Genomic DNA, 144179 nt, shown 5'->3' with positions numbered 1-144179 from the left:
GTTTTTGGAGAATCATAATATCTCTTATCTCTGTTGTATTTTAGCAGGACAGGGATGCATTTTGGTGAAACATAAAACAAATTGCCAACATTACGTGTCTTTTCCATCATGTCTGATGTGCGTGCAGATCACAAGCATTTCCTAATTTTGTTACAATTCATCTCTTGTGTATTTTTATATTGTCATCATTTGTAAAGTGTGTGTGTGTGTGTGTCTGTATATATATATATATATATATATATATATATATATATATATATATATATATACACACTTTCCTTTACTTGTACCAAATTTACCTGTATTTACTTTACTTTGGTTTCATATTTGGCGACGCTCAGATCACGTTGATTTCGGTCAGAGCTCGAAACTCACGCGCAGCAGCAGGATCCCACCACCGGGGCGCGCCGCGTCGAGCGTGTGAGGACCTGCAGGTAAAGGAGACACCTCGCTCTCAGAAGGTGTGTCCTTCATTCTTTTAAATAGACCAAGAACATTTCAGTTAGAGGAACAACAGAGCTCATTCAACGCTCCAAGATCCGGTCTTCTTTTACTTTGGGAAATACCGAGAAGTTTGAAAAACACGAATTATGGCTGTGTCTGCAAGTTATAGCATCTTGTTTATTTTCTCCTGTGTACTGCTAACTTTTGCATCGGCGGATCCAGGTTAGTCGCTTTAATTCGTCTTTATTTTCTAACAAATTGTGTAGCTTAGGTAGGCCTACTTGTTTTTCAAATGTAGGCCTACTGTTGTTTGTAATTCAATCATTTAGAATTTACAATCAGATTCACAATCGATGTGTTTTTTTCCAGTTGAACCCAAACCTCGAGGTTTAATATTTGTGGATTCCCCAGACAAAACTGTCAACGATTCAGACAAAAGATTCAACTATTCAGACAAATTCGACATTGATCTTATCACTAATACACTACAGAGCAGTCTCACAACTATCCTCCTGCCAGTTATTTACATGATTGTTTTGTCTGTGGGGCTACCAACCAACGCGATGGCTATATATGTCTTGCTGTTCAGGTCAAAGAAAATTCACCCTGGTACCATTTACATGGCCAACCTAGCACTGGCTGACCTGATGTTTGTCATCTGGACCCCTCTTAAGATCGTTTACCATTTGAAAGGAAATAACTGGACTTTTGGTGAAGGGATGTGCAAAGTTTTTGTGGGTTTCTTCTACGGCAACATGTACTGCTCCATCCTCTTCATCACTTGTCTGAGCATCCAGCGGTACTGGGTCTGCGCTCACCCGCTCTCCCAGCAAAGAAAAAACAACAAGTTTGCTATCATCATATCTGTTTGTATCTGGATCTTCATTTGTGTCAGTACTACACCTTTGTACTTGTACCAGCAAACCGTTGAACTCTCATTCCTCAAGATCACCACCTGCCACGACGTCAGTATTATCCATATGGAGAACTTTGTATCTGGCAATGTGTTCCTGGATGTTCAGCTGCCTTATTATTATTTTATGGTGATGGCAGGTCTTGTCTTCTTCATCCCACTGTTGGTCATCATTGCAGCTTATATTCTTCTCCTTCGCTCACTTGGGAATCCCACAGTCGAGGGGAATGCTGGAAAAAGCCGCCAACGAGCTGTGGTTCTCATCCTTACGGTGCTCATAACGTTCTTGATCTGCTTCATCCCAAGTAACGTGATGTTGGTTGTGCATTACGCTCTCCTGCAAAATGGCCAGGTCAATAATGGCTATGGTTTCTACATCATGACACTGAGCCTGGCCAGTCTCAACAGCTGCTTGGACCCTTTCATCTACTATTACGTCTCGGATGAGTTCAGGGAGCACGTCAAGAACACGCTACTGTGCCGTAGCAGTCGCACGGTGAAGAGGATGAGGGCCTCGTTTAACTCATTCAAGTATTCTAAACCGACCAAGACCTATACTTTCAGCACAGGCAACACAGAAAGCAGCAACTGATGAGAGCAGATGGACATGGACCATGATGGAAGTGAGTTTATGTATTTCTATGTGGAATATATATACGATTTTACTTCATATTCATGATCTGTGTTCTCCATTGGATGATGCTGAAACTGTCTGAGAGCAGATTGAAGAGTTATTGAAGACATTTACCTTCAGAGACCTTCGTAAACCCCAAAGCTGAAGGAGGAGTTTGAACAGAACAGTCTTTGTTTCTGTGGCGTTTAATTTAAAACTCAGGGTTGTGAAGCCAATGAGTCCATGGCAGAACATTCAGTTTTTACATTTAATATTGTTCAGATGGGCTTTGTGAAATATTTCATGTGAATTTGCCAGCATTTAATGGGTAAAAATGATCTTTTAGCCAGAATTTGTTCCATTTTTAATATTTTTCTTTTGTTTCAAAACTGATTAGCGATATTTTTGTTTTTGCCTGTTAGCCACAATGACTTATTTTTGTACATAACTGTATTATATAGCCATAATTAAGTCTAACCATGCTTGTCTGTGATGCAAATGTTGGAATTATATTTTTCTTAAGTCATGCAGATTCATTTTCTAAACTCAACTGTACTGTAACTGTATTCAACTGTTAACTTCATTATCTCAAAAGTGAAATTCTAAAGAATTTCCCGTCAGTTCATTGTTTTTCTGGATCTTTATTCACACATTGTCTATCAGATGTTTTTGTACCTCTTACAAGGAAATGCAGCTGATAACAGGTTTACGCACTTTACCCCTTAAGGCACAGTCTCTTCTGAATAAATATTTTATTTGCTTTGAAAGTTTGTCTGCTGGATTATAATTTTCCTATTAATAATTAAATTTCTTGGATCACATGTGGATTGTATAAGTGAGTCATATGTTGTTTGTAGAAACTATAACAAACTGTATCATCAACACAATCCATGAAGCTTAACCCACATAAGACTTCACAATGTTATCTTTCGGCTACTAAATGTTAACATTCCTTTGGTTAAACATTTTCTGCTTTTGTGGGGACAAAATGTGCCTCATGAAACATAAGCAACTGAGCAGATTCAGTAGTTTATTTCAGGCTTGAATGTGAACTTGTAATAGACCAATTATTAATTATTTACACTCACTTTTGACCAGTTCCTTAGCTGAATAAAAATATTAATTTCTTTATAAAAAATTCTTTCAAACTTCTCTCACAAGCAGGGCCAGCCCAGGCTTTATTGGTGCCCTAGGCCAGATTTTAGATCCCTCTCCATTATAAAATGAAGAAAATGCTGATTTGTCTCAACTTTATTATAATATGACATAACCTAAGAAAACACACCAAATAAGTATAAACATAAGTTGTAAATAAAAATTGTGATAATAAATACACAAACGTGACAGTCACCTGAAGAATAACACAAAAAATATTAAATGAGAAATTAACAAAAAAGTTAAAAAGAAAAAACTATATTTGTATTTATTTTCTGATTGAAACGGTTAAGAGACCAGACATGAGATATACACCCAAACAGAGAAATGCAACCCACAACTGTGCCTACAGTGACAAGTACTTATAACAACAAAGAGAAATATGAGAAATATGGAATGCCTTAAATAGTCAGACAACAAAGGCAACAGCATAAACACTACCTATTGTAATTTATTTGTTATGTAAGCTTGCTAATTAATCTTACAAGCATACCTCATTTCCATTTCATGCATACAGTGGAAAATGGCATACTTAAACTTAAATTATTTTAATACATGAATGCTAGATTCTTAGTCATGGTCTCTTTCAAAAGACATTTAGTGCACTTTTGCTGAATTAAAAGCAAGCAGTAATCTTACTGAAATTAAAACAACATTACAGAAACTTACATTTATTTTAAAGAAAATAAAGTAAAATTAAATAAGCAGTTACCTTATGCAATAACATTCCACAGAGTCAGTGTTGCCAGTTAAAGGGTTAGTTCACCCAAAAAAGGAAAATGATGTAATTAATGACTCCCCCTCATGTCGTTCCAAACCCGTGAGACCTCCGTTCATCTTCGGAACACAGTTTTAAGATATTTTAGATTTAGTCTGAGAGCTCTCAGTCCCTCCATTGAAACTGTATGTACGGTATACTGTCCATGTCCAGAAAGGTAAGAAAAACATCCTCAGAGTAGTCCATGTGACTCCAATATCCCGGAGTAATTCATTTACTCAAACAGTACACTGACTGAACTGCTGTGAAGAGAGAACTGAAGATGAACACAGAGCCGAGCCAGATAACGAACAAAAGATTGACTCGTTCACGAGTCAAGAACCGTTTCTGTTGAACGCGTCCGATTCGAGAACCGAGGAGCTGATGATACTGCGCATGTGTGATTCAGCGTGAAGCAGACTGACACACAGAGCGTCTGAACCGAACTGATTCATTTGGTGATTGATTCTGAAATGATTCTGTGCTAATGTTTTGGGCGCGTGTAAACAGAAGGCTTGTTTATTGAATCGAACTGTCCGAAAGAACCTGTTCGCGGAAAAGAACCAAACATCCCATCACTACTGGTGATCCAAAAACCGATGCAACCCTTTTTTGATTTGAGAATAAGTCAATCTTTTGTTTGTTATCGGCTCGGTGTTCATCTTCAGTTCTCTCTTCACATCAGTTCAGTCAGTGTACTGTTTGAGTAAATGAATTACTCTGGGATATTGGTTTGTTTTAACTCAGAGGGAGTGTCAGCCACATTAAAAAAAAGTTAAAAGCTTAAGTCATTTGTGGATTAATGCGTATTGGAGACGCGAACCGTTTCAAACGATTCAGTTCGATTTGGTGAACTGGTTCAAGAAGATCCGGTTACATCGAATGATTCGTTCGCGAACCGGATATCACTAAACTGTAGTGAACTCGCTCACAACAGACCCGGAAGAGGAGAAAATGCTGAATAAAGTTGTAGTTTTTGTTATTTTTGGACCAAAATGTATTTTTGATGCTTTAACAAATTCTAACTGACCCTCTGATGTCACATGGACTACTTTGAAGATGTTTTTCTTACCTTTCTGGACATGGACAGTATACCGTACACACAGCTTCAATGGAGGGACTGAGAGCTCTCGGACTAAATCTAAAATATCTTAAACTGTGTTCTGAAAATGAACGGAGGTCTTACGGGTTTGGAACGACATGAGGATGAGTTATTAATGACATAATTTCAAAATACTGCATAAACATCAAGGACAAATACACAGTGATTAACTTTTGATTCTTACCTCTATATTGCCCTTTTTTCTGCTCCTCTTCTTTGCGTCTTTTCCTGCCTTGTGCCCCTGCTAATTTTCTTTTTTTCACTCATTTTTTAACTATGCATGAGCCATGCATAATTAATGCATTATGTTAATGATTTTTTAATTACGTCACAAAGCAGGAAGTGTTTAAATTAGTCCAACATTTTGTCAAATCTCATGATTTTACGCTGATTTCAATTTTATTTTATTTTAACATTATTTTAATCAGTTCGATGATCGATTACTACAGAAATTGTAATTATCAGTATTTGCTTAATATATGGGTGTAGGAGGGCACTATGGTCAAAAGAGGGCAATTTTCCATGAAAAAAAAAACTCTTGTGTGGCGGCAGCCCACAGTAATTTTGTGCCCTAGGCAACTGCTTATGTCCCTCATGCCACGGGCTCACCCTGCTCACAATCACCATTTTATTTTTACGCATAGGTGGAAACAGGCTTCCATATCTTCCAGCCACCTCAGGTAAAATCAGTTTCTGCAAGTGTCCATTTATCTCACTCATTTATATTTCCCTTGGTCTCAGGTTTTGTTTGGGGTCGGTCAGTTATGTAGCCTCCAGGCTGGGCTGCGACCATCCAAAGCTTTAAATAAGATACACAAACTCTCTGTCTCAGCCTCCCTCTTTTACTCATTCTGTCTCACTCTCCAACGATCCAGTTTCACATGCACAGATCTCAATCCTTGACTTTACAGCTTCCTGATCATTTCTAGATGTGTGTGACTTTTGGCGTTGCTATGGATACCACACTGGTCTTGCTTGTGGCATTTAGGTTGCAGTTTCTCACTGGCATCACTGAATAATTATTAGATGTGTGATAAAATGATGCATTTGACAAGTGGATTTTTGCAGCATACTGTAGTGTGGGTGAAGGCGGTAAACTCGGTGACAATGTCATGTTATAGGCTACAAAGCATAAAGGTGACATTAGCAAAATGTTGCATGTAAAAACATGCATATTGTCCACAGTGAGTAGTACAGAGATTTAAGAAGCACAAGGTGCTTTCTGCTGGTCAGCGCGTTTAATTCACCTGTCCTGAACACAACTGAAATTTGCATCGCAAAATCTTATCCTCATGAAAAACTCCAGATCTGTGTTGCCAAGTCTACAGAATTAAGCTACTTTTATACATTGAAATTCTTTAAGCAGTCCCTCCTTCACTGAAAATAGTTTTTTAGCCCATTTTATCATCAACTGGAAAAAGGATAACAATAGAAAAATATTTCAACATATTTGAGGTATAATTGAAGCCTGTGTGGCATAAAGAGTACAGCATAAAAGTTTAATACTTGGATGTTTGTTCAAATCTCTAACCTGAGGTATGAGTAATAGTGGCACTTGCCTAGCAAACACCACTTTTAAGTTTTCCAGTACATATATTTTAAGGTAAGAAGCGAGCTGCTAAAAGACAGAAAGATTGTGAACTTTGGCCTTTTCTGTTTATGAGAGACCAGCAGTGTTTACAGCTAGAAGTTCTTATTGCGTAACACTGATAGCACAAAGAAGAAGACGGTTATTTCTCTTTCTATCATCTCTCCCTCCCTCTGCTCTCTTTTTTGTCTATTCACTCCCCCCTTTCCTCCCTCCAAATGTCTGACAACCTGTTATTCAACTTTATGTTTTTTTCCAAGCATGAACAAACCTCAGGGATGCATGAAGCAGAGTGTGAGAAACATGATACTGTGAGGGAAAGGTATACGTGATAACCTTTGACATAATGAGTATTAGTGTAGCAGGTTTAACTGTAGAAAGTAGGTGTTGACATTTTGAATTGCTTCCAGATAGCCTAAGTATGTGGTTTTGTGAAAACAATACACCTCAGTCTACTTGTCTTTAACTCGGTTGTTCAATTGCATGTGCCCATGCACCGCCACCTGCAGTTTAAGATTCAGGATCACTTCTCAAGACACTATTATTTATTATTCACTGCTGTGTCTGTCAGGGTCTTGAGTCTTTGACTGAGGTGTGCTGGCCTATATTTTAAAAGGACCAGTCTGTGAAACTCTTTGTGAGTGTGTTTAGCAAAAACGCAACTGGTGAAACAGTTGAGCTGAGCATGTTGAAGCAGGTTTGTTGTTGGTTGGTGGTTGTGGTCAAGTCCCAGTCAAGGCATCTATCTATCTATCTAGTTCAGTGTCGATTCAGTCCAGTGCAATAACAGTGTCAGGATTCAGTGTTGAAAATATAGCATGACTTATGTCATTATGATTATACTGTGTGTGTATATATATATATATATATATATATATATATATATATATTATATCACATTATTGTGATAGATGACAACTTTATGTACCACATATGACAACATATATTTATTAAAAAAGAAACAAATTACAAACCATAAGACAATAAATAAAATAGATAAATAAAAAAAATAGATAAATAAAAAAATATTAAATAAACTCGTTTTTCTAATACATTAGGTTTAACATATATACATTTAATTAACATATTTTGTTGTTTGTCTTACATTAATGAGACAGATATTTAATTAGGCTGCTGTCCCTTTAAGACCAAATGAACGTAATATACCAGGAGTCGGGAATCTTTTTTGACCTTCACAACCTGCAAGTTATTCAATAACGAATTGTGATTTAGATGGTAATTTTGTTCTTCGACGAGCTTGATTACCTTTGATTAGGCTGTTCTCACCTGACAGAACACTACCACTGATGATCACCCAGTCATAAAGAAATTTCGAAATACGGAACAAAACGGATTAGATTTTTTTTCTAAATAACTCGGGACCTGGTCACCCTATTGGTCTATTTCTAACGTCGATGGAGGAGTATGGAACACAGCGACATCTTAGGTCCTGTCCCAAATCGCGCACTTCATGTGGACTTTCTATGGGGTTAGAATTGTTGCATTATTCCAAATAAATAGATTATGATCCACAAATAAATGTAACGAGATTCACAAAAATATATCAAATTCACAAATTAATATAAAGAGTTTCACAAAAAAATTTAAAACTCACAAATAAATAAAATCAGATTTGCAAATAAAAATATATATATTTACAAATGTGTTTAATGTCACAAACACAACTCTACCTGGTATTTATTTGTGAACCGCTGTCTGTGCATTTGTAAATCACTGCACGCATTTGTGGATCGGTTCCTGTGCATTTGTGGATTTGAAACACTTCTAGCGTCGACATGCAGATAAATCCACAAATAAGTGGACTCCACCCACCGTTTACTCAAGCCAATCAAATAACGGCCACATTGAGCTGACCAATCGTAGCACGTTATCGCTTCAACCAATCACGTTTTGGCTTACAGCCAGGGGAACTGCGGGAATAGACACCGAACTTGAGACCAACAACAGACAGTCAGGGCATTTCTCAATACCAAGTTCGCAGAGTCTGGACTTCCGTCCTTCCGAGTTTGGACATGCCAAGTTGGACTCAGAAGAACGAACTCTCGAGGACGGGAGGACGCGAGTCCAGTCATTCTACAAATGGAACGGCAGCGTACTTGATAGCATCACTCAGCATGAATGTTTTACTTGAATTAACTTCTTTTTTATTTTCAATATATTAAATATATTAGTATTAAAAAACTAATATGTACCTACTCTGATTATTTTCACTTTATATTTATAATGAAATTGAATATAATATTAAACGACTGTCTCTTTTTTATTTTAAAAACTATTAAACATTAATATGTGGTTCAGGTAACATCAATACTGTGATTATATTTACGTCGTTCAAAATAAATAAAATATGTGGAAACAACTGCCTCTTTTCATTAAGAACAATCTAGCAATAAACCCACTCAGCTACAATTTAAATAAAAAAGCGGGAAAAACGGTTGAAAGGTGTAAATCAATTGTAAATAAGTGTAAATCAAAATGGAACAGCTTAGGATTGCCATTGCAATTGCTATTTATCAAGATGCTGAAGAGGAGGCTGCCGAACGGAGGAGACGAATCCTTCAAAGAAAAGCCAGGATGCAGCGGAGGATGGCGAAGAGACGTGCCATATTAGCATGTCTCTCTAGCATTGTATGTTTTTCTAATTATTCTTTCTTCATAAACTGCCCATATACTTATGTGGACTTAGTTAGGTATATCCAAATGAAAAGTCATAATAAAAATGTATTATAATGTATCATATAGGCACCCTATTTACAGACTACAAAGTACTATCTCACAAAAAGTTATGTAAACTATTGCAGGGATGTAATGAGACTACATTAGATTTTTCAGTATACCAAATAAACTGACAAGTACAATAGGTTTGACAGTTGATAACATTTAAATTAACTAGCTTACACTTCACACACCTTTTATTTGTCTTTGTGGTGCTCAAATAAGTTTATAGTTTATCATCTTTATATAGCTAGGTGCACATCATATTACTGCATTAACACAAACAGGACAATTTAATATCTATAATAATCATATAGGCTACAACTTTTAGACTCTGGGATGAATGTTGTGCTAGAGCTTATCAATAAATGAATGAAACCGAAATAAAGTATAAAGAAATACTTCACGAAAAGAGCAAATGTTAGAGGGAGATTTAATTATGGCAGATTTTAGTAAATTTTAGACAAAATCCTTAAAACAACTGAGTATATAGCTTATATTAAATCCAAAAATATAATAAATACAATGCAACGACAGTACATATAGTAACAACTTTTTAAAAGCAATACATATAACAAATACATAATACAACAAAAGTAAAAACATTCTTAATATATTATCTATATATTTTAACAGGAACAAAGTCCCACTCGCAGGTATTCACAGATCAATGACCAGGTACCAATCCTGGTCAAGTTTTTTTCTGGAGAGGATTTAAAGCCAGCTTTCAGGCTCTCCAGGAACAGCATCAACATGCTGGTACAGATGCTGCCCCGTCAAAAAGCCCATGGATGGAGCCGTGAAATTGAAGTACTTGTTACGGTTTATTGGCTTGCCTGTGGAGCATCCTACAGGGTCACATCAGATGACTTCAGCATGCCACTTTCAACAGTTTGTAGGACTGTTCACAATGTTGTGGAGGAGATGATGACCATCCTCCACAAAATTATTCATTTTCCAAAAGCAGAGGAAATGGATGAGGTGGGGGGTGGCTTTGCTCACCTTGCTGGCCATGAGGCATTCCGCTGTGCTGCTGGTGCCACATCAGGATTGTTCCTCCTGCAATGCCACAAAAAAGATGCTACATAAATAGAAAGATCTTCCCTTCCATCATTCTACAGGGCACCTGTGATGCTAAAGGCATATTTATAGATGTGTATATTGGCAATCCAGGCTCTGTACACGATGCCCTTGTGCTGCGCAGATCACCAATGTACCAGCAGGCTTTGTATTCACCAGCTGGATACTATCTTTTGGGAGATGGGGGATACCCTTGCTTGCAGCATCCTATTGCAATCATGACCCCATACCGCCAGCCTGTCGCAAGTAAGAACACTTTTTTTATGTCAGACAGACAGACACACACACACGATAAACCAAATTTTTACTGTTATGAATTTGCAATACACTACACATTTTCTACACGATTTTTGATTAACAGGCCAAGTTGAAGCCCGATACAACAGGCATTATGCACAAGCACGGAACATCATCGAGCGCACTCGATGATGGGATATATATACTCGATGATTGGGATGTTAAAAACTCACTGGCGTGCAATTTTCTTGCGGGCCCTGGAGATCAGGCCACTGTTCGCCCCAAAGGTGATTGGTGCCTGTTGTATCCTCCACAACATCTGTGTGATGGGAGGTGATCTCTTGGAGGAGGAGGAGGAAAGCCAAGGACAAAAAGACCGCGAGGATGGTGAGAATGCAGCAGTGGGTGAGAGGGACCTATCAGGGAACCATCTCCGAGGACGTCTGGCTGCGCAGCTTTCTTCTCCCGTGGAACTGCCTGGGTGTCTAACTGAACAGTACTACATCTAGACAGTAAACCTTTCCAGATGTTGTCATGTTCATTAAAAGAGCAACATAAACAGTTGAAATAGCTATGACATTAATTAGAAAGATAGGTATGAATAAATGTGCAAGTAGATGGGTATAGATACATTTATATGTTTTCTTAATTTTGGTATGTTCTTCTTGAGATTCAACTGCATGATTGTAAATAATTGTATACCACTATAGACATTGGATATTACATTATTTTATATTATTTGTGTTTTTGTTGTAAATATAAAGAATACACTGTTGCTATAACAATGATTTGCCAGGGTTGAAATTGAAACATTCATTTTTTATTTTTTTTTATTCAAATAATCTATATAAAATCATTTATCATTAAATACAACATTAATTTAGAATTTATTAAGTTTTTCAAACAGAGACAGATATGTCTCTGCTCTGGCTGTTGCTGCCCTCTCTCTCTCCTCTTCTCTCGCCAATGCTTCTCTCTCCTTCTCCTCTTCCCTCTCTGCCTGTTCTTTTAGAAACTCAAGAAGAGCCTGGCTGTCCCGTCGCCTCTTTCTTGACTGCTGGCTACTCCTGGCTTCCACAGAAGGGGTAGAACCTGGTGTGCTGACTGAGCCACCTGTAGTTTTAGTGGGTTTGATGCAACAACTACGGGCATAGTAACTGAGTGCTGCCCTTGGAGTGCAGCATCCATTGCAGTGTACCACTGCCAGGTGGCAGCAGTCACACTACCGGCCTCTACCCCTTTTCCTGTGGGTGGGTCCCTAAGCTCCTGAAATAAAGCAAAATGCTGTCATGTTCTCACCTCACGTTGTTCCACACTTTTAGACATTTTTTATTTTTGCTCTACACAGAGAAAGATATTCTTAAGAATTTTTGTAACCTAACAGTTTGAGGCACCAAAAAATTACACATGTCAGTGGTGCCCCAGAACTCTTAGGTTACAAATATTCTTCCTTTGTGTAAAGCAAAAAAAAAAAAAAAAAGAATAAATAAATAGTGTATACAGGTGTGAAACAACTTAAAATTGTAGGTGAATGGCAGAATGTTCATTTTGGGGTGAACTATTCTTTTTACAGTCTCAGAGTAAACAATGTAAACGGAGTAAACTACATTTTACAAAATAAAATGTAAGGGCCAATGCATCTATGTTAGGTTTCAAATATGACCGGAAAGTCTTTACACACATCTAGGTAAGCCTCTTTCAGTAACAGAAAGTAGAGAAACAGGCAGATTACCTTGTATTTATCTTTTAGGTTATTCAATTTTTTCTTTGCCTGTTTGGCAGTTATGGCCAAACCAGAAGTGGAACAAAATGCCTATAGGCAAAACAAAACCATAAAGATTTACATGATTCCACTTCAATAACGTATTCATTTTTATGGATGAAGACTGTCCAAATCTAGCTCCAAACCTTCAGACATACAGGGAATTATACAAGCACTCAAAATGAATACTCACTCCCATCCACTTTTGGAGGAATTGCGCCTCCCGGTGAAAAGCCTTTCGTTGGCCGCCCGCCACTCTATCAAGGCCCGAGTTTCCTCAGCAGTCCCTTGATAAAAAATAATGCTTAATTTAAGTTGATGAAAAATAATACAATTATAAAAGAATTTGTAAAAAAAATTTAAATAAAGACAAGCAAACTATTTGGTTAAAATGACAAGAGCACTCTAAAATAAGGTTTGCATTTGATATAAGTATCGTTAGGCAAACGTTAGTTAGGAAACTTTTCCCTCAGGCAAAACAATTGCCCATTAGATATACCCAAAGCAAAATATATCAAATGTTTATCCACTACAGAATCAACACAGGCAGCCCCATATTTTACAAAATGTTACAGGGCCTAGCTACTTTTTTGGAGGACTTGCCGAGGGTTAGGCTACTTTTCAACTCGTAACGAAATCGTCTGAGCAAATTTTCAAATAGTTCCTTAAAATTCGACGGTAGCTTTGAAGTTTAAACAACATTCTGGCATCAAAACTCTTAGAACTACGTTACATTTTGTGATAAAACAACAATAGTATTTCGAAATGTATAACTTACAGTTGTGAGTTTTCTCCTCCGCCATTGATGCTAACCTGGTTCGAGCTGAATTCTGGGTTATGGCCCGTATCAAGTCCGCACAAGTCACCTCTCCATGCATCCTCGGTAAAAGGAGCGGAGCAAGAACACATCCGGGGATTTGAACTGGACTTGGCTAGATGTGAACTTTGAAAAGGGAAACAGTACTTGGGCAGCGACTGATGACATTCCACAAGTCCACAAGTAACGTTACAGACAAGTACGCATAACATGGCCGATCAGGCAAGACGCCCCCCCCCCCCTGGATTTAAGCCAAAACGTGATTGGTTGAAGCGATAACGTGCTACGATTGGTCAGCTCAATGTGGCCGTTATTTGATTGGCTTGAGTAAACGGTGGGTGGAGTCCACTTATTTGTGGATTTATCTGCATGTCGACGCTAGAAGTGTTTCAAATCCACAAATGCACAGGAACCGATCCACAAATGCGTGCAGTGATTTACAAATGCACAGACAGCGGTTCACAAATAAATACCAGGTAGAGTTGTGTTTGTGACATTAAACACATTTGTAAATATATATATTTTTATTTGCAAATCTGATTTTATTTATTTGTGAGTTTTATATATATTTTTTTAACTCTGTACATTTATTTGTGAATTTGATATATTTTTGTGAATCTTGTTACATTTATTTGTGGATCATAATCTATTTATTTGGAATAAAGCAACAATTCTAACCCCATAACTTTCGGTCTCGTGGACTTGAAATGCGCGTGCTCGCCGAGTCTACGAGTCCGTAGGCCGTCCCATTCAGCATTTTAACGCTCCGAAGTGTGCTCAGCAGCGCCCCCTTTGTACCCTTGAAGCGGTCTTCCGCGAAGCCCGCATAGAAGCAGGCTCCACGCACTTCAACTACCCAGGAATCCTTGCGAAAGACCAATCAGACAACAGATGGGAGGATATTTCGCTCACGGACTGTAAACTTGGCTGAAAAGAGAATATTTAAGTGTAAAAGTATCAATGTTTTTTATGACATAGGCGTACATTTTACCAGTTGTTACTTACAGTTATACAAACATTATCGACCAGTTGATATCTCAAACATAATAATAGCGCGTTAAATAATACGATCGCATTATGATTCATTACATAAATAGAACCGAATGGCATGGCTTTATGAGTCATATAAACGTAGTATGAATATTGAAACCTATACATTTTTCTTAAACTCATTTTAATTTTGTGTTAAAATTTAACATTATGTATTATTATGTACAAATGTATTTATCATTTAAATATCCATGACATCTATTCTAATGCCCAGGTGGCATTTACAATTATAGAACTGTAAAAGCAGGCTGTGTATTTCACATGGACATATTATTTGGGAAATTAAAATTAATCCTGTTCTCTATGCTAAAGACTGTAATTTGTTTAATGATATTTGTGATATTTTTCTAATAAAGGGACTGATGAGATGACCTTTAAGTTTATTCAGCTCCGTATGGAGAGGGATAAGTCAACCAGACCTTCTTCCTGTTTCCGGCGTGACGATCGAGTCTGTCCCAAAATACCTCTCAATGCACCCTCGCGGACTCGCGCTAAGGGCCCTATAGGTCTGCACTACATGACGTCACCGAAGTGTGGACTCTGAGGAAGTCAACAAGTCCAGAGTGTGCCATTTGGGACAGGGCCTTACTGTACAGATCTGGTAAGTGCAGCACTCATGTGAATGAAGTATGTTTACTGCACAGTACATACTGCACTACGTACTATTTTTTAAGTAAAAAGTTTTTAAGTTAAGTAAACCGGTAGTCTGCTGCAGATTTGTGCATCTCTGTTGCACAATTAATTTTTTGCCTTTTAATACAATTTGGGGTAAAACAAATAATTTAATTACTTTTGGCAGGAAATAAGGACTAATATTGCTTCTACTTCATTCTGCGCAGTGGAATTGTAAGGTCAAGTCTAATGCATTACATTCTGGGATATGGTAGGCTATAGCCTAGTTTGCACAGCTGTATATTGCAAATAGGTAGTTGGACAAATAAAATATACACACTGTGCAAAATATACATAGGCCTATTGTATGATGCAAAAATAATCCAAATAGCATGGTGAGCTGTGATGATTATTCTGTGATATTTAGTGTAAAAAAGTGAGTTGATGTGGGTGATGTATCTTCTTCATTTTACAACCCGAATTCCGGAAAAGTTGGGACGTTTTTTAAATTTTAATAAAATGAAAACTAAAAGACTTTCAAATCACATGAGCCAATATTTTATTCACAATAGAACATAGCAAATGTTTAAACTGAGAAAGTTTACAATTTTATGCACAAAATGAGCTCATTTCAATTTTGATTTCTGCTACAGGTCTCAAAATAGTTGGGACGGGGCATGTTTACCATGGTGTAGCATCTCCTTTTCTTTTCAAAACAGTTTGAAGACGTCTGGGCATTGAGGCTATGAGTTGCTGGAGTTTTGCCGTTGGAATTTGGTCCCATTCTTGCCTTATATAGATTTCCAGCTGCTGAAGAGTTCGTGGTCGTCTTTCACGTATTTTTCGTTTAATGATGCGCCAAATGTTCTCTATAGGTGAAAGATCTGGACTGCAGGCAGGCCAGGTTAGCACCCGGACTCTTCTACGACGAAGCCATGCTGTTGTTATAGCTGCAGTATGTGGTTTTGCATTGTCCTGCTGAAATAAACAAGGCCTTCCCTGAAATAGACGTTGTTTGGAGGGAAGCATATGTTGCTCTAAAACCTTTATATACCTTTCAGCATTCACAGAGCCTTCCAAAACATCCAAGCTGCCCATACCGTATGCACTTATGCACCCCCATACCATCAGAGATGCTGGCTTTTGAACTGAAAGCTGATAACATGCTGGAAGGTCTCCCTCCTCTTTAGCCCGGAGGACACGGCGTCCGTGATTTCCAACAAGAATGTCAAATTTGGACTCGTCTGACCATAAAACACTATTCCACTTTGAAATAGTCCATTTTAAATGAGCCTTGGCCCACAGGACACGACGGCGCTTCTGGACCATGTTCACATATGGCTTCCTTTTTGCATGATAGAGCTTTAGTTGGCATCTGCTGATGGCACGGCGGATTGTGTTTACCGACAGTGGTTTCTGAAAGTATTCCTGGGCCCATTTAGTAATGTCATTGACACAATCATGCCGATGAGTGATGCAGTGTCGTCTGAGAGCCCGAAGACCACGGGCATCCAATAAAGGTCTCCGGCCTTGTCCCTTACGCACAGAGATTTCTCCAGTTTCTCTGAATCTTTTGATGATGTTATGCACTGTAGATGATGAGATTTGCAAAGCCTTTGCAATTTGACGTTGAGGAACATTGTTTTTAAAGTTTTCCACAATTTTTTTACGCAGTCTTTCACAGATTGGAGAGCCTCTGCCCATCTTTACTTCTGAGAGACTCTGCTTCTCTAAGACAAAGCTTTTATAGCTAATCCTGTTACAGACCTGATATCAATTAACTTAATTAATCACTAGATGTTCTCCCAGCTGAATTTTTTCAAAACTGCTTGCTTTTTTAGCCATTTGTTGCCCCCGTGCCAACTTTTTTGAGACCTGTAGCAGGCATTAAATTTTAAATGAGCTAATTAAGTGGATAAAAGTGTAAAATTTCTCAGTTTAAACATTTGCTACGTTATCTATGTTCTATTGTGAATACAATATTGGCTCATGTGATTTGAAATTCCTTTAGTTTTCATTTTATTAAAATTTAAAAAACGTCCCAACTTTTCCGGAATTCGGGTTGTAAATGTGAGTGCAGTCATTTCTATTGTGAGCTCTCTGATGTTCACAGACAACTCGTTGATTTGTCTAAGCATTGTCTTATCTCTCCTACATAAGTACTTGCTTAAAACACAGTCCACATTTTCTCCCAGTTTCCACATTCCTCAAGGACCCATCTGTTGCAGTGCCAGAGGAGGAGGCGTCCACAACAGTGCCTGATGAGAAATGTTCAACTGTTTCCTGTGCTGAGCTGCAGATAGCAACTTATTGTTCTGAGAGCTCAGCCGGAGGTCTTCAGAGATACTGAGCTGCTGGACGAAATCCAGTATACCGTTCAGCCTTGCATGCCCAAATGCTTTGAAGCTCCGATTTTCATGTTTGTTTGGCATCATCCAAGCAAGCCAAGGGTTGCAGATAGCACCTCCGCCCCCTTTGCGAAAGGTCATCTGTGTTCTATGACATTGCACGCTGATATCTTAAACTGAAAAAATCTGAATCATATCAGAAATTGTTCCGTTCCTGGTGTCATAAGCCAACTTGATCTGAATTTCTCTTTCTCTCGCTCTCTTTTAAAGCATGGGGAGCTATTCTCCATGTGCCAGAGGGATCAGTAGGAGGCTGAAAGAGAAGATGATTAATTAGCATTGCCTCTCCGCTTTGGCTGTAGACTGATCTCAGCCCAGATTCTCTATGGGCTTCTCTTATGTAAAACTGTCAAATAACAGCGTGGCATAGAACCGAATGATGGCTGAAAACAAACAATGCATGCTGTGGCGTATGTTCAGGCCGGTTGGACATCCATATCATAAAGTGTAAACACATTTATACATTTATTTTTCTTAATTTATGCTCCCCTATTGTAATTTTAATACAATAAAAAAAATCCACATGAATCATACTTTATATTCCAAGTCTACGGAAGCCATTTGATACCGTAGTGTGAAGAAAAAATATTTCTGGCGTTCTTTAAAATATCTTGTTTGTCGAAAAATAGCTAAATATTAAATTTACTTTTTATTAAACTTGCCATAGCATGATTTTATTAGGTGATATATGAGAACCAATATAACATTAGCATCCAATATGTAAAAAAGTGCCTTTTTATATTTACCATAATTGCTAATGAGATTTTTTAGAGCTCTCTTTTGGACACAAATCTATGGTATGGCTTCAGAAGTCTCGTAATATGGTGCACAACTATCAATTTATGGTGCTTTTTTGTCTTTTGTTTTTAAAGCCTGGCAGAATAAATCACCATGTAGTTTCAGTGGAAGAGCAGCTCAGATATTCTGCCGAATGTCTCATGTTGTGTTTCATGGAAGTAAGAAGGAAATAGAGTTGGAATGTCATGAAGGTGTCACATTTTTGGCTCATTTTGGGTCTCTTTAAGCCTAATGCAGTTCTCAAGTGTCAACCAATGTTGTTCAGCCTTCATAACATACCACTTGGCATGATATATCAAAAAGTGAAAAGAAAAAATAAAGTGCAAAACTCATATTTAATGGAGTCTCTTTTTTTTACAACTTGGCAGTATAAAACTATCTATTTCCACTGTAAGAGCAGCTCAAACATCAGATTGTTTCATTGAACAAAACGTTGGAATAACAGTAAGTAAATTATGACATATGTATGACTTATTCCTTTAATACCTTATGCAGTTCTCCAATGTTATATACAGTCACTTTTTTTTTTTACTTGATTGGTCATGTGACATTCAAGAACAGATAGTATTAAGCCTCAGTGATGAACAACCAGGAATGATGCATCAGTTTTAAAGTAAACATATCTTAAGCGCTCTGGTGGCTTAAACTTTGGTCCGTTTGTCAAACACATATACTGTATGGCTTCAGAAGTCATGAAATGTTGTGCATTTTGTCTTGATTTTACAACTAAATCACTATCCACTTTCGCTGGAAGAGCAGCTCGGACATTCTGGCAAACATCTAATTTTATGTTTCATGAAAGAAAGACAGTAATACAAAGTTGGAATGACATTAGGCTGAGTAAATTGTGCCTTAAACTTTTCAATGACTATGTCAACCCAATTATCAGGCTCAAAATTACTCGTGCTGTTGAACATTTTGAATTTATATTAGCAAATGTAAACAGCAGCAGGGATGATTATGTAAGTAGTCTTAGTTCTTTCTAGCAATCACAGTGAGCCAACTGTGTCAGCCAACATGCAAAGTTACTTCATACGCTCCTCTTTTCTAACATTTATAATGGTCAGTGTGTGTGTGTGTATTTTTTTTTTTTTTGAGTAATCCATAGGTTGCAAGGCATCCTCAAATGCATATCAACACAGCTGAAGGTAAACTTAACAAACAAAACAGCATTTTATTGACCTGAGTTTAGTAAAAAATGTCAAATTACAATAACAAGCATTGGAATACAAGCCATTTTGAACACACATCATCGTTTTGAAAGACATTAGGCCAAAACTACAAACCTGAGATATGCCACAAAACTCCACTAATTGGCCATCAAATGCTAAAGAGTTTTTTTTATTATTATTATTATTTAGAAAAATAGATTTGCTAGAAAAGATACTTTGTACATTCAAGGAGCAGGACACTTTTGCCGGTAATGTGCTGTTTGCTTCTCTACTGGTTTGTTAGTAAGACACTTGATCTGCAGTTCAGGGAGAAGATGAATAGAGACGGGGAACATGCGAGACAGGGCGGGACAGATGGAGTGAAGAGAGAGATGAGAGCGAGGGTGTGAAATGGAAAGCAGAGCCTCAGGCTTCCTTTTCGTCCCTTTCTTTCTGTGTTTTTGTCTTTACAGGAGCCGGCATGGTTGCGGTTCCCCCCAGCCAGTCCCAGTGGGCGAAGAAAGGTGCAAAATTGGTGCCCGGCTGCTGATGGTGAGCATTGTGCCGCAGCGCTCCACCCCAAAGGCCGAAGGGAACCAGACGATGCATTGCCCAAGGGAAGTCGTACCCACAGTGGTCCTCAGTTGACACCCAGATGTTAAAGAGCATGAACGCCCAGGCGGTGAGACAGTGGCACTGGAGGAGCAAAGGATCCACGGTGGTCCAGAAGCCAACGCTGAAGAGCTCCCAAGCGGACAAGTATTGCGTAACCAGGCTGAAGGTTTGGCGATACTGGTGGTGGAGTGCATGGAAGGTGCGGTAGAGCCAGCCAATGCGGTGATGCAGGAGGTGCCACAAGTAGTACTGGAAGTCGAACACCACGGTGCAGCCCACGATTCCCAGCAAGAAGGCGGTGAGCGTGGGCGCCTCGCGGGGCAGCGGCACGGGCGGCCGCCAGAGCCACTGGGCTATGGCAGCGGGGAAGATGTAGAGCAGATGGTTGTAGGTGGTGAGTGCCAAAGTGGAGCCGATGTTGGACCAGGTGACAGTGCGGTCCTGTTGGATCTGGAAGCGTTGGATGGAGGGCCAGGTAGGTGCGAGCAGGTCCAGCACTGTGTAGAAGAACACCAGCACCAGGTACATGGACACCGAGAGGATGACGGGAAACAGCGGAGAGCGTAAGGTGCTCTCGTGGTTCTGCTGAAGGTAATCCCACATGGGCTGCAGCACGGAGCGCTCCGACAGAGCCCAGGTTGTGTTGCTGATGTCCAGAATGCCACGCAGACCGCCGGTATTCATGTCCAGCTATGTGTTGTTGATGCAACAGTCAGGCTGCTGTTACTCCTGCAGTGGGATGAGGATGCTGGCAGCAGCCGGCGGCGACTTTCTCTTGTTTTGAGTGCTGGATGTGGCTTTTTGTAAAAGATCTGATCTGCGCCAAATGAGGCAGGCCTTTACGCCTCTAAAATGTGTCCAAGCACCACCTCCTGCATCTGTAGCATTTCTCTCTCTCCCACCCCCCCCACCCCCCACGCTCCTCTTCTGGTATGGTGTGTGTGTCTGTGTGTGGACGCTCTTTTCATTGTTAGTTCGAGGATAAATCCAACTGAAACGTTCCTGCTCTACTCATTTCTGACCTAGAGGTGGGAAGAAAAATGCTGAGATGTCTCAATAATCCGTGAAGTGTCTATTTGATTTGAATCATCTGCACTGCATTTAGTTTTAATATATACACAGATGGACATTGATTCATTGATACATTGTAGTTCAAATGATGCGCAAAATTTTGCAATTCGAATTTAAATGTAATTATTCGTTCTGCGGTGTGAATTTATTTATGCAAGAACCGCAATCAAGTTTGAATTTGAATTTCAAACTGAATTTGAATTTGCACAGCCACCTATTGTCAATAACAATTTATGTGTTTTTTTTCAGATTTTATGCATTTAGCAGTGAGTCACTTTGCTAAACATCTCTTGCACGGCATTTGGGTCCTTGTTTTTATTAACTGAAATAAAGCTTGAATAAAATTAAACAATATTAGTTGTAAAAATATATAATTAATGTAAATTACAAATGAAAATAATATACTTTAAAAATAGTTAAAATTTAAAAATGCTAAATATATATATTTTTTAAAATATACATTTTAAATTATAATTGATTTTTATTATTATTATTATTTTAAATGTTATGTTATTGAAATTGAAAATTTGATTCAAAATATAAATAAATATAATAATAATAATAATACAAACCATAATAAAATAACAGTAAAAAATGACTTGAGTCATGAATTGAGAAAATCGACTATTTTTGTTTTAGCTGACCTGTTCCTTTAACTGCTTTAAGTTGTATTTGTGTAACAGGTGGATGTTGAAGCACACTGTATATAGCAACTGACCTCAACATTACAGGATTTCAGGATTAATTAATTAATTACCATGACACTAACATAACTTGACATTACACAACATATCCATTAATATTCTCTGTATAAAGATGAGTAGGCCTGTGCACTAGTGATGCGCGGGTCCCGCATTTCTGAAATTATTTGGCCCGCCCCAGCCCGCCCCAGCCCGCCCCGCAAATAAAGTAAAATTTCTTGACCCGCCCCGACCCGCCCCGCGCATGGGGACATCACGGAAGTTATGTTGCTACTTAGGCCTTAGTATCGTAACCTTATCAATATAGGCTATAGGTAATTACACTATGATGGTTCGTTCGTGAACAAATCTTTTAGGTGAACGAATCGTTCTCGTTGACGTAATCTACTGACCATAGACAGTAAAAGACTAATTTCTCGTTCAATGAAGTTCCTCCCACAGCAGCGCGCGAGTGCGGCGCTATTAACAGCGCATGCGCATATCGTGAACAACTCTGTGAACTGTTTCATCCTGTCAAAAAGAGTTACTCAAAATGTGACAGAGCATGTGACTTGTTGAATGTAGTGAACTAAGACGATCTTCTACTTTAAAAAATACTTAAAATTTAAAAACTCGATCATGCACACACTAATAAAGCCAAATCAGTTTTTGTCACAAGTACGTTCGTTGACTTAAGACATAACAAGACACTCTTTTTCGCCAACTACTGGCGTATTTGTGTAATATGAAGAAATGGTCACTGAACGAATCAGTGAATGAATCATTTTGGTGAACGAACTGAAAATCAACGAATCTCTTGAAAGAATCAAAATTTCCACCACTAAATTCCATGAAACATAAATTAATTTTTAAAAATTTTGTTTTTAGTGACCCGCCCCAACCCGCCCAGTAATAAAGTGGCAATTTCTTAACCCGCCCCAACCCGACCCGGGCCCGCTGGTTATGGGACGACCCGCGCATCACTACTGTGCACCCTAGTTTCTCTCGCTTTTCCTCTTTCTGTCTCTCATTAATCATAGCTTTTCTGACAGGCCTTCACAGAGATAAAAAAAGCCCTTGTTTATATTTTGATGTTTTTCAGACCAGGAAGTTGCAGTTGGGTGTCCAAGAATCTGAGAGCAGGACAGGGCAGAGCTGGTCTCTGTGGAGTCATTAATGATCCACTTTCTCAGGCAAAAAAAAGTAAGAAAAAGAAAAGAAAAAAAATCCTCCATGATAGAGACAACAGAATTTTTGAATTTGTATTATTTGTTTTTAGTGTATATATCTATAAACTAATTGTTAGTACAGGATGCATGAATAAATGACAGAAATCTGTGTGAAAGGCTGGATACAAACACTGAATAAAAATGTGAATTTTTATGAGTCACTTACAGGCTGATTGACATGAGATGCAGTGTGTTAATGCTTAAAGGTAGCTTTTAACTGACATGATGTAAGCTATTCATATCAGTGCATATAAATTGTAGTGATTAATTTGCATTTACTGTGTATTACTGCAAGAACATATGAAGTATAAAATATATTATTTATTGTTATATCAAATAAAATGTATGCAGGTTTGAAATAAGTAGATTTAATTTTCAAGTCAGTTTTTCCTTTATAATGCATAACAATGTATGCATGTTTTTGCATTAAAGAAATAGTTCACACAAAAATGAGAATTTACTCACTCTCAGGCCATCTGAGTTTATTTCTTTATTGGAATGGATTTAGATAAATTGAGCATTACATAACTTAAATAACATAAGACTATCCACTGTTAGCCTCTCATTTCAAAATCTGCCAATGTATTCATTTAAAACTGTTGGACAGTTGTAAAGTGTGCTTGATCTGTGCATATTTTTCTCCTGATTCAGACAATACAACTTTTTCACTGGAGAAATTAATATTATGGACAGAGGAGTTGTATTTCAGCTAGAAGCAATGGTTTGAAGTCAAAAATGTCTTGAAGTTGTTTCTAGCAAACAGGCAGCTTTTCACTTCAAAAGATTTAACTGATGGACAGGAAAGGTGTGGATTATTGTGATGTTTTTATCAGCTGTTTGGACTCTCATTCTGACGGCACCCATTCACTGCAGAGGATCCATTGATGTAATGCTTATGTTATGTAATGCTTATTCTCATATGAAAAAACAAACTCATGTATATCTCAGATGACCTGGGGGTGAGTACTATTCCTTTAACATATAAAGTGAAGTTTTCAGTATTTTGTGTTCTGGTAAAACTTGAACTGGCATTGTTTCTTATCACAGATGCTCAGTCAAAGCCACTACAGCTTGACGGAGGTTTCAGCTTGCTTGAATTGCTGGGAAAAGCCTTCAGGAGCACCAGGATTAGCTGTCCGGTCCTGTAGCTGCTCGAATAGTTCATCATCATCTGGTTGCAGTGAGTTGTCGATAAACAAGAGCCTGCAAGCTCTTACATAACATGCAGTATGATACAGACATTTCACATTTGTTGTTTAGGTATTTACACGGCAACAGACCTGTCGCAATATTTATTTACCTGTACAGATTACTTTTGCGAGAATTGGGTTGTTAAATTAGGTTAGTTATGGGAGCAAATTATCTTACCTGGCAAAATAGAGTGCCTTTGTAGATGAACAGCCTTTATGCACTTGATAACTGGTTTGTTTCTTGAGCAGCAAATCGGCACATTTCTGAAAGATCATGCAACACTGGAGTAAAGAAAATTCAGCTTTACATTACTGGAATAAATTACATTTAAAATAGAAATCAGTTATTATATTTTAAATTGTAATAATACTTCACAATATTACAGTTTGTAATGTATACTGATCAAATAAATGCAGCCTTGGTGAGCATAAGAGACTTCTTTTAAAAACATTTCTTTTAAATCTAATGGGCCACAAACTTTGAATGGTAGTGTCAGTTGTGTCCAATTCAAAATTTGAATACAACTTTCCAAAGTATCTCAAGGATACTGAACTATCACTGGTATTACCAAAGCTGAGCCACTAGAGGTCAGAAACACATTGCCATTAAAACAGCAGCTCACAAGGAGCTGCCTGTCTTCTCAAGATGTGATGAAACTAGCATGTTGTGCTGTTTACTTTAATGGTGTTTAGACAACTGCAGTAATATGAATACTGAGACATCATTTTAACATATTATTGATTTGTGTGTGACTATAAGTGTAATTGGCCTCCAAGAACAGAAAAATTCAATAGGTTTCCTAACTCTAATTCACACAGTAGCCTACTTAGAAGGGAAACGTTTCATCATCTCAATGAACGGAAAACACTTTTAGCTTGGAGGGCTGGGGGTGAAACACACCTGAGCCTCGTCCTGACACCCCCCTCTGCTCTCCCTCAGGTGAGATCAGGAGTAAAAAATAGACTTGACTTCATCCTTGGAGAGAAAGAAAGATCATCTTTTACAGGAAGTAAAACTGTCCGGAACGCAATATTAAATAAATATTGATATGCACAAATTAATAGTCTTAGGTTTGAAGTTCTTTTAACTAAGAGTAACTCCATGGGATTAATAGTATAGTTTTAGGAAAACAAGAATGCTGTGTACGTCATCAAGTCCTGTTCCTTCGAGCAATAATAGTCGTGACGTAAACGCCTTTGCTTGGAGGATGCTACTGGATTTTCCAATCGAAGCACTGAAGCTTTCTGAACAAGCTGAACCAGACAATCATGCAGAAAGAACAGAACAAAACGTCCGGTTTACACTGACTGTGAATAACAACTATCCTGTTCACACTATGATAACTTAACCTAGGCCTTTAAAACTTACCCAAAGGGAAGCCCCCATCATAATAACACTATAGCCACCTCTTACAAAAAACAAAAAAAAACTAGTTTTACTACAATTAAAGCATGGTTATGGTAGTTAAACAATGGCAATCACAACTTAACCATGGTTTTGCTACACTTTAGCCATAGCTTAACTATGGTAAAACTGTGGTTATACAAATGGTGGTCAATATGCCAAAAAAAAACATGGTTACTACACTTTTCCTATAGGTCTAATAAAACCATGGTTAATTTTCATAAGCGACAGTCAGAATCAGTTTCAGAATAGTATACTTAATAATATGGCGAATGGCCTTTATTTCTTTCCAGCATTCTCCACAAACAATTGTTTTAGGTGAATGTTGAGCAGGTATGAAATTCGTGAAAAGAGCCGCAACAAATGCATATTTACAGCTAACCACTGTGATACATTTACAACAGTGAATTCCACTCGCTTAAATGTAGCATGCTTCAAAGTCACAGAAATACACTTTTAATGCTGCAGACAACAAAACTGAGCTGCAAACTTCTAATAAACACAATGCTATCATGTTGAAGATAATATAGTCATGATTATAGCTTTTGTTCTTTGTGTGAACGGGCCTTAAGCCACATATGCCCAACCATAAGAGGAGAATTCAGGCAAATAGGGATGCTTTTTGCCATTGTGGTGACTGAGTGGGGAAATGGCCCAGTTATCCTTAATTAACCCTATGTACTGTATATCACAACTGAAAAAACGCAACCATAAAGCATATCCTTCTCTCTCCATCTGCGTTCAGATTCTAGTACTGGTCTTCTAGTACTATGAATCACTAATAATCACATGATTAAATAAATGAGCTCCAGTCAAGTGATAAGCCAAGTACAGAATCTTAATAATAGTCTCTTATCTTCTCTCTCGCTCACTCTCTCATTCCCCAGACAGAGGTAATAGGCCTTGTTATGTGATTAGTTGCAATGACTTAATGACCAGAATTAGAGCTTTTTTATGCATCTATGACAGAGATGCTGATGAAACACTTTTAGAGGGACATAGGATAAGGAAAGCTTCCCCCAATCATATTTAATTAAACCTACCATTTGTGCTGTGGACATCAATGAAATCAAATCATGTGAGATGTCAGATTCCACGACTCCATCCGTATTGACACACAGGGGTGGGCCCTTTTGACTTGGGGCAGGCAGTTTACAGAGGCCCCATGTGGGGTCCCAGAGACGCCTGGGGGCCTCTGCCCTTTCTAGCTCCCAAAATGTCATGCCATCTCCATCAACATAATCACAAAGGCATTTCCTATAAATAAGTTCTTTTTAAAATTACTTTCTCTTTTAAAGGTTTCTATTTTTCTAGCTTCTGTTCTACTTTATTTCACTCTTTAAAAGCATGAATTTCTTGGTTTGTTTGCTATAGATGGGTTGGTGCTGTCAACCAGCATCTTTCTGATTAAGCAGGTTGACCAAGAATGTCTTGCTGGTTAAGATAGTTAATTAGCCTAGTAAATGTTTGGGGTCGGTAACATCTTTTATGAGTTTCTTTTGAACGCCAATGCGGCAAGTTGATCCAAAATAATGTACAAAAACAGTAAAATTGTGAAATATTATTATTTAAAATACTATTTCCTATTCGAATATATTGTAAAATGTGATTTATTCCTATGATGCAAATCTCAATTTTCAGCATCATTACTCCAGTCTTCAGTGTCACATGATCCTTCAGAAATCATTCTATGTAATATGCTCAGTTGCTATTCAAGAAACATTTCTTATTATTATCAATGTCATAAACAGTTGTGCTGCTTCATATTTTCTGTGGAAGCAGTGACACATTTATTTCAGACAAGAGCAGTTCAACATTTAAAAATAAAAATGTATTTAATAAGACTCCAATCTTCAGAATGATAATGAAAAGATGTCATAACATTATATAACAGATTATGGTCATTTATTTTAAGAGAAAATGGCACCTCTGTTATCTGTTTCAAAAATTCCAAAATGTTGAATTGAGAACAATGAAGAGAAAATATTTGGAAACTTTGTTTGTGATGTTAAAAGGTTACTCCACTCCAAAATAAATATTTTGTCATTAATCACTTACCCCCATGTCGTTCCAAACCCGTAAAAGCTTTGTTCGTCTTCGGAACACAGTTTAAGATATTTTGGATGAAAACTGGGAGGCTTGTGACTGTCCAATTGACTGCCAAGTAAGTTACACTGTCAAGGTCCAGAAAAGTATGACAAGCATCATCAGAATAGTCCATCTGCCATCAGTGGTTCAACATAACGTTGATTAATACATAAAGGGATTAATGACAAAATTTTCATTTTGGGGTGGAGTATCCCTTTAACGTATCATGGTTCAGCAATGTGATGAAAACACCCATCTAAAATCAGGAAAACATCAGTAGATTAAAAGACATTGAGCAAAAATGGCTCATAAAGTAAATTTCTGCATAGGCTCTATGTGTGTGTGTGTGTGTGTGTGTGTGTGTGTGTGTGTGTGTGTGTGTGTGTGTGTGGAAGGCTCTCGGGAGGCCACTACTCTTTTATTTGGAGTGTGTTTTCAGTGCAGGTTTATGAAAGGGTGCGGACTGAGGTCACAGGGTTACTATGGTGCAACACCTGAGCTATCATACATCGTCACGACAACAGAGGAGGGTCCTTCCTGCACAGGTTACTCAAAAACAACTTCATCCACCACTGAAAAGAGCTTGTTCACCAACACACAGAACTTCACTTCTCAGCTCTCAACGAGGTAAAACACATTTTTCTGTTCACCAGCAAACCTTTAGACCTCAGTTAATATTTCAAAGATGTCTAATAACTTAAAATTTTTAACAAAAATTAAGTTTGTATTTTTAAAATGGTTTTTAACCTTGCAAAATTGGTAACTTGGCTGTGGGAGTACCTTTGGAGAGGGATTGCACTTTGATTTGCATCTTGGTACTGAATGATTATTACTGTATATTTTGTTGCCCTAGTATTGACATGCTGCTATGTCCAGTAAAAAATACTGTGATACTTTTGAAAAGATTGTTTGTAATTATGGCCACGAAATACTTATGCATGACAAGCAGCAGGTCAGTCTGAACTGGACGTGTCTCCTGTCTGCTCCACAGGTGCTCTGCAGCAGTAATGCCCAGTAAACTGGAGGGAGCCATGGATGCGCTCATCACCGTCTTTCACAACTACTCGGGGAGCGAGGGAGACAAATACAAACTCAGTAAAGGAGAGCTGAAGGAACTTCTCAACAGCGAACTCACCGACTTCCTCACGGTTAGCCATCAGAACATTCACAACTAATTTCAAAGCTTAGCTTAAATAGATCTGGCTTTTATCAGAGTTCATTTGTTAGGAGCTGGGCCTGTATTGTAAGATGAATACTAATCTTAATCCAAACTGGAAAAGCATTTATAAGACATTTATAAGAATGTACAATAATGTACAATAAAATGGAATTAAATATATGTATTATTATTACATAAAGTCAAAGTCAAAGTCAAAGTCACCTTTATTTATATAGCGCTTTAAACAAAATACATTGCGTCAAAGCAACTGAACAACATTCATTAGGAAAACAGTGTCAATAATGAAAAAATGATAGTTAAAGGCAGTTCATTATTGAATTCAGTTATGTCGTCTCTGTTCAATTAAATAGTGTATGTGCATTTATTTGCAATCAAGTCAACGATATCGCTGTAGATGAAGTGTCCCCAACTAAGCAAGCCAGAGGCGACAGCGGCAAGGAAATATTGAAAATATTTCACATGAAATATTTTTTTTTTACTTAATTTATTTGGTATACTATGTATATATATGTATATATACTTTGTTTGTTTGTTTTTCAATTATTTAATTGATAAATAGAATATATACAATATAATATTATTATTTAAAAAAAAATTATAAATATTTTACTAAATTAAAAGATATTCTTAATAATAAAGTCATTAATAATGACTTTAAACATTTATTCAATTAATAAAATAAGCAAGTTACCTGACAAAGAAAAAAAATATTTTTCATAATCAAGATTTATTTTGGATTTGTATTAAGCAAATTTATTAAGCTATGGACAAATGAAAAAAAAAAAGTATTAAGCTATGGACAAATGAAAAAAAAAAGTTTGTTGCAAGCATTTATGGAAATTGAGGTTTAACTTAGTTTTCTCATCAGAAAATGAATTTAAATCACATGTAATCTTTTGATTTCATATGACATTATAGTTGTTATATGAACACATACAAAGACAGCAAGAGGGAAATCTCTTAGCGTGGTGTTCAAAACCCTCTCTTTCCATCAAGAAAACAGCCCATAACATCACCTCACTGACTGCTTAGTCAACCATACAGAATACTTTAATGCCATCTATTAAGATTTGCAATCTCATCTTGAAATGCAGCACATACCCTGCTCTTACTCTATGCATTAATACATGAGCGTTTGAGTGAGTTTTTGGCTACAGTGTGTTGATTAGTGATAATGATTTGGTTAATTTTGCAAAAAACGTTTCATGTTGTTTACTGTGTTTGTGATGAATTCATTTCCTGTGTACACAGGCGTGTAATTCCAGCTCTCACACTGGGACAGGCCACTTGGTAAACCGGCTAAAAATCTGAGGAAATGCATTAAATGAATTATTCCTTTCTCATCAGATACAATATCGTTCCATAAAACTGCCCCCTTTCATGATTAGGAAACTTTATCTGAATCTCAATGAGACAAAAGTTCAGGAAAACAGCGCTTGGGTCAAACAGCATCCTGGTGTGTCTCTGTGATGCATTCATGCAGATCTTTGGGGATATGAGCAGTGTGTGTGTGTGTGTGTGTGTGTGTCTCAAGAGGAGAATATGTTGCCTCTCGTCCCTCTTTGAGTGAATCTTATAAATCTGTAAAGAATACAACTAGATCATATTCATACCAAAATTTTAATTAATTGGTATTGTTTTTATTTTATTTTATTTTATTTTATTTTCATTATTATCATTATTTATTTTAAACGAATACTATTTTTAGTAATTAAACAAATAAATTGCTGCAGAAAAAGCCTATTTTTAGGACTATTAGGAGTTTTGCATTATGTATTCATTCATTCATGTAAAAATTCACATTCTCATTATTTTAAAGCAAAAATGAATACATTTTATAGTTTATTAGTTTATAGTTTATTATAAATATTATAGTTTAAAAATGTTTAAATACATTTAATAATAACAAATAATTAAGAATGTTCAGCATAAAGCTGTAAAATGTTTACATAAAAATACAGAGATGTGGATAGATAGATAGATAGATAGATAGATAGATAGATAGATAGATAGATAGATAGATAGATAGATAGATAGATAGATAGATAGATAGATAGATAGATAGATAGATAGATAGATAGATAGATAGATAGATAATAGTTTTAAACATTATGCTAATTTATACTAATGATACAGTTAAATGCAACTGGAAAAAAGAAAACTGCAAAGTAAAATGTTTTGATTGCATTAGCATTATGAGGACAAATGTGCTTAATTGTCATGCAAATAACGTCTCAAAGCAACAAAATTTTAATGGTTCAAAAAACAGGCTTTTTTGGTTATGTAATATCATTTCTTATTTTCTTCATTTAATTTTTGGGATGAAATATGAGCTGGCCGTGTTTTCGTGAGATGTGGGTCTCAGCTGTGTACGCATCATCAGAAGGAGGCTGTTGCTTACGCATCATCAATTACTGGCTGGAACACAGCCCAATATAGATTCGCACCTCTCCCTCGCCACTACACACACACGCTCTCCAGGGAGTGTGTACTGTAACGTTAGGAGGCACAAAGTGTAATGAGTGAGATGTTAAACTGTGTCTGGTGGCTTCATGTGTTAACCACACACACACACACACACACACTCAGATACACACATACAGTGTAGCCACAGGCTGATGGTTACCAGAATCACCACTGGGAAGAACAGACACTGGGTTTTGCCCAATAGTGCTCACATGGAACGAATGTCAGAATAGACGGATGAACATCCATGAGATGGATCTGATGATCTTTTTTGAATGGTCTGGAAACAGACTGTCACATCAGTATCAATGACATAGCACTAGTGCTTGTTTAAAACAAACATATACCCATCATTAAGCAATTTCTATAAGAAAGCAGTGCATTTGAACTTGTTCCACAGAGCTTTTATCAGTGTGATTGTTATTCTGGTTTAAAAGCTGAATACATCAAATAATTCAGACTGGAGAAACATATTATATAAAACATTACAAAAAAAAAAGTAGAAATATTTTATTAAATCAAAATGTATTCCTTTTGATAAAATTTGAATAAATATAATTCAAATATATATTATTCATTTATAAATATTAAGATAACTTAAAAAGCATTTTAGCATGACTCACATTAAATGTGAAAAAGGGTCTGATCTTAATAATTTCTGAAGTACACCATATATATATCTATTATAGATTCATAAATATTATTTACAAAAATCAAAAAATAGAATACTTTGATTTAGTATATATATATATATATATATATATATATATATATATATATACACACACACACACACATATACTCACACTATTTGAATAGAACACTTTGTTAATTTTTGTTGTAATGTCTTTTTTTATAATTTATTTTTATTTAAATTAAATATTAAATACAAAAATAATATTAGTATGTTATGATGGCATGATGATTATGGGGCCAAATGTGCACACAGACAAACACACACACACATATATATATATATCTACACATATATATATATATATAATTTATATATTTTTTTAACCAAGAAGCCGTGGTTTACAGTGAATTTATAACAGTTAAAGTCGGCATGAGACAGAAGTAGGGATTTTTTTGTTTTTTTTCTACTCTGACGTCTATCCGAGTGAAACATCTTTTGAAATGAGAGGGCGGGCCTTGATTTCGTTCTGGATCGTTGGAAGTTGGTGCGTTGCTAACAAAATGGAGGCAGATCTGAATGCCAGTTTTGAGTTCGTTGTGGGGGATTTCTCTCCACTGGTTTCACCGCTGACACCCTAGCATAAATACATTTTTTATTTATTGTGAAAGACAATGACGAGGACAATCAGCACATGCACGCAAGAGAGAGAGAGAGAGAGAGAGAGAGAGAGAGAGAGAGAGAGACTGCCTGAATGACTGAGTGTGTCCCCCATCTGGTTAAGTAAAAAAAAAAGTTAAGTTTGCAATGTCCTAAGAGTAATGTGGTAATATCCTTATATCCTTTCAATTTTTAAGGGTAGTGCACTCCCCCATGGCTTGCATCAGCACTGGTCAATGCAGTGATTTCTATAAAGTTCTATAAAGTTTTCCCTGTGGTTTATCCCACTGTTCACCCTCACATCTCTAGCTTCGCCCTTCAGCCATAGCTCGTGACCAGAAGAGAAGATGAGTCGTTTTGGGGAGGGGAAGATAACATTTTTTAGATTAAAGATTACGAGGGCACATGAATTAAAAAAAAATAATGATGTGCACGGAATTATTTATAAAATTATTTATAATAAACACTACAGTATTCCATTAAAAAAATAAGAATTTTCAATTTCAATTTCATGCAGACTTTAAGAGGAGAAACTATCCATTTTGTATATATATATGGAAATATTAAATATATATCCTATTTCAGGACATTTTGACTAATCCGCATCCAGTACCAGAATCATTTGTGTGTAAATGCACAATATGGCATTCATATGTTTCAAGCTGTGCTGAGTTGTTTTGTTTGATCTGCCTTTGTTTAGTCTCAGAAGGACCCCCATCTAGTGGAAAAGATCATGAACGATCTGGACTCCAACAAGGATAACGAGGTCGACTTTAACGAGTTTGTGGTGCTGGTGGCGGCGCTGACGGTTGCATGCAATGACTTCTTCCAGGAACAACAGAAGAAGAAAGGCAAAGATGAAAAGAAAGGCAAATGAAACAGATGCATGAAAGTAACTGCACGTGTAATGCTCTATGATGCGTTAAACCGTTTGTTATGAACCAGAGCACGTCCTTATGCTAGCCGTTTACTGTCAATCCTTGGTTTGTATCAAAAGCAAACTTACCAAAAAATAATAATTCATTATGTATTTAATTTGTTTAAAATGACGTTTATTTCTGAAATGATAGGATGTACTTATAAACTGAAAGCTGGACTTTATCATCATATATCTGTAGAATACAGTGGATCTGATAGTGTGTATGTCTTCTGCTTCTATGTTCGTCTCATGTTTTTTTCATTCATTAAATCATAAAACCTAAGCTCAATCATGTCGTTTCTCTCATTTCACAAGTGCAATGTACATTATACACTGAATACTGCTTTTAAAAAATGTACACACACATATATATATATATATATATATATATATATATATATTATAGATAAATAACTTAAAATGAAATAGATTTGAACTATTTCCTTGGCAACTAACTGAAAAAAAAATGTTTATGCTGAAGCACTACTAATTGAAAATGAAAAAAAAACTGAACCAAAACTACCATTATTAGCAATTAAACCTATATGTGTGTGTGATAAACGCTAATTTCTATGAGTCCAAACAAAAAAAAAGTCGATAAGTTAACAAACACAGCTGAAATAACATCTGTTAATTCATCACAATGTAAATAGGTTAATTTAAGAGCATTGCATTGTGGGATACATGACTTTTGTGTTGATGTGCTGTTCTTCATTTTCACCAAATGTCACCATCTTTTGCTGTCCACAGAAGAAAGTAATATAGCTTTTGAATGACATGAGTTTGCGTAAATGATGGTGTAATTTTAAACTATCACTTTTACGGTTATGGGGTTTGACAGGAATTTAGTCCATTCAAATGATGTTGATCCAGGAACACATAATACTTTATCACTCTGCTATCAGCACTATGAAGTGAAACCATCACTGGATAACCACATGTTCTTGTGCTTTATAGTCCATCTTATAGGTCTGAAGTGTCTGTGTTGGGAAATACATCAGACAAAAGGCAGGTTATTTACCAGAAGTCTTGTTTTCCCTCCAAACACTGCTGTGCTTCAGTAATGACTTCAGAAACATTTCATTTCTGTAGTCTGTCCCTTCATCTTCTCTCTACAGAGCACTTGATATTCTCTCCAGACCTAGGCTCATTGTATGACGCACTTTCTCCTGAGCGTCTACCGTCTCTGTCCCATGTACTCAGTGATAAGTGTAGTGTGCTAATAATGAAGCGCACTGTGTAAACTGTCATTTTAATTAACAGGCCCCATACAGTAATTGCATTATGACATTATTGGATAAGAGAGTTTGATTTTTATGAGTGCACATTTCCGACTGAGGATCATACTCAGTTTTTCAGCCCAGTGACCAGTACAGACTGGATGCAATGTGATTAAAATAAAACTTTTATGGCTTTTTGTCAATGTCTGGTTGTTTTGAAGTATAATCTATAAGCTAGTGAGGTCCTAAAAAATAAAAAAAATAATAAACTAATATAGTTAAATATTTGAGTAAAGAAATTATATATTTTCTTATTTAATTTATTTATCTATAAATTAATTTATTTAATAATGTGTGTTTGTGTGTGTGTGTGTGTGTGTGTGTGTGTGGGTGGGTGGGTGGTTGTCCATTCTATAACCTTTGAATACTAAAAATAAATATTTGTCATGTATTATTATGTTCCATGTTAAATATTTAAATACATGCCCAGTTTATAGCCTTATAATAAATAAGCTAGAATATTAAAACTAATATTTATAGAATCATAAAATAAATATTTTCCTTTATTATTTATATTTTTATTTATTAATAAATCATTACATTTTTCATTATTTATAGAATACAAAATAATACATATTTTGTTTTAATTATAAATACATTATTTATTTATTAGTTTTTATATATATATATTTTTATTATTCATGAAATATATTATTATTGTTTGGATTAGCAATAGTCCTAAATGATTTTTAAATATTTCAGTTAAATACTTAACAGTATAAAAATATTAATGGAAACTAAATGTATTTTTATGAATTAATAATAAATAATTGAGTGATTATAATTTATAGTAACCATATTTGAACTGAGGGTTTATGATGTTGTTAGAAAAGTTCAGAGAGAGTATTATTATTATTCTTATTATTATTTTGGCCTCTATTATTTACATTATATGTTTGTTTGTTATTTCAATTATAAGTCATTGTCTCTGCATTTGGTTTCGCAATAATGACCCTCCTGTAAAAGAGGCTTGTTTGTGGATCTCGCCTCGGTCAAATAAAGGCTGAAGGTTAAAGTGTCTGCGTTTGACGTGCGTTTGTCCTCCGTCCTCTTTGACTGGAGTGGACTTCAGGTGTCTTCTTCTAACGGACGGTTGATGTTTCACAGTTGGAAGGGCGTGTGATGTCGACAATGATGCTTTGTGATGTAAGAATGATACACGACCTCATTTCCAGGGGCTGTCGATCAGCTCGGGTATTTTTATAAAGGACAAATGAAGATCTCGTCAGAGGAGCGTGACTGCAAACCTGAGCGCGGAGACACGACCTGTAATATCCCATGATAAACTGCCAGAATGCTGCTATTTATGAAACGTCCTTCAGGAGCCGGACGATTGCTGTTACCCGAGACATTTCAGACCGAAAGTAAATAAATAAATAAAAGCTCCACGAGTGCACCTTCCCCATCTCTCTCTAGTTGTTTTTTTCAGTGAATAAATCAGCCGTGATTGACAGTGATGGCAAAGATGTGATAATTATCTGTTGTCTCTTAATGGCCTCTAATTCTATTTGTCTTTTTCTCTTCAGCGATTCATCATTGCTTCTTGTTTTTCTCCCCCTTCCATTTGTATCCTCTTCCATTACACCTGAGTGAAAGGTCTTGCTGAGTAAATTGCACCTTAATGTCTTACTGTTAGTGTTTAGATAGTAATACAAATTCTCTATTATGCATCAGTTCATTTCATGCAGGGTCGTCGAGGTTTGTTTATTAATGTGCTGTTCAAAATGTACAGAGCTAAGCTTTATCCAAAACACCCAGCAACATAATCATTAACAATACATTTGCTTTCTCAACCCACAGGCCGGGTTAATATGCAGGCTGAATGGTAAAGAGAGAATCAGCACAACGACTCAAGTTTACATTTGATGTGATTTCCTGTCATGGTGGAACCACAGAAAAAACATTTAATTGCTATAAATGCCATTCATGCAATGCCAGAAGAACATTAAGTTCCATATGATATCACAGAAGAACATCTAAAAAATTAGATGCTTAATGATCTCATAGATTAAAATAAATAAATAAAAACATTAAATAACTTTTTAGATTTCATGAAGGACCCCTTTACCTTCAGTCATATAAGAACCTTTCTGTAAGATGCCATAAAACTTCATGGAGTTAATCTATATGATCCCATAAAATTACCTTTTAACATTTCCTATGATGTCATAAAATGTCATTAAAAATTATTTTGTGGGTCTTTGGGTCTTATGAGAACTGAGTCATATAAGAAAATTTTTACATGTCATAAATGTTCTTCTGTGGTTCTCCTCATTTCCATATGCCATAAAAGACCTATTTACATTACCTATGATGCCACATAATGTCATAAATATGCTCTTTTGTGGGTCTTATAAATTCCATTTCATGCCACAAAAGAACCTTTTTCAGTTCCACATGAAAACACAGAAGAACCATGAAAGAACGTATACTAGGTTCCTTATGACGAACCCTTTTCAGTTTCTATGATGTCATAACAGAAACCTTGGTTTCCATGTGGCAACCTAGAAGAACCATAAAAGAACATTTTAGGCTCCATGTGAAGAACACTTTTCAGTTCCTTATAATGCGTACTGACACAAAACAACTCTTGTAGGTCATTTTTGCTTCTATATAATGCAATAAAATAACCATAGATGGATATTATGGGTTCCATATGATGCAAGAAAATAATTTGATATTCCTTATATGAGCCACATAAGAACCTTTAAAACATCATGTCATAAAAGAACATTTAATGCCACGTGGTGTTATAGAAGAACCATAAAAGAACATTTTAGTTTAGAAGAGCCCTTTTCTGTTCCTATCATGTAATATAAGAACATTCCAGTTTCTTATAAGTTTCATATAATGCCATAAAACATTTTTAGTTGTCTATGAAGCCATTAAGGAACCATAAATGGATATTATGGCTTCCACACTGTGTGATGCTATGAACCATGCCATTGAAGGACCAAAGAAGAACTTATTCGAATTCCGCTCTTCTTTTTATACAGCAAAATATGGTTTTCGAAAAAAAAGGGTTCTCTATTTCACCAGTGGTGCTGCAAAAGAAGCGTTATGTCTTCGACCGCGCTCTGGTTATAATCCCACTGGCTTTGTTTGCTCATCGAGGCCGCTATCAGCGAATGAGTTCTGGGAGATGGTGTCTGAGATTAGGCCTCTGCTCCACTGCAGCCGTCTGCAGAAGAGAGATGCTAGCGTCAACAGAGGCCTTCACAAAGACAAATCCAGCCCCGTGAAGCTCTGTCTGTTTACCAGTGACAACGATAAGAGAAAACTAGAGGAAACAAGGACGAGCAGCGGAAGCGATTACGCCCCCTCTCGCTCTCCTTCCCACCGAACCTGCCATTTATCACCGTTCTCCACAGACACCAGGGTCAAAGAAAAGGAGGAGGAGAAGTCACAGTGTGCTTGAACGGGGCAAAAAGAGTGGTGCATGAAAAAGGGTGTGCACAGTCCTATTAAAACTCCACTCCGAGATCCATTTCCGGCGTGTTCCCGCGGGATAATCACAATCACCACCCCTCATTCGGCCTTATCTAGGAGACTTTCAGACACCTCGCTACCCCCTTATCTCTCCTCACACACTCCCTCTACACCTCCACTCCTCTGTCAGGCATTGCGTCACTCCCACCATCCACCGACTCTTCATTAGAAGAGAGTGATATGCCGGAGAGCTGGGCGGTTTCATCCATCTTGCCCACGCCCATCCCTCCGGACATCTGTAATCTGTTTTAGACCTGAGTTACGGCCCGCCGCTCTATCTAAAGAAGAGCAGGCCTGGTAAAACTCATTCTGCGTCCTGTCGCACACACTAGACTGCACAGATGGGTCATTACGCTGTGAGAGAAATGGTATTTATAGCCAAAAATAATGAGGATTATTCACCTACATGCTATTTGAAGAGCAGACGAGCCTCCGTAGCTCACTAGAGGACACGTCATCAGAAATGCACATGAACAATGCACCTAAGACAGAACTCGGCTGATTACACTGAGATTGACTGATGATTATAATTATGGAGTATGGAACGAAGGGAATGACGAGTAAAATAGAATCAGAGTTTTTTAACGCTTTGGACCACATTTTGAAATCTGATCAGCTGATGTCATTAATAGTTCAACTATATTCCTAAATCAATTTGTGTATGACCTTTGACCTTCAAAACATAATTTATGCATGACTTAAATTGACATTGATTTCTGTAAAAATTAATCAGTGTGTAGTTAAATGTTTACAGTCAATTGGCAATCACATTTGATTAATCTATTAGGTGCATGTGTTTTTAAGGAAATTAATCCTTTTCATCAAATTGATCAAAAGTGACAATAAAAGATTTTACCATGGTATAAAATATTTCTATTCAAATAAATGCTGTTCTTGGGATTTTTTATTTATTAAAATATCATGATTTTTTAAAATCAGTTTTTCCACAAACAAAAATAGAATATAAAAAAAAATAAATAAATTAAGCACATTTTGACTGAAAATATACGTATGTAATCTCAACTATGCTATGCACTAAATATTAACCATTTGGAGCCAGAATGTTCAAATTAGTCTGCAGTAAAACTAATAACAAAACTAGATTTGAGTTCATTTCAAAGTTTTATATTCTATAAATCATTGATTTATTTATTTATTTTGTAAGACTGTCTGTTATCATATATAAATGACATTGGGTCCATTGAGTGTATGACTGAATCAGACGTTGATGAGAAACAGCAGATAAATCTTATTTTCAGCATTTGACCCGAAACTGACCTAAATCTGCTGATTTGCTTCCTAAATTAAATCAGATGAGGTCCGTTTCTATTGATTAGATCTCCTCAACCCTGATATATCCCCCGCAGAACATTTCTATGCAGACGCGCTGTAATTGACAACTTTCAAACGTCCTCTAAAGAAAACTTGTCAAAGTGACGTGAGGATGATGAGTGTGACGAAGAGGATGACGCTCGTCTCTGTGGGGTTTGCCCTCCAGTGGCATGAGATGAAAGCACTTATGAGCGCCAACAACGTCACGTCACCCTGAGTTAGTACCAGTGTCTTTCACACCTTTATAGACTTTCACAGCAGGTGGACTGCAGAAGAATGCATGTGTGTGTGTGTGTGTGTGTGTGTGTGTGTGTGTGTGTGTGTGTGTGTGTGTGTGTGTGTGTGTGTGTGTGTGTGTGTGTGTGTGCGTGTGTGTGTGTGTGTGAGTTTGTTATGCTAAAGCTAAACGACTCAGAAAGGCTCTGCATCACTCATGGCTTTCATACGATTGACTGAGTGTCCAATGTTATGCTCAGAATCCCATTCTGTGGACATGAGCGGACGTCACACTAATATCCTTGAACACACACACACACACACACCTGAGGCTTATGTGTCGGCTGCCATCTCAGCAGGATTGTGAGAAGGACTTGCTCAAGATGCTCCACTGCAGTGATTTGTGAGGAACAGATTGTTATTCATTTAGCGAAACTGTTATGGCTGCTCTCATTCAGCTACAGGAAAAAATATATATATTTTATTATTTCTGAAATGTTGACGTTTGCTTCCCAGATTTTTCTCCCTGTTAATCTCCTTTAGAGTTTCAGGAGTTCTCAGTGTTGTGTTAAACTGTGCCCAGATTTACAAGGAAGTCTGCAAACAAAAGTCAAACTTCTCAATATGAAATCAAGCATTTCACATTTTTCAACTGATCTGCACTACCGTTCAAAAGTTTGCGGTCCTTTTTTAAGAAATTATACTTTTATTCAGCAAGGATGTATTAAAGTGACATTTTACAAAAAAAGTAAATCCTGATATAAATAAAATAAAATATTAAAATAAATGATTTCTTTAAATATTATTAATTTAATCTTGTCGGAATTTTTTTTTTTAACAAAAATATGAAGCATTACCATTGTAATATTAGTAACAGTGAGTACTATTTTTTTTAATATAATTTTTATCTTTCCTGTTTTAATTTTAATTTAAGATAAAGTTTTAGTTTTTATAGTTATTTTTGGCAGCTAGCTGAAATAAGTTTTGTTTTATTTTATTCTTTTATTTTGGCAAAAAGTTTATTTTATTTCATGTAACATTTTTTTATGGTTTTAATTTTACTTAGTTTAATATAATAACACTGATCAGCACAACTGTTTTCAGCATTGATAAAAATAAGAAATGTTTCATGAACAGCAAATCAGCATATTAAACATTTCTGAAGGATCATGTGACACTGAAGACTTTAGCTTTGCCTCACATGAATAAATTACATTTTAAAATGTATTCAAATAGGTAACAGTTTTTAAGAATATTTCATAATTTTATTGTTTTTACTGATTTTTTTATCAAATAAATTGAGTATTTGTAAGCATAAGAATCTCATAAGAAATACTTCTTTCAAAAACATTGAAAATGTTATCTTCCCAACCCCAAACTTTTGAACTGTAGTTCATGCTATACATATTAGTGATACTGTGTAAATATTAGTGTTACTATATGTGAAAAAGCATCTCGTTTGTTTTTATTTCCTCTAAGGACTTTTAGGAGACACATATGAGATAAAGTGGATATTTAAGTTGGCCCTATGAGTATATGTGTAAGATTTGTGTGTGTTCATTGCAGTTTAGACAAACTTTATTCCCTCAGTGACTGAGATAGGAAGATGCTGTTTACTGCACTGATAAGAGCTCACAATGAATTCTGCTTCATTCAACACAAGTGTGTGTATGTGTGTGTGTGTGTGTGTGTGTGTGTGTGTGTGTGTGTGTGTGTGTGTGTGTGTGTGTGTGTGTGTGTGTGTGTGTGTGTGTGTGTGTGTGTGTGTGTGTGTGTGTGTGTGTGTGTGTGTGTGTGTGTGTGTGTGTGTGTGTGTGTGTGTGTGTGTGTGTGTGTGTGTGTGTGTGTGTGTGTGTGTGTGTGTGTGGAAGTGGAGATACGAACAGCAAACAGGAATATAAACAGAAACGTGCACGACCAAGATTGACAACCACAGATAGTGCGGAAACAAGCTCTGCATCCCGGAAAAACCTGAAGCGGTGAATTAATCCAATTGATCAGACACAGATTTCAATAAAGGATATAAATAGATCCTTAAAGTACTGTTACCTCACAAAATTAGGCTTTAAATGATAAAGAACTAACTTGAGTATCTGGTTGTCTCAGATACGAAATATATTTGGATGAATCTCACAAAAACACATTCACACCAATAAAAAATTGTAAAAAAAAGTTGCATATAACACCTATTTTTATAGAATGCAGACATTTTTGCTGGTTATGTTAGTCCCCATGGACTGGATCAAGAGAGTAAATGTTGAAATTAAATGTTATGTCTATGAGCAGGATGAGAAAATGAGATGAGACTTGTTAGTGTTTAATATTTGAAGTCTGCGTGAACCGGAAGCTGAAACGGAATACTGAATAAAGGGCATGGATTTATGTTTGTGCTCCTCCTCTCTGTCTCTCACTCATAGCGATCTAAGGTTGGAGGGGTGTGTTTAAGGATACTCTGCCCAAGCTGTCAAACTGCCGTCATCAGAAAAGGAATGCCATTCCAGAGCCGAAGTAAATGTTCATATTTTGATTAAAAATTACGAAGACAAACAACTTTATTTAATAGAGTTAACTTTCTGTAATCATTCCATTCTTTTTATGCAAAGTGATATTTTTTATTATTTTTATATAATATTATAGTATTTATTAGTATGGTGAAATATCTTTTTTGTTATGTTTTTTATTTTTCCTTTCATTTGTTATTTTATTTTATTTTATTTTAAGTTGTTATGTGCTTTTGGTCTTTTGTGCATTTTTATTAGTTTTTACTTTTTTTCAGTTTCAGTGATATAGCACTTCAACCTAAACATATCTATTTCATTTAGTTGCCAACATTTCATAACAATAGGACAGTAAATGGGTTTGTATACAATATCATTTTTATGTCATCATTTTTGGCGGTTGAAATATAACCATATTCTTGACAGGCCCTGTGAGATCCATTGCATCCTTCTGCTTCTCCACTGAAAGATTTGGACAAAAAAGTGATCCAAATGATGGATTGGACAGCACTAATGGTGAGTTTCACGCTTAAACAAGTGGTATCTCATTATGCCAAAGCGTGAATATCTTCCTTGCAAGCATGCGAGCAGCTCTACGTCAAGAACAAAGCCGTTCTGATTGCCCTTTTTCAATCTGCCATCTCAGTGTTTTGAATCCATTAAGTAGACCCGCTACCCACAATACCTTAAGAGGAACTGTGATTGCGGTGTGTACGTGACATCATTAACCCTGCATCATAGCGTCATAGTGTTAACATTAGCATCGATTGTTCCAGTCTGATAAACAGGACATGGGTCATTAGCCTAATCATACACAAATAAGTCCTCTTTTCATCTTTTTTCTTCTCTCTCTGTCTGTGCAGCATCTCCCGGCCTCTGTTTTGTGGTATTAGCCGGCTGAGAGTGCATGCTGAATTTCAGCCATTTTATAAAATTGCCCTTTTAGTTTCAAGATTTCCTCGAAATGAAGTCTTTCATAAGGCAAACTCTAGGGAAAAAAAAGCACAAACTATGTTTGGTACATGCATAAGTACTGCTATATCAGACGGCTCTCTGATCTCAGGGCTTGAAGTATTATAAAGACCATGTGATGAATTCACAGAAGCTTGTGAGATGCGGTCGGGTGGTGACAAGGGTTTCATCTAATTGTTATTGTAGCCATATATCTGTCCTGCTGATGTAGTTTAAAATGACATAATCAGAGATTCTGTAGCCTGCTAATCAGATTTTGCAATGTTCATTTGATTTCCATGTAAGATGTGTCTGTTGTTGCTTAAACAGAGCAGAGTGAAGCTGATGGAGGGAATCAGATACAATATTGAACAGACCAGTGTCATTCATTGCCATGTGTTCAACTGCACAAATGAGCAGTTTCTACTTACACAGCCATTTTAAATACTTGATTCTGATTGGTCCGTTGCAACATTCCAAGGTCAGTTATAGAGTGCATTAGTGCCTGCTCACTTTTCCTGCGGTAAACAATTTTTCCTTTCATTTTTCCAATAGGGATTAAAAAAAAAAAAACTTTTGTTAAAGTGCTATGAACCAAGCCGACCTACAGTGGCCCAGTATAGTGCACAACACAACAAAATCTCCACAACACAACGGAAACAAGCCACAACACAATTAAATTAGCACAAAACAATGGAAACAAATATTAAACATGTTTGATATTTACGACTTTTGCTTGGGCTGCCTCTGCTGTGATACCTGCGATAGCCAATGAGAACAAGCAAGCATCACCTACCAGATGTTGCATGCTTCTATAGCTGAGAACTGAGTTAGCTGAGTTCTCCATGAGAACTGTGAAATCGTTCCTACAGTCAGCGAGTGTGTGGTCTCGTGGTCTGGTCGAATTGTCTAGTGTGCACATTCAGTGGATCATAAGGCTAAAAATACAAAACCGTCTTCCCATGGTTTTAAAATCGGTTTAGATTTGAAAATCGTCTAGTGTGTGGCCAGCCTAAGCAGGACACATCTTCATATGTATTTCTTTTTGAGGACCATACCTTATTTCTCATTAGCTGCTCATGTTGCAGTGCATTTTGGTTAATTTCTCTCACCCTCTGCAGGAGTGTAGCACCAACATGTACAGACAAATTCTTCACAATAAGACCTTTCAAATGTATTCAAGTAGACAGGGTAAATATAATCTTGATTAATATAACACAAGTTGTGTGGGTTATTTTTATGGTGAGTTTTTGTTATTTTTAAAGCTGGAAACCTTGCATCATAGTTCATCGCAGTTGCATGTAAAAAGTAGCTATTATTTAGGCATGAAGCCCACCTTTTGTGTTTCACAGAGGAAAAAAGTTCGATCTGGAACTAATTTGTTTGAGAGGCTGGGTCTATTTGCAAATTGTTAGCAAATTAGCGATTATTAATTAATTAAATCTCATTAAATCTCATTACTGATTGACATCTGTTTAGTAAAGCTCTCGGATTCTGTGTTGTAATTTTACAGCTTGATTTGATCACTTGACGTGTTTTTGTAACACTTTGTGAGATTGTTGTTGTGAAACACAGCTATCTTTTCGCCCTTGCTCAAGTATCTCATGACGCAACTCTCTCCCTCAATCTCAATTTCGCTCTCTCTCTCCTCCTCTTTTTTCATCTTTTTCTCTTGCTCATTCTCCCTAACAGTCCCACTTGTGCAGAGGTGGCGTAATTTCCACCATTTGCTGATTTCTGCGTTGATGTGCGCAGTAGGGGAGTAGCGCAGCTGTGCTTACCTCTTTGTGCGTCCTGCTGGGATTCTCAGTTCGTTATCAATTATTCTGCTAAACTCTCTCTGGAGCTCCTGGTTCCTACCGGGATAATGTGAGCGCCAACCTTTAATCAAGTGTGAGGCGACCCGTCTCATCAAATCCCACAGAGATGCAATAAGAGTCGTAGTTTCACACACACATACACCCACACACACACAGTTCATTCATAAAATATTCTGTCCGAATGTTTTACAACACATACACTAAATAAACCTGCAGCTGTTTTTGTTGTGAAATGAGATTCTTGCCTTGATTTTTATCTAGATAATGTCTTTTCTTTCTTCATACGTTCTTTGTCTTTATGATTCATGAGTGCAAATTATTTCAAAATAACATTTTGCCTGCGAAAATTTGCCAACAATAGTAAATGTGACCACGAAATCGCCCTAGGGCTTTTCACACTTCTACTAGAGTTGAAATGAGGTCAACTTTATGTTAATGAGGTTTGACACGATTCGGCGGCAACCTATCGGAATGTACAGTAGAAGTCCACTGGTTGCGAGGATACCAGAGAACGCAGCCCTGTAAACTCTGTTCCCTGACCACATTAGTTTCCAAGCAAAATGGAGGAGAGATTGATTATTGCGTGGTCAAATTCGGTCCTAGAGAGCCATAGTCCTGCAAAGTTCAGCTCCAACCCTGAAAAAAACCTTTCCTGTCTGTAGCCTTAGTAATCCGGTAGATATTAATGAGCTTGTTCAGGTGTGTTTGGTTAGGATTGAAGCTTAACTATGCAGGTCTCTGCAAGACCAAACTTGCTGTGGCGGGTTTCCCAATAATCTACGATGTGTCCCTGGCTGCGTCCGAAAACTCTAAAAAAGGCAGGAAGACATCAAGGCACGTTCAAATCCAAATTCTGCTTTTCTACTTCCTGTCTCCGGAGGTACCTTCATCTGATCGAATTTTGAAGGCAGCATAGATTTATACTTCGCTGCCTTTAATATCCCACAATCCTGTGTGAGTCCATTCCGTGATAAAAACAAAGATGGCGTCTGGAAGTTGCGTTTGGTGGTCAGTTTGTGTGTAAATGTATATTTCTGACTAACTTTTGATGTTAGTTCTAGCGAGAAATCAGTATTATAGTAGGCTAATTAAATCTTCGGTTAGTAATCACAAAAACTTGTTCTATTTCGTTGTAGATCATTAAACCGTTATGCTGCCTTAGAATTCTGTCTGAAATCAGTTTCATGAGATGCCTTTGTGCAAAAACACTGCCTGCAAAGTCATTGCCTAATACGGCATTGAGACAGCTCAGTTTTCGGATGCGGTCCCTGTTTGGTACAGGGACATTAGTAAAAAAAATTATGCGTGGACCAAGGTGTCTTAAAATGGTTGGTGTTCTTGGTTAGTTGCTGATGTGCATTAACGTTATAGTAATAATAATATAATGATATAATAAATAATAGTATAATAGTCCCAGATCATTTTTAAACCTTTAAATCTATTTTCCTGATTATACTTACATTAAGTAATGTTTATACCTGATTATACTTACTTAACTAACATTTTCAGTGCAGGACTTTTACTTGTATCAGAGTATTACAGTGTGGCATTAGTGCTTTATATGTTATTAGGTGAATGATCTTATTACTTCGTCGCCAACAATATTTAATGAGGTTAACTATTATGAACACACTTGTATGTGGTGCAAACAGTTTTAAAGTTTACCACAAATTTGTATTCTTCTCATTATTTCCCTCCCTTACAAAAATTTATCACGCTTCTATTGTAGTAAAAGATTAGTAACCATGTTTTGATTACCATTGATTACCATTTGTAAAACCACAGTTTTACTACACATACCATGGTTAATTTGTGGTTACTGTGGTTTTAATAGAAACCATAGTTTTTTGGTTTTATTTGTGGTAAAATCATGGTTAATTTTCATAAGGGCTGTTGCGGCTAATAGCGAAGTCTCGCACATTCACAGCAAATGGGTTACTTCGGCTCTGTGAATAGGAAGAAGAAACTGTTTATTCTTACCTTTACAGTCCACCGAAGTCCATTCAGGAAAAAACTTGATAGTACAGCTGGCAATAATACGTTATTGGCCTCTGCTAGAGCTGTATGTAAACAGATCACGTGTTGCATTCATCCAATCATTGACACCGGGAATATGTAAATAAGGATGTTAACCGAGAGTTTGCTAATGTAACTGTGCATTTTGTTTAGCTAAGAATAGTTGGAAGCAGATGACACCGGAAGCCAGACACTTGGAATTTACAAATTGCCTGGCTTGTGGGAAACTTGGATACAATAGGTTGTTTGCACATGACATCATTGCTGTGGCGCGAAATGCAGCTGGAAGGCAGGAAGTGATTTTTCTCCATAGGAATCAGTACCAGCATCTCAATGTGCCTACTTATACTACGCTCTTAAAGTATGTACTCTTTGGTGAAGAAAAAGTACAGACATTTGAGTGTGTAGTAGAAAAGTAGGCAAGCTTTGGGACATACTATCATGTCACAAAATTGTCTTTTTACAAAATTTAATTTCATTTAACATCCTATCATACTGGAAAGAAAATAAATAGCTCGTTGATCTGCCAGTCACAGGTCTTTCATGCTGAGAACTCATATTTTCTGCATAATGATGCATTTAAAAGTTATTGACCAAAGATGTTTATAAAAGTTCACATTGTTCACACTGTTGCAGATGCAATATAACATGGATAACAATAAATAAATATTTTTTACCAGGTTAAATGTTGATAATTAGTAACTCAGATCGCACGCATCTGCTACATTTGTTTTTTTCTAACGCGTTTTATTAGGGCCCAAGCACCATCGTGTCAGGACCCTCTTGGAATTGCTCCGTTTCTTATTATTCGTGTTTTCAGTTCTGGACTGAATCCTCTACAAAGCGTAATGGATTGTGGGCAATTTTAGACATTAGAATGTGCATTAATCCATACTTAAAAAATCCTCCTGAAATAGTAGACTTTTGCCATACTCTTTTCAACATACTATGCTTTGGGACACACTTATTCTAATCTCAGATATTATTTAGGATGTATAGTATGAACATTGAGATGCAGGGACAGTCACTAGCAGAATCACTAGCAGATTATAGCCTAGAAAGTGAGCAAATAACCGAGCGCTTCCATATAACCACCAAAAAGCTGTCAGTCTCTTCAGTTTAAACTCACAATGTTACATTGTAATCAGTGAAGCTCTCTGAACTGCAAATAATATATTATTTAGGCTACATTGTGTCTACGTGTAGCATTTAGCACTGAGTGAATTCTGACTGTGTTACCCTAGTCCTATGGAGAAAAATTGATTCCTGCTCTCCTGCTGCATTTTGTCATCAGAATTACGTGATTGTAAATCCGTAGCAGAATCACGGTGGCCGTCTGAAGAATGTGGTTAAGAGGCATGCGATTGATTTTGCTTAGCATCTAAAGTACAAATTTTGACACCGCAATGCTGGCTTAACACTACAAAATCGCTGCTAACCCTACTCCGGTTTCATAACCAAGAATAAAAAGCCATGCCAACCCCGACTCTAAATTGCAAATGTGGGTAAAAAGTGGGATATAGAACAAAGATAACCCAGGGTAAATGGGAAAAGTCACCGGAGTAGTTTCAAAAAAATTGCTATTCGTTCAAAGACATGAATTTTCTTGTTGAATTGTGTAGCATCACAATCTACAGGCTACTACTTATTAGCTGTTCATGTTGCAGTGCATTATGGGTAGTTGTATTTATCAAGAGTGTGGGACCATTTTTGGGGGCGTTTTTGTGATCTTTGGACGTATTACAGAAAGTTTCTTATCTTAGGTCTTAACTTAATGGGATGGTTCACCCAAACATTTGATGTTTATCTGCTTACCCCCAAGGCATCCAAGATGTAGGTGACTTTGTTTCAGTCTGTGTACATTTATAATAAACTACAACCAAAACATATTATTAAAACGCGGTATGAGGTACTTGATGATTTAGAGTGAACTATTTCTTTAAGCACAATCACTTCTTTTAGTTCCTACGTCATGTTGAGGGACGGTCAAGATGTCGAGGGGACCTTGGTGATGCCTGGTGCATGCAAAAGAAAGACGTGTCTGAACATTGTCCTCCATCATAGGACATATTTGACAGGATAAGGCAAAGCCCAGCTCCTCTGCAGTCATGGTGTGAGCAGCTTGTCAGCGATGATGATGAACATCTGCAAAAGGAGAGTGTGGCGATAAAACATGAATCAATCTGTTGATTTAAAAGTAGTGATTAAGCAGTCTATTGGATTCAGGTCAGCAGTTTTCATGAAGAGGTCCAACTGACTAGAGCTCATTAAATTGATAGTTGTGTAACATGTCATGTATTTTTAACTTGATTGCTCAATAATAGAGACAATCTCAGAAAAGTTGCTAATACAAGTAGCCTATGTTAGAGTGCTAATTTAAGTTGCTATTCTCAGGCAATCATTGCACTTTTAGCACATGATGACTGAAAAGATAATTAGATGCTAATATAATTCGCACTTTTAACTGTTTTAATGATAAACAATGAGCATTACAATTCCATTATATATAAAGCAATGTGTTTATATTAACATTCTGTACACTAAGTTCTGTCTTAAAGAAATATTTCACCCAAAATTATCATAATTTAGCCAAAAGCAATGGTTTGAAGTTGAAAATGTCTTAATGATAGATTTGATTTTATAAACACTGAACTTTTTCAGTTCACAATATGTTAATTGATGGACTGGAGTGGTGTGGATTACTTGTGGATTATTGTGATGTTTTTATTAGCTGTTTGGACTCATTCTGATGGCACCCATTCACTGCAGAGGATCCATTTGTGAGCAAGAGATGCAATGCTAAAGTTCTTCAGATCTGTTTTGATGAAGAAACAAACTCATCTAAATCTTGGATGACATGAGGGTTCATTTGTGGTGATTTGTAATTTTTATGTGAACTATTCCTTTAATGGCAGTTCACCAAGTAATTAGTGACAGAACTAAATTACTTCACCTTACAAAATGAGTAGATTATAACAAATCTCAGTGATTTCTTGTGTAAAATTTGAAATTACCGTAACCAGAGTTCGCTTTGCTCATGTTTACTGATTTTATTACAAAAGATCTTTAATACAGATAAATAAATAAAGGCAATTACATTTGTCGTACATTAGGGATTGTAATACTTGTGCAGTACCGCTCTTTAGATTCCAGTTTTTATTTGGGTGCTTCAAAATGAAACATACTGAACAAAACAGTGATGTGCACCAACACAAGTACATATTTTATTTAACATCAGCCACAGATCTTACAAGTTTATGAAATTAAAAAGAACTGAAGTGTCAAATGAAAAGATGAGGCAAAAAATAAATAATTTTTTAATAGGGAAAATATACATAGGCTCAAACTCAGCTAAGTTTGGCATCCCCCTGGACAAGCGCAGGGAACAGAAAGGGTCTTATGCTCTTAAACACACATCTTCAACGCTGTTGCCCTTCATCTGCTGAAGCTCTTGGTGGCCCAGTAGCCGATATTGGAAACTAACTCGGTTTACAAACTTCCCGCTCGACACCATTCTGACCACAGTGTTATCACAGCCAACCTTCATTTGAGCTGATGGGAAGAGAGATATGGAGAGGTTTGTGAGTGCCTTTGCACACTAAATTGTCCAGCACAATTGCTGCTGGAACCAATGATGATGCACAACAGATAAAGTAGGGATGCTCACCTGGTCCATTAAAGGAGTAGCAGAGATCTGCCATAGGGAACATCTTGGACGTGTCCATGCCGTTTCCACCCAAAAGCTCGACAAAGTCTCCAGAGCCGGCACAGCCGAGAATGGACCGCTATATGAATAAACCAGAAGTCACAAAGTCTTTATAATTTATCTGTGTCTTTAAATCAACTATCTTTTTTTAATGATATCAAATTAGCTTTACTCATTTTTCAAAGATTCTTAATTGAACAACCACTCTATTTTACTCTATTCTGTCTCTGTTTGTTGTTCTAGACACCCAGCTGCAAGTTAACCACAGAAAGACTTATGACAAAAATGTTGAATAATATTAATTTAATTTAATTTTGTTTTGTAAATGCTACATTTCTTGACCAGAAATCAGATTTTTGCTCACCGTGAGAATTTTGGCCAAAACTCAGCGGTACTTTAACTTTATAAACAATAAGAAATAATGAAATTGTACATAAAAATGTATTTATGAATTGAATTTTTTTGGGAAGGCTGGTTTGTGTAAATACTGTTTACTTGACCAGAAATCAGATTTGTGTCCCCTTAAGATAATTTTATAAACATATATAAACACTTTGAAAAAGTGAAATTTGTAAATAAAATGTCATTTTTATGATTTTATTTTATTTATTTATTGGGAAGGCTGGTTTGTGTAAATGCCACATTTCTTAACTGGAATTGCTCACCTTGAGATCATTGTGTTGGCCGAGACTGAGCTCTCCAATCTGGATCTCCACTGGATAGATGATTGAAAAACTGCAGTTCCTGTGCTGCTGTGGAATGATCATGGTGAAACTGCCCTCTGGGGTCTGAGACACAACATTACAAGCTACAAAAAGACAGAAAGAGAGAGAGACCGATGGTTAACCAACAGCATCTTGCATGTTGAGCTTTAAGCGTGGCTTCAGCTTGAGCCATATGTCATTCCTCTAAAAGTGTAAAGTGCTCTGCACCTTCTGGACATTAGTGACATTAGTTTTCAAGATCATCAGTACAGCTGAAAGGCAAAATTTGAAATGATAAATGCATAATTTCCAGTGTCATTTTTGTATTTCTGTACACTTACGGAACGGATTGATGAGTTTGCGGAATGTTACTGTGAAGCTGCTCCCTGATTGGTGGAGTCTGAAGAACAGCATGGCGACATTCTGAGACGACCGTACAATTGGTCGAGTCACTCCAGTCTCGCAGTAATCAGAGTAACGCTCGTACAGAGGAAGAGGATGGTCCTGTGTGCTGGGAAACTTCTCGCCCTTCATCACCCAGCCATCAAATACCTTAAAGAGAAAAAGGTAGAAATTAACACCATTCTACTGTAAAAAAAAATCTCTCTTTTTTTTCAAAGTTATAAAGATTATTGTAGTACGTCTTACAAGAAAATACTATTCAAGTCTTACTACTTCAAAATGTCATGTTAAATTTCAATGCGCCATTTCTTAACAATTTCTAAGTGAAAATTCCTAGTACATTTTACATCCTTTTTTTTCATTGTACTTCAAGTTACCTGGGTTCAGGTCAGGCTCAGTTTACATAATTCCCTTCAGTTCACCCTGCCTGTTTCAGGTCAGCAGAGTTTAGTTTAGTTTCAGTGCCAATAAATTATCTTAAATTTCCTCATTAATTCGGTAGCCTGTTAACTTCAACAATATTCCATGTCCCATTCAGTCAGTCCCATTAAACTACATTAATAGGACATTAATCTTGCACAGGCTATCAAAACTACACACTCAAAAAAAAATGCTGGGTAAAATATGAATAAACCCAGCGACTGGGTTGTTTTGACGTAATGGTTAGGTTACTACCCAGAATGTTGGTTTAAACATTTAATTCAGCTGTTTTTTATTTAACCCAGCATTTTTTTTAAGTGTTGTTTAGCTGTGTTCAGAATATATGACGAAATTAGTCTGGAATTGTTTTTGCTTAACTGAATTTTTAATTCAATTTGTTTTATAGTTGAATATGTTAGATAATTGTAAACATGCTTGTTGTTATATGACCTGGCTTAAAATGAAATGACACGTGATCTTTTGTAGCCCTGACTTAACCTGGCTTAGTGTACATGCGCAGCTTGAACAGGCAGATTTACACAAACACACCAGCTGTTTTTGTCCATATTTAGAACAAAATAAGTTACTGTAATACTATGAAGTGACTTTTTGTAAACAACAAGGATGTAAGAACATTTCACCTTTATGAAATCCCCTCCTCGGCAGTCGATGTTGACCGAGTCATACTCGACGCTAATGATGTCACTAGGCTCGCCGATGAAAAACACGGCGCAGTTTAACTGTGGACGTTCTGCTGTGAACGTAAATTGACCCTCTACAGCCACCATGTCCAGACATCCTGAGAGAAACAGAGGAAGATCGAGAAAAGGTGAAAACCCAGAAAATATACATAGTATAAGTGTCGAATAACCACTCAATAGTGCCATATTGTGCTAATATAGCGATTAAACAGTTAAAAACTGATTAAAGACATATGAAGTCAACACCACTAATCAAATCATTCATCATTAATCATGACGCGTCTTTTGGCAAATGAAATCCCTTTCTGTCGTCACTCACTGAGCGCTCGGCGGTACACAAACTCCTCCGGTAACTCTCGCTTAAGTTCAGAGCTGAGCAGAGATAATAATCCTTCCGGGCTGATCTCGTTATCCTGACAAAACAACAACAAATAAAAACAGGACATGGGAATGACTGGAATTAGAAAAGTAAACAATATGAATCAATTAGAATTGCATTTCAACAAGTAGTGCGCAAGGAAATAAGGACTCCTTGGATTCAAAAGAGCTCTTAAACTTTCATAAAACGTTAGAAATAAAACATTCTACAAATTGCTTAGCCTACTAAAACTTTATTTTAAAAAAAATTGCACTTGCAGGCGATCTATTTCTGCTTGATCTGAAATAACTATATATATATTGAATGTCTTTTCATTAAAATCTTTTAAGTTTCCTGGCAAACATATTTTGCAGTGCATATGCTCACAAACGATACAATAAAAGTTGCACGTATCATCATTACATTGTTATACCATATCAGCATTAGGATAATATTGTACAATGACTGTTGAAGTCAAACACACACGGAGCTCACAACAGATCAAAAGTTAAATATAAAGCTATTAAAGTACTCTAATGAGTGTGAGGTGAGGGGAGCAGGTGTGAATATTTCTCACCTGTATGTCCAGAAAGCGCGCGTGTCCCCGGAGAGCCGTGACGCTCAACAAGAGGAAACACAGCTGTGCGCGCGAAGTGCCCGACATCTCCGTGCGTCTGTCCGCGAAGATTTGCGCAATAAGAGAAGAATTCCACGAGCTCCCGACCAGACTGCTGCTTTTATACCCCCTCACATAAATAGAGGAGGGGGGGCTGCCTGTATGGATCAATTGATGTGAGTCCGAGAGAGAGAGAGAGAGAGAAAGAGAGAGAGAGAAAGAGGGGTGCATGCCATATACCTAGTGTTTATTCTACTTTTTTCTAGTAATTGAATAGACTGGTAAAAATAGCTAATTCTTTAAATTGTAGCATACTTATTAAATGGTAAAATCCATGAGGCCATTTAAAGAGCAATTGTAGCAGGCTATAAGAAATATTAATGAGATTTGTGTGTAATTTCTTATGAATATGCTGAATATTTTTCTAGTCACTAATTAGTTAGTTAATAGTATTAGTTAATAGTATTATATTCAAAATATAAAAAAACAATAAAAGTAGAGTTGTTTTTAAATTATTGTACAAACACACACACACACACACACACACACACACAGGCTATATATAAAATAGTGTAGTGTAGTAACTGATTACCTGTAACCTGGATTACATAATCCGATTCCAAAAATGTAGTATTTGTAATAAGTTTTAAAACTAATTTGAGTTTTAAATGTGTTAAATTGTTGCTAATCAGATTACAGTTACTCTTTATGGATTACATGATTGCAGATCATACACAAAATGGCAGTAATTTATTCATTATTTATTGATCCTCTGAAGAAGTCAGAATACATTGGTAATCTTGAATACATTACTGACTACAATTTTCATCATGTAATTTGTAATCAGCAATAGACTACACATTGTAAGTAGTCTCTCGCTCTCTCTTTACACACACACACACACACACACACTCACACACACACACACACACACACACACACATATATATATATATATATATATATATTCCCCAAGGATTTAATATTAAACCACCCTCGCAGTTTAAGAAAATACCCTAGGCATCTATGACCATGTAAACAAACAAATGTGTTTTATTTTATTTCTTATTCTTTTGTTTAGTGAAGATGTGTAGTCCTTTTCTCATCCCAGAAAAATATTGAGGAATTTCACTGCAGTGGGAGGAAGGTGAGGTGGTCTGACTGAAGTAATGAATGTCACATAGTGTACAGTGAGTCAGTGAGGTATGATTGGGTGTTGCAAAGGAACAGTTCAACTAAAAAAGAAAATTCTGTCCTTTACTCATCATTTACTCACCGTCATATCCTTTTCAAATGTATGAACTGCTTCACTGTGTGCAAATTAAAATGTCACTTTTTGTGCTATACAGAAAAAAAGAAAGTCACACCAGTATGGAACAACAGGAAGGTGAGTAAATAATATCAGATGTTTTTTTACCTTTGAGTAAGCTAACCTTTTATAACATTTATTAATTATAATATAATGAGGCAGCTGAACTTTTCACCTGCATATTAATACTGCTGTCCACTAATAGTGTAAAGTGAACCAACTGTGTCAGGTGAGCCGAGTAACAGCGTTTCACCTCACTAAAACTGATATTCACTGCTCTTAAACCTATTTGCTCTCAGCTTAAATGTCTTTGAGAATTAGAGTCACTGAAAGTCACCTTGGGTCAAAACAATCTGAATGAGCAGGACGTTTGGATGTATGCATAAGGGTTTTTTGAAAACAGCCTCATGAGGGAATTAAGTAATGTTTCAAAAGTCAAAAGGTGTCTGTATAAAGTGTTTTATGGTGTACTCATTAAAATTAGCTCAATTTAGGAAGGACAAAGCCACGATACAAAGATGCAGTCATATCATGCATTTGTATTATTATAATTTTTTTCTGTTTCGTGACCATTTTTCACCCTCTCTCTGAGTGGTTTAAGAAACGCCCCCTTTTTGCATGAAATGAGTAACAGCCGCACTGATCGCTAGGCTTGAATTCGCTGCTCATACAGCAACGTGCATTTATCTATGTGACGTAAGGAAATTGTGGAAAGGTTTAGATGAGTCATTTTTGCCATAGTTCAGTAAATGCTCTTGTTGTAAGGAGGAAAAAGTTTTGAGTTCTAAGAGTTGCAGTGTGCTTTTATAGTGCATCAAGCTCTATGTATCTATGATACGAAACTAGCTGTATGTATGATTAAGTTATTGAAAGGCTGCTTTCTAACACATGGCAATGAAACCAACGTCATACTGTTTAGGTTTTCCTTACCCATGGTGTGTACTATCATCTCAACGGAGCTGCAGACGTTCCTACCCATCAAACACCCTGTTCTGGCATTTGAAACCAAGCTCTTGCGCCAGTGTCCGCTTCTATCAGAGTCTTCCCTGCCCCGGGTGAACTGAAAGGTCAGCTTTCTTTCTCACACTCGCTCTCTGGAATCAGGGGACATTTGCCTCTTGTGAACTATATAGGGCCAGTACAGTTTTCCGACTTCTGGCAGAATATGAATGGATTTATTCAGGCATACTACACATGTTATTTATACAGTATGCATATGTATGTGCAATGTAGTTTGTTTGTGGTGGTTGATCAAAACAATATTTTCACAAAATATAGTATACAACCTGAGATTTCGGCATGAAAAACTGTATCCCACAAAGCACTTGACCTTCCTTTTTTTGTCTTTTTTTTTTTTTTTTGAAGAAATATCCCTGTTTTGATCAAACTGACAAAAGTCTCATCACAGAAAATTTGATTAAAACTGCAAAATAAACATATTTTCTTCTTTTGGACCCCAAAGAGGTTTCTTGATTACTCCTCCCTTCTGCCATTGGTCAGACAAGACCAGATAGTCCCGCCCCCAACTCATGCCATTGGTTGAGCCAGTGTGGCTGTGTCAGGCTGGTTGAGGTGGTGTGCAAAGTAAAAAAAACAACAACATACAAATATTGAAATCACTCAAATTCTGGTAACAAAAAAAAGTAGCGATCTCTTAAATTGCAATCTCTTAAAATATCTGATAGAAAATTGTAATATATATATATATATATATCAATACTTCTAAGCATTGAAATTTCCAGTGCTCAAGGTGTTTTCAGGCCAAATCTATTCGAAACAGTCCAGCCACACAACTAAACCACAGTTAAATTACAGTAATTTAATGAAAAACATCCTCTCCCTCATTTGCACCTGTGCTTGTGACTGTTTCCTCACTTGAGCTCAAACCTATACTATATATAATATATAAAAATAATATACTTCGCCATGTGTTTTCTCGTTATTTTACGACCTACTATACGCTGTGTGATGTGTGTTTATTGGAATCCGACCCAAATTTCTGACTGATCCCGGCTAACTGTGCGGCTTCCCCCCCTGCTTCGTTTATTTCATTCCTGCATCCATGCAGTGGAGAGTACAGCGGGAGAGAAGAAAGAATGACGCACTTTGGCAGATAGGAGGCCACTGTTATAGCGTTAATCTTCCATTTCTCCGAGGATATCACTCACACACACATTTATGAACAGATTGAACATGCTTCAAGGAAAAAGATGTATGAACTTGTCTAAATAGGAATGTATTTCCTTTGGCCCTAAGTGCGCGCAGATCAAGATGTTGAAATCGCTACGGTATTAGCAACTGGAGAGTCTTTTGAGTGTGTTTCTGTGGCTTCAAGAATGACTTATTGACATTTCATAGAGATTAAATTAACGTTTGGGATTCAATACAAGTTATGTTCTATCGACATCATGGCGATGACCACAGATAATGAAAATTTTGACTCAGCTTACAAAAACAAACAAGAATTGTGCAATGCACGTGCAATGGAAGTAGGGCAAGATAGTTCAAAGGAGAGTTTCAAAGTAGAAATGTGTTTTAAAACATGCATGTTAATTCCTATACTAAAATATATGTTGTCTAAACCATCCTCTAACATTGGGAATTCTGTTATAGGTGGATAAATGTACACTGTATTTTGTGAACAATTTGCACATAAAGAACATTTATGATGACCTTCCTCATATCACATTAAAGTTACTGGGTTGACAATTATGAAACAACATGAAAGTGAGTAAATAGTGACAGACTTTTTGTATTTTTATGGCAATACTGTGGATTTTAATGTATTTACTTGCCCTGTAGAACTCCATTGTAAATGCATAACTGTAAACAGTTTTTGTTCATTTTTACAATCTGAGAAATCAGTCCAAGTTATCTGGCTGCAATTGACAGCATATCACAGATAGTTTTGTGAGTATTCGAGATAACAGAACACCTCCTGCAAAGTGAATGCTGGATTAACACAGCGTCAGTTTCATTAGATAAACAGAAAAAAGAATAGACCCATCAAACAGGCAATCAGTCAGCTGTGAGGGAGGCAAACACACACACACACACACACACACACATGTACAACGTGAACAGTTTGGCTCCAGTGTCCTCTTTGTTAGGATAAATATGATGGATGTGTTTATGAGATGTTCTTGAACACTATGATAATGGCAGAAAAATATAACCATGTGTTCATTATGACACAGCAGATGAGAACTTACAGTACATATGAAAGATTGGAGAGATCAGCTATAATACTGATAGACATTTATAAATAAATAAAGTGGAGATGATAAATAAGTTGGAAAGGTTATTTATTAAAGGAGTATTTACCCTTAAATGCTCTATAGTTTAAAAGCGTGGTAAAGCTGAATTTTCAGCATCATTGCTCCAGTCTTCAGTGTCACATGATCCTTAGTCTTAAGTGCCGATTTTCTACTCAAGAAACATTTCTTATTATTATCACCTTTCTTCTGCTTAATATTTTGTGCATTTATTTGAAACAGATATCTTTTGGAACATTATAAAGGCCTTTCCTGTCACTTATAATCAATTTAATGCATCTGAACTGATTTGAAATGATTAAATTCTTTCAGAAAAATATTACTGACCCCAAATGTTTGATAAGTAGTGTACATTTTAGTAATTAAAAACACAAAAGCAAATGGTCAAATCTTTGTAAACAAACTTGCTGTGACTTCAGTAAAACAGAACACCATTGCATGAACACTTGAAATCATTCTTTCTCCTTTATTTCCATGCAATGCCTGTGTTGTTTATGAGTCCAAAGAACATATGCAAATCAACTAATGGTACAAAAATGGCAACAAAATTAGTGTTGAGCTCATTTTGCATGCAGCGATTCCAGATCTTCCAGATTGTGTTCTGTTATGATCATCAATATAAAGTATACAAAAATGTTTACCATCTTGACTTTTAAAAATAAATATTACAAAAGGAGGTTTTCAAGGCCATAGAGCATCCACTTTTGATTCCTCAAAGAACCTCTCAGTGAACAATTCCATAATTCCATTTAATAATCTAAAGGAACCCTTTTCCACTTTAAAGGGTTAGTTCACCCAAATTAAAATTATGTCATTAATGACTCATGCACCCTCATGTCATTCCAAACCCGTAAGACCTCATCTCCGTTCAATACATTTTGGTCCAAAAATAATACAACTGACGACTTTATTCAGCATTGTCTTCTCTTCCGGGTCTGTTGATGTACGACGCTGCTGACGTGTTTTCTGGTGCGCCCAATAACAAAGATGACACGTCAGCAGTGTCATACGTCAGCAGCGTCACTGCAGTGTTGTGAACGTGCTCACAACAGACCCGGAAGAGAAGACAATGCTGAATAAAAATGTATTTTTGATGCTTCAACAAATTCTAACTGACCCTCTGATGTCACATGGACTACTTTGAAGATGTTTTTATTACCTTTCTGGACATGGACAGTTTACCGTACATAAATTTTCAATGGAGGCACAGAAAGCTCTCAGACTAAATCTAAAATATCTTAAACTGTGTTTCGAAGATGAACGGAGGTCTTACGGGTTTGGAACAACATGAGGGTGAGTTATTAATGTCATAATTTTAATATTTGGGTGAACTAACCCTTTAAAGAACATTTTTGATATATAAAGATTCCATGGATGTTAAAGGGGTCATCGGATGTGAAATGCACTTTTACTTGTTGGTTGAACAAAAATGTATGTTGGCAGTATGTGTACACAACCACCCTATAATGATAAAAATCCACCCAGTCAAGCCGTCACACTGGTCAAGGACCTTCCTGCGATAGTTGATTGACACTGGAGTCTTACCTTAGACCCACCCTGAGTGAGCTGTCATCAGTCCACCATTGTTTAACCACCAGAGTAGATGTAGACAAGAATGTCTCCTAAGCGATTGAGGTGTTTTATTGTTGGATGTAATAATGAACATAGCAGTCGTCATTTACTCCCGACATCTGAGCCGCTGAAGAGGCATGCTAGTTAGCAAGTTCCAAAACGAATGCAGCTAAAGTTTACAGTCTCTTAGAGAACTGCGCATCACCCCAGGGGGAGAGATAGCAGAGCTCATTAGCATTTAAAGGGAAATGCACTGAAATGGCTTGCTGTGAAAAGAGCTGTTTTTGATAGGGTAAAAATGGTGGTTTTACACTACCAAGTATGTATAGACTTTTCATTAAGACCTTAAAGAATCTGACAACTTGAAAATGGGTATCCGATGAGCCCTTTACAGGTTCTCATTAGAAATATAGATGGCGATAAAGAACCTTCATTTTTAATAGTGTAGTGAATTCGCCTATGAATATGCACTGCAGATGTGATGATTTTCAGCAAACACTGACTTGGATTTCAATCTTTAAGTGTGAAATGTATTATTAATCCCTTAAACTGTTTCATCACAATACATGCACAATACATAAAGGCTCAGATGCTCCATGTGACAGGTTCTGTGTTCAATTCTCTTTGAAATGCTCATCCTGAAACATAAAGTGGAGCGTTTGATGAGGGACTGCTGGACGAGGTCACACACCGACTCTTCATGCAATAATGATGAACATGAGTGATTTCTCTATGAGAGGCCTACACACACTAATAATGAAATGTGTATGTGTTTCTGTGTGCAGGTGTGAGAACGGAAAGAGAGAGTTTATAAAAGAGGCTCTTACAAACACTTCAGCCAGAAAGAAAGAGATGTGACCGAGAGGGGAAAAAACTGTATAAACAGAGGCCAGTTTCTGCTTGCAGAAGTAAATAAATCAGTGCCCTTTGGTATATGAGGGGTAGATGGCGTTTCATAACTGGGAGACATGGAATTACACATTTTTACGCAGTTATTGAGAGGCTGTCCATTTGAGACATTGTGTATTATACACACGCACACATTCAGTCTTCTGAAAGCCTCCAGCACTGAAATACACCAGAAATACTCATGTAATGCTAATCTAATATTACACACACAGGCCACTCTAAACATGATAACACTGAGAAGAGAAGAGAAGAGAAGAGAAGAGAAGAGAAGAGAAGAGAAGAGAAGAGAAGAGAAGAGAAGAGAAGAGAAGAGAAGAGACAAAATGAGGCAAAATAAGATCAGAGGAGGTAAACTGAGATGAGAAAAGCATATTTGTATTGTATAATTTATATATTAATTAACTTTTTATAACAAGGGTCTTATGAATATATAGAATTTATATGATACAATTTTTTTATAGTTCGGGGTCAATGATTTATTAATCTTTTAAAGAAGTATCATATGCTCATCAAAGCTGCATTTATTAGAAAAATTACATAGTAAAAATTGTGAAATATTATTACAATCTAAAAGAACTATTTTCTATTCGAATGCATTTTTAAATGCTATTTATTCCTGTGTTGAAAAGCTGAATTTTCAGCATCATTACTCCAGTCTTCACATGATCCTTCAGAAATCATTCTAATATGCTGATTTGGAGCTCAAGAAACATTTATTTTCAGTATTTTCAGTGCTGAAAAAGTATATATTTTTTTCCAGGATTCATTGATGAATAAAAAAATCCAAATTAACAGCATTTATTTGAAATAGTAAACTTTTGTAAGATTATAAATTTCTTTACTGTCACTTTTGATCAGTGACCAATCAAGTCTTAAAAAAAGAGTGGTACTGTAGCTTATATGCATTTTTTTCAAAATCTTAAAAATCTTTTTCCCAATAAAACACAACAGTTCCCTAAAGCACCAATTTTCTTCATTTTAACCATCCATTCCTCTTTTTCCTGTTTGCCAAGTTCTGTACACTTGCTGTACCCAAAACATAGTTCACCACACCAATGCTGTCTTGAAGCTCTGTATTTCATTCCCCCTATAAAAGAAGAGAAGAGATAGATAAATAAAGATGAGCGCAGCAGAGACGTAATAGCTATAATGTGTTTAATGGAGCGGCTCATGAGGAAGTGATCCACACGGCCCTCAGAGATATCAGCCCCTTATGAACGTGTGAGGTGCATATAGCAGTGCATGCACTGTTATATTTGTCTGTAAACCGCACACACTTATGCATGGCCCTAATTATTGATGACGTCGGTCAGACACTACTCAAAGGAGCTTTTTTTCTGGTCTCAGATGTCAAACATATTTGGAGCCAGATTGAATCACACAACCGTCGATAAAACCCATCTAGCCATTCAACTGTTGAGCTCCGGTGCGCTGCTGTTACATGCGAGGAACAAATTCACTGACACTCTTCAGTGATCACTCCACTGACGCCTGGCGAGTCGCAAGCATCCCTCCTGCTGTCAGAATCGATTGATGAGAAATCAATGCGTGCATGAACAAGTCACTACACGCTTTTCTGACTGTTGGTGTCCATCTCATCTCAGAGGAGACTTGATCAATGCTCTGAATCTGTAAGCATGTGTCACACACGTGTTCACCAATCAGAGCACAAACTGAAAAAAAATCAAGCTTGCGTGAAACATCGACATGGCCCGAGGCTAAAGAGCATCTAAGAGTCATTCAGAGCAAATGAAGACTTCAAAGATAAACACAGCTTCACCTGAAGGCACTGTACAGATGTTGCAAAGAGACTTCAGTTCTCAAATTCTCTTCAAGTGATTCTGGGTGAGATTTATTGACTTGACATGAATGAGGTACAATTAATATCATCACTAAGTTCTCAGAACAACATCAATAAATCTCCTAGAAAACAGTAGGGTAAGATATCTTATTTGAAAGAATCCTGTTAAACTCGCTAAGGCTGCAATTTTTGGATTACAAAATACAGCAAAAACAGTAATATTGTAAAAATATTATTACTGTTTAAAATAATGGTTTTCTATTTGAATATATTTTAAAATGTAATTAAATGTAAATGTAATTTATGCATAAGGAAAGATAGACTGTATATCGAGGAGCCCATGAAGAGCAATAATCTAATCACATAGAAATAACAAAAAAATCGGTTTCCACAGAAATATGAAGCAGCACAACTGTTCTCAACATTGATGATGATAATAATAATAATGTTATTGAGCAGGAAATCAGCATATTAGATTGATTTCTGACTGATCACGTTACATTGAAGACTGGAATAATGAAACTAGAAATTCAGCTTTGTATCACAGGGATAATTACATTTTAAAATATATTCAAATAGAAAACAGTTATTTTAATATGTAATATTATTTCACAACATCATTGTATTTTTATTCACATAAATGCAGCCATGGTTTGAAAAGCATCCCAAAATGACCCAGTGAGTGGCAGTGCATTTTCACCGCCCTCCAGGAGTCCACAGACCCCAGGGTGAAAGAGAGGAAACACCTTAGTGATTGACTTGAATCTGGCATTTGATAGTAACACAACAGTGCATTCATCAAACGAGCCATGGGCTTCCCTACAGCGAGACGCTTCATTCAGTCTGACACAGGTTTGACACCTTACCAACATAAAAACCAACAGCATAAACAGCCAAAGGGGAAAAGTCATGAAACACTGACAAAAAAAACAAAACAAATGAAGCCAGACAGGAAATAAGCCAAAAGACAACGACGGGTCATTGTAATGTATCTTCAGGAACATACATTCACAGAGAAGTCCGTGGGTTTTGATATGAGTGTTTGGTGCATGTCTTCTCCATGTGCCTAAAAAGGGCTCTAATGGGATCTCTAAATATAGATCCTTCATGATATTCAGGTTTGATTCTGGCTGTAGCCTCTTCGCCCTCTGGCACTTCATCTGCCTGAGCATCTCTCTTTCTGATGAAGCAGAAGACTTATGAATGCTGGATGTTCCTAGAGATCCAGGATCCTTTCTCCAGTCACTGTCATCATTGAACTTTGGCAAACGTGAGCTTAAAAACTTCACTGTAACGTATTTCAGAATTATGTTTTGTTTCTTCCTTTAGGTTAACACTGTAGTTGTTTAATAGAATGTCTTCAAAGCACTAAATATGCTGTAATTCTGATGGATTTTTATTAAAGAGAAGCTCACAATTAATACCACACCTCTCATCAAAAATCTGTAGTTTACTTACATAGTTAAAGAAATCTTTGTAATCAATAAGTTTAAAGCAAGAGCTTTTTTTTTGCTGTTGTCCTTTTTTTTCCTTTGTTCTTGAAAGTCTCAGGGACTATTTTTCGGCTTCACATCGGATGGTTCTTGGCCACCAAGTCATGCATTTAAATCCAAGTAGATTATACCTTATAGACTAGTTTGAAAAACATTTTTTACATTGAATACATGCCAACATATGTATGTATGAATATATTTTGTTCAAGTAAATTTGTCTTGTTTTGATATTTTTACTAAAATAAGCCAAAAATACTACTTGATTTGTGAACTTTTTTTATTAGAAACATCTAAACCTGAGCTAGAAATAAATGTGATCATCCTATAAAATGCTCAGTAATATTCAGTTTTATCTATTTATTGTTGACATTTAAGGCAAGAAGAGTCCTGCCTTCTGATAATGTCTCTACAGTATTTTCACAAATATTACAAGGGGACTGGAAAAACTGATGTAAGTTCTGATAGTGGGGGATATGAGCTGCTTTGGAGTGATTTTATCTCTGCGCTTTGTATTTTTTGGAGACCTGTTCCTTGCCAGGATGACGTTGTTGTTACGCACAACTCCATGTCATCATAATGCAAGTCCTGCAGAGCCTTCACTTGTGTGTATGCACACACACACACACACACACACACACACACACACACACACTTATCCTGAAGCATGATATGCTTGGCTCCAGGAAAGAGCAGAATAAACATTCTCTCTCTAGACACACATACTAACATCTTACACCAGCAAATCCATTCACACTCTTCCTCGCAAACACACACACACACACACACACACACACACACACACACACAGGCTAATCCACAGCAAAACGGTACAACAGCTCCGATGCGCTGAGCTCATCAGAAAGGGCATTTGCATTTTGAATCGGAGAGCACAACGGGAATCTTTCGTCGTTTATGACACTACAATAAGCAGCAATTCCATGCACAAACAAGCGCTGATTGAATTCTTGGTGCGCGGAATAAAAGAACGAGGCGGATCCTATCAGATCAGAAAGATAAATCTCTGTGGCTGTTTATCCCTGCGGCTTCCGATTTATGATTCCTTTTTATAATTGTTTATTTGATAGCACAAGCTGACAGTGAACGTTTCTTGAAGAAAAAAAAACAACATAAAAATGATTATCCATTGCTGAAATTTATAGAGAAATAAACAGATGGGTGATAGTTGAGCTAGTATTTAGAGATCAGAAGCCACACAAAAACTTAAAGTTTCATCCTGGATGCAAGTATTGACCTTTTGACCTTTAACTCACACAAATCTTTAAATTCTCTAGTTTTAAAATGGGATTACATTAGTTTCTGTAGCAATAGCAACATGCTATTGTGTCTATTCTCTCTCGTTACATGGTTGCAATATTTTGTATCGACTATTAAGGTACATTCACTTTCACAATTGTTTGTTGAATTTTCATGCGTGTACATTACACTGATTTTTCATGGAGGTTCAAGAAATTGAATATCACAATAGAGAAGAGAAGACAATCACAATTTATGTTTCATGCCAAATTTAAACTTGTAAAGCTGACATATGAAATAATAGCCAGATATTTGTTTTTTATTTTTACTTTATCAAATATAAAAGTCTGTTATGGTTGAGAATCATATATAGTATGATATATAGTATTATATATATATATATATATATATATATATATATATATATATATATATATATATATATATATATATATATATATATATATATATATATATATATATATATATATATATATATATGGAGGACAAAACACCTCAGTTTGATTTAAAATATATGATATTCATGATATTTATATGTATCACAAAAAGTAAGATGAAATTCCGATAGCTTGTAATGTAAATCAATGAGATATAACATATAATATAATATAATATAATATATAATAGAATACTTACATAAAATCATGTGAATATCAGTTGTCACTCTGTCTCCCAATAATAAGTTCTAATATAAAGATGAGTTTTAAATACTTAGTTTTATAATCAAAGCTCTGTAGCTTTTATTGTTGTTTTTTATTGTTTTTAGCTTGTTGTGTTCCTCAACTGTAAGTCACTTTGGATAAAAGTTTCTGATGAACGAATACATTTAAATGAAAATGTAGCAATCATGCAACAGAAGATAATTATTGATAATTACTAATGATAATTTAGAGGCTTTACAAGTGTGCATATCAAACATAATACAGTAGCCTTTACAGGGTTAGATCAGCAGCCTAACCCTAAGTATAAGCAGTTGTTATGATGCTTGGTTTAACAAATACTGCTAATTACATGTATCTGCTCATAGCTAATGCTGTGCTCCAAGCAATGTTAATCAACGTGGAAATATTGCATAACTCAAGCAAGCCGGACGGTACTATAATGCGTTGTTTACGGGAAGGGTTTAGTCGTGGGTCATGACACTAACACGTGTGTTATTAATGTCAGCTGTCAGTGTGTGCACTGAATGAGTGAGTGTGTGTGTGTGTGTGTGTGTGTGTGTGTGTGTGTGTGTGTGTGTGTGTGTGCCACTCAGATGACAAGTTCTTAACCTGTCAACTTAATGAAGTCACAACTGTAGTGTAGTAATTAAATTAAAAAACTTCACTCCTGTGATAAGCATCCTGCTCTCATAAATTATTATGTTTCTAGTGTTTGTGTAAAGTTCACAGTTTTGTTTAACACCTATGGAAGCACATCAATAATGTGTTTCAAGCCTTCCGTTAAAACTTCTTATGCAAATGCCAGTTAGCAGCATTACCATGCAAGCGGTGTGAAGGAAAGCAAGGTGGCGTATATCTCTTGACTTCTTATTTCTGTCTATTATGGCCCTCTAAGCTTCCTTCACATTAAACGCACCTGGGTCTCATCCTCTTCACCTTGCAGCCTGACACAGGTGTTAGAAAAAACACGTTTTTAATTTGATTTAGTCTCATATCCTGAATGAGGGACGTCACAGACGGTTTGGCTTCCAAACTCAGAACTTTTCAGACTTTCATGATTTATTAAACATCTCTTTGAAACGATGGATGGAGTGTAATTTCACTTGGCTGTACTGCCCTCTGCTGCCCAAAATCTAATTGTCATAAAGGTGATGCTTTATTAAACACCGAATGTCAGTTTAAAGGGGGCTACATTAAAAATTAGAACATTTATGTATATTTTATTTTATTTTTGAGGACGTCAGTCCTCCATTATTTAGGTTTCACGCGAATATTCTTTGATGCACTTTGCAACACTGAGAAAATGTTGAAAAAGATCTTTATAAATTAGTTGTATTTTTATATACACACAGTGCCTGCAAAGATACATGGACCCAAATGTATCCATGGTTTCTAAACATTATGAAACATATTACATAATACTGTATATGTATAAGGTTTATTTTTATATATATATATATATATATATATATATATATATATATATATATATATATATATATAAATAATGGGCAATTACTAGTGTTGCCAGTTTTTAAATGTTTTTTTTTAAACCAAACCAATTTGAGTACACACACACACAAACACACACATAAATAAAAATCATCTACAGCCAACTAACCAAATAAATGTATATATTTTTTTATTTCTCTTTATATTTCTTTCCTTTGCATGATGTCACTTCGAGGAAAAGCACTGATGAGTTCTACACCGGGGGCGCTGTGGAATCATAGAAAAGCCGGAAGTTACGCAGAAGTAAGTAAGCCATGACATCACAAAGTGAAAGTATGGCAGCGTCTGTTGAAGTGGAATTAAAGTTCATCACGTTTGCTCCCTGTAACGCACTTTACGCTCAAACAAACTTCTACACGAATATGTGTCCAGTGCACGGTGGTCATATGATGTTTATCTTTGATTTGCAGATTGACGCGCGCGCAGGGAATCTGGGAACGCGCAGGGAAAACGGGTGATTTAAATACGGGTGAGGATAATGTGGCATAGAACTCAAAACACAGCTTATGTATTGCTTAATGTTTTCTTATATCCTATATGATATTAAATGAGTTAAGACCTTTAGATGATTGTTATTCTCAGAGTATTGCATCGTTTTCAGTTCTGCTTACTTATTTGCATGCTATTTATTTATTAACCAATCCTTAACTGATTAGTTGGTCTAGTTAAATTTTTTAAATTAAATTAACTAGTTAAAGTTATTTGATGCCAAGAACTACCAAAAACACAATTATGAGAGCTTGGAACTCACTCCTTCAAATATATTCGCAGCTGTTTTGTATGTATTATAAATGATTTTTTCCTTCCATAAATAAAAGTGACACAAATGAGATAATTGTTGACATAGAAATTGGAACTGATTTTTTTTGTTACTTTTTTTTATTATTCATATAATTTTATCATTTCTGTATTTTAAAATGTATTGATGTGTTTTGAACTCTTTCAGTTCTTCAGATTTTAATCAAAATTATGTGACATTTTTATACTTTTTTTTTCATGCAGAAAACTATACTTTCTTATTCTAATCTACGTATTAGGTAGAACATCTTCAGCAATGGCTGCGGAAGGAAGCCCAGACCCTGAACCCAGTGATCCAGGTTTGGAAGCAGAGCTTGTGTCTCTGAGATCACAGGAAGAGGCGCTGCGACAGGAGCTGAAGACATGTCAGGATGAACTTCAGAAGTTACAGAAGCAGCTCAGCCAGAGCGAACGACTCCAGAAGACGACAGAAAGCTACAATGAAGACCTCAGACAGCAGGTGAGCCAGGTGCTCGTGGAGATGGGGAAAGTTGATGGTTTAAGGAACATTTTGAGGCTCCCAGAACTTGACCAAATAAAAGACAACAAACGTGTTCCTCACAAGATTGTTGATTACATTGTGTCTGTGTTGCTGTTTAGGTTGATAAACTGAGCACAGAAATCCATGAGCGAAAAAAGAGAGGGAGGGAGAAAATGGATGCTGAGACTCAGACGGAGGAGTATACATGGACGGAGACAGGTTGTTTTTCATCTTTCATTTTCTTTGTTAATATTCCTGTCATCTGCAGCATTGATGTGTTGATTGAAAGTTATTTTCTATCTGAAACAGATTATTATAATTATTACTATGGCGGGTATTACCAGTCAGGAACAGAGACGACAGCAGAAGCACAGGAGAATGTCTTCATGGAAAGTCAAGGATATTGTGAACCCACCGAGGAGCATCATGTAACAGCTGAGACGGCTCCAGCCAATCCTGAGCCACCAAATAAATCAAATGATTTTCCACAGACAGAGGTATAAGAAGTGTTACTTAAGTGTGGTTTATTTCTAAGAATAGATCAACCCAACTTATAGACAAAACTATCTATATTATGGCTAAAATGATAAAAAAACACATCACAAAGAAATAAAAAATGGCCAACAAGTAGCCAAAACTATTAAATCGTATAGTCAAAACAATACAGTGAATAGTCAAAACAATGTATATTATGGCTAAAATTATAAAACATATCACAAAGAAATTAGAATATGGCCAAAAATATATACAAAACTTTTAAAATATAGCCAAAACAATTCAAAGTGTAGTCAAAACAAACGTTATTATGGCTAATTGTTAAAACATATCACAAAGAAATTAAAATATGGACAGAACCTTGACAAAACAGCCTGAAATATGGCCAAAATAATCCAGCGCAGTGAAAATTATAACTCAAGCATTTTAAATCAAGGCCAAATAAATATTCAAATGTATAGAATAAGGATAATATAAACAAAACAATGTTTAAAATATGGACAACATAATCCTATAGATTTTGGCATAAATGTAGCAAAGAAAGAAAAAAGATAAAATAATAGTAGAAATAAAAAGGCAGCAGCTATTTACACCAAGTTAAAATTGCCATAGATTCTATTTACACTGTTAAAATTTTATTTATTTATTTATTATTTATTTATATAAAATATACTTATTGCGAAAAGTGGCAATTATCTGCACCTCGGTATTGTAGTACATTGTAAAACAGTATGCAATATTAACTTATTGAGTGTAGTTTTTTTATTTTAATTCAAATTAATAAATGCAGGCTATTTTAATGGGACAATAAATCCCTCCCTAACTCTACCCGATACTTTATTTTCAACTCTTTGATCATATTCTTAATTTTCATTGAAAATAAATGCTTTTCTAATGTGTTTTGAAATTTGAAAATGGCGAAAAAAAAAGTTAGCCAAAAGGCGTATTCGAACCCAGGTTGATCGTGGTAAAATAATCATGTCACACATTTTACCATCTGCGCCACTGGAGCTAACGACTATTGGCTGTCTTTTGTAGTGTTGACTAGCTGAATCACAGGTTGGTGGGTGGAGTCAGTGTAAATAGCTACAGCTAACAAGACACGCAATTTGCACTTAGTGTAAATAGACACTCCGTAATAAAAAAAACCTAAATAATTTAGTCAAAATAATTTTATATATAACATGGCCACAATAACCAAAGCAGATACTAAAAATAGTCTAAAGTGTCATTTGAACAATTCAACATAATCACCAAAACAATATAAAATACAGCAAAATTATCAAATATTCAATTGAAACAAATATAGCAGTATGCAGCCAGTAAAGTAATAATTATTAGCCAGTTTCTTGACTATGCAAACATGTTCTCAGGATGCCTCTGGAGAAGGTGGCTCTATAGCAGACATGCTGAGAGCAACAGCAGAGGAAGCGTTGAACCAGACCAACTTTGTGTTTGATGAAAGTTCCGGCATGTACTACGACCACAGCACTGGATTCTACTACGACTCTGTAAGATGTTCTTCTCTTGGAATGCTTGACTGCTCTTTGTGTAATCTTAATCGCCTGTGTTAATGTGTTTTTTCCTCTTCCCTCAGTCCACTCAGCTGTACTATGATGCTAACACAGGCATGTACTATTACTACGACCCAGACAGCGGAAAATACCAATTCCACTCTAGGATAGAGGTGTCTACAGCACACCCCGAAGTGGAGCAGACGCCACAGAGGAAGACCAAAGATTGGAAAAACAGGAAGTCGGTGAAGAACACAGATAAAGCTTCCTGTCCCAATGGAGGGGTGAGATGCACACGGACACACATTGTTTTGTTGGTCTCCCTCAACATGAAGTTTAAATTGTCTATCACCATCTTGAGTCTGAGTTTTCAGTATTTTTTTCAATCCAAAACAACTTTCTGGCTTATGGTTCTTGCTATCGTTGAATTGAGTTTTGGTTCATGAGGGTCTGTAGAACAGTCCAGGGTCTAAGAAAGGGGTCCATTGAGCAGAAATTTAATGCCTGGTGGAGCTGATCGTATGCTCGTCCTTTCACTGTAGGTTCAGGATTTGACTTACTCATTGGCTCAATTGACAATAGACCATTTGAGGTGGGTTGGAGTGAGAGATATAGTCTTTAATAGCTTTAAAGTTATGTAGAGATTTAGTATTTTTGCCCCAAATAGTCATAAGGAGCTTAAGTCATTCAGTGATTTTTAGGCTACGTCCACAACATTAAACCACAAAACGATGTAGTATACATGCCAGCTCATCATGTGGTGGTGTAATTCTGCATTAAAAACGGAGAAGATGACTTGGACTATGGACATAAACTTTTAGGTATACAAATGAACATGGAACAATACATTTATTAATCGGTGTCTTGTCGTTGTCATGTTTGTTCATGTTTTTGTTGCTGTTACGTGACGTAGCGGTGTCTGACTAGGCGCAAGACGCAGGCCAATGACGTCATCGTTTCAGAAAATATACGGATTCCCTGTCCACACAAAAACACTAGCTGGTGTTTCAAATTTACCCACTCTGGGACCCGGTTTCACAAATTATAGTTTTACTCTCCCAAAACGCTGGATCTTTGTGGACGAAACGCCAATATGATACAGAATTTATGCATATTCGGGCGAAATGCGTCTCTCTGTGTGGACGGGGCCTTCATTTTGATGTTTTTATTCACTACTAAATGCACTACTATTTGGGATCAGTACATTAATGTTTTTGTTTTATTTTTTAGATACATTTTTAAAATAAAATATTTAAATAATGCTAATTATTCAGTATGGAAACATTAAATTGATTAAAAGTGCGGTGCAACTGTTTGCAACATTGATAATAATAGCATATTAAAACCAGCAAATCAGCATATTAGAATGATTTCTGAAAGATTATGTGACTAAAGACTGGTATAGTAATGCTGAAAATGTTTGTGTTTTGCATTACGGGAATAAATTACATTTATAAAAAATATTAAAATCAAAACTGATAAAAAAAACTGATTTGTCATTTAAAACTGTAAAAATATTTCAAAATATAGTTTTTTGTGTGTGTGTTTCATGAAATAAACGTAGCTTTGTTGAGCATAAACAATAAAATAATAATATATATATATTTTTTTTTTTGTAGTTTGCAACCTTTTGAATTTTCTTCCTTTTAGATTTTATCTTAAACCTGGATTATTGTATTTGATTTAACATTTATTGATGGTGTTTTGATTGGGGCATCATGCAGTGTCAGCTTGTTTTGCATTACATTTTCTTGAACTAACTCAAAACTGCGACTCAAGTGGACCTTGAAAGCAAATCCAAATCTTACATTTTCACCTCAAACCAGTGTGGAGAAACTTTTGGCGACATCCTGATTGGCTGAGTGTTTGCTCACATACAGGACCATAAAGAGGCGGGGCCTGAGATTGTCAGACAGTCTGAAAACCACCACCGAGGCAAGAAGGATGATTCATCATCACTTAAAGGACATAAATCTCGGTCCCAAAGCCCGCAGCGACCCAGCAGCAAAGAGAAATCCAGGCAGACCAAGAGCCGAGACAGAAGCAGAGATCGCTCCACGAACAGAAAGAAAACCCGGAGGCGGAGCAAATCACATTCTGATGACTCGCACAGCAAGAGTCGGAGAGAAAACGGGTCAAATTCTGATGACACCCACAGAAGAAAGAGAAAGAAGAAGAGGAAAGAGAGAAAGAAATCGTGTTCTGAGACCCGCAGAGAAAGGAAGTCACGCTCTGATAACGTGAGCGGTGAGAGTGAGCCGGAGGAGGGTGAGATCACAGAATCAGATGGAGAGAAAAAACTTTCTCCAGCATCATCATCATCCTCGTCTGCATCTCCTCTCCAACCAGAACATGACAGTCCTGAAAGCGAAATGGAAACGCAGATGCAGGAAGGTGAGGAGGGAGGCAAACATCGCACCCCCTGGTGGCTGTTTGGTAGATGCACAGTTATTTTGAATGTGCATCATGCCATATTTTGCACTACTGTAACATTTTATTTTTGTCTATTCGTTATGTGTGTGATTTCTATATCTCAGAAGCCTGGCCGCCGTGTGTCCGGGTAACTGTGGTTCGCTCTCCTGTGCTGCAGACGGGAACGCTCTTCATCCTCACGGCGGATACAGTCGCCACAATCGGCCGGTCTGTACAGTTGTGTGTGTAGTTCTGCTCATCAGTTGCATTGACAAGTTAACATGTTTGAGTGTTTCTGTTTGCAGAGAGAAAGACATGAATCATGCCATCAGAATCCCCGAGATGGGAGTCAGTAAGGTAAAACAAACTCAAATCAAACTATACACACATTCTGGACCAAAAGCACTTTCTAAATTGCTCATCTAAATTGCTGCGATTGATGCATTTTTATGTTTTGCAATAATGTCTTGTAATAATGATCATACACTGAAACATACTTCTAAATCCCTTGTTTATTTTAAAGAAGTATCTTAAAACTTAATTTACAACTCATTTTACTTCTGTAATCTGACGTAAACTACAATTCAAAAGTTTGGGGGTCGCAAAGATTTTTTCATTTTTTATTTTCTCTTTTATTGTCTCTTTTGCTTGCCACGACTGCAGTTTAATACAGTAAATAAACAGTTGTTGTGAAAATAATATTGTGAAAAATTATTACAGTTTTAAATAACCATTTTATATTTTACATTTCTTTTTAAATGTGATTTGAATGCTGATCATTACTCCAGTCTTCAGTGTCATATGATCCTTTAGAAATCATTCTAATATACTGATTAACTGCTCAAGAAACATTTTTGTCAATGTAGTATTTTTGTGGGAACCATTTCTTTTTCATTTTTTTAAATGAATGTTTCAGGCTCATTTTTAGGATTCTAATAATAGAAAGTTAAACACAATTTATTTGAAATAGAAACCTAAATGTCGTCACTGTTACTTTTAGTCAGCACAATGCATCCTTGCTGAATAAAAGTATCAATATCTTTAAGAACAAAATGACTGACCCCAAACATTTGAACGGAAGTTCATTTCTAAAGAAAATAGTATAATAATAACACCAGGAATGTGTTTTAAATTATTAAACACTATTTATATGATTGCATTTTGACAGCGTTTTCACTCCTTGTTGATGGTTTTTTTCTCTTTATCTCTGTAGTCCCATGCAGAAGTTTATTTTGACCAGGAGCAGCAGTGCTATATGCTGATAGATCAGGGAAGTCAGAACGGCACCGTCCTCAACGGCAACAGAATACTGCAGGTAACACAAACACCGCTGTTTTGTCCCAACATACACACACCGCAATATGAGGACATTTATCAGAATGTAAACATGTTTTCTGTGTCACTGCAGCCCAAAGTTCGCTGTGACCCCTGCCCTCTGACCCACGGAGATGAAGTGAAGATGGGAGAAACGGTTTTGTCTTTCCACATCCACATGGGAACAGCCACATGTGACGGCTGTGAACCAGGACAGATCATTGCACACCTGAGCCGCCATAAGAAAGACGACACCTCCGGTATGTATATACACGCGCACATGTTGATGACATCAAATTAGCATCTTTGCATGCTTCTGCTCATATTAATTAATGTCTAATACTTTACGTTTAACCATATTTTTGCAATGCATGCATATATATGTATGTTTCAGGGACTGTTCTCAGTAAAGAGGACAAAGAGCTTCAACGACAGAAAGAACTGAAGATGATGAAGGTTAAATATGGTCTTAAAGTAGGTTTTTATGTACTGTACTAGCTCTTTTGGTGGTAAAACATGTTTTATAGCACATAAAATCAGGTCTGTTTGTGTTGGCTTTGTAATGGTGTGTGGTCAGTGCTGCCCTCCTATGGTAAGCATGTAGGGAGTCACTCTATTCCTAGGTGATGAAAGCTACAACGGGTATAATATTTGACCACTAAAACAATGCTAAGACAAGCATAGCTGTTATTATGTGCATGCATTTTATTCTAAGGTTTGTTAACTAGTCTTAAGCTTAATTTGTCTTGAGCTACACAGTGGTTCTCATCCTTTGAATTCAACCAATGCTATTTTAATATCATCTATACTACTATGGTTTTTGTTAGTATTTTGAATTAGATTTTATTTTGCTTAATTTTAAAGGTTTAGTAATATTTTGATTTTATTTATTTCGATATTTTTTTTTAAGGTTACTTTTTAATAATTCACTTTTTAATTGTATTTCAATTAAGGTTTATTTCTAGTAGCCTAATTACCGTTTGTCCAACATAATATTTGGAAGCAAGAAATAATACTTTTATCCAGCAAGAAATATGATTCAATTTCTTTATTTTTTTTTAATGTTTAAATTTACACTAGAGTGATTATTTTCATTAACTAAAATGTTAAAAACATTATTTGAAAAAAAAAAAACCATTAAATTATATAAAATGGAAAAAATATAATTTTTATTTTAAGTACTAAAATAACTAAAACTAAATGGGCTAAAAATTAATAACCATTTAGTGATGACAAAGGCTTACCAGAACTTTAACCATAATTAAATTAAAATAAAAAGTATATAATGTAAGTATATAAAAAAATATAGTATTCTTATTCTAAATATAACCAAAATCTTTAATAGTATAACTAAAATGATAATTTAATAATTTAAATGCTTACAAATGTCCTTCCAAGGGGGTCATCCTGTGACTTTTTGGACGGACTCTTCTTACAAAGAAGAGAAATCAACTACCTTAAAAACCACCCAGTAAACCGTCTACTAATGCTATGCTATCTCCCTGAACACCCTTGCTTCATAGCCAGTTCTAAAGTGTTTTTGTTGTATTGTGGCTTGGTAAAAAGTAGTTGTTGTTGATGTATTATATATTTTATAAGCATAATTCAGAAAATCTACTTGATTTAGTTGTTTAAAGACGTTTGTATTTTCAGCACTACTAGTTGTGTCTTAAACTTTTCACTACACTTTCCTTAAAGACTTGCATGTACATGTGTTTATGTTTCAGAGCAGTGATTATGAGGAGCAGAAGGCCCTGAAGAAAAGCAGATATAAAGATAGAGCAGAAAACCGCCGGCAGACAGTCGGGAGCGAGGGAACGTTTCAGCGAAACGATGCTCCTGCTTCTGTTCATGTGTACGTAACCTATTCGGTCAAACATTTACCCCTGTAAAGCAGATCTGCACTACAGTAGACATCTTGCGCAAGAGTATGAAGTCTTATCTGGGTTAAAACATGCTTGTGCTTTTTCTCCTTGTGTGTGTTTAGTGAAATCGGAGATGAAAATAAGGGTAGAAAGATGCTGGAGAAGATGGGCTGGAAACGAGGAGAAGGACTTGGCAAGGATGGAGCTGGAATGAAGGATCCGGTAATACTGATTTCTCCTTGTTTTGTTTACGCAGTGTCATGTGTCATGCTAGTGCGTGAGATTTACACTCGCTTCCCTTTGTGTGTGTGTGTGTGTGTGTGTGTGCTGTAGATTCAGCTGCATGTGCGCAAGACTCAGTCCGGTCTTGGTTCTGGAGCTGCCGTGTCGGTAGAGGATGCTTCACTCACAAAAACCAAAAACCAGCAGAACTGGCAACGAGCGCGGGAACGCTTCTCTGATGCTTGCCAGGCTGACTCCGCCTGAACTTTGTTTACAGTGAAATTCAAAAACAGAATATCTTTGACAAATAAACAGTAAAAAAAACAGTACATGCATTCCCGTTTCTACATTTATATTAGATTTGCATCATAAAATTAAACTGTTAAGTCCATACTGCATAAGAATTTGTACAAAAGGTTCCATCCAACAATACAGTACCTATAAATGCATATGTTTTTACAGTCTATGGTGTAATCACAACATACAGTCTATGATCACAACAACAACGTTTATCAGGCATCTACATTGCCAGCTGAGGAGATTACGAAAATAAAACAAGTGTTTTTTACTTTTTGTTTTGGTGGGGGGGGGGTGGGGGTTGTAACTGAAAATTGAAATGTGGAGTTATCTGCTTATGCCAAAAAAACTAATGTTGGAGTTAAACTATATAAACATACTTTCAACTGACTTAAATATTGTAAGTTCCTTGTATTTGTTTAAGTTATTATTATTACTTAATCAAAACAACCCTTTTTTTTAAGAAAAAGATTTCTAAAAACTAATAATACAAAAATGTATTTAAATTAAAAAAGATTTTTGCAAGTAAACAAAAATATACACACACACACACAAATATATATAAAATATGGTAATTGTTATTTGCAGTGGTGTAGCGCATTAGATGATCCTGTTCAGACGCTAATAATAATATTTTTATTATTATTATCATTCCCATTACTTTAGTTTAACAATAGGCCTATGTAATTAGGCTATTTAAAATGTTATAATGTGTTATAATTTCCGTCGGGAATATATATAATGAGAAATGTAATAGAAAATAGCTCGTATAATAATTATTTTTGTCAAAATTAATAAGTAATCTTCATGCAAAGTGATTAGTATTTTGAGTTGAGATGTCTCTGACACGAGTTCGTGAGATTCCCCTGATTGCGCAGTAGTGCGCGCGGAACCGGCGGCGCTAGGACCGCGCACTTGTCCGTTCTGTTCGTGTGGGTGAAAAAGTTCAACGAAACGTCGCCTACCTAAAACCTCAAAAACTTCCCAGACAGCCTTTTTGTCTGTCAGTGTGATCTGGTGGAGAGAATGCTGACAAAATGTGCTTTCCGCGAGGTTTTAACTCTAAATAGGTGGGATTTCATGTAACGTTACCGAACCTCTGAGGGCAGTTTGGACCGGGGACGGACAGAGATGAGCGCGAGCACACAGCTGCTGTCCAACGGACCGCGGAGAGAGGTGAGATTCACTCTGAACGATTCTAAAGCTTCGGTTCCGACGTTTAAAGGTATTTTTCTAAAACACGGGGTTGTTGTTTTTTTTAATCGAGACATCGAAGGTCGTTTTGTAACTAAGATTAAGTTGAACCAGTGTGACAGTTTTGAAACCGCAACAAGGAATAACGCGACTCCGAGTTCTGTTCATTCTGTTCTACTAGTGAAAGAACGAAGTTTAAATGGTTAAATGTAGATTTTACCTGTTCTGCTGGGGGATAACGTAGGTCCTCCGTTAGTCCGCGCGCTCTTCATGACATCGTATAGTCCGTTTAACTGTTACATTTGTATGGGACAGTGGGTTAAGTTGTGGCACTTTAAGTTGTCTTTTAGGCAAAAAGAACGAAGTAATACAACCAAACGTAGCCTATTTAACCATTTGTGTTACTGAAATAATTAAAATGACTTGACTTGAGAAGGAAGCATCTGTATAGGGCCCTAGTGATATAACTTCAGTGAACATGTCCACTGTTTAGAGTAAGTTGAGTCATTGGGGAATACGCGAGAAATTTGCATTTTGAAATGTGAAAAGAAAAACATCATTTCAATATCTGAACTGTTACACATTGGCAAACCACCTGCATAAAATATGTGCTGTATATTTAGATCTGAATCGTTTTGACATAGAAGTCATTGAGAAATACTTAATAAAAATCTGATTATGTGTGTATGACTATAAACCAATTTAACTGCCATTATGTTTTTAAAAAGCATAAAAGGTATGTTACTTAAACACCGATATAATTTTTTTATGATTGGCCCTTTTTATTATTTGTTGTACACCGTTTCATCGATTAAGGGGTGACACATGAGCGATGAGCGCCAATCTTTATGCACCATTTGTTCTTTAAAGAAGCTGGTTGTGTTCTGTGCTTCCTTGGGGTTTCCTTTGAGTCACTGCTGCCATGATCTGGTCTACACGAATGTTACACTGTAACACTGAGAATTCCTGCTTTCTATGTTACATTGTACATATTGAGCTAGATTTCTGTCATTTCATCTGGGCAGTATTGCAGTCCTCCAGCAGAGGGCGGTCGTGGGTGGGCTTGAGAGCAGAAGATCAGGTCAACAATCAGTGTAACATGCTGGACAGATTAAATCATCTGCAAGAAGAACAAGAGGAAGTTTTATTTCTTTGATGAAGAGGGGATGTTGTAATCTAGAATACACGCTGTGTTGAACTCTACTGGATATTTGAGATTTAGTTGTTTAAAGCAAAGATTATAACAAATGCCACAGTAGATCAAAAAGCTTCCAGCGGAGTGCCTAAATTAAGATGCTTTAGCTTCAAGCCTAAAATCTTATAAGCTATTCCAAAGTATAATATGCACATAAGCTAATTCATGTTTTGTAATTGTGGTACTTTGTAATTTCCATTATGAGTGGCTGATTAAAGAATACTTAACAGTGGCATTGATAGTTCATGCATAATGAATCTGTTATTTACTAACACTGAAGAGGTGTAAAAGTGTAGCATTGCATTCTGGAAAGAAAGTCACTTTTAATTGCTCTCTGCAGCACCAGCTATGATTTTGACAACCTGAAGATTTCCCACTGCTTATATAAATGTTTAACCACTGTCTGTTTTCTTTACTACCTTTGTATCTTTGATTTATACCAGAGATGATTACCATATTTTTATAACATGGCAGTGACATGGTGTGAGATTAACTTTACTGAATACCGTAATATGTATCATGAAGACATAGTAGTACCATGATACTGACAGGGCTTCAATTGCACTTTAACAGCTGGTACTTTGTTATATAAGAGGTGATTGCATCATATAATAATTGTGACTTTTTAATCTCACAATTCCGTTTTTTTCCCCTCACAATTCTGGGTGTGTACATCTCACAGTTCAGACTTTTTTTCTAAGAACTGCAAGATATAAACTCAGAATTGTAATTGTGAGATAAAAAGTCCAAATTGAGCAGAAACAAGCTAAACAAGCTAAAAGTTTAACAAAAATTACATGTTTAGGGCCCTAAGAAAGTTTTATTTTTTCTTCACCATATGTTTTATTGTTACCTAATTCTGTGTTTTAGCATGTGTACTTATTTAAATGCATAAAAACAACTTAATTTGTTAAATTTGTTTCTTAAAATAGCCTTATGAAATGTTTTTTCCCCTCTGAAATTCTGTTGTATTTACATTTTTCTGATTATCAAATGAAGGCATAATAAAACATTAATTTAATTTATATTTTAATTATTGAAAATCAAGCAAACTTTATTTTTTGTTAAACAAAGGGGATTTACTATTAAAAATAAAACATGTGAGAAATGTTGTGTGATTATTCCTTAAAAAAATTATGTTTGTTTTATTTTAGTAGTAGTAGTAGGCTATGTACATTCTGCTGAACAATAGTAATAGTACAAATGGCAAATACTTGTCATTAAATTAAACCGGACTTTTATTTTGACAGGTTACCGCACCTTTACAGTTCTGTGTATGTGATATGACCTGTTTTTATACAGTGTATGGATATGACGCTAGTTTTACTCAAATTAAACGGTCAGATGCTCATGAAATTACTCTCAGAGCAGTTCTGGAGATGTTCCTCACGTGTTCACTTCCTTATTTAGGGAGACGACAGACACTGAACTCACCGCGAGCATCACGCGCGCTTCCGTGTGTGTAATAAAAGAAGTGGCGATTCTGCGCCATTCATTAACTCACACACGCAGAACCTACAGGATTCATATTTACATATATTAGTCCATATCGCAATATCGCAACCCATAGGTGCAATGACCTACTTTTGATTAATTCATTCAAAATTTGACAAATTCCTTGACATTCCACGTTAAACTGTAAATTCCGCTTTTATGACTGGATTCCGCGATTCCGTCTGTGTTTTTTGCATCGCGGAAATCATAGGGCCCTACATGAAGGTTGGTAGATTTTTTTACTTTAAGTAAATGATCTGTGGAAGGTGTGACTCCATTAGACTGACCAAAAATTATTATTGATCTACAATAACTGTACTGCTTAATTTTCACAGTTGCAGTAGTTTCCTTTTGACTCAAAATTCTACACATGCACCGCATATGATTTGGGTGTGATAAATATATAGCAACATTTAAACCATAGTAAATCACATTCCCCATGAATAAGATTTTCCACTGATTATGTAAATGTTTAACTACTGTGTATTTAGTTTATCAGAATAGTGCATCTGAGATATTATTGGCATTTCCAGGATTCACAATGTCAAACAGACCCACAATGCATTATGGCTATTGAACATTTTGCCTATGCATGTACTGTATGGCATGTGTGCAGAATGACTTGCAATAGTGACGAAGTTGGGCCTGAAACATTTTTCCCACCCATGCAAGAATCTGTTAAGTAAACTCCAGCATAATAAAATGTCAGTGTAGTCCTATATAATCATATCTGGGCTTATCAGTCATTTACAGATGTTTGGAACACTTTACAGCTTGGACCTGTAATATGCAAACATTTGGAAACCCAGATGTACTATCACTGATCCTAAAGTCTTGCACTGTGCATTTTTATGCATTTGGCAGATGCTTTAAATTACTTATTGCATTCATATTTTATTGGTTCAAGCACTCGCTGACAATTCAACTCTGGGCTCTACTGTTGAACCTGCAGAAACACTATGTTTATGAATGTTCTAATGTTCTAAGCATTTTTGATCCATCAAGGTGAAGGTCAATTGCATGGCCTTGTTTTGTTTTATAGTTCATAAACATGCTCACTTGGTTCATTGACAGAAGTTTCTCTAGCATCACTGACAGCTGTAAGAATGTATAACACATATTCTCTTATTTTTGAGTGAATTATATAAGTTAACATTGTGTGAGAAGTACGTGTTCGGGAAGCAATGTTGTATGCTTCATTTGCTTCAAATTACAGGTGTCTGCAAAAAAGGCCTAATATTTTCTAATTGGATTATGCTGAATTTAAAAACATAAATAAAACTTATAAAGCAGTCAAAATTATTGCTTTTAATGACAAAAATAAGTATTTAAAATGCATTTAACTTACAATCTGCAAATATATACTTAACTTTTCAGAAAATCTTTATTTTTCTGTCACTGTTTGCATGTACTGAAACACAGATGTAGCAGAAAACATCTGTGTCATGTTTTTTCTTGTCACTGACCATAATTCTAACCTTAAAAACAGGATTATGAACAAGATAATGTCTTTAAAATCATTCACACATGTGAAAGTGGGCTGAGAATTGAACAAAAAGTTGTAACTCAGAGAAAGATATGCAGCGTGTCTTTGTGGCAGATTTTCAGGTGACTAAAAGACAAGACTTCTTTACCTTACAAATAATCATAAATGCATTATATTTTGTAAGAAAGTGTGACATCCAATGGCAAAACAGTGCTATTTTTGGAATCAGCTCTAAAATCTTTGCAAGAACCAAGCATTGGATTTAATTTCATTAATGCAGGATGTTGTTATAGCTACATTTATGGGTCACCCTGCTGTCCAGATATCAGCATCAGTATTAGTTGTTGAGTCAATCACTTGTCTTGTTTATGCATTTTTGCACACTATTGAATATGAATATAAGTGTCTTTCTCGTTTAAATGCCACACACAGCCAATGATGAATCCACCATTATTCCAGAATGAATTTATAGGCAGAGAGAGAGAGAGAGAGAGAGAGAGAGTGTGTGTGTGTGTGTGTGTGTGTGTGTGTGTGTGTGTGTTCATGGGAAGAGGGAGTCACTGATGTCCGTGTCTGTCACTGATGACGTTCCATGAGTGTAAGTTTGAGGCATATTCTCACAGTCTGATGCTTTGCGTCTGTTATTTAAGAGCTCCGCCGTCGTGATGAACATACAAATGATCAATACCGCGAGAAAATGGATCGCATCGTGCAGCTTGTACCTTTAGTATCATACGCCTAGGTGAAATGAGGGTGTAATTCGTCCAAAATATGACATGGCACAAACTCAGCGGGCTCACGGTTGGACAGCTGAGGTGTCATCGATCTGATCTGATATGATCACTGATAAATAACGCGGCGAGATGGATCTCCTCTCCGTTTCTCCTTGACGCGCACTGGAGGGAGGCAGGCGGAACTGAGCAGCACGACCACCGGCCAATGTACCGGGGGAACGGCGGCGTGACAGCGGCCCGGGAGCGGCGGCGGTGGTCTTGAGATCCGTTCCTCCGGGTTTTACGCAACGAGGCGCGGGGAACGATGGGCTGTGCTCCCAGCATCCACGTCTCGCAGAGCGGGGTGATCTACTGCCGCGACTCGGATGAGTCCAACTCGCCGCACCAAACCACCACCATCTCGCAGGGCACGGCGACCACACTGCACGGCCTCTTAATAAAGACCGACGCGGCGGACACCATCCCCTCCGTGATCGCCTACCAAAGCAGGCACACACGGACCAACTCCCACCGGGAGCGGACAGAGAACAGCGGCGGACACATTTGCACGGAGGCCGAGACTCAGACCAGCAACAACAGCGTCAAGGTATGAGGATTGAATGAATGGCAAGATGGTGGGAATCGGTTTTTTGCTCTTTATCTCACATTATTTCCAGCATCTTTTCATTCATTCAGTGTTTCAGTGCATGTGTGTTGTTGTGAATCATCAGCTGGATGCTTATTGCTGCCATATGCTTATTGTTTACTATTACTGATGTCTGGTTTGACATCTTTAATATGTTATTTTGTCATTCATATGCTAGGTTAAGTGAATGAGTTTTGTTCATTCAGAAAATGTTAAGCATTTATTATTTACATTTACAAAGATGTTTTTAACAGTATAAAACCCAGAGCATTTACATTCACTATTTTAATGGATTCAACATCGAATATGTGTGCAAAATATTGCAATTCCTGTAGCTCAAATAGGAAAGCATGGTGCTAACAAGTACAACATGGGTTCGAGTCCCAGGAAATGTGAGAACTGCTTAAATCTATTCATTGAATGCGATATAAGTTTCTTTGCCATATGTAAATAAAATGTTCTGCTTGGTTTTTAAGTAGTTAGCTAGTCTCTCAACAGCTGCCAGAGCAAATTTTTATGTTTTAGATTTAATAATAGCATCTCTATGATGCGCATAGAGGCACTAAACCCTTCACTGGACAGGTACTCCATATTATGAAATAAATCAAACGTTAAATAAAAGATAAAAAATATGAAAAAAAAATGTTGGGCAAAAATTACCGTAGTAAGTTTCTGGGAGGTGATGTATGAGAACATGTAGTTTGTATGGTCCACATACTTTAGTGCTCAACTGGTGGGTCGCAACCCAAAAATGGGCCTCAGGTTTGTTTTGATACGTTTTATATATGTACACACATTGATGTATTTGGGAGATGTTTTATTCCAAGCTTAGCAGCTTAAATACATTTAAGGTACATTTGATCAACTCATTAATTTTCTGGGAATTGAACCCATGATGTTGGTGTTGCTAGCACCGTACTCTACTGTTTAAGCCAAAGAAAGGCATATGCTCATGGCTAGCAGAGAACCAACAGTGTCATATACAGTATCATAAGGCCTAATAAAAAAATTTGTTTGGTTCCGGTTTCCGACCGACCCTGTCAATTTATGTGCGACCCAAATTTGGGGAGTCGTGGCCTAATGGTTAGAGAGTCGGACTCCCAATCGAAAGGTTGTGAGTTCGAGTCCCGGGCCGGCAGGAATTGTGGGTGGGGGGAGTGCATGTACAGTTCTCTCTCCACCTTCAATACCACGACTTAGGTGCCCTTGAGCAAGGCATCGAACCCCCAACTGCTCCCCGGGCGCCGCAGCATAAATGGCTGCCCACTGCTCCAGGTGTGTGCTCACAGTGTGTGTGTGTGTTCACTGCTCTGTGTGTGTGTGCATTTCGGATGGGTTAAATGCAGAGCACAAATTCTGAGTATGGGTCACCATACTTGGCTGAATGTCACTTCACTTCACTTCACTTCATTTATTTTATGAGACTGGGGAAGAACGGTCTTACAGTTTCCTTTAAATGCTGTTTTACACTTAAGTAATCCGTTAAAAACCATTAAGTATTGCATCAAAACCCTTTAACTGTCAATTCCTAAAGTGAGCTATAACTTAAGGTTTGGAAATCGTAACATTAAGAGAAACACGGGGGGAGGGGGGAGTAAACAATATATCGCGGAACAGAGAGGGCACTGACAACATGCTGACAGACAGGACATTAACATTACCAGCTTACTTTTAATATGAAACAAAGTCTCATTTGGTTATTTCACCTTTCAAATGTGGTCATTTTTTAAAGAAATGTAAACAATAAATACCGTTTTGTGGCTCTTGAATGTGTCGCACATATCGCTGTAAGTTAGATCATCAGTTAAAACTAACTGATCGTCTCTTGCTTCTAGTTAATTTATAGCATCAAAATCAAATAAACCACATAAATGAACATAACAAAGAATGTTGTTTGACTACAAAAAGATGTCTGTACACTCCGTTTTTCAAGTTAAAATCCTCCATGTTAATCTACTATGAGATCGCCTGTCAAACTCCCGCGAAGGCTTTTTGTGTGTGTGTGTGCGTTTTGCGTGTCAATGGCAACAACAGACTTTAAACGGGAATACAGAATCACTGTCGTAAAAGTACCGGTACACACATTTAAAATCAGCGCGTGTGTGTGTGTAAAACTGCCACTGGAGAAAAGAAAATTTTAAAAAAAAATATATATATAAATCCCTACCGACCAATGACCTCAACTGACAACCAACCGGAACCAAACTTTTTTTTTTTTAGGCCTAAGGAGAAAACCCATCCCAATTATTTTTTTTTTACATCAAGGCAGTGCATCCAATCAAACATGCAGCACAAAAAAACTGCGGGTCAAATAGCCAATATTATAATACATGTAATTTCCGCACTGCAAAACTCCCTGTCTGATATCAATGTTTGTATGTAGTAGATTAATTGTAATGCAGGTGGGGGTTGGATAGTGGTCTTTGTGTTAAACAAGTCAAATTAAGTAGGAATTAAATTAGTACTGCTGTCAAATAGCAGGTTGGGTTCACCTAACAGGGCTCATGCTGTCTAATACTAAATCTTTAGCATAATGTTTTGTCTAGTTCAAGTGTCACGTTGGATTTTAAGGAGATTCCTGTTGACATTTTACATAATCAAAATTTTTGTTAAAGATTTTGGTCACCATTGCGTAATTAAAGTCAAATCTAGGTTATGATGCAAAACCAATTGAAAACTACTGCCTTAAACTGTGGGCCCAAAAGGCATTTGGACACTTGGACTGCTCATAAAAAAGTTTTGAGCCACTGTATCTGTTTTGGTGTCTTTTATTAAGTTTTATTAAGTTATTAAAGGTCAAATCTCTGCTATGTGGAAAGGAAAGTGGCATAATAAATATTTTTAATACATTTCCTTTTCTCTTCAGTGACTGTTTAAGTTTCCTCTAACAAAAAAAAAATGAAATAGAAAAATACTTTTTGAACATCACTGTCATGTTCTTCCTGAACCATGATGACTTTTTGTAAGGCTGGACATTTCAGAATGCTTTAGACTGCTTAAATATAGCATTGAGATTTATTGTTGAAAATGTTATGTTATCTTTTTTTGTCTCTTTCTGTAGACGATATCTTTCAGTTACAGTTTGCTTACATTCTGCAGATGATGTTGGAAGGCTGTTGACCTGAACGCAGTAATTCCTGCCATGTTTATAATGGATATCAGCCTTATCTGAGTTGAAGTTTACAGTCAGATCGCGTGTAGAATTCAGATTAGACATTTTCTCACACCGCAAGTGAGCACACTCTCTTAGACCTGTAATAAACACACACTTTTTTGTTAGTTCTGTCTAAGAATGATTACATTTCTCTGTCAGAGAATGATAAAATCTTCTTTGGCCGAATCAAACCGATGGGCCGCTGTACACAATGGAATTTGTGTTACGCAACAAATCAAATACTAATGGCGTATTAAAATCCTACAAGGACCATTTATAGATCTGTGTATGGATTTATATAATGGGGTTTAATAGGCACTTTGTGTGTGTGTATGTTGGTCGTCTGTCAGTTTGAAAGGAGACGTAGTGATTTTGGTACAATCTAACAAGCGTGTGTGTGGTATAGTGAGAAGTTTGCGCCCGAGACTGGCAAGGAACTCAATGATGCCATTGAAGTGTGTGTAACTCCACACAGTTCTCTATCACTCACACGCATTCTTATTGTATTCACAGCAATGGAGTCGATGTCCGTTTTGAATTGACTGTGCATCCAATTTGGTTTTCTTGTGTGTGTTTGTGCATCTCTGTGACTTTGTGAGAGATAGAGGCCTTGTTTTAAAAAAAGACTGATTTTGTGTGTCTTTGTATGCATTTGTGTGTGTTCAGGCCACAGAGTTTGTTTACCCCTCTGGCTGTGAGCTCTGCAGGGTGTGAACTATCACATGCAAAAAGGCTGATGAATCTCAGTCCAGATACACACACATGGTTCGAGCGAGGCACTGTGGGAAGAGGTGCCCTGAGATATGTAGCAGGGCATCAGCGGTCTGGACTGTCATGGGGACACATCACTGTCACAATGTAGCCTAATGTACAGTACAATCTGATTGGCCATAGCTTCCCTCGGGAGGTCAGAATGTTTAGATCAAATCGTGCCTCACTGATTAGTGCTGTCCTGCAGCATCTGTCCCATGAGTTAGCATCATCTAGTTAGCAGATTTCTTTGCGTTTGCTTTCAGGGGACACATTTGTACCAAAAGCACATATCAGTCTGTCTCCTTGATGGTTGCTTTTTATTTACCTCAATGGTAGAGATGCAGTGCCGTTATTCTCCAGCATATTTGTAGATGTTTTTCGTCTCTGTTAGAGAGAAATCCTGTGTATTAGTTCAACCAATTAGTAAGTATAAGTTTTTGGTGTGGTGTTTCATTCTTTTCGAAAGGTACATAAAGGGTTCATATTGGTAGCTTAAAGATACATATTAGTACCTAAACTATAAAGATTATTATCTAAAAATGCAAATTTGAAATGCTTTTAAAAATGTACTACCCCAGTGACAGCTATTTTATTGTACCTTTCTTTCTGAGAGTTTGCTTAGTATGTGAGCAAATCAAAAACTCTGGGTTTTAAAAGCTTTTTTTTTTATTCTTTGGCTTAAAGAAATTAATAATAATAACAACAATTAAATGTATTATAGTATATAAAGCCATATAAATATATAAAACCTTAAGTAAATAAAATAAATGCCTCTCATATGAATTTTTGCAGGATGCATTAAAGTGACAGACCTTTACGTAATGTTCTGTTTAAAAAAATTATAATAATAGTTAAATGTATAACAGTTTCTATTTGTATTTTTTTTAAGAGCGCCAACTGTTTTAATAATATTTTAATAATATTTATACTTAAGCAGCAAATCATATTAACCTAACATATTAGAATGATTCCTGATGGATCATGTGAAACTAAAGATTGGTATAATGATGCTGAAAATTAAGCGTTGCATCACACAAATAATTAATATTTTAAAATATATTCATATAGAAATCAGCTATTTTAAATTGTAAAATATTTTATAATAGTAGGCTACAGTTTTACTGAATTTTTGATCAAATAAATCCAGCCTTGGTGAGCATAAGGTGCTTATTTAAAAAAAAACACATAAAAACATCATACCAGCCCCAACATTTTCAATGGTTATAATGCACATATAAATATTTGTACAGTTCACTAAAAAGTTTCAGTTTGGGGAATTTATATATATAAATATATATATATATAGAGAGAGAGAGAGAGAGAGAGAGAGAGAGAAAAGGCTGTCTGTAAATAGAATTGATACATTGGGAATGGACAAGAAAATCACAAAAAGCCTAATACTACTTTGTCGGCCTGGCTGATAGGTTTGCCGCTGTTAAAGCTGTTTTATTACACATGAAAGTAGAGTAGAGTAAGAAATTGCTTCATGATGGAGTTCATTGTCAGAACCAATCAAAAGGAATGGTAAACAAGGTTAACATGATACACAGAATAATTTTCCTGACATGGTACATTGCAACCTCAGATTGCCTACAGTATATCATGAGTATTTGTAGATGATTACGGTGTATCTGCTACATATGTATGGGATATTACTTGAATGTGCTAGTATGAAAATTACTAAATGTTGCCAAATAGTGAGTTTTTCAGGTTTGACAGGAAACTAAAATTTGACTTTTTTTCTCTGTTTGTTCATGTGTGAGTGCTTTCCTTTCATTTCTCTCTCTGTGTGTGTGTGTGTGTGTGTGTGTGTGTGTGTGTGTGTGTGTGTGTGTTGAGGTTGTGTTATAGGCTGTGTTCTCGCAGTCAGCAAGAGCAACAGAACTCCAAAGTAGTCCATGATGGTGGCATCAGTAATGTTGTTTATCATCTGGGAGGTTTTAGTAAACACTTGAAAGCATCGTGGGAGAATGTAGGATTTTACAGGATGGGAAAAGATTGTTTGAAATATGTTTAAATGTGAAACATTCCAGTTTACAAGCTGGAAACACCAAGAGCTGCTCTGCTAACAGGCAGCAAGAGCTAAAATCGTGATTTTATACATTGATGCAAGATACACTGAAACTTTCATTTAAACTATGTGTGTGTGTGTGTGTGTGTGTGTGTGTATTCCATAATTTTTAAGATAAAATATACTATATACAACCAATAAAAAAATTGAAAAAAATTTATTAAATTTATGCATTTAACAAAGTTAAAAACTTTTTAAAAGTGCTGTTTTAATAAAAAAGTGCTGACTTAATATGCAGAGTAGAGAATAAGTTAATTTACATGAACCGTCTAAATAAAGTACAAATTCACTAAAATGAATCAAGACTTCCCAATGATATAAATGACAGATCATTTTGCCGTAAATTTTTATTTAGCTATAATTTATTTTTATTTCAGTTTTCATAATTTTAGTACTTAAACAAACTTATTTCATTTATTCGACAAGGCAACTAAGTTTTTCATCTAATATTTATATTTTATTTCAATATTATTTAAGTTACCAAAATGATTTTACTACTTTCAGTTTGAGTTTTGTAATGATGTATTTGTGAGTGTTGATGCGTACAGCTGTGGTGAGTTTGTTGTCTTTTCTCTCTATTTGTTGAGTGGGATATTTCTTTTGCTGTAGAGTTGATGTTGTTTAACACAAGTCATAAGTGCTACACACAGAATCACAATCCCCTAATTTTTATCAAATATTCCCGCTCCTAATTTATTACTCTGTCTGTGTCATCAGACATCTTATTGTCCTTATCTACTAATGACCATCTGTTTCCCCCCTCAACCAACATCTTTCTCTCTCTCTCTCTCCTGTCTCTCTCACATTCTCACTGCTTGTTATTAATATCCATTGAACAGAGACTCCATCCCTGAAACCTGTGTGCAGTTTCACCCGTAATGAACTAAATAGAGAGAAAGTGAAGATAAGAAAGTGAAAAGGGTAAAAAAAAATAAATAAAAAAACAGACAGAGAAAAGGAAGTGTCTTTAGGTGAAACTACTGTTTTTATTGTATTTACAATTTAAAGTTAGTACCTTTATTAAGATTTGATCTCACTGATGGAATGATAATCATGATTTCTTTAACCTAGAGGAATATATTATTTTGGAAAATGGGTAGGTAAAAATTTAAACTGGAATTTTCCAGGCTGAGAAAAATAATGAAAAGTAGTAAAAGAATTTTCTATTAATGCATTATATTTTTATCAAGACATACATCTGTAGATGCATGTCATGTCATTGACTGCATTTAAAATTGCTACAATATTATACAATTATTTTAAAAAATTCTGTTCAGGCAATTACAAACAACTAAAGTCATGAAAATGAGGCATGGACTTAATCTAATTTGTTTGATTTATAGATAGATTGATATCTAACAGATAGATACTGTAGACATATTTTTAGATACCACTTTGAAGATTTATAGATTTTTGTTGTTTACTTTCAGTTTATATGGCTTGGAGTGAATTTGTGTACATTTTGACCTTTCTGTGTTGTGTTCTGGTTGCCTAGCTGTTCATGTTGAGTTACTGCTTCAGGAAGATGAACTGATTATTCTCTAGATAAGATGGCATTCAGCTGGTAAGCTATATGATTATAGATAACACTCGGTTTCGTGAGGTTATTTATAGCCCAGTTTAGAGGAACTCTTGAGAAAACGTCATCTCGTTTTACACCAATATTGACACTTTAAATTATACTAGATCTTTCTCAGAAAGCTCTTATCAGTGATTATTATATTCAGTTCATAAACTGCTTTGTTTGTGGTAACATTTAGTAAAAACAGACTAACATCTAAAATGTTTCAGAATGAGTTGTTGAAATGAAATGTTCCATGAGCGATTTATATATATATATATATATATATATATATATATATAAATGTTTTTTTGATAATAACCTTGATAACTTTCAGATAACGAACGTTCTGTTAACATTACTGGAAGAACATTTGTTCATAACATTTAAAGAAACATGCAAAAACACTTTTCCTATATATTAAATGTACAGTTCGAAGTCTTCAGCTTGTCAAATGCCTGCTTTCTTTACTACTGTAGTACTAAAAAATGTTTCAGACTTGCCAGTTATATCATGTTTTAATGAGCAGTGGTGAGGTGTTAATATAGCCTGTGCTAATGAGCTTTTTTGTGCTCACATTTCCTGTCATCTACCCTGTTTCTACAGCAGTGTGACATAAAGGTTTTAGCAAACCATAAAATATAAAGGCATTACATATACAGAAATGTTCTTGTTATGTAATCTTACTCAGGGCTCAACAATATGGGTTTATGTGCATGTCCAGTCAGACAGAAGTTTAGATTATTTATTGCCCTGCCAGCATTTTTACTAGCCCCACACCAAAAATGTACAATATTTGGTTTTGCAGTACTGTTCCCTCTCGAGGCGGTAACTCAACATTACGTCAGCTAAGACGTATTTGGGAACTCCTCCCTTCTCCACTTTCGCTGAAATCTTATTGGCTAATGCCAGCTGGGGGCAGCTGGCCAATTGACGCGAAGCATGCAAATACTGACAGGTCAGCGGGCAGTAAAAAATGCATGGGCGCGAAAATTACGTCAGAATCTCTTTCTTCACGCTAGAAGTCTTATCTAAGTCATCGTGGAAGTTGCAATAGAGGACTACTCACCCTGTTTTTCCTCTCCGCATCCGATGGCTGCTAATGCTAGATTCGGACCTTCACCAGTTCTGTGTGACCTGCCTGGCAGCCTCACACGGACCACACGTGCGCCCACTGTGCCGAGCTGGCAGTGCGTGCCCTCAGAGCTAGAGTGGCTCGGAAAACAGTGGGAATGAGGCCCACTGCCGCCAGCGAGCCGCTGGTGGGCCCTCCCCTGCCCGAAGACGAGTTTGACGTCGGCGTGGTGGTCGATAGCTTCCGCCCCGCGAACTTCGTCCTCTTTGGAGCTGGCGAGGAAAACAACTCCATGACGCTTTTGACGTCGGAAAAGGTTTGGGCCTCTCAGTGAGACCGCCCCGACTAAGAGGGCCCTGCAGACCTCCAGGAGGAGCTCGTCAGGGTCTTCGGAAAGGCCGTCACGGAGCTGGGTCTCGCTTGCAATGCACCAGACGAGCCAGTGAAAGGTAGCTGGACTCGTGGCTCCTCCAGTCGAGCTGCTGGCAGACGGCATTGAGGCATGCAAGAGCTCCTGGTGAAGTCGTGGGCTTCACCCCAATCGGCGCGCACCCACTCTGCCACGCAGGCCATGTTCACGCACGTGGATGGGGCGGAAACCCTCCCCCCCATCGAGGAGACTGTTACCGCGCACCTGTGCCCATCTCCCTCTGCATTGGGTTCGGACCACAGCCTGCCTTCCAAGCCGTGCGGTTCACGGCCCATAGACGGACAAAGCCTATACTTCTGAGGGAAGGCAGCTTCTGCTCTTCATGCCAGGGCAATACTCAAGGTGTTTCAAGCAGACGGCGGCACAGTAGCGCTGACGACATCAGGGATCTGCGCGCGGCAACTGATCTTGCGCTGATGGCTACTAACGCTCCGCTCAGCCGTTTCATGGGGCTCATGGTCATCCTTACAGGCACCTATGGCTTACCCTAGCTGACCTGGAAGACGCGGACCGTAGGACGCTCCTAAACGTTCCATTTGCTGCCTCTGGCCTCTTTGGTGAAGCCATGGAGTCATGGAGCGTTTCTCAGAGACGCAGAAAGCGCGCCAAGGTGATGAGCCACGTGATGCCCCATCGCTCACTCCAGTCATCATCTGCGAGGTTCCTCTCTTCTGCACCTCGTCAGGCTCTAAGACCAGCTAAAACAGCCCGCTGTGGCACCCCGCTCTGAACTGGACACTCGTTTCAGCCGAAACCAGCAGTGGTAAGAGCCTGGGAGGAAACGTCAGGGTCAGTTGAGGACCTTGGCCACCGAGCCGTCTCCCTGACTGACCAATAAAGTGAAAGAGTGAGTGCGCCGGAGGCCCCGCCCCCAAGCGCCATGTTCAAATGCATCATGTCCCCCATGTTCCTTCGGGCAACGATTGCTATGTGTGTTTAAATGCTGTTTGTGTGAGTTCCACAATAGAAGCATGTAAACAATCAACAAAAGAGCTTTTTCTTTCACTTACACTCAACACTGTGTCACTCGCCCTGTCTCATAGCAGCGCTGAGCCACAACCCATGATTATAATGGGCTCGCGAGGGCGCGAGAGTGCCAACACCACATAAACACGGTGTCACTCTCCCTGTTCAGATGCATCATGTCCCCCATGTTCCTTCAGGCAACGATTGCTATGTCTGTTTAAATGCTGTTTGTGTGAGTTCCACAATAAAAGCATGTATACAATCAACAAAAGAGCTTTACTTCCTCTTACACTCAACACTTTGTCACTCGCACTGTCTCAGAACAGTGCAGAGCCACAAACTATGATTATAATGGCCTCGCGAGGGAGCGAGAGTGCCAACACCACAAAAACACATGCATCATGCATCATGTCCCCCATGTCACTATGGGTGTCGATTGCTATATGTGTTTAAATGATGTTTATGTGAGTAAAATTACTATAGAAGCATGTATCCAAATTTGCACCCAACACTGTGTCACTCGCCCTGTCTCAAACAGCGCAGAGCCACAACCCATGATTATAATGGCCTCTCAAGGGTGCAAGAGTGTCACACCATTATATAGCCGACGCGAACCGCCCTCCCGCCAGTGCTTCTAGCCTCGCGGGGGCGGGGCCTGGTCAAAACAAGTCATCAGTGGCTGTAGACCTAACGCGTCTGCGGTGTCATTTCGTTTCACCGTGGATACTGGGAATAATTCACGACGGATATTCTCTCCAATTCAAACGCAGACCTCCCCGCTTCAATGGCGTGGTACCGTCACTGACTTTGCCCCAAAACCGTCCTGTTCTGCGATAGGAAGTTCTCAGTCTGCTCGAGAGGGAGCGATAGAGCGAAATTTCCCCCCTCAGATCGAGCGGAATGTGCATGTTGAATTATCTGGACGATTGGCTGATTTTAGCCCACTCAAGAGATGTGCTATCAGTCACGTGGAAACAATGCTTCACCGTTTGGATACGCTGGGACTGCGTGTGAATATGCAGAAGAGCGTGTTTTTACGAGTCGGACTGTAACATATCTGGGAATATGTTTGGACTCGATGGCGATGCGAGCCCATCTCTCTCTAGAGCATTTCATTGACTCTGTGCTGTTTCAGACCAGGCAGGTCGTTTTCACTGAGGGAATTTCAGAGGCTTCTGGGACTGATGGCGGTGGCTTCTTCAGTGTGCCATCTGGGTCTGCTACATTGTGGCCGCTACAGTTTTGGCTGTAACTCGAGTTCCGCCGAGGGCGTGGTCTTCGGTCCACAAGCACATACGGTCATTCACAGTTGCGTCAGCACTCTGAGACCGTGGAACAGCCCGGATATGTTCAGCCCAGGAGTTCTTTTCTCTACTAACGCGTCTACTTCAGGCTGGGGAGCAGTGCGTCTGGTCGTACCTGCCTCAGGCCTGTGGTCGGAGTCACAGAGAAGGTGGCACATAAACCATTTGGAATTGGAAGCGGTGTCCTTAGCCCTGCAAGCCTTTCGGACGAAATTGGAGTGGCAACATGTACTGATTCAAACTGACAACACGTCTGTGGTCTCGTACATAAATCGCCAGGGCGGCGTGCGCTCCAGAGCTCTATTCAAACAGGCAGCGATTCTCCTGTTTTGGGTGAACCGACACTTAATCTCCATAAGAGTGTCACACATCCCCGGTACTTTGAACCGTGGAGTGAGCATGCTTTCGAGGAACGGGATTCCTCAAGGAGATGGAGGCTTCACCCAGGATCAGATCTAATGATTTGGGAGGGAGGAAGTGGATTTGTTTGCTACGAGCAAGAACACACACTGTAAGACGTTCTTCTCGCTATCTCACTCCCCCCTGCCAGGAGATGCTCTGACATCGCGTTGGCCGGAAGCCAGGCTTACACGTTCCCTCTGGTGAAGATTCTGCCTGTGTTGTGCAAAATCAGGGAGGAGAGAGCGTCAGTTATACTCGTGGCCCCGAACTGGCCGAATCAGCCCTGGTTCGCGGACCTGAGAGAGTTAGTGATGGCTCCCCCATGGCGAATCCCCCTCAGGCAGGACCTGCTGTCTCAGGCGAACGGCACAATATGGCACCCCAGCCCCGAGCTGTGGAACCTTCATGTGTGGCCGCTGCGGGGACCCTAATAAGCGGGACGCTCTACACTCACGAGTGCTGAACACACTTACAGAGACGCGCGCACCATCAAACAGTCACTGCTACGCGCAGAAGTGGGGAGTTTTCACAAAATGGTGCGAGGACATTTATATTGACCCGGGGACCTGTTCCGTGTCTGATGTTTTGCGCTTTCTACATCACAGTATGGATAGCGGGAGTTTGAAACCATCCACGCTGAAGGTGTATGTGACCGCTATTGCCGCTTTTCATTTTATTTTAGTTGGTTCAATATTAGCCTGTACACAATATCATTTTTTTTTTTTTTTTTTTTTTTATATGTTGTGGTTTTTGTTAATTTTGGCCAAGTTAGGATTGATACCAATCCTGAGTGTCTGCTGGCACACCCCTATCCAAAAAGCACAACCAGTTATATTAATAATGTTATCCTGAATGTGAAGTGTTACCAGAATTTGTTTTAATTAAGGTGAAAAATAAAAGTTTTGTGTTTAATGTATTTGTGTTGATGTTGAAATGGATTTTAAAACATATGGTATCGAAAAAAGTATCGTTAGGAACCGGTATCGAAACTGAGGTATCGAAATTGGCACCGGATCAAAAGATTTTGAACAATACCCAGCCCTAATGTCAATATGAAAACACAGCCAAAACCTGGACATTTAAGGCACTTTAGAAATGTTAGGCCAGGGCATGTCCTGAAAAAAGAGCACATAAGTATCCATAGCATTTATTGTGGTTTAACAGTTTAACTGTGGTCACCATGTTAGAGCTATGGTAACTTTTATTAGAGTAGTGCTTGTAGAGAAGTGTTGGCTACACGCAAATATACTTGACCCCTTTGTTGGTGTCAATGAGTGAAAACTTTAAAGGGATCTTTGAATGATTACTTAACGACTCTGTACTGATGGAGAGCGCAGATAATGGTAGCACACTGCATCACACATGGTCTTAAGATCACAGTCATAATGTTGTCTGCATACATCATGTGTAACCTTCAATGTGTGTGTGTTTACTTAACTACACTTTATAGCCAAATGTATCTACAGAACTGAGCTATATTTGAGAAAACTGTCTTTTGAAGAGTTCATTGGAAACCATTTGTATATAAATACACACATACAAACGATAATTAGTTTTTAATTGCGATTAATTGCATGATTTTCTGCGATTAATCGCATTGATATTAATGCGTTAACATGCCCAGCCCTAAGCGACCCTGGACCACAAAACCAGTCTTAAAGGTACAGGTTGTAGGACATGCCACTAGATGGTGCACTACCAAAACAATAACAATCGCATGGTTTGATGACGCTTAGAAGGAGCATGGAATGATGGGATTTGTTGTCTTCTACCCAACCGCTGACGGCCATCAGACAGAAAGGTAAATCATGGATTTAACGGATGAGGTACATTCAAACACAATAATTGGGCATAAATAGCAAACACGAATTCAACGATTTGTGCGAGTAGATTACATACAAAGTCAATGCAAAGACGCGATCAGACAATGGATCAAACGCGTCCTCACGCGGGTCTAGAAACGTGATGCCCCACGTTTAGTGTGTATGCACCATTATACTTATCTTGTTAATCGTTATAATAGCATACGTTTTCTGTAAAGATACGAATCAAAACAACTCACCTGTCGAGTAAAACACAAGTGAGATCGGCATCTCTTTCTAGTTGAAGTTTGTCGCGAAGCTCTCTCCATCTATAAAATGCAACAACGATATTAATCCTCGCTCTTTCTCTCCTCTTGTCCCAATCTCTTCTTGGGTCGTTTGGTTGGCCCGTACGCTTACGTTTACGGGAGCTGTCCTCATCGACAGAACCAGCGGCAGATGGTAAACAGTAATTATGTTCCATAAATAAATAACACAATCCACCATAAAATGTGCAAGAAGAAGTAAATAAGGAACTGCTTGAAGCAAGCTAGTAGTTTGCTGGACGATAGACACTACTTCTGCATTTGTCCACAACACTGTTGTCATGTGGTTTATACGTCAGTAAAGGCAGTTACAAAGGGTAACTAATGTCATTGACAGGCGAATGCACTGCCCCGTGTCACTGTTTGGAATGGGAATTTTCTCATGATTTACAAGTAGTTGAAAACATTAGAGATATTGTTAGTATATAATATATATAACACTAGCCTAGTGGTTTTTGGATATTTTACTGCAAATATCTTACAAATTGTACCTTTAAGTCACTGGGGTCTATCTTTAGGGTTAGGGTTAACCCTAACTTCAAAGGTGATCTTCTCAGTATTTAGATTTTTTTGCACCCTCAGATTCCAGATTTTCAAATAGTTGTATCTCAGCCAAATATTGTCAGATCCTAATAAACTATACATCAATGGAAAGCTTATGTATAAATCTAAATTTAAAAAAATTGACACTTAACACTGGTTTTATGGTCCAGGGTCACATATACTGTATATACATGAAGAGTTAGTTTGCAATAACTGATAAATGCCACTTTTTAAAAAAATGAGCGACAAGCGCCCTTGATGTTTGTGAACAGAAGCCGTTAAGTCAATTTTAGTGAATCGGCATGTCATACTCAGGTCATGTGGCAAGGCTGCCATTCACTTTGAAAAGGTGCACTAGCTGAGAGGAATTTTGTCAAAACTGACCAAAAGTAATTGAAATGGATAATTTTGACAAACTTGATGAACCCGTGATATCTTCTTCAGGGAGTAAAATGAAAATAAAAGCTGAAACTTTTTCACAGAACCTTGCAAAAGTAGCATGTTAAAATGGTGAGGGAAAAGCTCACTGTATTGCGTGTAATCACAACATACAGTCTATGATCAGAACAACAACGTTTGCCAGGCGTCTACATTGTCAGCTGAGGAGATTGCAAGGTTAAACGTAAAATATTGTTGGTTTTATGCCAGATGTAACGGGACACACACCTTCCAAAAAGTTTTTGTTGCATCAATCCACAGAATATTTGATCCAAAAGTCTTGGGGATAATCAAGATATTTTTTGACAAATGTGAGACGAGCCTTTGTGTTCTTTTTGGTCAGCAATGGCTTTTGCTATGGAACTCTCCCATGGATGCTGTTTTTGCCCGGTCTCTTTCTTATTGTTGAATCATGAACACTGACCTGAGGCAAGTAAGGCCTGCAGTTCTTTAGATGTTGTTCTACCCCTATTGACCTCCACACACAAAAACACAGTAGAAGTAAAAAGTCAAATAAATTCTCCCCTCAGTCAGGAATGCCCGCAGAAGACGGTGCTGAAGGGCAGAGGATGCTCTCAGGTAGTTCACAAGCAGTGGCGCAAAAAGTGGGTATGCGCCATATGCGGTGCATAGGGGCGCCGCACCATTGGGGGCGCCAAAGCGATGGTTAATTTTTTTTTTATTTAAAAAAATGTATATTAAAAGTTATATATATAAAAAAATATATATATAAATTTTAGAGGACTAACAGGCGCCGGTGCCCTCATAATATTCCATCATAGAATTTAGACATAGAACCTCGTGAGTGAGTGGGGCGCCGTGAGCGCTGAGTAAGCAGCAGTAACGTTAGTGTGTTGTCGTTGAAACTCGAAAAAGATGGATAAAACAAAAAAGCTCTCGGGGGCTTAAAATAGAAAAAGAAAAGGGAAAAGGAGATGGCATGTCAAGGGATGCGACAGCAGCTAAATAAGTGATTGGTGAAAGGCAACAGGTAGGATTTAAAATGTGACGTCTATGCTCGGAGAATATGTAAAACTGGAATATGAGCTGTTATGGGAGGCCATTTGAGGCGAAACCCATTGAAAACTTGTGATACACACTGAAACACTTGTCGTACAAGTGAATCACTTGCGATACACACTGAAACACTTGTGCGTACAAGTGAATTACTTGCGCATACATGTGAAACACTATATATCTTTGCAAATATATGAAAGACATGCGGTTACATAGAAACTCTTTGCATATGCCCTGTAATCGCCCACGTACTGTTGTGCCTGCACAAAGACTGCACTTTCAAACATTCTCGCGTGTGAGAGAGCATAAACATTTTCAGTGTGTCCGGAAGTCGTTTCATTGCGACAGGAAGTTATAGCTCAAATATTCTCCACGTATATGGCTCCTTCGAAACTTGTTTAAAAAATTAGGTATTTGTTGTTATTCTTTACACTAGGCTTTTTCGTATGTGATCACTCGTGTGTTATTGCCAATTATGTTTTTTTTTTTGTTTTTTTTTACATTTTCTTTCCCGTGTGCTTCGGTTCATTTAGTCCGAATATATGAGGAGAATATTTGAGCTATAACTTCCGGTTAGTGGGTTTAATTGTATTTATGTAAATATATATATATATATATATATATATATATATATATATATATATATATATATATATATATATATATTGTTTTTTTTTTTTTAATATTATTAATACTTTTTTTCTCACGTTTTGAAAGGGTAAACTCTGGTTCACACTCCAATACAGTAGGTGGCGATAAAGCACCTAACTTTGGTGCTACTCGGCATAAAACCGAAGAAAAAGAAGTAGTATAACTTCCGATTGCAATGAAACGACTTCCGGACACACTGAAAATGTTAATGCTCTCTCACACGCGAGAATGTTTCTTACATATTTAATATTTTATATAACAAGTTTTTATATATTTGCACAGATATATAGTGTTTCAGTGTGTATTGCAAGTGTTTCAGTGAGTATCGCAAGTGTTTCAGTGTGTATCGCAAGTGTTTCAGTGAGTATTGCAAGTGTTTCAGTGTGTATCGCAAGTGTTTCATTGAGTATCGCAAGTGTTTCAGTGTGTATCCCAAGTTTTCAAAGGGTTTCGCCTCAAACTGCCTCCCATAAGCTGTCATTTATTCCGTCATCACCCGGGTGCTGATGGCGCGCGCGCACAGATGAGACCTAAACAGCACACGTTGATATCTTTGTCAGTTTAAACATTTAAGAGGCAGAGGACGCGAGCTTGCGCACGCAGTGAGAAGATTTGTGCAATGCCCGTCTTGGTAAGTATCCTATAGCAGACAGCCAGCTGAACGTAGGCCACTGTATTAGAGATCTTCACAGTGCACCCGAGACCCATCGATCCGGGACCCGACCCGGGACCCGTACGGGTTCGGGTCTATATTTTAAATGGTCAGCCGGGTCCGGGTCGGGTCCGAATCTATTACTTCGGGTCCCGGGTCTGTTTAACATTGTGTGTAATACCCGTGCGATCGGAGTAATCGGACTCAGAGAACACCTGGCCCTGATCAGACACTGCTTGTGTTTTTTGTAACTTGCAACTTGTAAACTAACTAAAAAAAAAGAACAGAGTGAGCAAAAAAAAAAAAAAAAAAAAACAGCGATCTCTCTCTCTCTCTGCCGTTAGAAGCAGAGTGCGCAGAATGCAAGTGCATGCACGGTAATAATTGCAGACTTGACACACTCATATTTAATATATTTCAAATCAACAACAAAATCGGAGGTGAACTGTCACATGAATGTTTTCTATGACGCTCAAATTGCGTTAAATCATATTTTAGGATGATCCAGCTAACACGCATGTGCAGTCTCGAGCGCGTGTCATGTTTCTATGGCAACCAGTGAGGGACAAACCGCGCTTTACATTTTCTCCCAATTTTATACTAATATAAATAAACCGTTTATCTTAAGTTTAAGTTTTAAGTTTTAGTGGTCAGATTCAGACTCGACGCAGAGCAGAGAGCACAGAGATGATAGCGTAAGCGGCCATGGCACTGAAGGAGCGTTCGTTATTATAGTTCAAAAGGGCAAACAGTCGAAGTTATTATGCGAATTAACTCGAGTCAGAATGTACATGTGCACAGTTGCATTTGTCATTCGTCACCGTGACATCAAGGACATTATCCTTATATTTATTTGTTACCCCTCCATCCTAGAACATTCCTGCATCTCACTCAATCCAATTCCATTATCATTTATAGCACAATTGTTTATACACTTATTTATTTGCCAATTTGTAATTCTCCTGTAATTTTTTATTTTTTTTTTCCTTTGTCTGTGTGTTGTTGTCTCTGTTTACTGGAAGCTTATGTCACTAAAACAAATTCCTTGTATGCGCAAGCATACTTGGCAATAAAGCTCTTTCTGATTCTGATTCTGATTCTGATCAAGTGGAACTTTGAAGCTGAAATAATGAGTGGATTAAGCTTGGACTTGGAATAACATGGATAACTTTCTTGTCTGAGGATTATAATGCATCACAGGCAGTCAGGTACTCCTTAATGTGATTATAATGCATCACAGACTACGGCTCCTTAAATTAAGATATAGCGTTTTTTTTCGCAACATGTTTTTGACTTGTAATAGCAATTTAAGGTGGAATATGTGACAATCGGGTCCAGTCGGGTCTGTGTCTTCACGACGAGTTCGGGTCCAGCTTTCAAATAATATACGGGTCCGGGTCGGGTCCGGGTAGGCATTTCTCGGATCTACACGGGTCCGGGTCCAGCTTTTGAAATATTAGACGGGTCCGGGTCGGTTCGGTGTAGTACATTACGGGTCTCTTTCGGGTTCGGGCACGAATTTTTGGACCCGTGAAGATCTCTACACTGTATCAGTGAATTCTCTTAAAGTGACAGTCTTTATATTAATCGAACAGCAACAACAATGAAATCACTCACTGCTCTTGATTAAAAAGCTTTTGTAACAGATTGTTCAGTTTCTCCTAATGTTGGCTCGAAAGGCTATAATGGTCAAATGGGTTGGTAGTGATGCCCCCTCTACTCAGATGTGGAAATCTATGATATCTGAACTTGTAACTCTAGAAAGATTGAGGTGTTGTCGCAATGGTAAATCGCTCCTGTTGGGGAGAAATGGGAGAATATTTTTAAGTATCTAAAGATTAAACGGTCATAAACAAAAACTGGATAAAATTTAGGTGCAATCATATGATGAAATGCTGTATGTAAATGTTCATGAATATGAATATGTTAATTATTTTCTGTGCTGTGTTTTTGTTTTAATATGTTTTTGTTTGTAATAATTAAAATGTTTAATAAAAAGAATATCTAAAAATATATATAAAAATTAAAAAAAGCTTTTGTAACTTTAATAAAGAACAATCTTTAATTTATAGTCAAATATGCGATGCTGTTTTAAATTTGATTACTTTATTACATTTCTGCACCTAAAAACTAATACTAGACCTCTTTACTTTTGTATTTATTTTTGCTGTTGCTCGTAGTTAGATTTTTTTTAATTATAGTTTCTCCATAAACATAGCACATACCGAACTGTACCGAAATGTGACTCTTGAACCGTGAAACAAACCGAACTGTGAAAATTTGAACTGTGCCACCCCAATAATAGTAATAATTATATATATATACAGGTCCTTCTCAAAAAAATTGCATATTGTGATAAAAGTTCATTATTTTCCATAATGTAATGATAAAAATTAAATTTTCATATATTTTAGATTCATTGCACACCAACTGAAATATTTCAGGTCTTTTATTGTTTTAATACTGATGATTTTGGCATACAGCTCATGAAAACCCAAAATTCCTATCTCAAAAAAATTAGCATAGCATAGCATAGCAAACACACATAGCTGCGCTTGGTCTGTAGTAACTGTTGACTCATCCACCGCAAGTGAAAGGCAGGGTGCATCTTTGATATCATCAGTTAACTGCTTTACTAAGTCATGGGTCAAGTACCTCTGTCCTCCTGGTTGAAGTGTCATTGGACAGTGGAATTTTCTTTAACCTCTCTGACATCTCCTGTCTCTCCTTTCCCTCAAACAAAGCATCTGCTATCTCCACTAAACACTCCTTAACTATCTCTGCATCAGTGTATGGCTTCTTGTTTTTGCCTAGTACCCAGGCCACACGGAAAGATACTTCTGTAGCTCTCTCTTGCTGTGTCACAGCTCTCACAAGCAACTTATTTGTTGATTCTAGGGATGCACCGATTATTCGGCCACCGAAAGACTTTTATCACCAAAACAACACGGCCGAAATGTTGTGATTATGACGCAAACAGAAACCATTACCTGTACGTGCACCTGCATAGCGCAGACCACGAGCTCCCCGCGACATTCACTTCACACCAGTGAGAACATTCTCTCTCTTCTTATTCCTTTATTCGCAGCACTAAAGCGACTCCTAACAAAGATAGATTAAGTACAGTCTTATAGAGTCTGTTAGCACACGTCTCACTGAGATCTTTTCGGATCCTCTGCACTTCATCGCGAATGTGCTTGATCCGCGTTATAAAGATCATTACTTGCGGAAATATGGCAGAGCACACGAGAAATTATCCAGGCCGTGCTGGATGCGGAGAACCCGCGTGGAGACGGAGAAGCGCCAAGCGCAGGAGACAGATCAGAGCGAAGAAAAAAGACTTGTCTCTGGGCATGCACCCTCGTTGTCTGATATTTTCAGTGAACTTCTGCAAGAAAGTGCCTCAAAAGATCTCAGTGAGACGTGTGCTAACAGACTCTATAAGACTGTACTTAATCTATCTTTGTTAGGAGTCGCTTTAGTGCTGCGAATAAAGGAATAAGAAGAGAGAGAATAAATAATAATACATTGGCTATTGTTCTTGTTCTTAGGCTACTATATATGTGACATTTTATTTACAGTATATATACACACACACACACACACACACACTCTCACACACACACACACACACACACACATATATATACATATACATACATAATATCAGATTGTAGCCATATTTCTGCTAGATTTTCTGCTAGATTTCTGCTTTAATTTGATAAAAATGTTTATTTATGCCCTGGCCCTATTTAAACACACTCTCTCAAATGTCAGGCAGATGACAAGCTCAACTGCTCAACAGCTAGATGGTTATCTGTCTGAAGTCCCCATCCCCAGAAGTGATAACAGTCTTGCCTACTGGAGAAGTAATGCACTTCCTAGTCCTACAGAGAAAAATTTCAAATGCACTTGACCTAAATGCACTTTGTTTTTATGTGAGAACAGTTCATTTTAAAACCTTTCTGCAGGTCAGTAGGCCTGTACATTATTATTTAATATTCACATGAGTGGGATACATTTTTAGTTTGAATTTTATTTTATACTGTGCATTGTTGCAATGTGCTTAATAAATATTTGCATAATTTGTAATTATGTATTTTTATGTTTTTTATAATTTATGTAATTGTAATTATCTTTGAAACTTTAATATTAATTTATGCAATTGCAATGTCTTAATTTTAGTAAAGTTAGTACATGGTCATAGCAATAAATGCAATGGAATAATTGGCATAATTTCTTTCGGTGTTTCGGTTTCGGTTTTCGGCCTTGGTTTTCTCTTTTTCGGTTTCGGCCAAGAATTTTAATTTCGGTGCATCACTAGTTGATTCATATGAAGACTTTAGCTGTCGTAGTTTTGCTGTCCGTACCTCTGCATTTTGTGGATATTGCTGTTCAAAATGACCGTGTTTTGTTTCATAATGCCGTTTGACGTTTCCACTCTTCACAACTCCAACTGTCTCGTTAAAAATCAAACAGAATGGCTTCGTGCTGGATTGGGGCAAAATGAACGCGTACCTCTCTGTCCAATCATCTTTGAAAACTCTATTTTCTTGGTCAACTTTTCTTTTCCTGGACAATGACATCCTCCACACCCATTCAAACTCTTACCGAGGTGAAGTGTCGTGTCGCACGACTCGCACCCAATTACGTCAAAAGTTTACACTCACTGGATGTCATGGCAACTGAATCTCGGAGGAAAACTTTCAATATATCGCCTTCGCTTTAATTTCGAAACATCTCCAAAACTACATAAAACACTAAACAAATGATTTTGACATGCATTTATTAAAGTAGCAAATCCAGACTTTTAATCCTTTACACACAATTACTGCTGTTGGATTAATTCCCTCCGGGTCCGGATCCGGATCCGGACCGGAGTCCGGACTTTGAGAAGTGCTGATCTAGGTGATATCTTATGTAATGTGATAAGTAAATCTGAATCAATAAAGCAGCAGCTCTGCCGCTTGCCTACTGTCATCTGGGGGTACTAAATATAGCGGGGATCATATTTTATCATGACCCCGTACTCTGTGAAGGAAGGCCTTTGTTCTGCATGTAGTTTTATGTCTCTCTGTGTGTGTGTGTGTGTGTGTGTTCGTTGTCCTCAATAAAAGCACATGACTGAGTCAAAACACACACAATGTGCTGGGAAGAGAAACACCACGAGAAAAAGAGAGACACTCGGGATGCTTGAAAATACAAGCGATGAAAGAGTTTAAGATAAGATTAAAATAACAAAAGTAACTTAATCATATCTATAAATACAGCGACGTAATTTCATATTCGTAAGGCATCTGTCCTCCATATTCTCAGACAAGAATTACTCTTTTCAAATGTAAATCTGTGAAGGACCTGTTTGTTTGGATTGCATTTTTAAATTCTATTTTATGACAGTTATACAAAAAATATGGTCAAATATTCAATTTCTGTTTATGTTTATTTTATACCCTACCCTAAATGTTTGGGGTCATTGAAATGTTATTATTTATTTATTTTAAAGAATTTAATGCTTTTATTCAGCAAGGGTGTGATGGTAACACTTTAAAGCCTTAAAGCTTTTATGTTTGATGCATTATAAAAGTAGTTTTAATGCATTAATTAGGCTATGCATTGCAGTGGACTTTATAATGAATTGTACAATCTCAAGTATAATTGTAACCATAGTTCATACATTATACCACTTATCAATTCATTGTTACACTATGCATTTTAAATTTGGTTTTAATTATTAACAACAAGATATAATGTATTACAATGTACATTATGATGAAATATACCCTTTAATAACCCTTTATAATGCATTTTTCATAAAGGCTTTAAGTAAAATGTTACTGGTCCATTCATTGAAATAAAAGTGATCTATAATGTTGCAAAAAATATTTTGAAAAAAATATGATTAAAAAAGCAGCACAACTGTTTTCAAAATTGATGGTAATAAAAATCTTGTAATAATCAAGTGTTATTAATAAAGTGTTTGTAATGCAACTGTTTATTTGTGCTCTATGCCATGTTGCATTGCTCTTTTGACCGACTATTGTCTCTGCCAGTGTTGTTCTCCAGCTGTGGACAAACAGCAAGATGAAACATGCGTTTGAATGGGTGGGCATGTTTTTGTGTATAATGACATGGGTATGACACAGGTATTACAAGGAGAGGGTGACTTATGAGGACATAACCCATGTCCCCATTTTTCAAAACGCTTATAGATCATACAGAATGAGGTTTTTTTTGAGAAAGTAAAAATGCACAAAGTTCCCTGTGAGGGTTACTGTGCGTTCACACCGCCGGCATGGAGAACGTCAAAGTGGCCGGAAGTCAGTGTTGCCGGATTGGAAATGCCCAAGTATCGTACCAGAAGTTCAAAATTATCGTATTTGGAAGAAAATTATCGTACACGAGTCAAAAGAGTTATTTATCTATTCTAAACCAACAACATTTCGACACGACCTGCAAATTACCACAATAGATAAGGCGTATTGTTGGACGGAAGCAGTGAGACAAAATACTATCCCATTATTTTCAGTGACTGTCTCGGGCGTGGCGCATATTAAAACATATTTAAATGATTTTAACACTTGCTTTGTCGCATCCAGTTAAGAAGGAATTTAGCTGTTTCTGCGTGGTGCAGTTAACTCCACATCTGAGCCGCTGTCATCGGAATCCTGCGTGTTGCCAGATGTTGAAGGGGTTCTTTCTGTCATGGACCGCAACTAGTGCTCGTTGGCTTTAAAGCAGGGCACCCTCCAACATTCTTAACACACTCTGAGGTGCACACGAATGCATTTAGAGTGTCTGTAATGAGCCGATTTCGTGTATGAGTAAAGAAACCCTATGACTGCAACTACCACCATTTAAATTTTCATAAAATTCTGAAATTATCGTACATTACGGGATTTTTTTCATTATTGATCGTACATCGTACAGAGGTGAAAATTATCGTACAAATACGATAATTATCGTACGTCTGGCAACACTGCCGGAAGTCATTCATTTTCAATGTAAGCCGACGTCGAGCAGCAGCGAGGAGCAGCGCGGCACGACTTGGCCGTTGAGAGCGTCGAGGAGAGTTGAAATCAAGGCAACTTTATGGTAATGAGCTATGACGCGGTTGGGAAGCAACCAATCGGAACATAGAAGCCCACCGCTTGAGAGGATTCCAGAGAACGCAGCTCCGACCACATTAGTTCCCAAGCACAATGGAGGACAGGTTGATTATTGCTGTTTCGCGTTTGCAATAATCTATGATGTGTCCCTGTTTGCGTACAGGGACATAAAAACAATTATTAAAAGTGATACGTGGAACAAGGTGTCTGAGATTGTTCATTTTCCTGGTGAGTTGCTGATGTGCAGTAACGTTATAGGAATAATAATCTAATGATATAATAAATAATAGTACTGTAGTCCCGGTTTACTTTTAAACAAATTTCCCTGATTATACTTACATTAAGTAATGTTTATACATGATTATATTTACTTAAGTAGCATTTTCAATGCAAGACTTTTACTTGCATCAGAGTATTTTTACAGTGCTTTATACATTATTAGGTAAAGGATCTTAATACTTCGTCCAGAACAATATTTAATGAGGTTAACTTATAACGTTACCCTCCTTGTGGTTAATCTGCACGAGATCAACAAGCTTGTTTGCTTTGCGGCCACTTTAAATACAAAATAAGCATTCGATCTACGTAAGAGCGTCTGAGCGCTCACGAATCTTTCTGCAGCGTCGTGAGCAGAGCGGCAAGAGCGATTTTTGACGCTCTCGACGCCGGTGGTGTGAACACACAGTTAAGGTTAGGAGTAGGGTTGGTGAATGGCGATAGAATTAGAGCCCGACCGATATGGATTTTTTGGGGCCGATGCCGATATTAACTCGAAAAGAGAAAAAGATTTATAAGCCGATATTTTGATTTTGAAAATAAACTGGATATTAGACCCATTTCCTATAAACTGCACTTACACAACATTCAATAGCAAAATATCTGCCTGTTCTATGTATGTGGGCTGTATAAACCATTTTCCAGAAGGGATTATGTTAAAAAAAAGCCTTAGATTACAGTCTCAATGAATAAACAATTGCACATCAAAAGTATATATTTTTTTAATGATCAAAAAACAGTCTGGTTTTAAACATTTAACACTTTTACTTTCTTCCAGTTGAAGCTGGTTTTAACAGTCTGTGTGTGTACTGTAAATAAATTATAATACTAAAGTTAAAGTATTTGCAGAAGTAGTCCCACACTTTGCTGCTACAGCATTCACCTTTTTCAGCCATCTGTAGGCAGTAAGAGAGACAGAGAAAGAATAAGCATGTGTATTAATAATATCACTATGTAACATTACTCATGTCATCATTAGAATTATAATAATAATAAACAGGGATCTCCTACATAGGCAAAAATTAGAAATATATATATTTTTTATTTTTCAAGCAATAGGTATGACCTATTACCTACTTATATTTAACAATATTATTACAACATTTTACTGTTATGTCTGTAAAGTTGCTTTGAAACAATATGTAAAAAAGAAAAAAATCGCTTGTTCAGCTCACATTTATTTACATGTCCCCTCTGGTTTAATCATTTCTGACGCAGCTACTGTAGTTACTGTAACTACACTATTTGCTCTCACAGACACATTCACAACGGACCCGTACATCTTCTCTTCTCTTTGTGCAGTCTGAATCAAAACATCGTCATGCGCTGGCGAACGTAAAGTTAGCCTACTGTTACCGGAAGATTACGGAATCAATTCGAAGTTGAATGGTTAACGTTAGTGTCATGAACACACCGCTGTCAATTCCTGTGGCTTGGCTGATAGCTTCCTTCTGTAGTGGATTTCTGGCGCTGTTGTCAACTGGGGAGTTGCAGAGCTCCCTCTGGTGGGCAAACTTACAACACTCATAACATGAGTGAAGCATGAGACTCTGTTTCTCATGTTTCATCGGCCGTTATAAACGCCGATGCCGATTTAAATGCAATTAGCTCATATCGGCCGATAATATCGGCCAGGCGATATATCGGTCGGGCTCTAGATAGAATATATAGTTTGTAAAGTATAAAAACCATTACGCCTATGGGATGTCCCCACTTTTCACAAAAACAAACGTGTGTGTGTGTGTTTGTGTGTGTGTTTGAAAGCTAGGAGAACACCACAGGTCTTTATCCTGGAGAGATCTGCAGCATGTTGCAGCATCAGAAGAGCGTAAATCCACTGTCTCTCTTTGAAGAGGGACTGAAATGAAGCATGTGGAGTCATTTAAGGATAATTAAGTGACATTTGAATTAGTAAAATGCTTGGTTTGTTTATTGACACAGCCATCAAAAGTTGTATGATCTCTATATCACAACTGACCATCACATTATTTTGCTGCATTCGTCATTTCCTAAAGGTGAAATGTATCATATATGTATATATTCTACCTTAGTTTAATGTGTAGAGACAACTTAAAGTAAACCATTGGTAGATTAATATTCAAAAAGTGCAAACAGTATGGCTCTGTGCAGTTCCAACCAGCGATGTAAGTTTGGGACAAGAGTATGTTTTTAGACTTCAGACATTTTATTTTTCCTTCATGGTTTTGCTACGAGCATGAACTCCATAGTAAATGTGTGATATTACTTGAACAAATTGCTTTGAATTATCATATTTTTTGCCTGGTAGATAATAAAACTTAAAAAAACTTATGCAAATCACCTAAAATATTTTATCTGATGGCAGCTGCTAGATTATATGTGAAGAGTCACAGTAAATTCTGCATGGTAGATTTAGGAATTTTGTGGATTTAAAACTCAAGATTTAGCTGTTGTGTGTGTGTATAGGTTTATATGGTTCATGAGGACACAAGTCTGTATAATAACCTATAGGTATGATGACGTGAACATGGTTTACGAGGACACTTCCTGTGATAAAAATAGTTTTTTCAGTATAAAAACCATTACACCTATAGAGAATGCCCGTAAACCAGATATACCAACACATGTGTGTGTTGCTTTCTAGGAAATGAGATGTAAAGTCAGTGCCAGGAAGTGAGAAATCTCAAGCATGGGGTCGTGAGTTAGAGAAGTAGAGCAAAGAATGCGTAAAAGTTGAAATCAACAGTTAAAAAGTTACAGAGAATGATGGAGTTTTCAATTTAAAAAATTGTAATCAGTGTATTTGGAAACAGGATTTTCCAGTGGACCTTTTTGTGTCTTTTTGTTGTAACAGTGGTTTTGGTAATGGCCTGCAATGCCATGTTTTTTTAAACACTCTGTACCGTGGCAATATCATGGCTTTTTGGACATACAGTAGTGACATGGAAATGCCACAATTCCTTTTTGTCACAGTAATTACACATTGATCTCAATACATTTCTAGCAACTAGTTAGAGTTGAATATATGTGTATAAAATAAGCACATTTTTGTTAATTAAAAAAAAAAACAATACTGTTTTTTCAGGGTCTGTGAAGGAATTCTGGATTGCTGCTCAACTACAGGACAAGCAGATATTCAGTGTGTGTTACCACATGTGACAGTTGTAGAGTAACTGTTAATTGCATTTTGTTTAAACTGTCATGGCGTCTCTGCAGCTGTAAAGATTGTGATTGTGTTATGACTGTTGGACTGTTCATTTTAACAGATCTGAGTGTGTGTGGTCACAGGAATAGAAGCTCTCGACTCTAGATGGCCTCTCAACACTTAAAATGAACATAAAGCAGGCAGATGACCAAAGCAAATTCATGCTGTGCCATTTACATAAGAGAAAGTGTTGAATTAATTTTATATCTTTTAACTGAAAAACAAAACAGTGCAGTGCATCTGAATGTTTTTACTCATCTCTTTTTACTTAGTAAAATTAAATGTGCATTACATATGCAGCTTTTATAGTGATTATGATCCGTATTTAGCCCAAAGGATTTTTGTACATGTGTGTTTGTGTGTGTGAGTGTGTCATTCCTGCTGAGAGGCTTATGTATAGTGTTAAAGTGGATGACGCAGGAAGCTTTGAGCCACCTGCTCTCTGTCATTGCAACAATGTCGCCAAACCATTTGGACAACGCCGCAAAAACAGCCTTTTTGACAAAGCGTTAGAACTGTTCGACAGTGGGATAATGGATAAGTGTGTTTTTATCAGCTGAATAACACACTTGGATTGGAATTCGTGCTGATCAGGACGGATACATCTACCATCATTAACTCAACCTGTGAAACATCATTTTTTCGGTGGACTGATTTTGTCTTGTCTAGTTCGCGTAAATGGTTGTATTCATGGACATTCAAACACATGTCAATATGTGATTAAAAACAGGACAGGCATGTCAGAATGTTGCTCCAGGGCTCTGAGATGGTAAAACCAGATGCATTCTTGCTTTTGTTTACCTTTTTTAACCTCATTTCAATGAAACACACCTGTTTCTCTTGATCTCTATCAGGTGCCTGCAGCAGAAGAGCGATTGGGGCCAATGCGCCTGACCCAGGAGCCCATTCAGGTAGAGTCTTGTTTAGTCATTTTGTGTATGTTTGAATTTGTAGCTTCAAAAGTTTGGAGTTGATAACATTTGTAAAGTTTTTTAAAGAATTATCTCATTCTCACCAATGCTGCATTATTTGATCAAAAATACAGTAAACTGTAAAACTGTTAAACATTATTACAATTACAATTATTAACAATGACCGTTTTCTATTTGAATACATCATAAAATGTAATTTATTCCTGTGATGCAAAGCTGATTTTTCTCCAGTCTGCAGTATCGCATGATCTTTCAGAAATCATTCTAATATGCTGATTTGCTGTATACAAAAATGTATATTTATTATCAGTGCTGAAAACAGTTCTACTTAATTTTTAGATGGAAACCATGATACATGTGTATTTAAAACAAATATTTTATTTCAACTATTATAAATGTCTTTACTGTCACTTTTGATCAGTTTAATGTGCACTTGCTGAATAAAAGTATTAATTTATTTTTGAAAAATCCAAACTTTTGAATGGTAGTGTATTCATTGGCTTTTTCAGTGTCTGTCTGGTTAACTTTGATCTGGTTAATGATCAGGGCTGGGTAAACAAAAGGTGCATGTTTAATTGCCTAATTACTGAGATTGTGAACATGTTATCACTGTGCAAGGCAGTAAACCTCAGACTGCAAATTATAATTATTTTATGCAAGTCATTAGTGTGCTATATGCTCCTTTAAATAAAAAAAAGTTATTTAGCAATTTGTTTGCATTAAATGGTTAATTAACTTAAAAAATATTTTAAAGTTGCTTTCTAAATGTCTTTACCATCCATTAAAAACACCAAAGTTTCTAGCAATTTATTTAATTATTCCTGGATTGCATAGTTTTGCAGTGAGGTTTGGATTATTTTAAAGCACAATCTCTTGAGTTTAGGGGCTTTAAAGCATAATTGCAGGTGATTATGAAACCATTTAGTGATGCATTATGACCTCTTATAGTCATTGTGTTAATGAATTGTGGAATGTCATTGTGACATCATAGTGCACCGCTACAGGACTCTTTTTAGTGATTTTTTGATCTCACATAGGCTCTGCAGTGATAGAATATTACTGTGACATCATAATGCATAACTGTCACTGCTGCATTGTCTTGTTTCTCTTAACAAGACCTCTTAACATGGACTCATGACCCCAGGGATAATCTTGAGATGTCTCAAAGGATTGACACGATTATCCTGAGTGCTTGTGTGTGTGTGTGTGTGTGTGTGTGTGTGTGTGTGTGTGTGTGTGTGTGTGTGTGTGTGTGTGTGTGTGTGTGTGTGTGTGTTTGTGTGTGTGTGTGTGTGGTATTAGTGGGAATTATGGTTGGCTAAAAGTGGAATTGTGAAACAGAAAGTGTGCGTAATGTTAACCTAATGACTGACTGTCATTTGTCACTCAGTGTAAATTGAGGCTGTTTATGTAATTTATGACTCATCTCTGAGTCAGTTTTGGCTGATGTAACTGATTAAATCAATCAAGATTGATTTTACAAATTAATCTCCTTTTATCTCTAGGGTTTTCTAAATTTAATTGCCTTTTTAAAAAAAAATCTGGAAACCTGTTATTGTTGGATTTGGTGACCTTGCTATATACCTGCAGTTTTTCACATTTCTGATACTTGTGAAAAAGGCCTGTTCTGTCAATCAGTAGAAATGTGTTAGTGTGTGAGCAGGTGAGGTCACTCTGCCCCCTGTAGGTGGACGTGTGACGCTGCACGGTGGGCCTCCTGAGCGAGGTAGCGGTGACAGAGGCAACCTGAACAACCTGGGCCATGTGGAATTTCACATTGCAGCTCCTTGGTTACACAACGTTGAAGAGGATGAAAGACTGTTGACCTTTCACACGCACCCACCAACAGCACCTCTCTCTCTCTCTCCGTCTCTGTCTCGCTCAGGTGTTACTGGTCTTCGCTAAAGAGGACAGTCAGAGCGATGCGTTCTGGTGGGCGTGTGAGCGGGCGGGGTTCAGGTGTAACATCGCACGAACACCTGAGTCTGCGGTGGAGTGTTTCTTGGACAAACACCATGAGATCGTCATCATTGATGGCCGGCACTCACGGTACTTTGAGGCTGATGCCGTCTGCCGGTGGGTACAAGCAAACCATCCATCATCTGTTGCTAACTTGTTTCTGTTTAGGCAGGATGGGGAATTAACTTTTTTCCTTTTCACTTACAGTAATTTGTAATTTATTTAAAATTAGTAAAATGCTCAGTGTTTTTACTAAGACTAAATTAAATTCCAGATTAAATTCAGTTTGATTCTGAATCCCAAGGTCTTATTTTGATTAAACTTGGTATGTTTCCGTTATAATGTAAATTTTTCTTACACTACCTTTCAAATGTTTGGACACAGTAATCATTTAGAAATTACTTTAGAAATGAATACTTTAATTTAGCAGGCATGCATTAAATTGGTCAAAGGTCACGGTAAATAAATGTATCATTTTACAAAATGATTACCTATTTTGTACCAGGGCTCTGAACCGGTTCAAGGAACGAAAACGAAAACCGGAAACGAATGATATTTTGACAGGAACAGAACCAGAAACAGAAAAGAAATGATTTTTTTTAGTTCCGAACAGAATCGAAAATTTGAAATGGACATTAACCGGTTAATAATGTTATTTTATCGTTCTGTTTAATATTTGAAATTTGTTGTCAACCAATCACGAATTCCAGCAGTACAGCATACGCAAATATGACGCTGAAGCCAGCGAGTGAAATGTCCGCTCAGCTGTGAACTCAGTCAAGTCTCAATAGCAATGCACCGCCTTCAGGGCCGGATTAAGACCAAATTGGGCCTGATGATGCAGCGTTTTTTCTAGGCGTTGGTGCATGTGCATTCGACACTCAATCAGAGACCTTCATTCCCGCGGGAGTACCGCAGGACCCAGCGCAACCGAGTGCGTCGCGGGACAATATTTGATTGGTGAATGCGGACGCGGGCGGCAAGATATTATTGTGTGCGGGTTGCGGGAAAATAAAGTTATTTGAGGGACTCCCGCAAAGTGGAAATATGTAGCAAAATAAAATTACTAAAAACAGATAAACCTTTATTTATAATAGACTAAAATAAAATAAAATAAAATAGACTTTGCGGAATGGGAGTATGCTGATGAAACCATGGACAGCGACGTGTAATTCCATTCCGAAATAGCGAGAGATCCAGCGGTGGAAAAGGCGATATCAAGAATTTCCAAGATTAAGCAAAGTAACACGCCATGTAGGCTACTTTGCATTCCAGCTCCCAGCGCACCATTGGAGAGGGCTTTCAGTAATTGCGGTCGCATAAGTGGGCAGAGACGGATTAATCTGAAGCCCTCATCAATGAACGACATGCTATTCCTGCATGGACTACATTAGTAGTCGTAGTCTACAATTTTTTTTTTTAATTCCGTTTATTTTTAATTATTTATTTATTTTGATAAATATTTAAAATTGGTCTATTTTGTTATTGAGGAAAAATTATTTTTTTGTTTGTTTAATGTTTGAAGAAAAAAAAGGCATTCTTAAGCAGTATAGGCAAATTTTCCTTTGAACATGAAATAAATCCAGGTTTATTATTATTATATAATTCATTAGGCTATACTATAGCCTAATAGGTATATTTTTTTTATTTAAATTTCTTACTTTTTTACTGTATTTACTGTATATAAGTTCCTTGTTCGTTCCTTTCATCCATTTAATTAAACGCAAATAAAACGAAACATTTGTTTCTTTTTTTAAATTTATATTCAACAGGGGAGCAATTGAAAAAATAACAGAGTAGCTGGCAGAATATGCAATGCATTTAAAAAATAAATAAATAATAATAAAAAAACCATATACTTTCCCCGCGGGATTTTGCAGGCGGTAGCGGGACGAAACTTGATCGTTTGCGGGTGGGAGCAGGAGAAAATAACATATATTTTTGCGGGAGCGGGATAAAATCTTGCGGGAGCGGGACGGAAAAATCCATCCCGCGCAGGTCTCTACACTCAAGAGCCAGCATGCTTAGCCTTTCCTGCCCAACCGAGGACCGCAGCTCTCCTTTGATTATTACCAACTTTGAGAAGCTCCGCTCGCCAGAGTAATTGGACCCCATCATGCACAGATAGATGCGCTAACCAATTTCGACATATGGAAACGTCTGTAAAATATTTAACGATGACAAAAGCTCATACAAGCTCTGCTGATTCGTTCACAGTCACCGTTTTCTGAGTGCAGCAAACTCAGATCAGCTGATTTTGACAGATTAATAATCAGTTAAACGGTTTAAAAAGTCATTTATTTATTTTCAGTAAATTATCACAATATTTAAAAATGTTTTCCTGCATGGTTAATTTATATATATATATATATAGCCTAGAGAGAGAGAGATAAACTTGTATGTAAGTTTTTTAGAGAAAAAAAATTATTTCATTCAGAAATAGACATAATGCAGACACAAAATGTTTACAAACATTAGGCTATTTTTTTTATAATCATTTGTTATTCAAATACATCACGAATACGGAAACTTTGATTTTGTGTCGAATGAGAAACCCAACGTTGGTTTCAGTTTCGTTTTAGTCTAAATTAATTAGTTTTGGTTTGTCATTAATATTGCTATAGCTTCTTACATTTATAATTCTTGTTCTTTTCTAAATACTGTTAATTGAAATTATTTTGTTGTGGAGTGAGGGGAACTAAAATAGACTAGCGGAGCTTCACAAATTTCCCAGAAGCTGAACAGTTTTCATTTGCTATTAACCTCAAAATAATTATTGAATGAAATTTGGAGACCGACTGTCGGACGCATATACAGCGTTACTTATTATACATTTACTATTATTCTATATTCTTTATATTAAATAACATTTTAGCATCCAGATACGTCGGGAACATGGAAACATTTGGATTCGTGCCGAATGAGAGAGGTAGGCTATAGGCGTCAGCTTCAGCTTACATTAATTTGTTTTTGGATTGAGGTTTTTATAGCCTAAACTTTAGAGGATTTGATTTGAAGAGAAACTAATAACTGTTTTTATAATGCTTTTAAACATTTTGCTTTAGACTACAGGCATTTTAGCCTTCATTATTTCGGAAAGTAATAGGACTAATAAAATGCCATGTGAGCCGCGACTTAAGTTTTTTTTTTTTTTTTACTCTCAAAACGCAATCTTATACAAGTGTTTTTTTTAACAATGCAGCGAACATTTTGAAATATCTTAAAAATACTTTTAAAGTGTTGATAGATTTTTTTTTTTTTAAGTAGGCCTAGCTTACCTTTGAACAAAATCTGATGCAAGCTGTAAACTGTAAGCGTTAGATCTCTATTTTTACCTTTTTTTGAGTAAGGAAAACGCTATACATTATTATTATTATTAAATTATTATTATTAGGCAAATTATAGGCAAATAATATTGTTTTTAAAAAATAACGTTATTAACCGGTATTTCTTCCTTCCGAACCGGTTTCGGAAAGGTAATAATATCAGAGGAACGCAGAACAGAAACGTTAAAATATCGATTCTGCTCGGAGTGAACCGATTGAATTTTTTTTTTTTTCGTTTTCAAGCCCTGTTTTGTACTGTCTATTCATCAAATAATCCTAAAAAATGGTTTTAAAAAAATATTAAGGGGCCCAACTGTTTTCAACATTAATAATGTTACTTCAGAAGGAAATCAGCATATTAGACTGATTTCTGAAAGATCATGTGACACTGAAGACTGGCATAAAGATGCTGATTATTCATATTTGCATCACGGGAAGCAATTGCATGTTAAAACATTAAAAGAGAAAGCAGTTATTTTAAACTTTAATACAATATCCCAATATTACTGTATTACTGTAGTTTTGACTTTTCCAAAAAATCTTACCAACCCCAGACTATTGAATGGTAGTTTATGAAAAGAATGCACATTATATATGTAAATTATAAAGGGCAGTGTTTCAGACTGATTCAAACCAGTAACTCGTCAATCATTCATTTCAGGATTCGTGGAGCAGTATGCTTTTGATTCACTAAAAATAATCCGTTCATAAGAATCATTTGTATGTGATTCATTAAGTCCAGGTTACCCAAAGTCTCAGCCTCAGATGTCACACCCACGGACCGTTGGCTAAACGTCTGATGCATATGGGAAACAAAAGTGGAAACACTTCAGGAATGTCGAAGTCATCATCAGATTGGTTTAATTACACAGGATTTCCGGGAGACATGTGTGTCGAGTTCTTTAATGTTTCGCCTGGAAACAAAAATACCATGGCGCTAAACCCCGTCACTAAAGAAGAAAGCTGTTGATTTTACAATGAGCGCTTATCAGGATCAACTAAACGCTGGATATATTCAAAAGTATGTCAAATATTTAAAGTTTGTGGCATAGAATCTTTAAAATACATCCCGAGAGTTTTACTCACCGGTCTGTTATTATGGCGACATTTCCACACCCGAAACGTGACAATGAACGTAACGAACTGTGATTGATTGATTGTTTGAAATGTCGGTCAAACGGCCTCATAGGACGGGCCTTGGCCAATGAAAGCTGCCATAGATCCGCCATCAGTCTGAAGGTTTGGCTATACGAGACTAGATTGCCCACCACAGTCACTGACTCTCCACTGTGGAGGAAGTGGCCCACATTTGGCTGGTTGTGGGTGTTAATTTCCCATCCTTCACAGAGGCTTAAATCTATGTGCGCACACACATGCCCAAAGCTGGCAACTCTCTGCCAAAATCTAGTTGCTGCCAAATCACTTATTTCCCAGTAGATGTCTATGTGTGTGAGGAAGAGAGAAATGTGTAGAAGATACTTGATTTCACTGCCATGATGAAAACAGAAAATGTAAAACCTACTTTTTTGTTAATGTATGTGTTTTTAAACAGGATGATTCGAGCGACCAAGCCTTCTGAACACACCGTTATTTCAGCAGTGATGCCACAGATGTAAGGCCTCAGAGAACACTTTTATTTATTATCCATGTGTTACAGACATCCTTCATGTTTCTCCAACTGATCTTTCTTTCTCGCAGTCCCTCAGATCAGGAGGAACCATCTGTTCTTCCTCTTCTCTCTGCTGGCTTCTCCAGAGTGAGTATTTTTACAGTAAAATAGGAATATTTGCTCCACTACATGAGTGTGGGCATGTCCAATTCTAATTAAGATGTACCAAACAATTCTTACAATTTTTATCACTGTCAGATTTTATTGGTGGGATGATTACCACAGAAAATCATTTAGAAAACCAAAACTTAAAAGTAATCCACACACACACTGTTCGATATGTTTTATTTTGATCAGACAAGTTATTTATTGATGCATGGTACTCCCACAAGTAACATTTTATATTTTAATATTTATGCCGTGTCCTATAGACTTCCCAAATTATTTTTTATATAAATATCCATAGCAGATCATTATGTTAACTGAATTCCCTGCATAAAAATCTGGACTCGACTTTAGCTTGCAATACAAACTAGGACAACATGAGAACTGTTGTGATAAATGCAGTGCTGTATTATATGTATCTCTCTCTCTCTCTCTCTCTCAGAGGTACCTGGAGAACAGCAGTGTGTCAGCTTGCTATAATGAGTTAATCCAGTTAGAACACGGAGAGGTTCGAGCTCAGTTCAAACTGAGGTAAGTCTAAAGCCTAAGCTAGCAGGAAGTTCAACGAAGACGCTGCTGTGAGACGGTCACTGAAGGCTGTTTCTGTTGCAGGGCTTGTAACTCTGTGTTTACCGCATTAGAACATTGTCAGGAAGCCGTGGAGATCAGCAGTGAAGATCATGTCATACAAGTGAGTTTTGGGATTCAAGTGGATTGCCCCACTGGAATTTGTTTACATTTAGGAAGAACATTTTCATTCAAAACAACATCCTTAGAAGGACTACTTCCTGGATATAATGCAGTAAAGTTAAGGTGATCGCACACTGGATTAGAAGCACAGTAGGACAACTCACTGTTATAACAAACTGGACACTTTGCATTCAGTTCAAGAAGGCAGTCCAAAACAGTTCATTCAATCAACAAACTGGCAAAATTTCACTTTAAAATGTAACAAATACATTGTAGTTGGGTGCCGCAGACAAATGCTGTGTGGTACCACCATTGTGTACCCTCATAGAAAATAATGTGTTAAAATTTTAAAGGCATCTGCAATGCAGCACTGCACTTTTCATCCAGTGTGCAACTTCCTTAAGAGTCTTAGATTAGAAAACAGTGAATGTCCTAAAATGCAAGTACTCATAAATATTAATTGTCATACAAATAATTGGGATTAATAATAGGCCTTTTTTTATGGAAAATTAATGCTGAAGTACCTTAACAAGGCTTTATCGCCTTAAACATTATTAAAGAGGTCATGTGATGTGAAATGTGGTAAGAGGCATAACATTTCAGTCAAACGCTTGAAGTATTCGGCCAATCAAAACACACTGGATATCTGGCCAATCAGAGCACACCTCGCTTTTCAGAACAATGAGCTTTTTAAAAATCGACATGTTTCATAGAGGCGAGGCAGAGAGGAGCAACAATAATATACAGTATGTGGCAAATAATGTTTATTTAATTTTATTTTTTTACCTTAAACCAACTAAAATACAAAAAATAATGTTATTTTTAGCATCGTCATTTGACCTCTTTAAAATGTATATCTTTGTAAGTAAATATTAACAGGGTAAAAATAAATGTTTATTAATATTCAAAATATTTATTCTTTTTAAAAATATTTTTAATTTGTTAATGTTTTTGTTATTAGTTGTAGTAATATATTCAAGAATATTGTTATGCAATATTAATATATACTTCTACTCTAATTTTCTCACATTGTGTTTATTGCAATAATATTATGACAAGAAAATCATGATATAAGAATACAATATAGGAAAAAATTTGTGTAGAAATCATTTTCACTCAGAAATTGCAAGTAAATTTCACAGTTAACTATAAAATAATGACAAGTAACACACTGGATTAAACTGAGGTAGTATTTTGTTATAAAACATACTCTAGTAATCTTTTCTTTGTGTTTTTAGTATGTAAATCCAGCATTTGAAAAGATGATGGGCTATCATAGAGGTGAACTGATCGGTAAAGAGTTGACCGAACTGCCCAAGAGTGACAAGAACAGCGCCGACCTGCTGGACACCATCAACACCTGCATCAAGAAAGGAAAGGTTAGTGGGCAATAACACCACTACTAGGTCATATAAGATCATGTTTAACTTTACCTGTGCCACTTTTTACAGGCCTAACAATACATATACTTTTCATTGATTCGATTATTAACCAATTTTTTTCCAATATGTGTGTGCTTGTTTGCTTAGGAATGGCAGGGGATCTATTTCTCACGGAGGAAGTCAGGGGACAGTATTCAGCAGTATGTCAGAATCACTCCTGTGATTGGCCAGGGAGGGTGAGTCACATGATTATAAAAATTGAAATGAATTTTCATTTATAATTTGAAATTTTAGAATATCATTTTTTATTATTTAATTAAAAAAATAAAATGTATTCATATTTTTAAATTTTTTTAATATTTAAAATAAACTAAATATATTTCCTATATATTATCTGTAAAATATAAATGATATATTAAATTATGTATTAATATTAAATACTATAAATAATATATCATATATTATTTTTATGTTCTTAATAACTTATGGGTGCCAGAAATAAAAGTTATTTCATTTATATTGCTGCTACCATTGGTGGTTTTATTATAGATACAAATCAGCTAGAATAAAACAGTCAAATCAGACAATTGTTTCCTTACCTTTTAGAAAAATTCGCCATTTTGTGTCCATCAAGAGGCCTTACAGTGACAACCACAGACAGGTACATTTCTTTTTTGCTTCCAAGCTTTATGTGAGACTTTACTTTTAATCAGTGAGTATCCAATAAATGTTGACCAAGTCTGATGTTCACCTATTAATAGAGCTCCCAAATTAGAACCAAAACTTAAAGTGTGCAAGGCTCGTGGGGACAGCAGTGGGCAGAAATGTTAGCTACATTAAAGCATCCATCCTGACAGGCCAGTGTCAGAGAGCCAGGCGGGTGTCGGGGTTATTAATAACCCTCTACAGGCTCAGGTCTAAACCCTGCTGTTAGTTCTAGCATTAGCTGGAGCTGCTGATCAGAAAGGCCTGTGAGAAACAGACACACTGACGCGTGTGTGAAATAGCTGTTGCTTTACTCACCAGTGTAAGTCTTACCGTTCACACACTCGCTGTCTGTTACAAGCCTTACTAAAATATGCCATGCTAACTAACCATAGTTTGTGTCAAAATACAATGGTTACTACGATTAGTGATACTAGATTACATTAAAATGAAATCGTTATTGCTGTCCAGCATCTTTACAGACATGCAACAGTCATATCTGAGGTAGTGTGTGAATCTACAAATGTCTAGGTAATGAAAAACACTTGATCAGTGTTTTTGTCTGCTTATTCAATAAACATTTAACAGCCTTATTACATGATAAATTATTTTAGAAGCAAAAATGGCTTGTTTTCTGAGATTAAAATTTGAATATTTGTTCTTACCTTTAATTTTCTTATTACTTTATTAGCAAATATTTTCTTCTTATTTTAAGTATAAACTACTGTAGTGCTCTCAAACAGTTAATCAGGATTAATCGCATCCAAAATAAAAGTTTTTGTTTACATACTATATGTATGTGTGCTGTGTATATTTATTATGTATATATAAATACAAACACATGCATGTATTTAAGAAAAATATGTTATGTTTATATATTAAATATATTTATATATAATGTAAAATATAAGAATATAAATGTATATGCATGTACATATTTCCAAAATATATACTGTTTGTGTGTGTTTTTTTATATACATAATAAATATGCACAGTACACATATTATGTAAACAAAAACTTTTATTTGGATGCGATTGATCTCAATTAATCGTTTGATAAGAAATTATTTTAATTTTTTTTTATTTTACATTTATTCAAAGCGAGGAAAAACAGTACATGCACCATTTAAAATACATTTATTATTAAGAAATAATTATGAAAAATAATAATAACAAATTGTATAATATAAGAAATTATAATTATTAAATACAATTATTTTTTAGATATGAAAAACAAGGTATTTTATTCTGTAAGGTTGGTTTAAATTGAAAGGTGGCAATAAAGACATTTATAATGTTACAAAAGATCTCTGTTCAGATAAATGCTGTTTTTTTATTTCTGTTCATTAAAGACTTAAAAAAATATGAATCAAAGTTTCCACCAAAATATTAATCAGCAGCACAACTGTTTTGAAAGTTGACAATGATAATAAATGTTTCAGCAAATCAGCATATTAGAATGATTTCTAAAGGATCATGTGACATTGAAGACTGGAGTAATGATGCTGACAATTCAGCTTTACATTACAGAAATAAATTATATTTGAAAATATATTCAGGTAGAGAAGAGTTATTTTAAACTGTGATAATATGCCACAATATTACTGTTTGTATTGCCTTGGTGAATCAATTCATATAAATTCAAATCAATCTTTTCTGTTATGTTAGAAATACTGATTAAGAAATGAACAAATTTAAATGCACTTTACAAATTCTGTTGGATTAAACAAGATAAAAATAACACTAATTATCAGTGGGCTTGTAGTAAATCTTCTCCTGTGGTGCGGTGCGTGTGTTTGTCATGAAATGTGTCGCCTCGCTTAATCGGATTACCTGACCTCATCCTTCAGGACAGTGTAACTAAACTCTTTTATACTTTTGCTTACATGTCATCTGTTTTTGATGTCTGTGTGTCTGTGTGTGTGTGTGTGTGTGTGTGTGTGTGTGTGTGTGTGTGTGTGTGTGTGTGTGTGTGAAAATGTATACAAAGTAACCATATTTGCTTTTTCTGTCTGTACCATGTAACTTTCACTAAAAAGCAAACCTCACACTGCCTAGTTTCATTTTTGGCAGCACTCTTTAATCTCTAACCTAAGACTGAAAATCCTGTTTCACTCATTCTAAACTTGATCGTGTTAAAAGGATTAAATGGATTGCGGCGGGCTGGATTTCCACCTAGGAGAATTCAGTAAACCGTGTTCTGATCAGGAACAGAGCTGACGGAGCCACAAGTGATAAATCCTTTCTATTCAATGTAAATCTAAGACTCTATCCTAACCAGCCACAACAAGCAACAAGACATTTTGTAAGTTGCTTAGTTTTCAGTAATTATACACTTTAAAATTTTATTTATTCCTGTGATGCAAAGCTGAATTTTCAGCATCATTACTTCAGCCTTCAGTGTCACATGATCCTTCAGAAATCATATATATATATTGTAGTATTATAAATGTAGATATATTGAATCAACATTTATATTATATTGTCCTTGTTGAAAAGTACATGTACAAGAAATACATGTAGTTAATTAATATTACTCTGTGCTTAAATGTATAATTAAACTGTAACAAGGATACCTTAAAGAGTTAGTTCACCCAAGAATAAAAATTCATCCATCTTCTACTCACCCTTCAAGCTTCCTAGGTGTATGTGACTTTCTTCTTTCAGAATAATCCAATCTAAGTTATATTAAAAATAGTCCTTGCTCTTCCAAGCCTTTCAATAGGGCTAAGCAGGTGTTTGTTGTCAACAATTCAGAAGACGTGAAATAAAGTGCGTGCATCTGTAATAAAATGTCCCTCACACGGCTCCGGGGGTGAACAAAGGCCCAAGACATCAGCCCGTTACAGATAAGTGAATTGTGTGAAAAACACTGTGTTTTTTTACACGCGAAACATGAACACATGTTATATTGCACACTGTAAACACAATCAAAGCTTCAAAAAACACGAAAAACGGGACCTTTAAATTAATGCATGGATTCGCTACAGGGGGCCTTTATTCACCCCCCGGAGCGTTGTGAGGGACAACAACAAACATTGAAAGGCTTGGAAGAGCAAGGACATTTTTTTTATATAACTTAGATTGGATTATTCTGAAAGAAGAAAGTCACATACACCTAGGATGCTTCGAGGGTGAGTAGAACATGGACAAATTAAAGTTTTGGGGTAAACTAACCCTTTAAAATATTGAACTGTATGAAGTATTGACTTTAATTAGAATGCATATTTTATTTTATAACGTAATATTTATTATAATATAATTTAATGTACTGATATTAATATTTCACATTTTTAAATATTTTCTCCTTTTTCAGAAGGATTTTGTTCAATAGCACTTTTATTTTTGCGATGTACTGACGTTAGGATCAAGTGTTGACGTCTGTTTAAAATGTTTCTATTGTGATAAATTCATGGCATATTGTAGTCTACTGTGTCCAAAAACCACCTACTTAGACAAGAAAGGGACATCTGACTGATATCTCAGCAACCAAGCATGTCAGGACCTGGGACTAGTTAACTCTGTAAATTTATCCGCTGTAATCCACACAAAAAATAATCAACCTTTAAGTCATCTGACACCTGATATCATTTTGCACATTTGTTTTAGTTATATTGTTGCCAGGAAGTCTACAGTGAGATCAGTGAGAGGTTTAAACGCTTAGGAATCAGTGTGTGCGTGTGTGTGTGTGTGTGTGTGAGAGAGAGAGAGAGAGAGAGAGAGAGAGAGCTGATCAGAAATCTGTGTTTGCAGGTTCATAAGTTGAGCAAAGAAGAGAAATGCTGTGGTGAACACTCACAATCAGGTATAACATCAGACTGTCATTAATGGTTTGTTGGTTTACTGTCTGTGTTGCACACTGTAACCCATAATGGCTCTGTATAGATTTGGTTTTTGTAACATTCTGTGAAGCAAACAAAAGCATGAATGAAATTGCACAGGTCAATGCTGCATCGAGAAGTAGAGGGGAAAAATAGAGAGACCGATCGTAGAATAAACAGATGGCTGCAGTGCACCCTGGGACAGTTGAGTGTCAGACTGTTAAAATTAGCCATAATAATTTGCTTGCCAATATATTTGCGTGCGTGTGCTTATGTGACATGACCCAGTAAGTAACAGTGTTTAGCGTTTCACATCATTTGTTCTGCTTTCTAGGGCAAGAATCACTATTGCTATTCTTTATATGACATTAAAAATTTGATCAAATTAAAAACAGAAAATATGTTAAAGAGTGCTCTGATATAACAATTAAATGTGTGTAATTAATAGAAATCAAATTATAAATAAATAATTATTAAAAAGATTATAGTTTAGAATAAATTAAATTGTTTATTTTAATTTATATTTTAATTAAATATCCATCTTTCTATCTGTCTTTCAATATAGACAGAAACTTAGTGCCACTAATTTATTAAAGTTAAATAATAAATAATAATAAATTAAATTAAAGTGACACTTTAATAAAATAATTAAAGTTATTTAAAAAATAAATGTATTAAATGTATTCATTTAAGAGTGCTCCTTATACAATTGGGTTAATTCACAGTTTAAATTGTAATACAATTTAAATGTATAAAATTAATATAACTACATTTATAATTAAATAACTATATAAAACAATAACTACATAAAATAACTAAAAATGAAATTATTTAATTTAATATTATATTAAATTTAATATTATAATATTGAATATATTCATATTTTAAAAAAGTAGCATTAAATATTGACTGAAATTAGTAGAAATATATATACATATATATATATATATATATAATAAAACAATAATTGAATTGCTGTATTGACATTAGATTTAATATTTATTATATTCAGTGTATTAATATTTATATCATTTATTTATATTTATATTAATTATTTTTAATAAAATATTTTTATTTTTAACAAATTAAATAAATGTAATAAAAAATGTATCTAAATGTAAATAATTTAATGTTTAATAAAACTGTAATGTATAACATGAATATAAATCAATTTATAAAATACAATAAGAGATTACAATTAATAATAAATTAAATTGTATTTGTTTTAATTTAACAAATATGACCATTTGGTCTTTTATTATTGTGAAAAAGGAAAGTGTATGATTTTTGTCTTGCTCAATTTTGTCTGCTGCATGAAGCAAGGCTGTGCTTCTGATGATCATAATGATGATAATGATGATGATGATGATGCTGGTTAAAATAGTGGAGCTGGTTTGCTGTGTTCAGATAAGAGATGATGAATGCAGTTATGTCTTTGTGTGTGTGTTCGCACTCGTTGCACTCATCCTTGTTTTGTCCTTATCCAGAATGCAATTCCTTGCGTCACAAGGACCGGAGGAAAGAGTCTGTGGACGTCAGATCCATCAGCTCTCACAGTAGCGATGGTAAGAGAAAGAGAGGATGTGTTTCATCACAACACACCAACAGAAACGAGCGAAAGACAATCCCTTTAAAAGTCCAGAAGTAATTATCCAGAGAAGAGATTTGTGTTCATGTGTGCACTTGAGTGTGTGTTTATAATGTGTTTGTGTTTTATGTGAGTCACTGTGTGTGTGTGTTTATAATGTGTTTGTGTTTTATGTGAGTCACTGTGTGTGTGTGTGTGTGTGTGTGTGTGTGTGTGTGTGTGTGTGTGTGTGTGTGTGTGTGTGTGTGTGTGTGTGTTTGTAAGTGGGGCTTTTTGTGACGTGGGCAGCGTTGATGACATCAGCACACCCACAGTCTCAGTGCACTCTGACGCAGATGGATGTATTAAAAGAGCCCTCCCTCTCTCTCTCTCTCTCTCTCTCTCTCTCTCTCTCTCTCTCTCTCTCTCTCTCAGCTCCCAGTCTACAGAACCGCAGATATTCTTCTATGGCCAGAATCCACTCCATGACTATTGAAGCTCCAATCACTAAGGTACACCTGCATTATTATACACACCTGAAAACAAAAAAAAACATTAAACTGTATGAATAATTATAACCATCTGATTTAGTACAAATCAATACAGAATCAGCTATCTAACTATCTGTCCATCTATCTGTCTCTGTGTTGTTCTATCTATCTATATGTCTATCTGTCTGTCTGTCTATTGTTCTATTTATCTGTCTGCAGGGTTTGTACAAGGTGCTTGAATTGCTTGAAGTACTTGAATTTGACTTTTTGAAGTTTAAGTACTGGAAAACCATTGAAAACAGCCATTTTTTGAGAAGGTACTTGAAAAGTACTTGAATTTTTAAAGGGAAGTATATATATAAAATATGTTGGTGGGGGGGGGGGCTGGGTTCCTCGATAAAACTCAATTTTTATGCAAAATTAAAGATGCAGCGCGTCTGATATAAATACTGAGCCATTTCGCCAGGCTTTTAGCAGCGCACGAGATCTCTGAATATTACTCCTTGAGGTGAAAAGTGGTCTCGCGATGTTAGTATAAGTTGTGTTTGTGGTAAAAATTTTGATAGTGCTTGCGTTATATTGTTATGAATCGCCTTCGATAATGAGCACGATATTGCGTAGCTGGTAAGTGATCTACGGCTTTGTCTATTAAATGCCACTCCAATTATAAGCAGGTGATGGCTATTTACTAGATGCGCATGACTAGATGCTCATGATCATATTGTTAGATATATCTCCCAGCCCTACAACACATATAAAGTCTGACAAGTTTTGTGTTGCACTGTTATCATTTACAAGTGTGGAGCTCATCTCCATCTTACAAACCCTTCCTCTGCATATGCTATGAGTTTGTGTTGCTTAACATAGTAAACTTAAGTTGGTTATGTTCATATTTTGTGTAGGCATATTACATTACGTAGGGCTATTTTATTAGGGTTGTTCAATAAAACTATGTAATTACTTGGTTTTGAAACTTCATTTGAACCAATTATTATTGTCTCATCTTTAGTTTATATATTAATAGTCATACAAAAGCCTGTTTTTCATTTAGCTCAATTTGTATTACAAAAAAAATATCAGATTACTCAATTGTCAAAATAATCAGTAGATTCCTTGATGACCAAAATAATAATTAGTGACAGCCTTAGATTAGTTACAATATTTAAAAATACAACTGCATTGTTTTGATTTGTGTGATTTAAAAGAAAAATAAATAATTAAAGAATAAATAAAAGAAAGCGATAACTTTACCATAATATACTTTCAAATGTTAAAGTTGCCACAGTCATTGCATGCTTTTGTCCTGCACTTTATTTGTGCCATTTGTTTTATTAGTTTATTAGAATTTAAAAGATAATAACAATATTGTTTTATAAGTCCGATTTTAGTCCTTGAAATCCAAAAAAATAGTGTTTGAAAAGTCCTTGAAAGTCCTGGAAATTCATTTAGCAGTTTCTGTACGAACCCTGTGTCTGTCTGTCTGTTTTCTATGTTGTTCTGTCTACCCATTCATCTATCTATCTATCTATCTATATATCTAACTATCTCGTTCTCTCTATTGTTGTCTGTCTGTCCGTCTTTCCATCCTTCTGTCTATCCATCCATCCATCCATCGTTGTATCATTCTGTTGTTCTCTCTACCCATCCATCCATACATACATCTATCATTCTATGAATCTATATGTGTTCTCAATTCCATTCTCAATGGCACACAACCCTGAGACATGCTGAACACCTTTGTGTCTGTGTATTTATGATTACTCTGTCACAACTGTTGATTTGTTGGTGACAATGGAAGCAAAACAGACGTCAGAGGGGAAAATTCTTTACTACAGAGATATTTATGGATGTAAACCTTTGAGTAGTGGTTTGTTGTTTTCTTTCACCTTCTGTTCTTGTTCTACATGTATTTGTTGTCTTTATAGGTGATAAATATCATTAACGCAGCGCAGGAGAGCAGTCCTGTGACAGTAGCGGAAGCTCTGGATCGTGTTCTGGAGATTCTGAGGACCACCGAACTCTACTCACCCCAACTGGCCTCAAAAGAGGACGATCCCCACACCAATGACCTGGTTGGGGGGCTTATGAGTGTAAGTCGAGATTTCACCTTTTATTCTTAAAGGTGCTTATTTGATTTTATTTGATTTTATTATTATTCAATTTGATTTTATTCCTAACCATAATTTTATTAATTTTATTGTATTATTAACCCTATATTTTATTTGATTGCTAACCCTAATCCTATTCATTTAATTTCTAACCATAATTTTATAAATTTTATTATTAATCCTATATTTGAAACATAACTCTATAATTTTTTTATATATATTGTATTTTATTTTATTATTTTTATTTATTTTATTTTAACCATAATTTTATTGATTTGATTTTTAGCATTAACCCTATATTTGATTTGATTTGGTTGTTAAGCCTAACCCTGTTCATTTTATTTTATTGCTTACCCTTTTTATTTTATTTTATTTCATATTTTTATTTAATTTATTAATTAATTTATTTTAATAATTGCTAACCTTAATTCCTTTTTCCTTATTTATTTATTTGTTTAATTTTATTTTATACTTGTTTTCAAAAGAGCGTAATCCATCATATGACTCCTGTTTGGAACTAAAAGACACAAAAGCCTAGAAGTCATCTTACACCCACATGATTCACAGAAATAGCTTAAAAATACTCTTCAAACACATGCAGTCAAAGATATCATAAACAGAACAGATCAATATTAAACAGCCGGGAAATTTCACAAACTGATTTCCTGTACACAAACAAACATAGACCAGATTTTTTCAGAAGAGAATCAACATTACGGGAGAAATTCAGACATGCTTTGCCAGGAAACTGGTCTTATATACAGCGTGTGACTGCATGTCATTGGTAGTCAGTAGATGTGAATGCTCTTGTTTTCGTGGCACAGATACATTGAGCTCCATGCTGCCTGGCACAGGCTGTTTCACAGTTAGCCAGCAGTCTGTGATGACAGTGCCGCACTTGTTTACATAGCAGTCTTGATGTCTGACAGACATCTCCCCATTTAAAAGCAGTCCACTTTTAAACCACATTTTAAAAGTTTTAGACAAGAAAATACTTGCTAGACTAAAAGAGGGTTCACACAGACAGAGATTCGCAGGTACACAGAACAGAAGTCGTTCATTTGAGATTCAATGAGACTTTTGGTGATGCAGCGATGCAGTGGTAACTGAACAGTGAAGCTTAAATGATCTGTTTCCTAATATAGCAGGATACAAATACCAAGAAGTTTTAACAGGGTTTACTTCTTGGCTCCAGACATGAATTTGGAGATTGTTATTTGGCAGAGTTCCCACTGTGCTGAAAGACTTGGGAATATCAGGGATTCTCAAACGTTGTAGGCCAGGAAAAGTCACAGAAATTAATAAAATGTTGACTTGAAAGATAATCTAGTTATTCTCAGTTGCAAAGTACTTCTTACTCATTATGTGAAGAAGAGACCTGATCACAAACACCTGGAGAAGTCATGCAAAATTTTTTGCAAAAATTGCAAAAATCCATTGGTCAAAAGCATGGAAACAGCATGTTGCTAATTCTTTTGTTATTAATATATAGGCATGTTTTATGAAATATTATTTGGTAGGTGATATTGAATATTTTTTCTTTGAATATTTAGCTGAATTTTATATATTAAAGTTTTATTTATTTATTTTATTTTTGTTTTTGATTTGGTTATATCTCTAAAAACAATCATTTTTCTTGTTTAGATAATGAGGGATGATATTTAATATTCATCATAATCAACTACATATGACTCATCAAGATGGTGTACATAGAGCTTAAATTCTGTTTAACCTGGAATAGTTATTTGATGGATTAAATCTTGAATATCAATTATATACTACTCTTCTTTAGAGTCAGCTTTTTTTTTGCCAGTAAGGATGCATTTAAATTGATTAAACATGACAGTAAATACATTTACAACAAATTATTTCTGTTTAATACAAAAATATGGAGCTTTCAGCATTGGTAATAATAGCAAATGTTTCATGGGCAGCAAACTTACAGACTTACAGACTGGTGGTGTAGTTCTGATTAATTAAAATGCAAAATAACTACAAAGCCAGATTCAGGGCGCTTCCTTTCATAATGTCATTTTTCTCTGTTACATAAAGGTCAAGCGGATACGATGCACAAGTCTCAAGAGTTCAAATGACCTTTTTGGTGGGTGACCTTTTGAGGGAGAGGTCAGAGGTCAATCATACAGTGAAATATCTGAGTTGAGATAGTGCAGCTGTGGCCTGTGATCATTACAGACGGGATGTGTGTGTGTCATATTTATACATGTACAGTGCTATTATCCTTCGCCTGCAACATCTCAGACTGAGTTTGTTTTAAGTACTGGAAGAGTCTCTTTGAATCTGGATCTGTTTTCTGTGTGTTTAATATCCTGTAGACCTGATAAATGGCTTTTCTCGTGAGAGCATGGCAAGCAAGCGCAAGTGAATTATGGGTAGCGTGGTAGTGCTGTGCTTAAGTGTGTTGTTATGATTATGTTGACTGGAAGCGATATTTTGACTTCCTCAAGTCTTTTTCTCTTACATTTCAGTCAGATATATTGATGTATATTTTTTTTAAATTTCAGGACGGACTCAGAAGGCTCTCTGGGAATGAGTATGTCTTCTCCAAAAGTGCATTGCACCGTAAGTTCCATCCCTGAAAATGATTATTGATATAATACAGATTGGATGAAATGTTGGATGTTTTAAACCAACTTTGAATAAACGATTTCAGCCTATTTACCATCTTGGGTTATACCTATTAAGTATTATTTAGTATTATAGGATGTAATTTAAAATATAAAAGGCACTTAATTAAATACTTGTAACATAATTATACACATTATGGCAAGAAAATGTGTAACAGAATGAAAATGAAAAGTTACAGCGAGGGATTAAACTCTAGGGAGTTAAAAGGTTTTCATTCAAAGCTGTTTAAAGTAGGGTAATTGTAAATAAAACTACAATTATTATAAATAAAGATTAAATAAAATATAAATATTAGATGAAATAAAATTAACTAAACAAGAATTAAAAATGTTGCCTTAAGTTAAAGCACTAAAATTATTAACTGCAAATAAACTAAAACATAACAATAATTAATTAATAATAATAAATTATATATATATATATATATATATATATACAATAAATTAAACCTAAATAGTATGTCAAATTAAATGAAAATTAAAACGAAAATTGAACTAAAACTGAAATAAAAATTAATGGAAGCAAAATAGAATATAAAAAACACATGACAAAAATACATGGCAAAATGACAATAAATTAAAATGAAAAACTAAAATAAAAATATAAATCCTAAATTATATAAAAATGAAAAAAATATAAATTACAAAAAACAAAATTGCTAAAAATTAAACTAAACCAAAACTTCAACTAAAGCTGAAATACAATAAATGAAACCTAAATTATTAAAAAAGTGATGTGACATTCAGCCAAGTATGGTGACCCATACTCAAAATTCGTGCTCTGCATTTAACCCATCCAAAGTGCACACACAGAGAGCAGTAAACACACACCCGGAGCAGTGGGCAGCCATTTATGCTGCGGCACCCAGGGAGCAGTTGTGGGTTCGGTGCCTAGCTCAAGGGCACCTAAGTCATGGAATTGCCAGCCTGAGATTCGAACCCACAACCCTAGGGGTTAGGAGTCAAACTCTCTAACCACTAGACCACGACTTCCCCACAAAGGGGTCATACGATGCGATGCGAGTGTTACAAGCTGTTTGTGAATAGATAAGATCCCTGAAGTTGCAAAGACCAAAGTCTCGAACCCAAAGAGATATTCTTTATAAAAGTTAAGACTCAACCACGCCCCTAAAAAACACCTCATTTAAACACACCCCCACATGCCTACATCACTGCGTGGGAAGATTTGCATAACGCCACCCAAATGTTCACACAAAGAAAGAAGGTGTAACTTTGATTCTCGCTGTAGTATTTTTGCTGCCGCCGCCATGTTGTGGAAAAGCTGTGTGTTTCGTTGTGAAGGCGAAGCTACTTTGTTTGGCCTTCCAAAAAGAGGACATGACTAGAAAGCAGTGGTTAAGCTGTATTTACAACAGTGTTCCAGAACAGTTCAACCCAAATATTCAAATGTGTGCAGTGCATTTTACGGAGGACTGTTTCCTGATGCAACGTGTAAAAAGACAGTATAAATCATTATAATCAGTATTTATGACCCCACTGGATGCAACAAAAGCCTCATTTGTAATGGGTTTTATTGGTTTTGTCTCATCACTCCAGGACACAACATCACAGTATGATAAGGGGCGTAACTTTCCATCACACGCTTGAGGTAATCGGCCAATCACAACGCCCTGGATAGCTGGCCAATCAGAGCACACCTCGCTTCTCAGAACAATGAGCTTTGTAAAAATCAACTCGTTTCAGAAAGGGCGGGGCATAGAGCAGCAACAATAATGTACATTATGTGGAAACTATTGTGTTTTTTAACCTAAAGATTTAATTACACCAATTACACAAAATAATGTTGTTTTTAGGAACCTCATATGACCCCCTTAAAAAAAAAGAATAAATTGGCAAAGTAATAACAAAATTACTAAAAATTAAACTTGAAACTAAAAACTGAAAATATAGAAATTAAAGCAAAATGAAAACTGAAAATATGCTAAATTAAAAAGGAAAACTGAAAATAAAAAAATTTAAGCTAATTTAAAATATTAATAAAAACGACAATAGTATATAATTAGCACTAGTTTAAAGTATCTGAAATGTTTTTGTGCCTTTCTGCCATGTTTTATCTTGACATTGAATGTTTGGCCATCACCCATTTGACCTTCAGATATGAGTCAGAGTCAGCTGGCAGTGCCTGTCCCATTAAACGACATCCCGTCCTCCATCGCAGAGCTCCTCAATGAGGAGGAATGCTGGGAACTCAATATTCTGGAGCTGGAGGCAGCTACTCACAAGAGGTACCAGAAAGCGAGACTTTTCTTTATGTAAAACCTGTTTTTAATGGGGGAAAATTCTGATTGTTATAGTGTGTGTGTGTGTGTGTGTGTTCGCAGGCCGCTGTCATACCTAGGGCTGAAGATCTTCTCTGCTTTTGGTGTGTGTGAGTTCCTGAACTGCACAGAGGCCACAATGCGCTCGTGGCTGCAGGTGATCGAGGCTAATTACCACGCATCCAACTCCTACCACAACTCAACACACGCCGCAGACGTCCTGCACGCCACAGCCTACTTCCTGCGCAAGGACAGAGTCAAGGTAACCCTGAAATGTCTCAGTTTATACTTTGATCAAAAATGGAAACATCGGCCAAAGGTAAGAACAGCCTTTTTTTAAGGCTTTACTTTTGAAAACTTTTTTTTTCAAAATTGATTTTGTTTACTTGTTTTGACCATTCATCATTACTCAAACATTTATTCAAAAGTATGATTAACATCGTTGTAAATTTCTAAATGTTTTCTTATATTATTAATTATTAATAGTGCTTATATAAAAACCATTAAATTAATGTAAAATGTTATTTAAATTAAATTAAATTAAATTAAAAGCGTAATTATTTTGTAGTTTATAAAGTAATTTTATCAATTAAATATAATAATAAAGTTGTGCCATACATTTACAGTTTACCTCAGCCAAATAAACTGGATTGAATCTGAATTTTATCAAAATGATCCAGAATGAATTATATACAAGACTGATCAGCTTATATGTGTCAGTAACTAATAATACTTTTAATTCTAATATTTTCATATTTATTTAATATTTTATGAACATGCATTTTTATAAATACTGTAAATGTAATATTTATATTAGAATACATTATTTAATATAAAATGAATTTATTAATAATAATATCATATTAAATTCTAATTAAAAATACTTGTGCTAGAATTATAATTATAATTTAAATTTTAATATTTAACAATATTTTAGAGTTATTTTTTAAATAACTAATTAATGTTAATGCAAACAAATTCTTTTGAAAAGCAAAACTGAACAAAAAAAATAAGAACACTCAAAAAGCAAAAAATCTTTATACTATTTTCTTAATATTTGTTCAAAATTCTCTTAAAAATTGTGCATTACCTATTGATAAAGGCAGTTAAGTTGCCAGAGTTTTTGACTGATGCTGTTAATCTCATAAAACAGTCAGTCACTAATATTGCGGTGACATAAACAATTTTGAGTTACTTCTATAACTTACCTACAGTATCTGTGCTGTGTTTGCAGGGCAGTCTTGACCAGTTGGATGAAGTAGCGGCGCTGTTGGCAGCAACCGTCCATGACGTTGATCACCCGGGCCGCACCAATTCATTCCTGTGCAATGCAGGCAGTGAGCTGGCCATTCTGTACAACGACACGGCCGTCCTGGAGAGTCACCATGCCGCTCTAGCGTTCCAGCTTACTGTAAGAGACAGCAAGTGCAACATCTTCAAAAACATGGAAAGGTATCAGTGTCAGCTAAAGCTTCATTTGACTCGCGCTGATCCAGCACTAAACTCTCTCAACCTCTACCTATTCAGGACTCAGTTTCGAACCCTACGGCAGGCCATAATAGACATGGTGCTGGCAACAGAAATGACACGACACTTTGAACACGTCAACAAGTTCGTAAACAGCATCAACAAACCCATGAGTGCCATTGAGGAGACAAGCTCCAGTGTAAGATGCACAATATTGTTTTTCATACTGTATGAGTACAGTCTGACAAATGCAGATCTGCATGTGTTACAGAGTGAAGGCAGTGATTGTGAGGGTCAGGCCAGTATTCGCAACTCTCCTGAGAATCGTCTGTTAATTAAACGGATGTTGATTAAATGTGCTGATGTGGCCAATCCCTGCAGACCTCTGGAGCTCTGCATCGAATGGGCTGGTCGCATTTCAGAGGAGTACTTTGCTCAGGTAAAAACACTCAGTCACTATTGCACTTACAGTACATGCTTGCAATGAAATACATTTTTTTATTGTCATTTAACTTTAAAAAAATATTGTATTTCCCAGTGAAATATAGTTTCTGAAGTATAGTATAAAGTATAGCACTTGATTATCGCAACTGGACCACAAGAAATTAGTTTAAATTATTTTATTTTATAATTGTATTGGGTAATTGATGAAAAGATTGATGAAAAATAATTATTATATGTGTATTTATTTATTTATTACATTACATGTGACTTAATATAAACAAATTAATTAACTATTTAAATTCAAAATGCATATGCTGAAATTAAATTTCAAATTTTTATATTAATATTTTCTTTATAATATCTCAAATATTTACTTCAAAAAAGTTTGAAGCAGAAATGATTTATTGCACACAGTATTTGTTGAAAAGGCCAGTTTTAGTTTCTTGATTAAAAAAAAATAGATTTATTATGTGTATACATTTATTTATTAAAATATATTTGACATAATATACAAAAAGTAATAATCGGCAACTATTTAAATTCAAAATACATGTGCTGAATTTAAAATTATAATTTTAATATCTTAATAATTTGCTCAAAATTGCTTGAAACGGTAACATTGCATGCATTATCTCTTGAAAAAGCACAGTTAAGATGCCACAGTTATTGACTAATGCTGATCATCTCAAAATGGCCAAATAATGGCAGATATATATACAATGATTTGTCTTTGCTTTCTGTATTTGCAATCTCCTTATTTCCTTAGACTGACGAGGAGAAGAGACAAGGTTTGCCGGTTGTCATGCCAGTGTTTGACCGGAATACCTGCAGCATTCCTAAATCCCAGATCTCATTTATTGACTATTTCATCACGGACATGTTTGATGCCTGGGATGGTAAATATACACACACTCACACACACACTACATAATAATCAGGGCTGCACCATTCAAAATGTGATATCTCAGTATTTATGTTTTGACATTTGCTTTCAGCCTCATAGCTGTGTTATTTTAGCATCATTAAGTTAGTCTTATGGGTTTTTTTTTTTTTATTAAATCATTTAGATTTTAAAAGGTTTTAGTAATTTTGTTGTGTATGTTCTTTCTTTTTTTAAAATATGTATATATAGTTATTTTTAATTCAGTTTTTTTATTTCAGTTATAGTTATTTTAATACATCAAGTAAAACTAAATAATAAATGTGTCCTTGGCAACTAGCTGATAATAATAATAATATATATATATATATATATATATATATATATATATCGTATGTTTATGAAAAGTCCTCACATCCAACTAAAAAAGGACAGGCAATGAAAAAAAGGCGGACAAAAGGTTTATTTGCAAATCATACATTGCTCTCATGTCAATAATCTTGAACTGGTTTATTAGATCTTGTCTTAAGATTGCTGTAATATTCATGATGATCTTTATTTTGCAACAAAATCATTTGTGAATATAACAAAAATATGAAATATTTCACTCTACAACAAATCCATAAAAAATAATTATCAAGTAAAAAATTATTCTAATACACAATAATGAGGAAGTATTTTGTGTGTGTGTTTGGGAGAGAGACAGAGAGAAAGAGAATACTTTCCCAGGCATCTTTTTGACTCATCTGGTTCTCCTAAAAGAGATGAAATGGTCCATTAGCAACAGTAGATGTTGGACTGGAGGGGTTGAGAACGGGGGTTGTGTTAGATGGTTGCTGAGAGGTTGTGATAATGTTTTCCAGAGGTTGAGCTGACTGTGGCGAGCTTTGGAAACTTTAGGTTCTGTTTCCCACTGAGCCGAACCCCAGAGAATTAACCTGCTTACTGTCAACACACAACAGCCGTGATGTCACGGAAAATTTAAAATTGCTGGAAAGGGGAAGGGGTAAGCGTGTGTGTGTATGTGAGAGAGAGAAAGAATGTGCATCTGTGTGTGTGTCTTTGATTTTCGTAGTCTGGGGTCAGGATGCAGTGAAGCAGAATCTCTTGAGCTCTCCGCAGATTTAGTTCCCAAGGTCACGATCAGGTCAGTTTATCATAGAAGAGCTGCTTTCGTGTGTGTGTGTGTGTGTGTGTGTGCGTGTGTGCGTGCGTGTGTCTGTGTGTGTGTGTGTCTGTGTGTGTGTGTGACAGATTCAGCAGGGGGCACTGAAAACATCCTCGAGAGGATGTACCAGAAATCTGAGAGTGTGTGCATATGTGTGAACATTCAAATATATTTACACTCATGCAAACAACACATACACTCACACGTCTGCAGTCCGTCTGCCAGAAACCAGTGCAGCCGAACAGATGGTGAGCTGGGAAAGAAAAACATTAGAATTATCAACACTTGCTTACTGTTACATATTCGATAGATAGATAGATAGATAGATAGATAGATAGATAGATAGATAGATAGATAGATAGAAAAACACACACCCATAAAATATATAAACATTTATTTAAGATTTTAGTATTATTATTAGTGCTAGGCAACGATTACAATTTTTAATCATGATTAATTGCAATTAATCGCATTGTTATGCACAAATCTAATAATGCATTCAAAAGTAGTGTATTGTGCATTTTTTTCATTTACAAGTTCTGCTATATGAACAAAAGTGCAATAACATTTGGTTTGCAAAACTTTAAACAAAAAAGATGCTTTTTTACAGCAGTATTCCTTTTACATAGTAGCAGGTAAAATATTTTTTGTAAATCTTAACTTTTAACATTAATGTAATTAAATTAAATATAAAACAAGGTATTTGTCACTACCAGGACATTAACATTTTTATAGAAAATATTTTATAGTTTGTTATAGAAAACAATTCATGCTCCGAGTCCAGAGCCTCGATCATAACATTATAACAGGCATCTTCCTATTAGACACCTGCACGATCACGGGACCCATCGCAGTAGAGTGCGGCGCGGGACAACACTTGATGGGCGGGTAAAGACTCGTGTGTGTGGGATGCGGGAGAATAATTAGGGTGTGCTCACACTAGGCAATCTTAACCCCCAAAGCCTGGTTTGTTTGACTAGTGTGATCGCTCCATTCAGCAGTCCCTGGCTCGGTTGGAAGAGTTGGACAAGAGCGCAGTTCAGTTATATATAGATCAGTCAGTGTGAGCCCTAAACGTGCCCGAGTGCAGATCTTCTGATACGTGCTGCATGATTGCGTGAATATTTCTGAGCTGCAAAAGCAATAGATATGTAAAGCAATATATTGTGAGAGGGCCATGTGTTACCGTGCCCATACGACTCAAAATAATAAACCACAAAGTTAAAAAAACAATGCACTCCACTGTGTTGAGCAAGCGCTTCTCTGCTTTTTTCCTGTGCTATCGGAAACTTCCTATTTCCCATTTATGAAGTCATGATTATGAGCTCAGTGCTTTATTTTCTGTTGATGTTTAGCATAAATAATCTGATCGGGAGCATTCCCTCCTGTGACCCATGATTTGTCAGTATGTGTATTCAGAGCCAGTAAGCAACAGACTTTCATAATAATAATTATCGGCGTTAATCAATTAATGCATTAATGCAGCACTAATTATTATTAATATTTTTTTATTATCAAGGTTCAAGGTATCTTTATTAGTACCCTAAGGTAAATTTGTTGTGCAGACAAGAGATTCAGCAATCCTAAAAACAATTCTCTCTCTTTCTCTCCCTATTTTAGCCTAATTTTTATTATATATATATATATATATATATATATATATATATATATATATATATATATATATATATATATATATATATATATAACAATTGTTTATTTCCTAGAGCTAATTTCTATCTCTCTTTCTCTCTTTCTCTCTCTCAGCCTTTGCCAGTTTGCCAGGTCTTATGGAGAATTTGGCAGAGAACTACAAATACTGGAAGAACTTGGATGAGATGAAATGTAAAAGCTTACGGCCTCCGCCTTCTCAGTGACCCTCATAACTCTTTTACTGTCGAGGTCAAAGGTCAGAGGTTATGCCGTGAATGTAGCATCTCTGCCCGGCCTCCAGGTTTCCGTCCATTGAACATAGATCAGCAGCCCTGTTTCCCTGACGACGCTCCACCCCTAGTGACAATCGTCCGGTAAAAGGGTAAAACAGACAAATGACAAAACGAATGCACTTTATCAGCATGCAGTCCTCTTCCAGCATCTTTTCACTTTCTTATCTTCTCTTTTAAAATCCATCTGTTCTACCAGCTGTTTTTAATGATTTCTGGACAGTGATTTTTTTGTAATGTCTGACACAAGAAAACAAAGACTGATCTTAGTCCAGTACCCTTACGAAAGGAAAATATATTTACCAATATATTTTAAGAAATATATTGTGATATATTGTAATATATTAATTTCCCTTTTTATTTTCTAAAATATTATATATTTGAATACATTTAATAATATATTGATGATACATATATTACATAATATATTGCAAAATATACAAATGATTGCCGCTTTCAATATATTGCAATATATTGGAAAAAATAAATATATATAAGAATATATGCCTAATATATTACATGATATTTTACAATATACTGCAATATATTTTTGTTTCATAAGGGTAGAGGACTGTATATACTATATTCGCTCAAATATGGAACTGAAACGTGAATGATCAGAGAGGTCTAGCTCAGTAGCTGAGTCTCACTGACACTCTGCTTCAAAATATAGCCCTTTTGGCATTTGGATCTATGATTCCACTTGTTTGTTAATGTTACATGTGCACATTTACAGACAAGTGGAATCATAGATCCAAATGCCAAAAGGGCTTTATTTGGAAGCAGAGTGTCAGTGAGACTGAGCTACTTAGGAAACCAGAAAGGACCCAGTAGCGAGCCCTGAGGCATGCCTCATTTTCCCCACTATTGATTTGTTTAAATGCAGCACAGATATTTTGACACAATATTGTTGACACAAGCAAATGTCAGCTTGCCAAAACAGAAGAAATGAAGACGCGCTTTTATTCGGATGATGAAACTGTATTGACCAGCACTGAACACGATTCAGTGTGCGAAAATGTAAAAACTGTGACGGATCAGCCCATTGTGGGCCGTCATTATTCCGGCACTTTCTGTATCAGAACGACTCAAGCCTTTCTCAGATAATTTTGATATAAATAGCCAATAATAACAAAGAATATATTTCTCAGAAACACTGTATATCCAGACACATACTGTAATAATATGAAGCTTTATGATGCGTGTGAGCAAAAGTGTGTTTTTGTTACAATGTGCTTAGTGATGAATGTATTAGCATAATTTTTACATTTTACACATGACAGTTATCATTCCTACTTCCCGCAACAGTCCGTATAGATGCAACATTCCCTAATCTTCAGAGTTATACTGTGTGTAAATCTGAAGTGCAGCACAGCCTCATTATAAGACCACCAACACGGTGACATTTGCTCATGCTGATAGGTGGGTTCGCACATAGTTTAAGTGTTACACCATTTTTACATATTCCCCCGGTTTCACAGACAAGGCTTAAGCCTAGTCCTGGACTAAAATGTAAATCTGAGCTGTTTTATCGAAAAGAAACTTGCACCGACTGATCTTAAAACATGTCAGTGCTTTTATTTTGCCTTAAGATGCACACCAGTAATACTTTTTTCGAAGGAATGTTTATAAAAATTACTTAAATGTCCTAATTGAACTATGGCCTAATCCTGGTTTAGGCTAAGCCCCGTCTATGAAACCGGGCCATTATTTATTTACAAATGAGCTCGTCTGTATATCACTGTTAGAATCTTTTACCGTAGACACGCATCGCAGACGAGCTTCAAACGCTCAACTTTTGTAGGCCAAAAACCAGCGCCACAGTTTCTTTTATAATCAAACACAATGATGTGTTTTAAACAGATGTTTGGCTAAATCCATTTCAACTGGAAAAAAAAACTAGTTTAGATTTCTTTAAATCTGTCACACAAGACATTTTTTTAAAACTCAAATGTTTTTATTAAACGTAGCTATTGGTGTCATTTGTTATTTGCGCACCTCATTTTTACAGGGTTACATTTGGACAAGTAGCTGAATTGCATTGGATCACCAAAACAGGCTTACTCGGAATTTATTAAATGTTTATATTCGGTCGACATTCGGCCTTTTACCCTTTATGCATTGTCGGAAAGGAGCTCTTGAGAACTTCATCTTCACAGCAAGTGTTCTAGAACACCAGCACGACACCACAGAGAGTTCTAGCACGTTCTGCACGTGTTCTAAATGCGATGACAAACTGTTCCTGCACGCATCACAAAGGCAGATGATTCCACAATGCCGTTGTAAGATGGCAGCGGTTGTTTTTGTTGTTCTTGGGTTGGCAGTGCATCACAGCGAGTGTTTTTAGGTGCTCCAGACAGCATTGTGTGGTTAAAGGTATGCGGTGCACATTCAGCAGCTCACAGGGTTTCGATTTTTCCTCTTTCCTGTTTTCACATCATTCCTGATTCTATCTGTTTCCCTCCCTTTTTTCTTTTTTTCTTTAATGTGGTCACAAGGGTAGAACAGTGGTTTTGGTAGCCTGTATATGTGATGTATTCCACATACAGGGTTCAAAAGTATATGTAATGTATTATATAAAGCATTCTTAATGCATTATAAAATTAGGATCAGTGGGTATCATCTAAAATAAAGAAATCATCAGTATTGGTCTAAATCAGACAATATTTGTAGCAAATAATATCAGGGATTCCTTTGTGAATTTTTTTATATGATATAAATATTCCTGTGTAACCATTATGGTTTAACACATGAAACTGGTTTATGATTAAGGCGTTATGCTATTTAATAATTATATAATTAATTAATTAAAAATCACTGTAATGTATTTTCAAAATATGGTACGTAAAACGGATGTACCATAATGTATGCAAGTACATAAAACTGATTAATAATATAAATGCATTAAGAATTTCTTTATAATATATATATATATATATATGCTTAATAAAAATTATACTGCTTCTTTGTGACCCATTTTTGCCATTTATTTGGAGCTCTACAGCAGTACAAATTATGGCAGATGCTCAAGTCGCCCTCTAGTGGTAAATCTAGAGATCCACACACATGATTGAACTGATGCCG

General features: G+C 36.4%; 6 protein-coding genes across 10 annotated transcripts; 4 read left to right on the top strand and 2 right to left on the bottom strand.

The window, feature by feature from the left end:
* Positions 1-392: 392 nt before the first annotated feature.
* Positions 393-2014, top strand: LOC132116514 (proteinase-activated receptor 2-like). The gene is made up of 2 exons (XM_059525400.1): positions 393-666; positions 814-2014. The coding sequence occupies exons 1-2, from the start codon at positions 591-593 to the stop codon at positions 1947-1949; spliced, it is 1212 nt and encodes a 403-aa protein (XP_059381383.1). The 5' UTR covers positions 393-590; the 3' UTR covers positions 1950-2014.
* A 15926-nt stretch (positions 2015-17940) lies between these two features.
* On the bottom strand, positions 17941-20999 carry LOC132116979 (cholesterol 25-hydroxylase-like protein 2). Its single transcript, XM_059525924.1, has one exon. It carries the CDS (start codon positions 20520-20522, stop codon positions 19650-19652), a length of 873 nt encoding a protein of 290 aa, XP_059381907.1. The 5' UTR covers positions 20523-20999; the 3' UTR covers positions 17941-19649.
* Positions 21000-23277: 2278 nt separating this feature from the next.
* LOC132116980 (protein S100-Z-like) lies at positions 23278-33643 on the top strand. Of its 3 annotated transcripts, none has more exons than XM_059525928.1 (4): positions 23278-23998; positions 27941-28128; positions 28493-28649; positions 33142-33643. In XM_059525928.1, the coding sequence occupies exons 2-4, from the start codon at positions 27950-27952 to the stop codon at positions 33316-33318; spliced, it is 513 nt and encodes a 170-aa protein (XP_059381911.1). In that variant the 5' UTR covers positions 23278-23998; positions 27941-27949; the 3' UTR covers positions 33319-33643. The 3 variants fall into 3 exon arrangements, with proteins under 3 accessions (XP_059381911.1, XP_059381909.1, XP_059381908.1); XM_059525926.1 differs by having other exon boundaries at positions 23278-24045; XM_059525925.1 differs by lacking the exon at positions 23278-23998 and having other exon boundaries at positions 27743-28128.
* Positions 33644-50159: 16516 nt separating this feature from the next.
* On the bottom strand, positions 50160-53984 carry LOC132116978 (corticotropin-releasing factor-binding protein-like). The gene is made up of 7 exons (XM_059525923.1): positions 53831-53984; positions 53215-53308; positions 52836-52993; positions 51714-51924; positions 51334-51476; positions 50630-50747; positions 50160-50514 (listed from the first exon to the last, which is right to left on the bottom strand). The coding sequence occupies exons 1-7, from the start codon at positions 53915-53917 to the stop codon at positions 50360-50362; spliced, it is 966 nt and encodes a 321-aa protein (XP_059381906.1). The 5' UTR covers positions 53918-53984; the 3' UTR covers positions 50160-50359.
* Positions 53985-67922: 13938 nt separating this feature from the next.
* Positions 67923-77042, top strand: LOC132116513 (angiogenic factor with G patch and FHA domains 1-like). The gene is made up of 16 exons (XM_059525398.1): positions 67923-68001; positions 68088-68146; positions 68715-68935; positions 69076-69175; positions 69266-69453; positions 70825-70962; positions 71049-71249; positions 72846-73359; positions 73503-73605; positions 73683-73734; positions 74591-74692; positions 74786-74951; positions 75086-75165; positions 76419-76546; positions 76679-76778; positions 76890-77042. The coding sequence occupies exons 3-16, from the start codon at positions 68732-68734 to the stop codon at positions 77040-77042; spliced, it is 2229 nt and encodes a 742-aa protein (XP_059381381.1). The 5' UTR covers positions 67923-68001; positions 68088-68146; positions 68715-68731.
* Positions 77043-78000: 958 nt separating this feature from the next.
* Positions 78001-141366, top strand: LOC132116983 (high affinity cAMP-specific and IBMX-insensitive 3',5'-cyclic phosphodiesterase 8B-like). 3 transcript variants are annotated; one of them, XM_059525933.1, is made up of 22 exons: positions 78001-78251; positions 112369-112425; positions 114332-114522; positions 119284-119343; positions 119430-119487; positions 119948-120036; positions 120118-120196; positions 121434-121574; positions 121725-121813; positions 122184-122238; positions 126036-126087; positions 127591-127668; positions 128106-128182; positions 130087-130251; positions 132792-132849; positions 135031-135160; positions 135257-135455; positions 136428-136645; positions 136721-136859; positions 136932-137099; positions 137871-138000; positions 140920-141366. In XM_059525933.1, the coding sequence occupies exons 1-22, from the start codon at positions 78207-78209 to the stop codon at positions 141027-141029; spliced, it is 2388 nt and encodes a 795-aa protein (XP_059381916.1). In that variant the 5' UTR covers positions 78001-78206; the 3' UTR covers positions 141030-141366. The 3 variants fall into 3 exon arrangements, with proteins under 3 accessions (XP_059381916.1, XP_059381915.1, XP_059381917.1); XM_059525932.1 differs by lacking the exon at positions 78001-78251 and adding an exon at positions 83025-83764; XM_059525934.1 differs by lacking the exon at positions 78001-78251 and adding an exon at positions 111933-112283.
* The last annotated feature ends 2813 nt before the right edge of the window (positions 141367-144179 follow it).

Source organism: Carassius carassius, chromosome 36, assembly GCF_963082965.1.
Source record: "Carassius carassius chromosome 36, fCarCar2.1, whole genome shotgun sequence".
Taxonomy (NCBI): Eukaryota; Metazoa; Chordata; class Actinopteri; order Cypriniformes; family Cyprinidae; genus Carassius; species Carassius carassius.
This window is presented reverse-complemented; position numbering and strand designations above follow the sequence as displayed.

Coding starts and splice junctions, on each gene's coding strand:
- LOC132116980 (XM_059525925.1), top strand. CDS start 27,803: ATGGCTCATAAAGTAAATTTCTGCATAGGCTCTATGTGTGTGTGTGTG. Junction 28,129..28,492: donor ACTTCTCAGCTCTCAACGAG/GTAAAACACATT, acceptor TCTGCTCCACAG/GTGCTCTGCAGCAGTAATGC. Junction 28,650..33,141: donor AACTCACCGACTTCCTCACG/GTTAGCCATCAG, acceptor GCCTTTGTTTAG/TCTCAGAAGGACCCCCATCT.
- LOC132116978 (XM_059525923.1), bottom strand. CDS start 53,917: ATGTCGGGCACTTCGCGCGCACAGCTGTGTTTCCTCTTGTTGAGCGTC. Junction 52,994..53,214: donor TGTGTACCGCCGAGCGCTCA/GTGAGTGACGAC, acceptor TGTTTCTCTCAG/GATGTCTGGACATGGTGGCT. Junction 50,748..51,333: donor GCCAACACAATGATCTCAAG/GTGAGCAATTCC, acceptor TTATTCATATAG/CGGTCCATTCTCGGCTGTGC.
- LOC132116983 (XM_059525932.1), top strand. CDS start 83,483: ATGGGCTGTGCTCCCAGCATCCACGTCTCGCAGAGCGGGGTGATCTAC. Junction 120,197..121,433: donor GTGAAGATCATGTCATACAA/GTGAGTTTTGGG, acceptor TTGTGTTTTTAG/TATGTAAATCCAGCATTTGA. Junction 121,575..121,724: donor CCTGCATCAAGAAAGGAAAG/GTTAGTGGGCAA, acceptor TTGTTTGCTTAG/GAATGGCAGGGGATCTATTT.
- LOC132116514 (XM_059525400.1), top strand. CDS start 591: ATGGCTGTGTCTGCAAGTTATAGCATCTTGTTTATTTTCTCCTGTGTA. Junction 667..813: donor TTTTGCATCGGCGGATCCAG/GTTAGTCGCTTT, acceptor GTTTTTTTCCAG/TTGAACCCAAACCTCGAGGT.
- LOC132116513 (XM_059525398.1), top strand. CDS start 68,732: ATGGCTGCGGAAGGAAGCCCAGACCCTGAACCCAGTGATCCAGGTTTG. Junction 73,606..73,682: donor ACAGTCGCCACAATCGGCCG/GTCTGTACAGTT, acceptor TTCTGTTTGCAG/AGAGAAAGACATGAATCATG. Junction 75,166..76,418: donor AGGTTAAATATGGTCTTAAA/GTAGGTTTTTAT, acceptor TTTATGTTTCAG/AGCAGTGATTATGAGGAGCA.
- LOC132116979 (XM_059525924.1), bottom strand. CDS start 20,522: ATGAATACCGGCGGTCTGCGTGGCATTCTGGACATCAGCAACACAACC.